This window comes from Chenopodium album, chromosome 2, assembly GCF_948465745.1.
Source record: "Chenopodium album chromosome 2, dcCheAlbu1.1, whole genome shotgun sequence".
In the NCBI taxonomy this organism is placed as follows: Eukaryota; Viridiplantae; Streptophyta; class Magnoliopsida; order Caryophyllales; family Amaranthaceae; genus Chenopodium; species Chenopodium album.
Genome location: NC_137835.1, coordinates 77,681,665 through 77,825,843, shown reverse-complemented (window position 1 = coordinate 77,825,843; position 144,179 = coordinate 77,681,665). Strand labels below are relative to the sequence as shown.

General features: G+C 33.9%; 12 protein-coding genes, 3 long non-coding RNA genes and 1 other non-coding gene across 17 annotated transcripts; 10 read left to right on the top strand and 6 right to left on the bottom strand.

The window, feature by feature from the left end:
- The first annotated feature begins 2,316 nt into the window (after positions 1 to 2,316).
- LOC145576298 (uncharacterized) lies at positions 2,317 to 3,997 on the top strand. The gene is made up of 2 exons (XM_081634077.1): positions 2,317 to 2,449; positions 2,559 to 3,997. The coding sequence occupies exons 1-2, from the start codon at positions 2,317 to 2,319 to the stop codon at positions 3,995 to 3,997; spliced, it is 1,572 nt and encodes a 523-aa protein (XP_081490203.1).
- An 8,351-nt stretch (positions 3,998 to 12,348) lies between these two features.
- LOC145588624 (uncharacterized) lies at positions 12,349 to 13,765 on the bottom strand. The gene is made up of 3 exons (XR_014101614.1): positions 13,651 to 13,765; positions 13,110 to 13,162; positions 12,349 to 12,516 (listed from the first exon to the last, which is right to left on the bottom strand). It is a non-coding gene; the product is annotated as an uncharacterized LOC145588624 (long non-coding RNA).
- Positions 13,766 to 23,207: 9,442 nt separating this feature from the next.
- On the top strand, positions 23,208 to 24,323 carry LOC145576277 (protein neprosin-like). Its single transcript, XM_081634061.1, has 2 exons — positions 23,208 to 23,216; positions 23,943 to 24,323. The coding sequence occupies exons 1-2, from the start codon at positions 23,208 to 23,210 to the stop codon at positions 24,321 to 24,323; spliced, it is 390 nt and encodes a 129-aa protein (XP_081490187.1).
- Positions 24,324 to 35,864: 11,541 nt separating this feature from the next.
- Positions 35,865 to 36,494, bottom strand: LOC145576256 (uncharacterized). The gene has a single exon (XM_081634044.1). It carries the CDS (start codon positions 36,492 to 36,494, stop codon positions 35,865 to 35,867), a length of 630 nt encoding a protein of 209 aa, XP_081490170.1.
- A 3,775-nt stretch (positions 36,495 to 40,269) lies between these two features.
- On the top strand, positions 40,270 to 41,607 carry LOC145588618 (uncharacterized). The gene is made up of 3 exons (XR_014101612.1): positions 40,270 to 40,402; positions 40,504 to 40,588; positions 41,313 to 41,607. It is a non-coding gene; the product is annotated as an uncharacterized LOC145588618 (long non-coding RNA).
- Positions 41,608 to 42,141: 534 nt separating this feature from the next.
- Positions 42,142 to 42,244, top strand: LOC145607009 (U6 spliceosomal RNA). The gene has a single exon (XR_014105479.1). It is a non-coding gene; the product is annotated as a U6 spliceosomal RNA (small nuclear RNA).
- Positions 42,245 to 52,732: 10,488 nt separating this feature from the next.
- Positions 52,733 to 57,493, top strand: LOC145601428 (uncharacterized). The gene is made up of 3 exons (XM_081657447.1): positions 52,733 to 53,025; positions 54,092 to 54,321; positions 55,133 to 57,493. The coding sequence occupies exons 2-3, from the start codon at positions 54,100 to 54,102 to the stop codon at positions 57,194 to 57,196; spliced, it is 2,286 nt and encodes a 761-aa protein (XP_081513573.1). The 5' UTR covers positions 52,733 to 53,025; positions 54,092 to 54,099; the 3' UTR covers positions 57,197 to 57,493.
- A 1,855-nt stretch (positions 57,494 to 59,348) lies between these two features.
- On the top strand, positions 59,349 to 62,608 carry LOC145576219 (pentatricopeptide repeat-containing protein At2g02980, chloroplastic-like). Its single transcript, XM_081634004.1, has 3 exons — positions 59,349 to 61,512; positions 62,032 to 62,154; positions 62,468 to 62,608. The coding sequence occupies exon 1, from the start codon at positions 59,349 to 59,351 to the stop codon at positions 60,909 to 60,911; it is 1,563 nt and encodes a 520-aa protein (XP_081490130.1). The 3' UTR covers positions 60,912 to 61,512; positions 62,032 to 62,154; positions 62,468 to 62,608.
- On the bottom strand, positions 62,179 to 66,440 carry LOC145588604 (flavin-containing monooxygenase FMO GS-OX-like 9). The gene is made up of 7 exons (XM_081645234.1): positions 65,542 to 66,440; positions 65,293 to 65,363; positions 64,889 to 65,044; positions 64,450 to 64,532; positions 63,305 to 63,440; positions 62,982 to 63,155; positions 62,179 to 62,821 (listed from the first exon to the last, which is right to left on the bottom strand). The coding sequence occupies exons 1-7, from the start codon at positions 66,095 to 66,097 to the stop codon at positions 62,624 to 62,626; spliced, it is 1,374 nt and encodes a 457-aa protein (XP_081501360.1). The 5' UTR covers positions 66,098 to 66,440; the 3' UTR covers positions 62,179 to 62,623.
- Positions 62,694 to 63,972, top strand: LOC145588613 (uncharacterized). The gene is made up of 3 exons (XR_014101611.1): positions 62,694 to 62,845; positions 63,280 to 63,452; positions 63,807 to 63,972. It is a non-coding gene; the product is annotated as an uncharacterized LOC145588613 (long non-coding RNA).
- A 2,929-nt stretch (positions 66,441 to 69,369) lies between the features above and the next one.
- Positions 69,370 to 73,983, top strand: LOC145601418 (uncharacterized). The gene is made up of 2 exons (XM_081657437.1): positions 69,370 to 69,527; positions 72,608 to 73,983. Exon 2 carries the CDS (start codon positions 72,742 to 72,744, stop codon positions 73,534 to 73,536), a length of 795 nt encoding a protein of 264 aa, XP_081513563.1. The 5' UTR covers positions 69,370 to 69,527; positions 72,608 to 72,741; the 3' UTR covers positions 73,537 to 73,983.
- Positions 73,984 to 76,454: 2,471 nt separating this feature from the next.
- LOC145588600 (uncharacterized) lies at positions 76,455 to 81,529 on the top strand. Its single transcript, XM_081645228.1, has 2 exons — positions 76,455 to 76,979; positions 79,313 to 81,529. The coding sequence occupies exon 2, from the start codon at positions 79,350 to 79,352 to the stop codon at positions 81,219 to 81,221; it is 1,872 nt and encodes a 623-aa protein (XP_081501354.1). The 5' UTR covers positions 76,455 to 76,979; positions 79,313 to 79,349; the 3' UTR covers positions 81,222 to 81,529.
- Positions 81,530 to 84,469: 2,940 nt separating this feature from the next.
- On the bottom strand, positions 84,470 to 88,248 carry LOC145601403 (transcription factor PIF7-like). 2 transcript variants are annotated; one of them, XM_081657419.1, is made up of 6 exons: positions 87,995 to 88,248; positions 86,928 to 87,567; positions 86,196 to 86,294; positions 85,954 to 86,019; positions 85,450 to 85,860; positions 84,470 to 84,885 (listed from the first exon to the last, which is right to left on the bottom strand). In XM_081657419.1, the coding sequence occupies exons 1-6, from the start codon at positions 88,156 to 88,158 to the stop codon at positions 84,772 to 84,774; spliced, it is 1,494 nt and encodes a 497-aa protein (XP_081513545.1). In that variant the 5' UTR covers positions 88,159 to 88,248; the 3' UTR covers positions 84,470 to 84,771. The 2 variants fall into 2 exon arrangements, with proteins under 2 accessions (XP_081513545.1, XP_081513552.1); XM_081657426.1 differs by lacking the exon at positions 87,995 to 88,248 and adding an exon at positions 87,750 to 87,986.
- Positions 88,249 to 102,724: 14,476 nt separating this feature from the next.
- LOC145576210 (uncharacterized) lies at positions 102,725 to 105,960 on the bottom strand. Its single transcript, XM_081633994.1, has 6 exons — positions 105,880 to 105,960; positions 104,532 to 104,649; positions 104,174 to 104,422; positions 103,406 to 103,544; positions 103,214 to 103,295; positions 102,725 to 103,105 (listed from the first exon to the last, which is right to left on the bottom strand). Exons 1-6 carry the CDS (start codon positions 105,958 to 105,960, stop codon positions 102,998 to 103,000), a joined length of 777 nt encoding a protein of 258 aa, XP_081490120.1. The 3' UTR covers positions 102,725 to 102,997.
- A 158-nt stretch (positions 105,961 to 106,118) lies between these two features.
- On the top strand, positions 106,119 to 127,956 carry LOC145588594 (uncharacterized). The gene is made up of 23 exons (XM_081645223.1): positions 106,119 to 106,725; positions 107,559 to 107,921; positions 108,370 to 108,502; positions 109,975 to 110,150; positions 116,039 to 116,112; positions 116,266 to 116,301; positions 116,381 to 116,471; positions 117,174 to 117,233; positions 117,443 to 117,602; positions 118,685 to 118,875; positions 119,393 to 119,494; positions 120,135 to 120,245; positions 121,903 to 121,968; positions 122,050 to 122,148; positions 122,806 to 122,946; positions 124,004 to 124,108; positions 125,141 to 125,434; positions 125,523 to 125,704; positions 125,776 to 125,878; positions 125,964 to 126,109; positions 126,446 to 126,525; positions 126,966 to 127,120; positions 127,445 to 127,956. Exons 1-23 carry the CDS (start codon positions 106,369 to 106,371, stop codon positions 127,703 to 127,705), a joined length of 3,486 nt encoding a protein of 1,161 aa, XP_081501349.1. The 5' UTR covers positions 106,119 to 106,368; the 3' UTR covers positions 127,706 to 127,956.
- A 75-nt stretch (positions 127,957 to 128,031) lies between these two features.
- LOC145601393 (uncharacterized) lies at positions 128,032 to 138,829 on the bottom strand. Its single transcript, XM_081657408.1, has 8 exons — positions 138,221 to 138,829; positions 136,111 to 137,511; positions 134,034 to 135,773; positions 132,482 to 133,594; positions 130,527 to 130,631; positions 130,266 to 130,355; positions 129,213 to 129,323; positions 128,032 to 129,138 (listed from the first exon to the last, which is right to left on the bottom strand). The coding sequence occupies exons 1-8, from the start codon at positions 138,281 to 138,283 to the stop codon at positions 128,596 to 128,598; spliced, it is 5,166 nt and encodes a 1,721-aa protein (XP_081513534.1). The 5' UTR covers positions 138,284 to 138,829; the 3' UTR covers positions 128,032 to 128,595.
- Positions 138,830 to 144,179: the final 5,350 nt, after the last annotated feature.

The window sequence follows — 144,179 nt, the reverse complement described above, 5'->3', positions numbered from 1 at the left end:
GGAAAGTATATTTATAAAAAATAAAAAACTTGCTATTAATTAACTGTATTTAAGATAACAATATGATTAAACTAAACATGGGTAGTAATTGCTATTAATTGGTACAGGTTGCTATAGTTCATACAAATAACTTGGACAGAAAATTTTTGGGAGTTGGTGGTTCTCTCACAATTTATAAACCTGTAGTACAACCTAATCAATGGTCTCGCGAATTAAGCTTTTAAATGGTGACGATAGCTTTGAAGCCGGGTGGATGGTAAGATAAGAATTCAATTTAAGAATTTTTTAGTTCTTAAAATTGTCATAAATCACAAAGAATACATACAACATACTTATTTTGGGTATCAATGTGCTCAATTTCAGGTAAATCCTGCGATATTCAAGGATAATGAAGCACATTTATATGCAAGTTTCATTGTAATCATTCTTATCGATTACTATTATAGGTTTAAAGTCTTTTATATATAATAGTGTAATAAGAGTAGTTCTGGTCTTCAAAAAAAAAAAAAAAAAAAAAACAGTGTAGTTCTGGTCTTCTAGATATATACCAGGTATGTTTTAGAAAAAACGTATTAATAAGGAATATTAATAATTTTATTTTATGTGAAAAATTTAATTAATGTTAATGTACGGAGTATATTGTACCATTAGAGTCTTAATGGTACGTATCAGTCATATCACATTGGTATATATATGATGTACTCTTCTCACATTAAAGGATTGTAAAATACATTTTTTAATGGTATTACCTTTTCTCTGGTGGTATATTATATTATACCTATGCTAGAATATGATGTGTCATTTACAACATATATTATTCACAAAAATATCATGATTTTTTTAATTTACAAACACATATCGGGAATGTATAAAGACTTATCTGTTTAATACTCCAGATAATCTCTTACAGATACTTGATGTACTAAAATTGCTCCACAAACTCCCTCGAAAGAAAGGGTTTTCTCTCTAGATAGTAGGGTTTGGATGCCGTCTCGACGGCTCTTTGATTTTTTTTTTTTTTTTTTCAATTTTCTCGGTGATTCTGGTGGTGATTATGGCTGATGACATAATAGAACGCTATGCTAGTTTGAAATTGGACGATGAGGACGGTGGAGTAGTGGATTTAGGAGTGGTTGACTCGGCTCCAATGTCTGACAAATTTCACCTAATGCTAATTGGAAGATTAGTGACAAAGAGGCCTTACAATGTTGAGGCTTTCAAGAATACCATGATCAAATCGTGGGGTTTGGTTGATAAACTTCTGATTCGTGCCTTAGGACCGAACCTTTACGCTTTTCAATTTTTCCATTGGAGGGATCGTGAGCGTGTGCTTGAGGGAAGGCCGTGGTGTTTCGATAACAAATTAATAGTGCTCAAAGAGATTGAGGGGGGCGAACAACCTGATAAAGTCTCTCTCTATCACTCACCTTTTTGGGTGAGGATAAAGAATTTACCCTTCAATTGTCGATCAGACGCGGATGTGAAAGAACTTATTGCAAATTGGGGTGAATTACTAGAACTGGAAGAGGATGCCCTGGGCCTTGAGAGGTTTAGAAGAGCGAAGGTTTTAATCAATGTCACGAAACCTTTGCGTAGATGTCAACGAATTTTGGACAAAGCAGGGAATATGGTGCTGGTGGAATTTGTATACGAACGATTGCCTTTCTTTTGTTTCGCATGTGGTGTTATTGGTCATTCCGAGAAAGATTGCTATGTAGTCTCGGAAGATAGCAAGAAGCAAAAACTAGGATGGGGCCGTTGGCTGAGGGCCTCTCCAAGAAAGGGTAGGCAGAGAGAGGTGGAAGAGGTCGAAGCTGTTCTTTCGACCCGCAAGCAATTGTTTGTCACGAAGGAGTCCGAGAAGAAGGTGAGTGAGGAGTCAACTGGGGAAGAGGAGGGCAGCATTCTGGGAATTTTGATAGGGGAAAATACAGGGGAGCAGGAGGTTGTGGTGGAGAAGAGTGAGTGTTAGGGGCGTGAGGAAGGTGCACTTATTGAGGGGCAGCAAGCTACTTCGAAGAGGGGGGAGGGGGATTCTTGTGTTGTATCGGCTGTGAAGGAGGCTCTAGCAGGGGGAGGGATGAGGTTTAAGAGGATTGAGAGGAAAAATGATACTTATGATGCTTATATGTCTGCGGCTGGTGAACAAGCACTAGGCAAACGTGAGAGAGAGATTGATAAGAGTATTGCAAGCAAGGAAGGGGAGTGTAAGAAACAGATTGTCGAGAATGAATTGATCGGATTGCGAGTGTTGGAGGCTGTCATTGAGCAGCCCCGCCGAGCTCAATGAACATTTTGTGCTGGAACTGTCGGGGAATGGGCAACCCCGATTCAGTTCGACAACTCCGTAAGTGGAGTAGGCTTCATGCCCCCGACATGGTGTTTTTGTCGGAAACTATGGTGAACAAGAACATTATTGAGGGTCTTAAAGACCGATTTGGCTTTACTAGTGCGTTTGGAGTGTCGAGCAGGGGGGAAGAGTGGAGGGTTGTGCTTGTATTGGAGGGAGGGAGTGGATTGCACTATTGTTTCTTACTCACAAAATCACATTTGTGGAGATATTAAAAAGAATGATGTAGTATGGAGATTTGTGGGATTGTATGGTTGGCCGAAAGAGGAGGAGAGATATAAGACATGGACTTTGATTAAATTTCTATGTGAAAGTACCACGGTGCCTATTATATTCGGAGGTGATTTTAATGAAATCTTGAGTTATGGTGAAAAGGAGGGAGGGGCGGATAGGGTGAGAAGGGAGATGGAGGGCTTTCAAAATGTTGAGAGTGATTGTGAACTTAGGGACTTGGGATATAATGGCTCGTGGTACACTTGGGAGAGGGGAAACTCGGTGGACACTAGAGTACGCGAGAGGCTTGATCGTTTCTTAGCTTCATTGTCATGGACTGATCTCTTTTTGAATTATGGGGTTGAGCATTTGGTGAGGTACAAGTCGGGCCATACAACAATTCTATTGAAGTCGAAGGCCCAAATCAAGAAAAAGAAAAAGAAGAAGCGGTTCAAGTTTGAAACGGGGTGGTTGCTTGATGAGTCATGTGAGCTTGTGGTGAAATCTGCGTGGAGTTCTTCTTTGGGGCTGCCTACAATCGCTAGAATGGCTGCGGTGGGTAGGGGTTTGTTGGTGTGGAGCGAAAAGAAATTTAATAACTTGGGGAAGCAAATAGATGACACTGAAAAGGAGCTTAGGACTGCCCAACAACGTCCCACGTCGATTGAGAGCTGCTTAGAGTGCTCAAGATTGGAGCAAAAACTCGATGATCTTAATGCTAAACATGAGTCCTATTGGCACATTAGATCTCGAGTAGCAGAAATAAAAGATGGTGATAAAAATACACAGTACTTTCACCACAAAGCATCTCAAAGGAGGAAGAAGAATTCTATTGTAGGCCTTTTTGATGAGTCAAGCGCATGGCAAACTGGGGAAGAAAAGCTCGAAAAAGTGGTCTGCCAATTTTATAAAAATTTGTTTACCTCGTCTGACCCTTCGGAGGAGGAGATTCGGTTAGTCTTGGACAATATGACTTTTGTGATCACTCCGGAAGATAATGCTGAGCTGATGAGACCGTTTACTAAGGAGGAGATTTTTGCCGCTCTCTCTCAAATGCAACCCCGTAAAGCTCCGGGACCCGATGGTATGCATGCTATTTTTTATCAACGTTTCTGGCATATTGTTGGTGATGATGTGACTAGATTTGTTAGTAATATTTTACATGGTGTTTGCTCCCCGAAACAAGTAAATAATACTAACATTGTATTGATCCCGAAAGTTGACTCCCCCAAAACTACCGCTGAGTTTAGACCTATTGCCCTTTGTAATGTTCTTTACAAGATTGTGTCTAAGGCCATTGTGATGAGATTGAAAAAATCCTTCCGAAGGTTATTTCGGAAAATCAGAGTGCCTTTGTTCCAGGGAATGATTACAGATAATGCTTTGGTAGCTCTGGAGATTTTTCATTCGATGAAAAAGAGATGCAAAGGTTGAAAGGGTTGGATTGGGATGAAACTTGACATGATCAAGGCGTATGACAGGGTTGAATGGGGCTTTCTGAGACAACTGCTGCTCACTATGGGTTTTGATGGTAGGTGGGTCAATGTGATTATGGAGTGTGTCTCTTCGGTTTCATACTCCTTTGTGATTAATGGAGGAGTTTATGGGTCGGTTATACCGACTAGAGGGCTCTGACAAGGAGACCCCCTATCCTCGTATCTTTTTATTCTTATTGCAGATGTTTTCTCAAGAATGTTACAAAATAAAGTACTAGATAGGAAACTTCATGGGGCGAAGGCAAGCAGAAATGGGCCGGAGATCTCTCACCTCTTATTTGCTGACGATAGTCTTCTCTTTGCAAGGGCAAGCCGACAGGAATGTGAAGTAATTGTTGATATTCTCAACCAATATGAAGTAGCATTCGGGCAGAAAATTAACTATGATAAATCGGAGGTGTCCTTTAGTAGAGGGGTAAGGGGCGATCGCAGAGATGAGTTATTGAGTCTTCTTAATATGAAACTGGTGGACAGGCATGAAAAATATCTTGGTATCCCCACAATTGTTGATAGATCGAAAAAAGCAGTATTTGGAGCTCTCCTTGACAGAATCTGGAAGAAATTGCAAGGTTGGAAGGAAAATTTTTTATCGAGAGCAGGAAAGGAAGTACTTCTTAAATCTGTGATTCAAGCTATACCCACGTATCTTATGGGGGTGTACAAAATTCCGGAGTATGTTATCCATAGTATTAAATCGGCCATGGCAAGATTTTGGTGGGGTCAGAGTAGTACTCGTCGGAAGGTCCATTGGGTGAGTTGGGATAAAATGTGTACCCCGAAATGCTTGGGAGGGTTGGGTTTCAAAGACTTAAGTGTCTTTAATGACGCTCTACTTGGGCGTCAGGCTTGGAGATTAATCCGTAGGGCCGAGTCTTTACTGGGGAAGGTGATGCGTGCAAAGTACTATCCCAACTCTACCTTTCTAGAGGCGCGACTGGGGTACTCTAACAGCTACTCGTGGCGTAGTGTTTGGAGCTCTAAGGCTCTAGTGAAGGAGGGTTACATTTGGAGGGTGGGTGTGGGTTCGAACATCAACATATGGAGTGACCCTTGGGTGTGTGATGAGGCAGGCAGGTTTGTTACTACTACGCAGAGGGCTGAGGTCGAGAAGGTGAGGGACATCATTGACACTGGACGTATGGAGTGGAGGACCGATTTGATTGAAGAGGTATTTGAGGAGAAGGACGTTCGCTGCATTTTGGCTATACCTTTGAGCTGGCGCCATCAACAAGATGAAATTACATGGGCGTTCTCTATGGATGGGGAGTATTCTATGAAGACTTCGTATATGTTGGGCAAGGGTTGTAATTTTGACGACTTTCACAAAGCGTTTGTGGGTTTATGGAAGATAAATGTGTTCCCGAAGACTCGTCACTTCCTTTGGAGAGTTTGCACTGACACTCTCCCTGTTAGGAAGCTCCTTCTTAAGCGCCATATGACTGATTCTGCTTGTTGTCCATGGTGTAATGAAGACGAGACATTGGGTCATGCTTTGTTTGATTGTATTAGAGTGAAAGAGCTGTGGGAAGATAGTGGTTGTATTGCTATGAATCGGTGGGAAGATGCGGATAGCTGGTGCGACTTTGTTGTGCAATGGAGTGAGCTAGACCCGAAAGTGGTGCAAAAGGGGGTTCTTTTGGCTTGGTGCATTTGGCATGAACGAAATATGAAGATTTTTGAAAATAAGATTACCCCAAACTTTGTGCTGCTGGAAAGGGTAGCTCGTTGGGTGGAGGAGTTGGAGAAGCATAACTCCACTGTTCGCACATCAATTGGGGCAAAGCCTGCTTCGAGTCCTAAGAGATGGGTCGCGCCGCCTGTTGGGGTGATTAAAATTAATGCTGATGCATCTTTGGCTGAGGATGGTTGGGTGGGCTTGGGTGTGGTGGCGAGAGATAGTGCAGGGGGTGTGGTCTTCGCAGGTACTCGAAGGATCAAGGCCAACTGGCCTGCTGAAATTGCTGAAGCGAAGGCCATCGACTTGGCAATCAAACTGGGTAGACAACGAGGACTCGAGCATATTGTTATAGAATCCGACTGCCAGCTCCTTGTTAAACGTCTCTCAAAGGGTGCCTTGTTCTTCACAGATTTGGATTCAGTTCTAGGGGATATTTTATATGCTTGTAATTCTTTTGTGTCGATTAGTTGGTCTCATGTTAAAAGAGAGGGTAATTTCGTTGCCCATCATCTTGCTAGGCTAATTCCTTTCGACACCGAACAAGTGTGGGATAATCATTGTCCACATGAAGTTTCGCCCTATGTAATGATGGATACTTTATCCTTGGATTAATTGATTTATGTGATCCGTTTCCCTAAAAAAAAAAAAAGATACTTGATGTACTATTCATACCAATAAAATGCAAATTTTTTTTTTGGAAACACATGCTAAAATACTCTACAGTTAGCATGTCTGCTAGAAGTAATTTTAGGATAGGTGAACTCACAAGATTTTATTTTGAAATGCACACGCATGAGTAAGGATTTGATCTATATATTTGTCCATGCCCATATAATCAAGATCTGTGAGTACCATTATCTTAATGTATACCATCAAATTCTCATAAATCCCACTGTTTTCTTTAAATTTACTCACTTTTCTTCGATTTACTAACTTGTAAGTGTTGTAGCAAATTATTTTTAGATATTAGACTCACTCCTTTTGATACTACATATGAAAAATAATAATTTAATATGTCACTTTTCTCTCCTATAAGTAATAAAGTAAATGTATTTTTTGGTTTTTGTAAAAATGTAGATTTGTAAACTGAAAAGAAACTGAGGGCATATTTACTAATATTCTAATATTCTTGAATTGAAAAAAAAAAAAACTTTGATAGGTTGGGGGAAAAGGATGCATAAATCTTCAATGTCCAGGCTTTGTTCAGGTGGCTAAAGACTTGCCTTTGGGTACAGTCCCACCCAAGTACTCTGAATATGGAGGAGAACAATGGGCTTGGGGTTTATCAATTGTCAAGGTATAAGTCCACAACTATTATTTGGCTCAATCGTCATGCCTCACCATTACATGCAATTAACAATTATACACCCAATTCATGACTAATTTTTTAAAAAATAAAATAGTCATACTGTCATTTATTACATTTTCATATTTTATTTGCAAAAAAAAATATAAAAAAATTAAAGAAATAAAAAGAAAAGACATACCTTAGTAGTTAATTAATTATGCTTATGGTGTTAGATCGGAACTTGAGGTTGCATATTCAATATCTCATATAGAAAATATTCATATTTGATGATTTGATTGCAACATATAACATGAAATTATAAAAGCTTATCAATTGGTAATAAATCTACTCTTAAGAGTAAAGGTTGCATGTTCAAATTTTGTATAATCTACTTTTATAATTTTGAAAGTAAGTTGATAACATAAAATAATAAATGAATCTTTTATATAATTTATGAGTTCTCAAAACTCCAATCCTACAATTTTTTGAATTCCTTTCTCTGTCTCTCTCTTTTTTTTTTCTTTTTTTTTTTTTTTAATAGAAGTTATTAGGGACTTTGGTTACATATTAAACTACTTTTAATATATACTAGGGATTCTTACGCGCGCGATGCGCGCAGATGACAGGCTTTAATTTTAAGGAGAATTATTACGGGTGATCTTTATGCCTTATGCATATTTGCATGGTATTTTATTATATCAATTTGCATACTAATTTTTAACTACTTATTGATGAGACAAATTAAATAAATTAAACAAGTCATCATATATAAAGGCCTTGTTAAAAAAAAAGAGACATAAAGGCTTTTGAATTCAATGGGGGTTAAATATGTAAAAGAACATTGTTATATGTAAAAGAACATTGTTAGGGATATAAATGTCCATACACTATTCATAAGAGCATTCTCCCACTTTTTATAAGGTAGGGATAAACTAGCATTTAAATCCCGGCCAAACGCACCAAGTTAACATTAATTCTATGATTGAAATCCTTATATATATATTTTATTTTGGTAGAATAACATGTAATATAGTGATAGCTTATTGGCTAACACTTAAAACTTTAGATTATAGGTTCAAATTTATACAACCACACTTTTATGCACGTAAAATGAAGCTTGATTAACTAATTTGTACATTTGAATTTTTAATACTCATCTTGTATGAGTATGTCACACATTTAGTTTTGTTATGAGCTACCAAAAGAATTTTTCCAAGACTTGCCACAACACGTAACATACCCATTAGTACTAATATTCATGTTTTGTGAGCGTGTAGCATCAAGATGATGGAAATTGGTGGTTATCATTTTCTCGTACAAAAGAAGACATTGGATACTGGCCCAAAGAATTGTTTACTTCACTGAAAGAATTTTCCAATCAAGTTGAATGGGGAGGTGAGATTTACAATCCCGAACTTAGTCGTCCTCCTCCTGAGATGGGCAATGGGAGGAGGGCAATCTATAATGGTCGATATACAGCAGCAGTAATAGCTGCTACATACGTCGATGAAAGTTATAATAATGTGGTAAACCCCGAAGACACTCATAAGGTTTGGGAATGTGAAGAATCATATATTGTTAAGGATGATGGCTATATATCAGAAGAACTAGGCCGAATGATATATTATGGAGGCCCAAATAACCCTTTGATGTTATAGTGATTTTGTAAATCCATCAATAAAATGTTTAATTTGTTTCATTATAGTTGGTCTTGCTAAATCTTAGCTTACATACTCTAATCATCAGCATGTTTCAACAATTGGGTTTTATTATTATTTTTTGGATTTTTTAGAAAATAACACCACAAATTTTCAAAATTTTTAATTATAAGACCACATCATCTCAAATTTTTTATTATAACACTACCAACTAACAGATTTTTGGATGGAATCCGTTAGCGGGACCCAACAAGTACACGTAGCACTCATTGATTAGTTTTAAAAAAAAAAAGTAAAAAAAAAAAAAAGAAAACCCTAACCCAACAAGTCTTACCATCGCACCACCTTACCGCCGGCAACACAACTCCAGCCGAAAACCACCAGTACCCCACCTTGACCGGCGAAACCGAGCGACTCCCACCTCTACACCAGAGAAACTGAGCAACCACCACCCTTACCCGTTCACCCCTTCCCCCTCCTCGAAACCAACCCAGCCAAGTCGTTCAATTCAAACCGCCGCGCAACACCACTATGTAAAACCACCCCCTTTTGACCCAATCACCCTTGAAACGGCCAAATCGACCATCGAAATTACTCATTCTGGGTTTCCATGGTCGATTCCGGCCATTTTGAGGGTGAAAGGGTAAAGGAGAGGTGCGACTTTTGGCCGCTATAACACCGATCGTTGGGGTTTAATCGCCAATTTTCGGTGTTTCAAGGTTGGGTTAGGTGGGTTTTCCGGTGGCTGAGGTGTTTCAAGGTGGGTTGTCGGTGGCTTGGTTGCCGACAGTGGGGATGGGATGGGGAGGGGGTTGCCGGTGGTGGGCTGGGTTAGGATTTGGGTTTTTATTTAATTTTTTTTTTTTGTTAATTTTTTTCTTTTTTTAAAAGCAATCAATAAGTGCCACGTGTACTAGGTGGGTCCTACTAACGGATTTCATCCAAAAATCCATTAGTTGGTGTTGAAATCAATTTTTTTGGTTTTTTTTTGTAGTGTTATAATAAAAATGTGAGATAATGTGGTGCTATAATTAAAATTTTTGAAAATTTGTGGTGTTATTTTCTAAAATATACTTATTTTTTTCAATATTTTTTTTACTTACTATCGTATATTTGGTCTTGCTAAAGCTTACGTACTCTAATATGATAGTTGTCTTGTTGAACTTAACTTATTTTTGCTGAACTGAAAATATTTAACTGAGTTATTGAAATTGTTTATACGTGCTAAACTAAAATTATCTTTACTGTTATTATTTTTTGTAAGGTGAAGTGAACATGGCATTATTATACGGATCAGAGAAGCAAAGAGCATATAAACAATAATTTATGACTTTTCGTTGCTGTAAAAATTAGTAATAAAAAAATGAAATTGTTGTTATATTATTAAAAAAAATACAAGTATATACAGTATTAAATGTTTCAAAAAAAAAACCCCGTATTAAATAAAACACAAATTTTTATATGTGATTGGCCCCACTGTGTGACCGAGGTTACTCAAGTTACTCGATCAGGGATTACTCGAGTTACTCGGTTAAGGATTATTCGGTCATGGGTTACTTGAGGGGTTACTCGGTCAGGGGTAACTTGAGTAACCCCTAACCGAGTAACTCGAGTTACCCCATACCCCAGTCACATAGAAAATCCCATTAAATAAAAACAATGGATTTATAAATTTAAAAGGAAAGTTATCTTTTTTTTTTATTGTTTTTGAAGCAAAAAGGAAAGTTATCTAAATGATAGTCAACTAATGTATGGTAATTGCGTGATCATAATTAAAAAAGAAAGTGAGATTTTTATCTTTATTATATAAGCCAAAGGGTGGGGGAGAATTAAAAAATTGGTGTCCGAAATAAACTACCGAAACACTAACACCCCTCCTTCTCCAATGTTTAATTTTTTTTTTTTTTTTTTTTTAACGGGAAGAATAATATCATTAAATAAAAGCCATACGGCATCTACAGTAATAAGGATCTGTAAATCACAGATTTAGAGAAAATATCATAACTTTTACAATCAAAATCATAACTAATTTGCATATTTGGCATAGCTCATACTCCACCGCTTCAAGCTTGACGCGAGCAATGATTTTCAATGTCTTTGCATCTTTCCAAGTTGAGACCTCCGCAATCTGCGCTGATGTTTTGATCGACCGGTTGATGACAAATCCCAGACCCATAGGAATCCAAATCACCTTCCCAATTATTATAAGAACCCTAAAAATAAAATTCTCATCCATAGATGAGAATCAAAATCCCAGAAAATTGGGACAGACTCTCACAAATGGAGAGAACAAAACAAAACAAATAAACCAAAACGTAAAACAAAACAAAAAACTAAATTGAATTAAAGAAAAAGGGTCGGAAATAGTCTAATTTCCGAAATTAGACTATTTCCGGCCTAAACGGCCAAGAAAATTAAAACCCTAGAAGAGAAAGGAGAGAGAAGAGAGAAGAGAGAAAAAGCGGCGGCCGAAGAATTATATATTGTACGGAGTATAAAAGTCATAAATCATTTTGAGGCGTGAACGGGATCACTTTGAGGCGTGAACGGGATCACTTTCCCAAAAGTATAAAAGTAAAGCATATTGAAATGAAATAGTTTCTTAATATATTTAAAAGAAGTAGAAAACTATAATTCTCTAATTACATTTGCTATTGCCCATTATGAATTAATTTACTTATTGTGGGAATTATGACATTTAAGTCAGAAATTTAACCACGAGCTCAATTCTCTTACACCGGTATATAATAGCATTCATTATATATAAACTCAGTGGTAACAAAATTAAGTCAAAATTATTACGTGAATACGAAACAAAGTCAAACTATACCAATTACAAAATGGATGAGAGTAAATGGTTTAAGGATCTGTATTACTTCATGATTCTTTAATATATATATAACAAAGATTATGGAATCGTATAGTATATTATCCCAAAAAATTAATAAATTTGACCTTATCGTAACTTATCTGAACTAGCATCCTTTTATAGCATGGGTACAATCAATACTTTTCATGGTATTAACATTTGTGTTTGTATTGTTTTGTGAGGGTATGTATAGCATGAAGATGACAAACATTATTGGGTATCAATAATTACTTATATAAAAAAAGTAATTGGATATTATCCAAAAGAATTATTTTCTTTTCCGGATTATTTTAGCCAAGTAGAATGGGAAGGTGAAATTTCAAATCCCATACAAAGTTATCCACCACCTGAGATGGGCAATGGGAAGAAGGCACTCTACAACCCTTTCTATACAACATCAGTTATGCATGCTTCTTATGTCGACTGGAATTATACGAATGTGTTAAATCCCGAAGACACTCATAAGGTTTGGGATTGCGAAGCATCGTATACTGTTAAAGATGCTGGTTGGAAAACTGAAGAATTTGGTCGTCTCATGTTGTATGGAGGTTATAATGAGGTATGAGAGCCTACCATGTTTCTAGAGTTTTTGTAAAATCATCTAGAGTTGTTTAATTACTATTTTTTTTTTAGAGATAAGCAGGGTGGATATGGAGAATCGATCGGTCCCAAGAGCCTCTGCTGTAACACCCCCAAATTACTCTCTAATATTTAACAATGCTAATCCAACTTTAGGGAGTAACATGGGAGTATTACCGCCACGTGATTACGTAGGGCTTAACAGAGTTTTGCAGCGGAAAACAATACTTATCTTTTATTAATAATAATAGTAATAATAATAGTTTGATACACTTTCAAAGTAACTACACTACTAATGCTATATTTATTAAGTTAAACTAGGTGATCACCGCCCATCATTCCCAATGCAGCATATAGTTCACGTTGTCCGATCGCCATCACCTATCTACTTATCAAAATGATAAGTAGGGCCAAGTCAAAACAAAACAAATACGTATTAGCCAAAATGCTAAGTACATACAAATGCTAGACATGTAAAATCAATTTAATTAATTAAACATGCTTTCGAAGAGTTTTAACTTTAATAAATCATAATTTATCCAAACCATTCCTGAATAGAGATTCATGTATAAAAACTTGTCAAAAGAACTAATTTTCGAAATAACCAACTTTTCAAATAGAATTCCGAATAGGATGGATCAATCTATATTTTCATAAATCATTTTCCCATCTAAGTGTGCACACCCCCCAAGCTAGTAAATCCAAAGATCCAAGGAGTAACTCATGTTAAATAAATTTTTCAATATCCCATACTCGGGATAATTTTAACAATAAAACTTCCTTTTAAAAACATCTTGAATATCAGTACAAGTTTATAATCAACCATATGAAATATTTAAACATTTGAGATCAAACACTTAAAACATGTTTCACCGAAATATATTTCACAATCATTTAAACATGGTTGAAAATCACTTAACATGTAAATCACGTTGCATTTAAAAGCCACTTTTAAAAGATCTAGCCACGTGTACGTACCTTGATCCTTGCACACAAGTACGGAACTCCTAATTTTGAACCCGAAATTCCTCCTATAACAAACCAATAATCCTAATCAAATACTTTTCAACCCATAGACACAAGAACTTAGACTATCGACTTTGACTAGTTGTGCATGAACAATTTATTATCATAACCCTTTTATAAAATTAACACTTGTATTCATGAAATTATCTTTGATAATCCATAATAATAATATTTATAATTTAAAAGGTAGAAATAGTAGTATCATATGTACGTAGTAGTATACAACATATATGTGTAGATAGTTGTTGCTAGTTAGCTAATAATAATAATAATAATAATAATAATAATAATAATAATAATAATAAAAAGGAGTAGTAGTAGTAGTACGTGAAGGTGAGATCGAGTAAGTAGTAGTAGTAGTGTAATAGTAGTAGTAGTATTACTAGTAGTAGTAATAATCTCATTAATAATTATAATAGTAGGAGTTAAAGTGGTGCAATAGTATTAGTAATCTAGTAGTATATATATATAGTAGTATATAGGAGTAACTTACAGTAGAAACAAGAGGGAAAGGAGGCGGCAGCAAGGTGGTGTCGTGGTGGCTCGCGACCAAAAAGGAAATGAAAGAAAGGAGGATATGAGGAGGAAATAAAGGAGGAGAAGGAATATGGAGTAAGAATGCCTTACTTCCATGGCTATTTATAGCCTCCAAAAACTTCCATCATCAATGTTGCCATAAAGGAGATGGATGGTGGTTGGGTGGTTTACTTGGACTTTGACTGTTGACTTTGACCATTGACCATTGACTGTTGACTTTGACCATGGAGTAAGAAGTAGATGAGTGGTAGTTGGGTAAGTTTGACCCAGAAATAAGTGTTTGACTCGGGATTTCGGGCATAATACTAAAGGTTAAAAATCCGATTTTTGGTTATGACAAATTTTAACATGACTCGTATAATTAAAACCTTTTATAAAACATAATTATAATATTATCTTCATAAAATCATATAAATATTTTTGTGTAATAGAATATTCTCAGAAAAATTCATAGTTAATAATAATTAAGTAGCTTAAAGATACGGGGTATTACATCTGCAACCGGGGAGGAAGCATGATATATAAGAGTGCCATATTGTAACCATGTTTTTCTAGAGTTTATGTAAAATCATCAATAATTAAGTAAAAAGTTCCCTTTTTTCACATGATTATTGATTAAAAATTTGTATTGACATACATGCAAGGAGAATTGGAGCAGGCAATAAGATATGGAGGGAGTTTTAGGAGATTCCGATCATTTTATGGGAGTCTTAGGAGAATTTATGAAAAATTGTTTTAATATTTTTTTTGAGGCCAGGGTATTGTGGGAGTAGCATGGTTTTGAGTGATTGTTATATACACCCGGGTGCACGGTACACCCATGTATTTTGTTTTCATTTTGATGATTGTTTTTCATTTAATCATCAAATGAAAAGCAATAACTAATCCTAGGTTAATTCGGTGCATGGAGCACGTGAGTGTATATACAAAATTTCACATGGTTTTAGGAGATTTCTTTTTATGAGAGTTTTAAGAGAATTTATGGCAAACAAATTTAATATTTTTGTGAAGTATTGTGGGAATAAAGTATATATAGCTATAAATAGAATTAAGGAATCACTAGTAGAAAAATGGTAATTGGCACCGAGTTTTGGCCACCGGTTTTTAAAAACTGGTGGGAAAAAAGGGGGAAAATTGGTGGAATTTTAAGGGAAGAGTATTGCCTCCGGTTCAAACCGAACCGGTGGGAAAAATATAAATCCCACCGGTTTTGAACAGGTGGCAAAAGTTAAAATAACAAAAAAAAAAAAAAAACAAAACAAAAGCCGCCCCACTTTATAACCCTAACCTCAGCTCCTTCTCTCTCCCCTACGCCTCCTTCATTCATTCATTCATTCAGTCGATCTCTCTCTCTCCTCTCCCTTCTGATCTCCTTCTCTCGTCTGATCTCCTCTCTTCTCTCTCCTCTCTCCTTCTCTCTCTTCGATCTCCTCTCTCCTTTGATCGTCTTTTATCTCCCCGTCGATTTTCTTTCATCTCCGCAACAACAACAACACCACCACTGCAAAGCCGCCACCACCACCGCAACATCACCACCACAAAGTTCGACATCAACAACAATTTCCTCATTTTTTCGCACTTTCTCTCCTCCTCGTGATGAAATTAAATGTTTTCAAGTCAAATTCGACCATGAAAACTCTAGATCTAGAGTTTTCATGGTCTAGAGTTTTCATGGTCAAATTCGACCTTTATAACCCAAATTTAAGCTAATTTCGGGGGGTTTTGGTGTAATTCGAGGTAAATTCTCTTTTTTTTTTCTCACTCTTTTTTTTTTGAGATTTTTGGTGGAATTCGGAAGTTTGAGGGTAGTGTTTCTGGTTAGCTTTGCGTTTTGGGTTTAATTTGGTTGCCGATGGTTGTGGTTTAATTTAGTTGCTAGTGGTTGTGGGTTAATAATTTAATATGGTGGTTGTGGGTTAATAATTTAGTATGATGGTTGTGGGTTTAATTTGAGGAATTCGAATACCTTTTTTTTTTCTATATTACCAGGTTTTTTGCAATTTTTTTTCGCTTTAATTTGGTTGCAATTGTTTTTTTTTTAAATTGTTCTATAATGTTTAAAAATTTCAGAATGTTAGTTAATTGAGGATTTTTATTAATTTTGGTGTCCAAATTTGATGCAAGTTTTACACTCCACACAGAATTAGGATTCAAATATCAAGATGATGTAGCTTTTGGTGTTTTAATTCGATGTTGCAATGTTTTTTTTTTTTTTTTGAAATTGTAAAGACATAATTTATTTGATGAATATATATACTCCGTATGTGATCGTTGTATGTATTTTGTTTTAAAGATTATTTTTTGTTAATTTTTAAGTGAAAAAGCTAAGACAAAAAAAAAACAAAAAAAATATTTGATTTTTTTGGCACTTTTGGCACCGGTGCCAAAAATAGTGAATTAATTTTTTTTGGGCATTTTTGGCACTGGTTAACCGATGCCAATAACAAGTATTCCCACCGATTTTGAATCGGTGGCATTTCATGCGATTATTGGCATCCCTCAAATACTTAACAGTTCAAAACCGGTGGCATTGAGAGGTTTTGAACCGGTGCCAATTTCCATTTTTCTACTAGTGAATAAAAAAAAACATTTTGGAGCACTAAAAAAGTAAGTGGAAAATAATTAGGGGGTGGAGGGAGTAATGAATTGAATCATGATATCTGGGAGTACCTTTTTAATCAATGTGATTTAATGTTGACAAGGGCTATGTATAAGAAGCTAAAAAAAAGAAATATTGAGGATAGTTTAACATTTATCACATCGATATATGTGTGATTTTTTCCATAAATTCTCAACTCAATTCAATTTTAGAATATTTATTTAACAATGTATTTATATATATATAGCCCTAAGGACTATACTCCCTCTATTTTTTTATTTGCATCACTTGGCAATGCATAGAGTTATAGGAGAGTAATATAATATTGTGAGTATGTAAATAAATTATTATAGTAAAAGTAAGATGGAAACCATAAAAGAGAAAATATGTGAGATGAGATATACTACCTCTGTTTCTTTTTAGTTGACACATATTCCTTTTTAGGAAGTTATTTTTTTTAGTTGACACGTTTCCTTTATGGGCAAATTTTTTACCTTGCATTTACAAGCTACTGCACTTGCTTTTTCATTCTTTCTCACTCTGTCTCCTCTCCTTAATATATATGTGCCTAAATCAAACACGTCAACTAAATAGAGACGGAGGAAGTATATTTTTATTATTTAAGTGGGGACCATGGAAGAGAGAGAAATGATAAAATAATTTGAGTGGGGTTTAAAATAAGAGAGAGAAATGATAAAATATAGTTGTTCCTCCGTCCTCTTTATTATGTGAATGCTAGAAATAAGCTTCTAATAAAGGGACAAATGGTATATAAACTATAAAGTTACCAAATATAGAAGTGATGCATTAAAAAAAACACCCATGAAAGGAAAATGATGAAAATTAAAAAAACGGAGGGAGTATATATCATTATCATATACTACCTCCGTTTTTTTTAGTTGACACGTTTTGACTTTAGCACTATTCACACACTCCCCTTTGACCATATTTTGTGCTTTATACGTAATGAAAAATATAGTCATGTGGGATCTTGCTAGATTCGTTACGATAAATATTTTCAAAATATCAACTTTTTATAATTTTTTTATCGGTAATTAAAGATATGAATGGTTGAAGTAGTGCGTTGACAAACGTGAATAAAGAAACATATCAACTAAAAAGAAACGAAGGAAGTATATATATATATATATATATATATATATTATATTTAAGCATAATAATTTAAGCAAAAGGTTACACATACAATTGTTGTATGTGGTCGCTACATACAACCTTACTTTGTCATGTTTTTATTGGCTACAATAATGGGCCTTTTGAATTCTAATTTTCTCCCATTTTTTTGATGATGTGTTAAATTTCTAATGGTGTTGTATGTAGGGACAATATACAATGATTGTATGTGTATCATTAATAATTCCTCAAATTCAACGTCATTAATTCTAAGTTTTTGGTAATGTTTCTCCAAAGTCAATTAAATACTCCCTCCGTCCCTAAATTACATTCCTCTTTCTCTCTATTATGTGAGGAATAAATGCTAGAAAGAGGAATGTAATTTAGGGACGGAGGGAGTAACAAAATTAACATTGGTTACTATGACAACAGGTGACAAGATAGTCTAGCTAGTCAACAGTTCAACGCATACTCCCTCCGTTTCAAAATGATGTTCTTATTTCGAATCGATGCAGATTTTTGCCCATCTTTGACCGCATATATCTTTAATTTCACATCAACATAAATTATAAAAGTTATATATTAATAATCTACTCACCAAGACGAATCAAATTATATCCTATATGACTATACTTGTTCTTATATATTAAGAGAAATTTAGAAGATTTTTTTTAAAAAAAAAAAAAAAAAATCAAAGATTCCAAACAGGAACATCATTGTGGAATGAAGAGAGTAATAAATATATTCACGATATGTTACCATGTTAATTAGTATGATTAGTCAACACATAATAAATATATCATGATATGTTACCATGTTAATTAGTGTGATTAGTCAACACATAATATGTATTATCATGTTAATTAGTGTGATTAGTAAACCATAATAAATATATCATGATATGTTACCATGTTAATTAGTGTGATTAGTCAACACATAATATGTATTATCATGTTAATTAGTGTGATTAGTAAACCATAATAAATATATCATGATATGTTACCATGTTAATTAGTGTGATTAGTCAACACATATTAAATATATTCATGATATGTTACCATATTAATTAGTGTGATTTAATATCAATAATTCTAACTTTTTTGGTAATGTTTCACCTAAGCCAATCAACGATAATGCTCTTGATTTCTTTACTAATTTTGTGATCTTATGTATACTTATATATAATTGATATCTTACTTCTCTACTATAGCACCATAACTCATTTCTAGGACAACAATAGTTAGTGAAGGAGTAAGGAAGAATGGCTTCTTCAACATCATTTTTAGTGCTTTTCTCTTTATTAGTTTTGTGTGGATTATGCGGCACAACATTCTCTAACCAACAAGAAGTGAAGAAGACTATCAAGGTAATTTAGATTGAATTCAGTCTCTTCCATTCCATAGTTCTCTTTATGCCTTTATGTAACTAAAACTAATTTGTTCTTTAACTTCTTTTTCTCCAATAGACAAAACATGGTGTTTATGATTGCGTAGACTTTTACAAACAACCGGCGTTTAATCATCCATTGCTCAAGAATCATGCATATAAGGCAAGTTATTTTATTGTATGAATATAGTGTGTATGAACAAATTAAACTTTTAAAGATTATATTTTAACTATTATTATTATCCCGTTATTTATTTGGTTAAACTATTAAAATGTCCATTCTATAAAAGTTATCACGTTTGACATTTTGCGTTATTAATGAAACGATTAGTATCTCTAATTTTCGATATTGTGAAATTATTTTTAAAAATAGGTATAAATATAATATACATTGAGATGATTCAAACAATATCTCGCATGACTATATTTTATCACTCGTAGCTATAAATCAGAAAAGTTAGTTAAAATGAAATTCATGAATAGTACAAAAGTCAAATTATGTCGACTAAAATAATAATAGAGAAGAGAAAGGAAAGGGGAGGAGAAAGAGGGAAGGGAAAGGGAGGTGAGGGGATGGAGAAGGTGACTTCAATTTTCATTTTGCTTTTAAATCTCGATCCCAACAATGGAAGGATTTGCTTTATTAAAAGGAAAAAAAAAATTGGATCCTTCCAATATCTTCTTCTCCTTCCCTCCTTGTTTTAGATATCCAAACAAAGGATAATGCATATTTCTTTTTCTCTTTTCTTCCTTTTCCTCTATATCCTTCTATCAGGCTCGACCCTTAGCTGGTGCAAGGTGAGCGGTGGCACAGGGCCCAACTTTGTTTGGGAGCCTCAGGATAACTAATTTTATATAATATTTACAACGAATAGATATCAATTGATAAACTTTGGTTAAGTGGTGTAAGGAGCTTTTCCGCTTAGATTAGGTTGTAAGTTCGAATCCCGGTACAACTTGCATTTATTTCATTTTATTTTATTTTTTTGTTATTTTAAAATTTAAATTATAAGGCAATTAATCAATTTTTGAAGCAAAAATGCTATTAATTGAGTACTACTTTGCTTTACAAAAACTCTTTATCATTTCATTAACAAAACGGCCTAGTTTTATTCCAACTGCACAGGGCTTCATAATCATTGGGACGGCCCTGCTCTCTATCCATAGTACGTGTTAAATTGTTGATGATTAGTACTATAATATACTTGTATATCATAATTTTTCTATCTAGGTGTTAAATTGTTGATGATTTGTAATATACTTGTATATCATAATTTATCAATCTATTACCTATTACTAAAGACGAATAAAAGTAACACTTGGCAGCATCATATTTGAGTATTGTATCTAAATAATGACAATTGATGTACATACAAAAAATCTAAAGTAAACTTTCTAAAATATTCATTGTTTATTATAACTATTATAGTGGTTATATACTTCATAATTGAATAATTTGTGTGTCGAGTCCTTATACTTTATACCTTTTTATAATTTAATTTTCATTATAATTATTTAACAACCGTGCATCTATTGCATAAGAATTGATCTAGTTTTTACGTATGTGCAGATACCGAACCTGGAAAAACTTCAAGAACAAAAAGGTGATGACGACATAAAACTCAAAGATGGTGGTTGCCCTTTTAAAACCGTTCCCATCCTAAGAACCAATTTGAATTCCAGCGTCTTTGACATTAATCAACTTGAATCTCCTGATAAACATTGTGTAAGTTTATTTGTTAATTGTTTGGTGTATCTATTATATAATTATAGAGATTTTTCCCCAACTTTTATCCACAACACTCCAAAACTCTAATTCTCAAAATCTTTGCACTTTTTTTTTTTTTTTTGTGTTTTTTTTTTGTGTTTTTTTAATAACTTCCAACTTTTAAAAAAAAAAAAATTAAACTATAACTTCCACTTCTATCACAAATTCTTATATGTGGCTTGCCGCCACATGGTGTAGCCGGCCATAATAGGGATTACTTTGATAGTGTTATAGGGGTTACCCGATTAGTGTTCAGGGGTTACTTTATTAGTATTACAGGGGTTACTCCGTCAGTATTATAGGGGTTACTTAGCCTATGTTGTAAGGGTTACCCGATCAGTGTTTTAGAGATTACTTTATTATTTTACAAGCGGTCACACGGGGCGTGTTCGGCAAAATGTAGTTGTAGAGGTAGTTGTTAGCTGTGCTGGTGGCTGTTAGTTGTATGTGTATCTGTTAGTTGTCAACTAGCTGTTAGCTGTGAAAATAAATAATCCAGTATGAGTGTTTAGTAAACTAGCTGTTAGCTGTAAAATTATAAAAAAATAGAAGAAAATTCAACAACTACCTAGCTTTTCACAAAAGACGTGCCGAACACGCCCCCGGTGTGATTAGCCGCACACAAGACGTGCTGCACTTCCATACATTTTAATTTTTTTTTTTTTTTTTTTTTTTTGAAACAACACTAACTACTTTAAAAAAAAAACACCACCCATAAGTACCTATTAAAGTTATTCAAAGATTTGTTTTAAAAAAAAATATTCAAAGATTATTTTTCGTCGCAAACTCACAACAAAATATATTTATATTTTGTGCTTTAGAACGGGTACGTTCTAGTTATGAAAATTTTATAATTGTCAATTAAAATATTTATTCGTTAAATACTCCATCCTCGGTATAACTTTCTTTGAAAGTGTCAGAAAGGTAATTCATTTGCGCCACTTACGTAGTTTCGTGTATTTGTGAAAGGACATTCAAATTTCATTTAGAAATAAGTACTCTTTTTTTTTGTTTTTTAAGATTGCTACATTTGGTGATTTATGCGGTTTATGAAGGAAAACAAGATAGATAGTGGAAAGTTATTTGTCATATATATCAATTATTATTGAAAATAAAATAAGTACTCTTTTTTTTTTGTGTGTGTTTTAAGATTGCTACATTTGGTGATTTATGCGGTTTATGAAGGAAAACAAGATAGATAGTGGAAAGTTATTTGTCATATATATCAATTATTATTGAAAATAGAATTATTTGTGCTGAGACTAGGTTATATTTTTATAAATAGGGATATATAATTGCTTTTGGAGTAAATAAATATTTTTATAAGTGATTGTGCAATGATTGACATATGCATAATTAACTGTATTCAAGATAACAAGATGATAAAACTAAACATGGGTAGTAATTGCTAATAATTGGTACAGGATGCTATAGTTCATACAAATAACTTGGACAGGAAATTTTTGGGAGTTGCTGGGGTACTCTCAATTTATAAACCTGTTGTACAACCTAATCAATGGTCTACAGCGCGAATTAAGCTTTTAAATGGTGCCGATAGCTTTGAAGCCGGATGGATGGTAAGATAAGAATTTAAATTAGGATTTTTAGTTCTTTAAATTGTCTTAAATCACATAGAATATTTAAAACAAACTTATTTTGGGTGGTCAATTTCAGGTAAATCCTGCGATATTCAAGGATAATGAAGCACATTTGTATGCAAGTTTCACTGTAAGCATTTTTTTTTTTTTTGAAATTGCTACCCACCTATTGTAGATGGGTTCGCTGTAAGCATTTTTATCAATTATTACTATAGGTTGAAAGTTTTTTTTTTTACATATAATAGTGAAACATGAGTAGTTATGGATAAATACTAGGTACGTATTAGTAAAAAAAAAATTAAGGAATCAAGACTTATCTCTTTAATACCCCACCTAATTTCTTACTCACTTTTCTTATTTAATATTTCTTTTAAATTTACTCATTTGTAAGTGTTGTAACAAATTTAAGAAATTAGACCCAGGCCACCACTTTTTATTACTACATATAAAAAATAAAAATAAAATAAAAATAAAAATTATATATCACTTTTCTCTCGTATATATAATTCAATGTATTTCTTGGTTTAGTAAAAATGTATATTTGTAAATTGAAAAGTAACCGAGGGCATATGTACTAATATTCTAATATTCTTGTATTGAAAAAAATAACTTTGATAGACCGGGGGAAAAGGATGCATAAATCAATGCCCAGGTTTTGTTCAAGTGGCTAAAGACATGCCTTTGGGTGTAGTCCCAAGCAAGTACTCTGAATATGGAGGACAACAACAGGCTTGGGGTTTATCAATTATCAAGGTATAAGTCGCAACTAATGTTTATTTATTTATTTATTTATAATGACTATTATTAAGCTCAATCATGCCCCACCATTAATTACATACAATTAACAATTATACACTCAATCTCCACACAAAAAAAAAAAACAATTTTACACTCAATTCATGACTCAAATCTTTTTTAAAAAAATAGAAATAGAAAAAATATTAATTATATTGTCATTTACTTGTATTACATTTTGATATTTTATTTTTTAAAAAACGAAAAAAAGACATAGCTAAGTAGTTATTCATCTGATGTTAGAGGTAAAAAAAAGTATTTGATGTTAGAACTTGAGGTTGCATATTCAATATCTTGTATAGAATATATTCATAATTTTTACATTTTGATAATTTGATTGCAACAAATAACATGAACTTATAAAAGCTTATTAATTAGTAATACTTCTAGTGTTAAGATTAAAGGTTGCATGTTCAAATTTTGTATAAACTAGTTTTATAATTTTGAAAGTAAGTTGATACATAAAATAAATGAATCTTTTACATAGTTTAAGAGTTGTTTTTTGTAACTTCTCATCAAATTCCTCCAAAAGTCTAATTCTGCAATTTTGTGCACTCCTTTTTTTTCTTTTTTTTTTTTCTTTTTTGGGATGTTATTAGGGGCTTTGGTTACTTATTAAGCTACTTTTGATGTATTATAAACTAGCTTTTAAATCTCAGCTGATGCATCCAGTTACAACATTAATTTTGTGATTGAAATTCTTATTTATATTTTATTTTGGTAGAATAACATGTATAAATTCAAATGTACGAATTTATACAATCCATACTTTTAAGCACGTAAAATGAAGCTTGATTAACTAATTGTGCATTTGAATTTTTATTACTCAGCTTGTATAATTGTATGACTATGTCACACTTTTAGTTTTGATCAACCACCAAAAGAATTTTTTTCAAAACCTGCCACATCGCGTAACATACCCGGCCCATTCTTACTAATATTCATGTGTATATTGTTTTGTGAGCGTGTAGCATCAAGATGATGGAAATTGGTGGTTATCATTTTCTCATACAAAAAGAGACATCGGATACTGGCCCAAAGAATTATTTACTTCACTGAAAGAATTTTCCAATCAAGTTGAATGGGGAGGTGAGATTTTTAATCCCGAACTTAGTATTCCTCCTCCTGAGATGGGCAGTGGGAGGAGGGCAATCTATAATGCTCGATATACAGCAGCAGTATTTAATGCTACATACGTCAATGAATTTTATGAGAATGTGGTAGACCCCGAAGATACTCATAAGGTTTGGGAATGTGAAGAATCATATACTGTTAAAGATGGTGGTTTTACATCAGAATATTTAGGCCGAGTGATGTATTATGGAGGCCCAAATAATCCTTTGATGTTATAGTGATTTTGTAAATTCATCAATAAAGAGTTTTATTTTTTTTCATTATAGTTGGTCTTGTGATGCGAATCAAAAGCGTCAAGTTTGGAATTTAATTGCTTTATTTTAATTTTTGCTCGAGTCGTCCATTCATCGTGAGATTGAGTTTCGTCAATCCAAAAGTTACGCATGGTTAATAGGATAAGTGTTTGTTTTCATAATTAGTTTACGGAAAATCTAAATATTATCTTTTAATAAGATATAATTAAGGTTTTCACTTTCCTAGGGTTAATTTTTATCTTTTAGAGTTCTAGTTAACATGGGATGTATGTCCTATAAATATGCTTTTGATTTTCATAAATAAAATTAGAGTGTTATGATTATTTAAATTGAATAAATCGCTGATTTAATTGCGAGCTTGCGATTGCTTTAGTTTTTGCGATTAAATTAAAAAATTTGATCTAGATTTCAAAATTGAACCCTCAAGTCTTGCGATTGATTTGAGTCTATCCCAAACCCTATAATCCACCACGATAATCCACACCATCTTGCTAGTTGGTCTGAGGACGCCCCGGTTGATCAAAATGATTAACGTTTATTGTTGATCAAATGGCAATCTCATAAATAACTTGTCTCGTATTCCGCAAAAAGTGTTATAATAATATATATTCCATTACTTTTTAGCTGACACATGGTAACTCCCATTTAACGTTGTAGTTAACGTCTAAAGGAAATAACATCAAAGAAAGAGAAAATAAAAGTTTCCTTTTTACAAAAGATCGAGAGCATGGGGTTCAAGACTTGTTAGATATTTTTTTTGTTTCATTAATTCTTTGGAAAAACTAAAAACAATAAGGGCTTGTTCTCATTGACTGAACTGAGCTGAGCTGAACTGAACTGAATATTTTATAAGAGAAGGAAATTAGGAGCTGACTGAACTGAATTGAACTGAGCTGAGCTGAACTGAACTGAGCTGAACTGAACTAAACTGAACTGAACTTAGTAATTAGTGATTTTTAACTACGGATTAGTGATATTTGATTATTTATTGATTATTTATTACTATACATATGTGTATATACATATGTACATATTAAAATATTTATGAAAAATATACTTTGGCGAATCTTGAAATAATTTAATAATACAGAGTATCTACTATCTACATTGTCTTTTACAAAAATTATGAAGTAGAATATAACAATCATACTTGTACAAGGTTGTGAACAATTTTTAATAATCTTAAATGAATCTAGTTTTTGTAAAACATATTATTAGTTGATTTAAATAATCTTAAATGGATTTCTTTATTAAAAAAATTAAAAAAAAAAAAAAAAAAAAAACTTAAATGAATCTCGTTTTTAATTACCTTTTAAAACAATAACGCTAGTAGACCATTGGCTAATATTATAATTTTTTTAAAGACAATTGCTTAGGAATTTTTATTCATATAGACTAATATTGATTGGATAACAAATGAAACTCTAATAATTTTATATCCTAAACAAATTTAATTATCAAGAGCTGGCTAAAATTTTAGCTTTATTAAATGCTAGATGAAGCCCGTGCGATATACGGTTTGTTTGAATTTTTTAAAATATATTTTTTTGTATTTATGTGCGAAAATTTGTTACATATTTAAATAAACTTCCTAATAACAAAAAAAAATAATATTTTATATTTAATTAAACTTAAAAATATCATTCGCCAACTTTGCTTACGTGGCATTTGAATTAATTAATTCTAAAAGAAATTAATAATTGGCTGTTACTAAAATTTACATGGCGCACTAAGAAAATTAAATCTTACGTGTCTCTCTAAAACCTCGGGAAAAACTCCCCTTATATATATATATTAGATTACTTACAAGATATTTTTTTAAAGTTGCAATCTATTTTATTCCTATGGAAAAATTAAAATTCTATTGGAAATAAAACTATAAGAGAAAATTTCTACTCCACCTTTCTCTTTAGGACGTTGCAAGACCTCCCAAGAAAGGAGATGAATCCCACGTTTTTCATCATTCCCTCCCCAAATAAAATTTTGAGTTTTCTTGTCTATCTCTTCACAAATAGTTCGTGGGATCTTAGCGGATTGCATCGAATAAAGCGCCATCGTAGAGATTGTGGACTTGGCAAGAGTAAGCCTACCCGCCATTGGCGCCATAGATAGGTATCTAGTCTTCCAACCTGCAAGTCTCCTGTCTATTTTCTCACATAAGTGTTGGAAAGTATCTTTGGTGACACGGTTTGTGAGGGTAGGCATACCCAAATATATGCCTAGATCATCCGTGGCTTCCATATGGAGGGCTGCACTTATCTCAGTTTGCTGTTCAGGACTCACATTGGCAGAAAAGTAGACACGCGACTTTGGTAAACTAACTTTATGTCCAGAGGCACGACAAAATCTCTTGATGCAGCATTGCACTATTTGTGCTTGCTCGACACTTGCTTCGGAAAAGAGTATGACATCATCCGCAAAAAATAAGTTTGAAAGCATCGGACCATCACGACTCACACGTATCGGTGTCCACCATTTATTAGCAATTGATTCCTCAATTACTTGATAGAAACGTTCCATACACATCGCAAATAAATAGGGAGATAAGGGGTCTCCTTGACGAATCCCTCGACTCGGAGTGAAGCTTTTGGAAGGTTCCCCTCTCCAAAGCACTTGCAAAGAAGCTATAGTGATGCACTCCATAATCAATTCCATCATCAAAATTGGCAAATTCATATCAACCATAGTATCTCGAATGAACGACCACCTCAATCGATCATAAGCCTTCTCGAAGTCAATTTTGATGGCCATATACCCCTTAGCTCCTTGCTTTCGTCTCATAGTGTGAATCACCTCTTACATGATGACGATATTATCGGTGATTTGACTCTCAGGAACGAAGCTAGCTTGGGTATTGGAAATAAGGCGAGGAAGAACCGGCTTCAAGCCACTACTACAAAATTGCCTATATAGAACGCCTTAAATAGGCAATATATATAGGACGCTTTAGAGGCGTTCTTCAACTAGGGTGTCTTGTAAAGTTTACAAGACACCTCTTGGAGGCGTTCTATATTAAATACAATATAGAATGCTTATCATAGATAAGTGTTTCCAATGCTATGTACCAAATAGTTAGAAAACAAGGAAAATGAAAAGCTTACCTTGTGATAAGCGTTCCATATGTGATAGGCTAAATTCGTAATCACCTAATAAAAAATAATACCTAAATCCACTAACTATGTAGATAGGGAAGAAGGGTCGGACCACAGGGAAACAATGTTCTTTTATTCCTAATAAATTATTATAATCTAAATTATCTAGGGTCATAGGTTCACCAATAATTAATACTACGGGATAAAACATAACAATCAATTATCAATGCATAAATTAACCAGATTATAAAGGGCTTTCGTTACGTATTATAATCACAGAATTAATCTATCAGTATTAAATCGCATCTCTCAAATCTTGATTTAACCATTTATAAATTAACATGCCTATTGAAACTAAGCCTAAACATCAATTCTCATCTCTCGAATCTCGAATCAATATTGCGTAACTCATACAATTAAACCAGCGCTAATCTAATTGCATAGCATTAAATCAATCAATAGGAAATTAACCCAAAACATTAACAATTAACAATAATAAATCATCCCTTCATATTAATCATGGATCCCCAAGAACCCTAGAATTAAACTACTCGTGCCTAATTAAAACTAAACTAATTAAAGCGATTAAAGAAAACATAATAAAGATTAAACAATTAAATAAAGCATATATAATTAAAAGCAATAATAATAAAGCTAATAAGAAAGCAATAATAATAAAGCTAAATAAGAAACTATAATGAAAAGAGAACGTAAGGAAAAACAATAATGATCAACTTGTAATGACAAAATTAAAGTCAACTATAACTAAAATCTAAAACTAATGACAGCGATAAACGAAATAAAGCTAAACTAAAACCCCAATCATGAAAATAAAAACTGCCCCTTTGTTCCCTGATTTACGGGTTTTATAACCCACAAAAATTCGAAGACCGACTTAACAAAGTCGGTAGATGAAAACAAGCTCAAGCTCGCCCGATCGGGCCGCTTCTTTCACGCCCAACAACATCCTCTTGGGATTGGGCCATCTTTTACTTGGGCTGAATTTTCTTCTTCTTAATTTATCTTGGACGTGTAACAAAATTAGTACTCCAAACGAACCGAGCCCTTAATCAACGAACTAAATTCCTTTAACTCGATCTTTGGGTTTAAATATCCGGTCATAAAATACGATCCGACTTTAATGTCTTCGTAGTGGCTCAATAAGCTTGGGAATTATCATAAATCTGCAAATTCCTACAAAATAATATCAATTCTACAAAAACACTAGAGCTCAAATAAGCACACATATGACCGTAGGACGGGGAGTAAAAATATATATAAAATAGACTCATCAATATGCCTATAAAAAGAGAACGCCTTTCTCAAAAACCAGTTCTATTTTTATCCTCTTTTAAAAAAAATATAAAATTATTTTAAAATATTTATACGGAAGCATTAATTTAGTCTGGATTAATGTATGTAGTAGATTAGATTCCAAGTAAGAAAACTAATGATTTATTAATTATAATCGAGAATTTACAAATTGACTAGTAAATTAAGATTTCAATTCAACTTAATAATAATACATACATAGCAGCACAAAATGAAATCAGATACAAAGTCTATATAGTACAATCAAATTTATAGATTCATTTTAGAACGCTAAAAACCAACTCCAATCTCTATGATTATCCCAGTTGATATGACGAGATCAATCTACGTTGTATCGAGCTCCTTTGCTTCAAAACCTTATTATGTAAAACTCTGCAACAAAAACAGTGTATTAGATTTCAATGTTTAGCAATATATACTTGCAGACAGATTCAATAATTTTGAAACAAAAAAAAATGTGGTTGAATTATTTTTTTTTTTTTTTTGGATGAACAATAGTATATAAAATTGTAAAAATTTCATATCCATAGATTCATCAATTAAACAAAAATTGAATCCCCATTATCCTAAAAATTAAATCCCTATGTACTGATATACGACTAATAAAAACCAATGAAATTATTACTACCCTTTAAATTATAAAAACAAGAACTAATTAAATTTCAGACCCAAAATTGAATAAAATAAAGGAAATTTTGTCAGAAACCACCCGTTAAAAACACTTTTTTGTCAAAAACCACCAAAAAAAAAAATTGTTGTCTATGACCACCCATTTTCAAAAAATAGTTGTTAAATGCCACTGGAGTTTATTTTCCGGCATTGACCCAGATCTCCGACATTGACTCCAACCAAGAAAAAAAAAAAAAAAGCCTCGCACCACCGCTTCTAGCCCCCACCGCCACTACGCTTAACCAATTCATTTGCCTTAACCCACCAATCGCACCACCTTAAACCACCCACCAGACTCACCTAACCCTAACTCACCACCTTAAGCCACCCCTACCGAACCCACCCACCACCTTTACCCACCACCTCAAGCAATGAATAATTTCTCTTTATACTAGACCAAGAAGACTTCATGGCTCCCACTAAACATCTTGTACACACAAGACCTTTTCTTCATTTTACGAGAACATCAAACGATTTGATTAACTCAAAATTAAGAACATTAATCAACTCCATGATGCTAACTTCAATCCATTAAAGGATATTTTATGTATCTTTAGGATTATTGGATTTTCAAACTTTTGATTGTATCATATTCAAATCTTATTTCATGAACAATTTCAAGAAGGCGTTTTTGAAATCCATCTACCAAATCTTATAAGGTAGAAATCACTAAAATATCTTTAATAGATCTTTGCAACGTGACTAATGTAAAGTTTTCGTCGTAGTCATAGTCATACTATGAATTAGTTGAATCCTTTAACAAGTCTTTGCTTACTTAGAAAACATTTTTCTTTCTTGTCTGTTTTGCTTATAATGGGTCTCACCCAATTAGGCAAATTATTCAAGTGTCATACACTTGCTTACAAATTTAGAATCTATTTCAGATTTCCTGGTTTTTAAACCACTTGGAGTTATAACTTGTCAAATCATCTTTGTTACTTGCATAATCATCATGTTCCAAAATAAATATTTTAGAACTCTTAGTCAATATGAAATCATATTTCTTTGGCTAAGTTTTACATATGCTAGTCATCATTGTGGGTTTTTATGCAACAATTGAAACTCATACAACAACTTTGTTTAGTTTTCACTGAGAAACGACAATTGAGGATGTGCACTTGGAATGTACTACCTTCGACACATGGTTATTATTCCCATTACACTTAATGAGACCATGCGTTGTCACTTGTAACATGAGGTGAATCATGCTCATATTGTTGCTTTGATTCGATTACTTCTCAAATTTCTTCAAGAATTTCTAAATCATTTTTCTTGAACTCTTTCAAGACTCTCGAACTCTTTCGAGATTCTTATACTCCCACTTGCCTTTTTGAGGAGGCACTTTTAGCATAGGGTGAACCAACCATGGTTTGAACCATGTTTGTTTGTTGCTTTTCTCGAACTCTTTCGAGATTTATACTACTCCCACTTGACCTTTTGGAACAATTTCCATAAGGGCACCTACTTGAGCAACAAACATTTTGTGCTAAGTATGGTTTGTATAGTAGTACCCCGTGCTCTATATAGGAATCGAACGTGCATCAAACAATTTAATACAACTTATATTCCTTGCTTTGTAGAAAGACTTAATAAGAACTTTTCTTATCCATATCACATATGAAACCTTTTCTATATTTTGATTTGACCTATGTATCTTTGTTTAGTACGTTTTGTAGCTTATTAAAAGTATATCCTTTGAACAATGGTTGGAAGATAGGTAATTTACATCCATTATCAAAATATATCTCATATAGATTGATAGCTCATTTTTATGAACATTTCATAAGCTTTTCTTTCGAAATTTGTTGTAAAACGATTTCATAACTCGTGGATGTTCATCAAGGTCTTGGCTTAAATTCTCATTATTACGATCATATCGCAAAACTTTGAATGTGTTGCCAAGTATATGTCTTGACTTAAATTTTCACAATTACAATCATATTGTAATGTAATCATTATCTTGTCAAGTATCACTGAACTTCATACTGAACGTTTTGAACATTTTCAAAATTTTCATACTTATGCTTCAACTAAGCACATGTGATCATATCACAAATGAAGTTTCATTGTCCATCTCTAGCCTTTGAACCTTTGGTTTTCTTACATCGATATGTATTCGACCTTGAGTTCTCATCATCATTTCTCTAAATGGTGACTTTGTCAATAATTTCAAATTAGAATAATATTTACATATATCAATGGATTCATAATCCAATGATATTGAAAGTCCATCCCTTTGGATCTTCCGCATGCAATGTTCATTTTTATTCAAATTAATTGACATTTTAGAGACAATTTATATATATAGAAATGGTTAAATAATTTCTATCATATAGAACTTTGAACCTATTTAGCAATCTCAAAAACACATTATGACTCAATGAAGCATAGAATAACATTTATTCCACGTTATTGAATCTTCGATGCTTAGTCATTACTAACATTGAATGGTGTTTTGATAATGGCAAGAATGAATAACATTTATTTAATTCTAGCCAATAACACGGTAAGGTGAATACTTGTAAAGTTGCAACTTTTGCTTCCAGACTCGTAAATTCTACTTGTGAAGTAGCAACATTTGCTTCTAAACTTGTAGATTTATTTCTCCTTTAGCCATACTTCTTCATTTAGTTCAACCTCATTCTCAATAAGAGAGAACTAAACAAGACATCATATGTCCAAGAAGTAGTAATGTGCTAAATCAATTTCTATAATATACTTCTTAAATTGGAACATTTCCATTCTTTTACCTTCCAACTATATGAGGTAGTTTCTAATCAATTGGAATTGGTCCATTTAATTTGAAACATTTGCTGTTCATAACAACTTTTAGCATGTAAGCGGTTCTAGGTTTGAGAAGTAGCAACTTGTTTGCATTTCTTGGCCTATAACTTCTTAATGCAATCCTCATATATTCCTAAACCTTTCCCATTTGAGCCACTTAGGACACTTCTCTTAGGTTCAAAATGATGCTTTTCTTAACTACTTTAAGCACTTTTCATGATTTTGCTAAGTCTATTCAATCATTATTTATAATAGAGTTTAATCAACTATTTAACTCTTATATAAAGTGGATGAAGAATAGCGTCATTTGTTCAACTTTTGATCATAGAGATTTCCAATCACTTTCTTATATTCAATCATATTGAAGATAATAGATTTTATTGGACTTCTATACTTGTCTTTTAGAGGGTTTGTTCCTCCCATCTCATTATATCTCTTGAAACACTTTTCAAAATGAAGATGTGTTGGCATTTTACTCAAACATTTTGAATAAAACCATTCTAGACATGTGACATGGATTTCTAAAACTTGCCTTTTAGAACCATCTTAGCAAAATTGGAATATAGGTTTATGGATTATATTTTAACCTTTTGAGAACGTTTCTCAACTTTATTTTCAATCGAGGAGATTATATATAATAATAAAATTAGAACGACATGTTACTTGTAAGTAAACGCAAAATTCAATTATGTTTAATAAAAATTTAAAGTGCCATAAGCGAATTAAATTGGCAACTTTAAAGCATTTATTCAATTGTAATTGATCCCTATTGAATAGAATGATTCCAAGATCCTTTATTTGTGCAATAATTGACCGGACTGAGGCCCTACCATCAAGTATTGCATTTTCAAGGTGAGTAAACTCTTTACTGATTACAACTCTTTGTAATTCTTGGTTGAATAATTATCCATCACATGTTTAATTATTACCCTTAGCTTCAAGGTTCTAAACTCTTTAGGTAACCTTGTTGAGTACAACCAATTAAAAGTGTAAAACATGATTTACCCCCACTCCCCTAAGATATAATATGACACCCAGCTGAGGCATGACCTATCATAAATATCGAAGGTTTCATCGGGTTTTTAATTGGAAAAGCAACCTCAATATTACTGGGACCTAGATTTATTATGTTGTGATTAAATAGTGAACTCTAGCGCATCATCACAAAACATCAATAAAATCTAACATGCATAATAAACTGAATGCATAAACAAGACATAGCAATATAGCATGACCCCTAATCCTAAGAAACTAATAAAGCAAAAAACTCCCACTTGAACCTTCATGGATCTCATCCACCTTGCTCCTTTGGGCCTTCACTTCATGGGCTTCTTGGATTAACTGCAACCTGTAATTTTACTCTATTCTATCTACTACTTAAATAAAATGAAATAAAATTACAAAAATACTTTTTCGGTACGTAGACCGTACTAAGATTACAAAAATACATCACGATGCACAGATCGTATTTAGTAATCTACTGGGCCATACTAGTCATTATATAGCAATAAATAACATCATATATTATAAAATTGCCACATAATAAATCACTCATCATGCTTTCCTAAACTACAACATCGAATGTTCACAATTAAGGAAAATGGCACCAAAATATCTCATATTTTAATTAATGCAATTAGATAATATCATATATTATTCATGACCATCAATAAAATATCATATATTCTAAATTAGTCATGAGATAGAATCAAATCTTATTTTAATCTTAAAAGATAAATCATATTTATCCTCAAAGATTATCCTAACAATGTTAGGAAATTTTATCCTAATTACTAGCCAATCACAAAATTTTAAATCAATTATATCCAAAAATAATTATGGGATAATCACATTATTTAAATCAATTATTATCCTTTTGGAATATACTCATAATATCCTAACAAATCTTATCCAAAATTAACCACTTTAATTATGGATAATTACCAATTTAACAACTTTAAATATGGATAATATCAAATATAACAACTTTTGAATATTTGATTTTATCCTAAAATAAAATATTTTATCCAAATAAAACCAATTTTATCTTTTAAAAATAAAAGATCATATTTTCAAAATATTTTATCTTATCCAAAATAAAACTGATTTTATCCCAAAATAATTCATAATTATCTTGAAATAATTTTCAAAACAGTTTTTTTTTTTTTTTTTTTTTAAATCGTGTACCACCACACCGGCCACCGTGGTTGGACAACCACCTTGGACCGCCGCCCTCCCCTCCCTCCCTCTTGGACTGACACCAGGTCGGCAGCCGCCGTGGCTGCGCCACCCAGCCGCGGCTGCCGGCCTCAAAACTATTAATTTTTTTTTGTTTTTAATTTAATTAAAATAACATTTATTAAAATTAAATCAAATCAGTCCAAAAATTAAAATTAAATAAACATTCAATCTTAAAATTAGGGTTCATCATAAAATTAATCCCAATTTAATTTTAACTTTTAAAATTAAATCGATGATCATACACAAAACGTTTTTATGCATAAATCAATCCGATTAAAATTATGAGACATAAAACAAATCGAATTAAATCAAAATCAAGCACAAAAATCACATTTTATGCTAGGAATTTTCGAAATAATTCGATATTAGTTTAGGGTTTTCAAAAATCCGAAACTAGGGTTCTAGGATTCGAAATTTTCGAATGGTCTAGGGCTTAATTCGGTCCTCTTCATGGCTATTTTGAGCATAATTAAATCACATTTAATTAATTCCAAAAGTTTAATCACATTAAATATAACAATTGAACCATAATTAAATTATTCTCCCTCCTAATTGAATTAAAATTGTGGACTATCAAAGAATTATAGTCAATATGCGTAAATGCAATAGGCTAACTGATACCACTGTAGGGAATTATAGGTACTACGCAGCGGAAAAACATGAATCATATTCACACAGTACCTAATCCCAAGATCTAATGCATAACACATAAAGAACATATAATCGTACCTTTGAAGCGTGATTCCACATGCGATCGAGCAAGAACAATGGGAGATAAAGAACCCCAAGCGTGATTCCTCTACTTGGTCCACGGGCACAGATTAAGACCTCCACTAATGCTAGTTAGTTGCAATAGAACCCTTCAATTGACCTTCTATGGAGAAGTGCGAGCAACAAACCACCATGAACCACCACGAACCACCACACGCGCCACCAAGGTGGCCGGCCGTACGGACGAGGGGAGGAGAAAGAAAGCCGTGAGTTAGAGAGAGGAATTAGGGTCTTTTGGGATTGGTTGCCTTGATGTCAAAATTCATTGTGTGTGAATTATGACTCATTCATGCAACCCTAGGCATGGATCTTATTTATAGATCTCATCTCTAAATAAGAGCCCATGTCAAAAGCCCAAAACTTATTTCCAATCTCACTATGCTAGCCCACTCCATTTCATGATTAGTTAAATGCTCATGAGGCCCATTAATGGGCCTCTAACTTGCTTAACCCAATACCCTTGTGTGTGACCTCATAGGATCCATTCTAGCGGGCTTTGGACTATTTGACTAGTCCAAAGATCATCTCTCATAGTCTAGCAACAGATGATGACGCCCCAAGAGAACGAACTTATTATCTCCATAATAGTGATCCTTGATATATCTAGTAATTGCACTTATCGAAGACACAACTCCTTCAGGGCTTGCATTGGGACAAATCCATTCGAAAAGATGAAAATTGGACAGTGGTCTGAGTGAACAGCAGGGAGATGTTTTGTCATTTCTTGGTCAAATCTAGTTGCCCATAAATCATTGCATAAGGCCCTGTCAAGTCTCGCACTTCTCCTTGTAGTCTCGGTCAACCCTCTAGCCCACTTATGGGAGGCCCTTGTGATTTCGATTTCAGTCAAGTCCATATCATCAATCCAATTGTTGAACAAAGAAGAACTCCTAGTTGTCTCCCTACATGAGGTGTTAAGTTCAGATGGGAATCTTGTGTCGTTAAAATCACCTGCAATAAGCCATGGTTTATTGTGAGTTTGAGCAAAAGTTTTCAGTTCGTGCCAAAGTTCATGTCTTTTTGCAGGATCAGGGCTTGCGTAGACGGCTGTGAAGTACCACGGAGCAGCACCTGTACGAGTAATATCCATGGTTATATTTTGATTGTGTTTGTAGATTGGATCCACTGTGACAACATCCGGTCTCCAATACACCCATATACCTCCACTAAAGTCCATTGCGTCGACTCTAGTGTGACATGAATAACCAAGAATTGAGGAGATTTTTTCTGCTTGATTTCCACCCATATGGGTTTCAACCAAAACCAGTACATTCGTTTTATGAGATTGAACCAGATATTTGTGAGAGGTGATAATTAAAATTTCGATTTCCTGCGCCCTGTACATTCCATACAAGACAAGTGATAGGAAAGCTATCCGGAGCTAAATTTGGGTAACAATCAGACATATCTAGCGTAATAGGTGTCAGTGTATAATATAATAATTTGCTTATGTGGCACGACACTAGGCGGGAAATTAGAACGTCAAGTGTCGTTGTCTCGTGCGCTTACTAAAAGTTTAGCTTTATATATTAGTTATATGATATGATTTTTTATGAAATTGAAATTGGATCATAATCCCACTTTGTTTTCATGAAACTAAATAACTAATTGGTATATCACGTAGATACATAAAATTAGTATATTGTGTAAACTGTAAACACGCTAAATTATAGAGGGCCTAGGCCACTTTGTTAGTTTGTCGGTTTGCCCCTAGGGGCCTAAAAAGTTAGAAACGGTCATGCTTAAGAAAACGACAAGAAGTTATTAGTGTCTACTAGAAGTCTAGAATGCTCAACATTAGTGTTCGAAAATCCTAGCGTACAATTTAATAAGATTAATAGCTTAATTTGAAAAAGCAACCCATACGAAGAAGCAAATGGTTGTTTACGTTTTTGTTTGCGGAATGAGGTTGGTTTTGGTTCTTGTAAAAACTCTTAACTAATTTATATAAATCGTCTATTATGTTGGATGACTATTCAATAGCTACATAAAATTGTGGCCACTATATAAGTTTTAATTTAGACCCTTTGATTTTTGGGAGGAGATCTTATCCATTCATTTATTTGACTTTTTGTTTTTTAAAATTCAAGGCAAAAAACAATCTTTATCAAAAACTGATTTTAACCAAAAAAAAAAAAAAAACTACTTCTCCATTGACATAGTCACATAGATGTTCCGATTTTCATAATTGTTTTCCAACAAACCTTTCAATAAGAGATTGGGAAATAATTTCCACATACATAGTATAAATGTATAATAAATTTGGAGTTCTACTTATGTAATCAAATAGCAAAAACAATGTACAATGGTACAAATAAAAGAGATGATTAATGATATGATGGAACTTTGGCGCTGAAGTTCTTATCTCTCATCTGTTGTGTATGACCTTTGATTCTTTGAAAACAATGAATTCATGGTTTCTGATGGAGTTGTATGATGATCAAGTAGTGTACACTGTAGAGAGGAAGGGGATAAGGCCTAGTTTTTTAAAAATAGAATATTTTTGTCAAAGTTAACTAAATGAATGACGTTGATTTAATACTGACAAGTGTACGATCATGATTTATAAATTACAGTGGCTACAAAATTTGTGTAGCCATTGTAAAACTGTCCCCCCAAAAAAAAAAAAAAAAAAAAAAAAAAAAAGAAGAAGAAGAAGAAGAAGAAAAGAAGCAAATGGTGCTTCAAAAAAAAAAAAAAAAAAGAAAAGAAGCAAATGGGTTTACATTTTAAATAAATACCAACGCAGTACGTAAGAAAAAAACACAAATATAAGTTCAATTAAAGCATATAAATACCTGTATATACCTAAATTTAGTACCTATTACACTAGTACCTAGTACCAGGTGTTTGAATTGGTTGATTATGACTATAATAACTGAATTGGTTGCTTATGAGTTATGACTATAATAACAAATTCCCGCCTTAACTTTCCACTCATTTTTATCTCCTCATTATCCTCACATTCTCATACAAAGTACTACGTATTTCTTTTAAAAGCCTTAAATCCTCATATGGCAAGAAATAAGCCTCAACATTTAATGTACTTGACCATATCTTCCTCAATTATGTAATAATCTGCTTCAACACTTCTTGTATTGGAGTTCGGCACAAACTGAAATATGATGTGAAACCTACAATAATCCCACTAAGAAATCCACTAGGGGGCGTTTGGTATAGTAATTTTTCAACCATAGATTGATTATGAAATTATTATTTGGACTAAAAACCTCCAAGAATAATTAAATAAAGTAAGGTTTCTAACCATAGATTGATAATGAAATTATTGTTTGGACTAAAAACCTCAATTAAGTAAGGTTTCTAACCATAGATTGCTTCTTACATTGAGTTGTTTGTTAACAAATTAAACCAAAAAAAGTTTCAACACTTATTGTATTGGAGTTCAGCACAAACTGAAACATGATGTGAAACCTACAATAATCCACTAAGGGCCGTTTGGTATAGTAATTTTTTGACCATAGATTGAATATGAAATTATTATTTGGACTAAAAACCTCCAAGAATAATTAAATAAAGTAAGGTTTCTAATCATAGATTGATAATGAAATTATTGTTTGGACTAAAAACCTCAATAAAGTAAGTTTTCTAACCATAGATTGCTTCTTACATTGAGTTGCTTTTTAACAAAATTAAACCAAAAAATGTTAAGGGGTGGGAGGGGAATCGAACACGGCATGTGAAACAAGGATCATGGATTGAAAACTTAACCAAGTACCAACTCAGCCAACTCGCAAATATTAAAAAGTCTTACTAAATATTTATTTTAACAATAATTAAATTTCCAGATTTTGGGGCCCAGAAAATCTTAGGCCCTGTGCTTTTGGGCTATTTGCACAGCCCAATAAGCGGCCCTGCTCCATCTTCTGACCAAATGATTTTTTTGACATTTAAAAAAAATGAAATTACCAGCCAATCACGATACTACACATGGTTTACCTTGTGGAAGTGACTTTTCTTTAATTAAATATTTTTTTTTAAAAAAAAGACTGATTGACGGCTATAAAATGAGAAAATACACCCCTTCAAAAACAAAACAACTGATCCCAAACAAAAACAAAAACAAAAACAAAAAAAACAAACCAAACGAGAAATTCATATTAATCAGAGGGTATAAAAGTGATTTCCTTTATTTTTACTGAGAACAAAGTCATTTCCCTTATTTATACGAGGGTAATTTTGTAATTCCATTCCTTTCTTCCTTCCTTATTCCTCCTCCATTACTGATCAGTGCTCACTGAACTTCTCTCCTCTGTTTTCCTTCACCATAACTTTGAACAAGACATGGCAATAAACATAGGTAACTTCATTCACACATTCATTTTTTTCGTTCTGATTCCAATTGTACTTGGATCAGATGATCACAGTGTTAACGTTGCCGGAAACTTCCACGAAGTTCCGGCAATTGTAATGGTTAAAATAATAGGTTGTTTAGTGGGGGGTGTTCTTATGGCACTCCTCGTATATTACATATATTATTTGTATTTTAGCTATTTTAAACCAACTCGAGTTCATCCCGAAATGGAGTTATTTTAATAGTACATATAATAAATTAATACGGTATTAGTGTATTACAGAGTAGTATTACAAATTTACAATATGTTTTTTAAAAAAAAAAAAGAAAAAAAAGAGTAGTATTACAATATGTTTCAAAAAAAAAAAAAAAAGGAGTAGTATTACAATATGCATATGTAATGATAATACTCCGGCGAAAATGGTGATCCCTCTCATTCTCTCTCTACTGCGCAAGTTTATCTCTCTACAAGCTCAATACCCCGGCGAAAATGATGATTTTCTCTCTCCTCTTTCCGACTATCTCCTTTGTTATTCTCACTGCATTGCTGTTTTCCAGAATTTTCTGAGTTATTTTTATGCTTCTCATTTTCAGGTGTTACTGAAGCACCTTTCTTAGATTTTCAATGTTCTAGTATCTGCTAGTATATATTGATGTCCTCTCAAAATAAATATAACTGTAACTCTTATGTGATTTCCTAACAGCCAGCAGCTTCAAGAGAGAGTACCATACCTGGGAGTGGTAAATCCAAATTGAATGGGCAAACAAGAAACAGCAATGAGACTGATGAGGTAATGTGCAGCAGACCATCACAAGACAAGCGTACTAGGAAGGCAAGCACGGTAAGTTACAGTGTCTAAATAAAGCAACTTAGCAATGGTATTTACAGCATTACAAGTTACAACTAACCTCTGACCTGTAATGTAACTTTGCCTGGACATAGGTCAAAGAACCAATCATTCAATACTATAAGCGCCAGAGATCATCACAAGCTGTTTAGAAGATGAGACTCGACTATTACCAGAGAGGTAAACTTTGCACTTTGATTTAATTATGATTTTCTAGTTATAATGATTCAGCTAAGTAAAGCCCCATATTGTATTTGCCATTTGGAATGGATGTTAATTTCATAATCTACATAAAGTATCCGTAATCTGTCTGGTGGCTGCTAGTCCTTCAGTATACCCTTACAATGGATAGTAGGCACCGGGCAGCAATTAATTTAATAAAACAATAAGAATTGGACTGTCGTTAGAAGACTCACACAAAGACGATGAACTTTGTCAAATAGTCGGTTGACTTTTTTTTTTATTCAATATGCTTAATTAATCATAGTGTACCAACCAAGACAAAAACCTTAACCACAATAACAATTTATTGTTTTCTTTTTGTAATTGTTATTGTTGTTGTTGACCTGTTGGGTTGAGTCATTGAAGCATCTTTAATGCAATAGACTTATGCTAGTTACTTGTTGACAAAAAACCTCAAGATTGTTATCTGATAAATGTTCTGTCTCACATCAAATATTGTGAAGAATCTCAGTATACGAACATTAATTTCTCGGTATACCATGTTTCTTATTCAAATAAAACAATGATTTTTAGCAATTCCTGGTAGATTTGTGTTTAGTCTGTAAAAGGTTGCATAGAGCCCTTGTTTAACAATACATGCTTAAATGTTTTTAACGCGGAAGTTGGATTGTCTTCATCAAAAGATGGTGTTCTTTAAGCTAACTGAAGATGTTGCTTGCAGTTTGGGAGCAACCAACTTGTTGTCCCAGCAAAAAAGCAGTAGGCATGGAATGACTTCGACGGGTCTGATGGCTGACCGTTGGCAGGAACTAGCAATGCAGTACGAGGATACAACTTTTTTGACTGCAGAAAACGCGCTAATATTTGCTTAAGTTTAATTCAATCAAATATTGTATATATGCTTAACAGGTTTCTTTTGTTCGGACAAACTGAGTGTTCTTATAGTTGGACTCCTTAAGTCCTTTCCTCCAAAGACTTGTGCAGTGATGTTGCATTACAGTTTTACGGAGTATAAATTAACGACTGAATTCTAATATTACCTACCAAACATTAGTTTAATGAAAGTTTCCTCTGTTTGTTGAGCATGAAATTAAAGCAATCGAATCGTGATGAAATGTTCTTGAAGTCGATCACAACCTGTGATTTTACTTCCCTTTCCTCAAACAGGCCCAATCGATCCTGTTATTAGTTAAGTGCTCAAAAACTCGATAGATCTTAAGCTAAGGTTCAAAAGTCTGGAGTTCTTGGTGACTTCTTGCTGAACTACCGCTCAATTTTAGTCATTAAGCTTTGTAAGTTTTGAAGTGCAGAAAGTTGTAGATTGTTTGATATGTGATTGTTAAATTGAGCTGTTCATTTTTACAGCTGAATGTTTTTACATGGATTAACAATAGAAGATAGACCAAAAGTACTTTATTTCTCTTTCATGTTTGTCAGCAGATTACTGAAGGTCTGATATTGACTTGTGTGACTGAACAACATTGAGTCCCACATCGAAACTTTAGAAGTTTGTTTACCTCTTTATATAGCTCAACCTTTACTCATGGGTTGTCCCTTCGGGGACATCTGATAAAATTGGAACGATACAGAGAAGATTAGCATGGCCCCTGCGCAAGGATGACACGCACAAATCGAGAAATGGTCCAAATTTTTTTGACGGAAATTGGATTTTTTTTTTCCCAGAAATTTTATTTATATTTGATTTTTATTGAAAAGTTTTTTTGGATAAAATATGTATTTGGGTGTAAATAGTTGACGAAATTATCTAATACTTTATCTATTACACTATGCATATTGTCCGATTTTTTTATTATTATTATTTCATTGTAAGCAATTATTATTAGATTCACTATTTTGCTCTAAAAATTCTTTTTATTTAATGGTGATTGTCTCACAAAAAAAGTTAAAACCAAGAAAAATTTAGTGGTGGCCGAGAGAGGTGTCGCTATTAGATCACTTTCATAGTACATTTTCAGACATTTTTCATTAAAAAAAAAAAAAAAAAAAAAAAAAGAAGAAGAAGAAGACATTTACATAGGTTAGTGATCAAAATAAATTGGGATTTAGCAAACATATAAATGATGTTGCAGTTATTTTAGCATAGAGGAATTACACTCAATTTATTATTGGCATATTATTTACAACTAAACCAAAATTATGACTCATCATCTTGAATACCTAAAATGAATATTAAAAAGAGGTTAATACAGGAGGTTAACTTCAAAGTTATTCTTCTTAAAAAAGATAGAAAGGGGCAGATTTGTGATTAGAGTAGAAAGCATTAAGAAAATGCATTATCCATGCATGACTATACTATAAAATTGTCAAATGGGGTACTTGGACACTTGACAGTGGGTCCACATAATTGTGCCTTTTTTAATGCACCCATACTGTACTCAATAAAAGTTAACAAATCATATCATTGTTCATACTAGTCGCAGTAGGTAGCTGGTAATGATTATTGTGCAAATTTCTTACTAGTATTTGCTATTATTAGGCTCGGTTTGGTTCGTCTTATTTTGCATTAAAAAAAAATTGTATACTTTGTAAGTATGAAATAAGAAGAAAAAAAATATAGATGAGACAAAGTATAACACAAATTGTTTTGCTTATTTTCTAACTTGAATATGATCAATACCAAAATTATTTTATTTTTATCCGATCCCTACATTTAAAAAGTATGAGAAAACACTTATTAATATTGTGAAGATAATTTTGTCCCTAAAATGTTTGTTTACTTATACCCTTATTCATACGATGTTAATTATCTCTATGCTTTTCATTGTGTTAATTAATGATTTAACTCTAATGAATAGTAGTTGGACAATTATACCGTCTAAAATATGAATAGTGATTGGACAATTATGTTGTCTTAAATATTTATTTACTTAGGTACCCTCATCAATGTTAATTACTACTCCGTATTATTATTAGGATAATGTTATATAAACATTTAATATACTTCCTTTTTTAGTATTTACTCGTAGTTAAAAATTTATTGACAATTCACGAGTAAATCGGTGTAAAAATTGTTTATTTTTTTCAATTCTTTCCATTTTTTTCCTTATTATTATTATTATTATTATTATTATTATTATTATTATTGTGAACCTGTAAATCCTAAAACATTTGTTTACATATTTTTCCTCATTAATGTTGTCACCAACTGAACAAGCTCCAGACATGAGTAAGGGACTGTCTCATAGGCTGAACTGAACTGAACTGAACTGAATATTTTATAAGAGAAGAAAATTAGGAGCTGAATTGAACTGAACTGAATATTTTATAAGAGAAGAAAATTAGGAACTGAATTGAACTGAACTGAACTAAACTGAGCTGAAACGAACTGAACTAAACTAAACTGAAAATAAACGTATAAGAACAGACTCGACTCTAATTATGGCTACCCTAATTCATTCCAAATGAACAAAATCAATTCATTCTTAGCAAACTAAGCAGCCAGTTGAAACTCACAAACAAAATATATTCTGATTTCTGAATGACATACCAATTCCCAATTTAAATTCTAACATAGTGAAATTTAAGACAGATTGTTTAAGATATGCACATTATTTATTATTGGGTCTATTCTCCATGATTCTGAGTTGTCCCAGTCTCATATTTTTAAGATAAAAAAGCCCATAAAAATTCAAAAATATACAAGTACTCTAATTATAAAAACCCAAATAAACCCCAATCTTTCTTGAATATTATGAGACAGCAGGAGAGAGAAAGTAATTGATATGTCTGCAACAGAAAGCAACAACAATAATAAAATAAAACCATGAGAGAATCTACACTTTCTCTCTTCCTTTAATTTTTTTTTCATTTCCCTTTATTTTTTTTCCTCTTTCTCCTCGTTTTCTTCAACACAACTACACAATAATAAAGAAATAAATACAATACATAAGGAGTACAACCTGTATAACATCCTCTGTACTTTATATACTTCGAATCTGTTATCTTCAACTTATTTTCAGTTCAGCTTTAATAATTTTATTTCAATTCAGTTTAGTTCTTAATTTCTGTCTCTTATAAAATATTTAGTTCAGTTAAATTTATTTCAGTTCCAATAAGTGTAGTTCAGCTCAGTTTAGTCAATCAGAATAGACCCTTCATCTGTTTTTTAAGTGCAATAAGTTGGTTAGTATATTTAGTTATTTACCATACTTCGTACATCAATTTTATTTTATTTATTTATTTAAACTACTTCGTACATTACTTTGATCATTACTCATAATATCATTGTTTTCATTATTATAAATTTTAAATATAGTGATATATTAGTAAAATATTCATTGTTATTAATCAAACAATATATCACATGATAAAATCAAGTATTTATACATTCGTACAAAGTCACTTCAATACTTAGGGCCTATTCATATTTACTTATTTTCAGTTCAGTTTAGCTCCAATCAGTTCAGTTCAGCTCTAATCAGTTCAGTTCAGCTCAGTTGTTAATTTTTTTGTTTTAGATGTTTTAGCATATTACAACAACGACAATAATAATAATAATAATAATAATAATAATAATAATAATAATAATAATAATAATAATAATAATAATAATAATAATAATAATAACAATAATAATAATAATAAAATAATAATAATAATAATAATTATTATTATTATTATTATTATTATTATTATTATTATTATTATAAATTATATTCGTCGTTCAAAATGGTCACATGTTTTTTTTATAGTTGAATTCATTGACAAAATGAGAGTACTACACAACAGTTACTAGCTTTCATAATCGGTTAGTTCTTCGTCGTCTTCTTCTTCATTAAGTTGCTCCATTACCTCGGCATTCCTCTGAATTGACTCCCATATCTGATCAGTCATTTGGTTTCGTACAATATCCATAGCTGCTTTTCTGTTATCATCGTACATAGTATGATCTTCTGTTGGTCCCATGACTTCAACTTGGTGCGTGAATGGAATCCCTAGTTCATGTAAACGAACAAAATTGTGTAGAGTATAACAAGCAACGATTGACTACAGTAAAATGTTGAAGAATACTTTTTATTTTTATATATATATTTAAAATATAATACACAAAAATTTAATAATTTAAAATATAATAATTTAAAATACAGAGTTATTTTTAAAACACTTTTATATTTTTCACAATCCACTATATATATTATCATTAATTTTCATAAACATTTTCATATATTTTTATGCATTTTAATTTTTCAGTTCAGTTCAGTTCCGCTCCAATCAGTTCAGTTCAGTTCAGTTCAGCCCAATTCAGTAAATATGAACAGGCCCTTAATGTATAGTTCACCCATTATAATATTGCACTTTTAAAAAAACGCAGGTATGAAATACGAAGTATATAGAAGGTGTTTATATTGTTACTTTAAAGGAGATCCTGTCTTTTAATTTTTTTTTTAAATGTAACATATTTCTAGTAAATGTAAAATGTACAGCGTAATTTGGTATATATATATATATATATATATATATATATATATATATATATATATATATATATATATATATATATATATATATATATAATTTTATTTTATTTTATTTTATTTTTTTTGCTAATGAGGTACAAGACCAAGAAGGAAAAAAAGAAAACACAACAAAATTAAAAAAAAAAAAATAAATAATCAACAACCTATCAAGGAGGAACAAAGCGTGGGAAAGCCACACCTTGTACATCCTCACTAATGATCCTACTAAGCTCTGAAGGAGCACTACTGAGAATAAGAAGATTGTCTGATTGAGCCACGCCCCGATTAGCAAGCCAGTCAGCAGCACGGTTACCTTCACGGAACACATGAGCCACCAAGACTTCCCAATCATCCCTACGAAGCAGGTTGTGGCAGTAATTGATCAGGTGAGCACATTCACCGCTTCCTTTGGCAGACGAGTTAATTATTTGCACACAGGATAGATTGTCTAGTTGGACTTGGAGTTTGCTTATTTGCAGATTTCTTGCTAGTTCCAGACCTCGAACCAATGCCATTACCTCAGCTCTAAATGCGGTACAATGCCCATAATTAGCATAAAACCAGATATGATCTGCCCCTGTTGGTTGCGAATAATCGCTCCACCTCCTGCATCGCCTGGGGACCCTTTGGCTGCACCGTCAGTGTTTAGAACAAACCAGCCATCAGGAGGTTTGACCCAAGAAATGTGCTTCTCACTTCTACTCGTACTTGCCTCTTGTTCGCCTCGTAAATCAGTTTCATACATGCTTCTCCACATTTCCTCAAATCGAACTTTTAGGAAGGCTCCAACATCAATTGGAATGTCCTTTCCATTTGCAAACACCCTACTGTTTCTCCATTTCCAGAGCCACCAGATTGTGATGCCAAAGTAAGTCTGCCAACCATTTTCTTCATCTCTTTCATCTTCTTCCAAGTTCGAAGCCAACCAATTTTTCAATTGGCCATGATAGAACGAAGGAAAGTTACTACGCCCTCCAATTCTTCTCCAAACAGACTTGGCAGCAGGGCAATCTCTAATTATATGCATTGTAGATTCATTGGCTTCTCCACAGACAAAACACGAAGGATTATTAGTCAATTTGCGCTTGAACCGATTCAAGTTGCCCATCAACCTATCATGGCAGGTAATCCACATGAAAGCTCTGATTCTTTGATGAACAGGCGCTTTCCAAATTAAATCCCAAACATCTTCATCAAGACTCGAATTTTCTTTCCGAATGATGTGGATGGCTGATTTAATTGAAAATTTACCCTTAGAAGAATTACTCCTGTAAAGAAGATCTTCAACTTCAGGATTTTCATTGACTTCATGAGCTTGTATAAGCTTGAGGGTGTCTCTGTCCAGGAGGTGGTTGAACTTCTCCCATTTCCAACCCGAGCCAGGTTCCCACATTTCATCTACGGTAGCACCCAGAATGTCTTCAGGAATTGGCTGTATAGCTAGCTCAAATAGAGGGGTAGAAGACACCCATCGATGGTCCCAAAAGAGAGTTTTTGTTCCATTCCCAATTGCAACTCGAATGCCTTCACAAAGAAGTTTGGCATTCTCTGAAATACCCTTCCAGACATTTGACATATTTTGTCTTGATTCAAACATGTCTGAGTCACAGCGGCCTTTGCAGTATTTGTCCCGCAAAACACGAGACCATAGAGCATTAGGATTGGTGAGAAGACGCCAACCTAATTTTGCTAAGAAAGCAGCATTGGCTTGACTTGTAGATCTGATTCCAATTCCTCCTTGCGCTCTTGGTTTTTGTAGATTATCCCACGCAATGAGGTGAATTTTCTTGCTATCTTCACTGCCCCCCTAGATAAATCTCCTGGTTTTCCTGTCAATATCATCACACACAGTCTTCGGTATCTTGGCAGATTGCATAGAATAATTTGCAAGAGATGATAGGGTGGATTTGGCTAAGGTAATACGACCAGCCATCGAAAGGTATTTTGTTTTCTAGCCTGAGAGACGCCTATCAATTTTTTCACATAAATGGCTAAAGGTTTCCCTTGTTACTCTACTCGAAATCACTGGCATTCCCAAGTATAAACCAAGGTCAGTAGTAGTTTCCATGCCCAAGGCAGCAACTATATCATGTTGTGCATCTTCTTCCATATTTTTCGAAAAATACACTCGAGATTTAGCAAGGCTGACTTTCTGCCCCGAAGCCTTACAAAATCGATTAAGACAATCCTCAATTACCATTGCTTGCTCGACATTAGCTTCTGCAAATAGAATAATGTCATCCGCAAAGAAAAGGTTGGAGAGCAAAGGTCCATTCCTACTTGCACGGATTGGTTTCCAACGGTTAGCTATAATCGCTTCTTCGATTGTTTGATAAAACCGCTCCATGCACATCACAAAGAGATAAGGTGACAGGGGATCACCTTGTCTAACTCCTCGACTCGGTTTGAACTCATCCGAGGGTTCACCATTCCAAAGGACCTTCATCGAAGCCGAGGTTACACATTCCATTATCACCTCTACAATCAAGTATGGCAGATTCATTTGGAGTAGTGTGTCATGAATAAAACTCCAACGAAGTCTATCATACGCCTTTTTAAAGTCAATTTTCAGTGCCATGAGACCTTTTCCTCCTTTCTTATTTCTCATAGTGTGCACAACTTCTTGTACAATGACAATGTTGTCAGTGACTTGCCGCCCCGAAACAAAACTTCCTTGAGTGTTTGAGATAAGTTGCGGCAGAAGAGGCTTGATTCTGTTGACTAGGACCTTCATGATCATTTTGTAGGCTACATTGCATAACCCGATTGGTCTGAACTGATTTGGAGCTTCAGGATTATCGACCTTGGGCAGCAGCACAATATGAGTCTCGTTGAGATGGTCAGGTAGGCCACGGCCTTCTAGAGCATCGAGCATTGCTTTGTAAACATTGTCTTTGACAAGGTCCCAATTCTTTTGATAGAAAAGGGCTTGAAAGCCATCTGGGCCTAGTGCTTTCAATGAGCCCATATGTTTTACCACTTCATCAATTTCGATAGTGGTATAAGGTCTTGAGATTGCAGCCCAAGTTGAAGCAGGAAGTTGGGGGAAGACATCATTGGGGATTTCGAAAGGCTCATCCTCCCCTTCTTCCGTGAATAATTTAGAAAAGTAATTCACAACTTTTCCTTTGAACAAAGTCGAGTCATGTACCCAATTTCCTTGGTCATCTTTCAAAGCAACAATTTTGTTCTTCCAACGCCGAGTAATTGTGCTAAGATGGAAGAAGGTTGTGTTACGATCACCATTCTTTAACCAATCGACCCTTGCCTTTTGGTACCAATACAACTCTTCTTCATCAAGCACTTCATCAAGTTCCCTTCGAAGTGATGCCTCTAATTTGATAAGTCCACGATGAGGATTACAAGATAAGGAACGTTGCACTCCTTCAATTCGAGCAAGCAATGAACGCCTCTTACGAAAAATGTTGTGATAAACATCTTTGTTCCATTGTTGTAAATCTGTGGCTAGTTTTGACAAATCAGGGATTAAAGCAGAGGATTTGTCCCATTTTTCCAAAATAAAATCCTGGGAATTGCTCATGATTTAGCCAAGTTGCCTGAAATCTGAATGGCTTATTCATTTGTTGCAAGGGGGCGAAGCCATTAGGACTTATAAATAAAGGGCAGTGATCTGAAGAGATTGCTGGCAAATGCCGCACCTTAGCAGTCCCAAACATTAGGGCCCAATCTGAGTTGCACAAGGCTCGATCCAATCTAGCAGATTTTCTGGTTTCGGGAGTTAACCCTCTAGCCCATGTGTGAGAGGGTCCAGCAAATTCCACTTCTAAGAGCTCCATGTCATTGATCCAATCATTGAATTTTGCTGCTCTTTTATTTGTTTCGGCACATGATTTGTTTCTTTCACTAGGAAATCTCGTATCATTGAAATCTCCAGCGATAATTTCAATAGGTGAGCACATTCACCGCTTCCTTTGGCAGACGAGTTAATTATTTGCACACAGGATAGATTGTCTAGTTGGACTTGGAGTTTGCTTATTTGCAGATTTCTTGTTAGTTCCAGACCTCGAACCAATGCCATTACCTCAGCTCTAAATGCGGTACAACGCCCATAATTAGCAGAAAACCCATATATGAACTGCCCCTGTTGGTTGCCTGGAACAGGGACTGATTGTTCCAATAATTTCGATTTTTGATTAAAAACCGGATTATTCACGGGATCGCCATCAGCCATAGGAGTATCATCAGAATTATTCTGTTGATTTCCTATACTAAGATGATTAATTTTTCTTTTGGATTTTTTGTTTGAGCGGAAAAGTAAATCCTGTTCCTCAGCGGAGGTTACAGGTGGTGGGAATGGGTTTCCTTTTGTAGCAGCATGGTTGAGAGCTTTTTCCAGGAAAGCGTTGAGAGTATTTTTCTCCATCTCACTTTAACTAGGTAGTAATGCGGAACGAGTACATTTATATGAGTTCCTTTCCACGAATTATTATTACTTTGACAGAAATTAATTTAATTTGTTAAAATCCCGTGCTATCATTCCTTACAACAAAATTTTAAGGTTTGTGTTGAAAAAATAAAAATGTCATCGTATAAAAAAAAAACATATGTGGGTTTAATAATTTATTCATATATAAAAAAAAGATATAAGGGCTTCTGATTGACTGAATTGAACTGAACTGAACTTATTAGAGCTGAGCTGAACTGAACTGATCTACATTAAATATTTTATGAGATAAGGAAATTAAGGGTCCGTTCACATTTACTTAATTTCAGTTCAATTCAATTCAGCTCTAATCAGTTCGGTTCAGTTCAACTCCTAATTTCTCTCTCTCATAAAATATTAAGTTCAGTTCAGCTTCAATCAGTTCAGTTCAGTTAAGCTCAGTTAAGTAAATGTGAACAGGCCCTAAGATAAAAACTAAACTGAACTGAAAATAAGATAAAGAGAACATGCCCTGAAAAGTGAAGAATAATAATAAAAGTAATGTTGTATGTGGTTTAAAAAACAAAAAATAAGGTAATGCTATATGTAGCCTTAAGAATTGTATATAAGCATTAAATACACTTTAGCCGTAAATAACTACAAAAATTTGGCTTTTTAGCGACAGGTGAACCTCTCTAAATTCTAAAAATCCGTCGCTGGACATACCTAGCTACGGATCTATCGACAGAATCACTCTGTTGGTAAAATCTTGTCGCTAAATGGTTTAGAGATGAGCAAAAATTATGTTGCTAAATTTAGCAACGGCGAAAAAAAAATCCTCGATCCATTTACCACTTCGAAACCTCACTCGAGTCAACTCGGCTCAGCTTTCCATGTAAGACTCCTTAAATGCAATTAGTAAGAGTCAAATCTGTGACCTCAAAGTTACATGGTGAAATTCTTACCAATTATACCAAATACTATTCGTTTACTTCTACGCACATAATTGATTATAAGTGAAAGAAAAATCTGTCTCTATTACATATTTCGTCTTCAAAGTAATATTTTACATAATTCGATTCTAAAATATTATATCAACAACGGAATTAAAAATCCGTCGCTCATTTTAGTAACAGAAAAATTCGTCGCTCATATTAGCAACAGAATTAATAATTCGTCGCTAAATCTAACAACAGGAAAAAACCGCCCTTAAATTAAAGACGGATTTTAAATTCCGTTTCTAATTTAGAGACAGGTATTTAATTTCGTCTCAAATTTAAAGACGGATTTTTTAATTCAGTCTCTAATTTAGAAACGGATTGAAATCCGTCTCTAATATTCCGTTGCTATATACAGCCTTAAGCATTAAATACACTTTGGGGTTGTTCGGTCTAAGAGGGGGATGATTTAGGGTTGTTTGAGGTGCGTGTGGATGGTTTATGGGTGGTCGACTTGAGAGGGGGTGGTTACGGGCTAAGAGGTGGTGATTTTGTGGTTGTTCGAGCTAAGAGGGGTGGTTTTAGGGTTGTTAGGGGTACGTGTGGGTGGTTTCTAGGTCATTCAGGGCAAGGGAGGGTGGTTATAGGGTGTGAGATTGGTGGTTTCAGGGTGGTTGCTGGGTGATATTTGCGGGGTGGGTGTTGTTGTTGGTGGTGGTCAATTTATTATTTACCTTCACTTTCTCTAGAATTAGTTATAAACACCTGCGTGTATTGTACACTCAATTAAGGGTCTGTTCACATTTACTCAACTGAATTGAAATGAATATTTTAAGAGATAAGAAAATTAGGAGCTGAACTGAAATGAACTGATTGGAGCTGAACTAACTGAAATGAAATTAAGATGAAATGAACATGCCCTAACACAAGGTTTGTTTATGCTCTTCATTTGATAATCTCTCTGCTTTCTCTTTCTTACTCTTAATTATCTATTTTTTGATTCATTAATCAACTAATATGTAATTTTGTCTTAAAATTCGTGTCTGGATGAAAATTTCAACTAATACTTAACGGAGAAGGTATAATAAATTTAAAAACTCATAACTAATACGGAGTATTCGTGTATACAAAATACGGAGTATTAGTGTAACTAATACGGAATACTTACTTTTTAAATATCTTTATTTCAAACAAAATTAGATACCAGTGATTCAACCGAAACCTTAAATTTCAATTCATTTATCATTGACTTCATTGTCCTTTTACAACATCCAAAAAAAAAAAAAAAAAAAAAAAAAAAAAAAAAGGAAAAAAGGCATATTGATATATTAATGTCCTTTCCTTCCTCCATTCCTCTGATTCCTCTTCCTAGTTTGTTGGTTTCTTTAGATTTCTTTCATTTTCTCTCTCTTCTCTTAGTGAGAGAAAGTGGGTGGGTCCAGCAGATCCAATGTTACAAGTTTTCTTTCTCTTCATCTTCTCAATCCAATGAAAATCCTTCTTTTTTTTCTTCAATTTTCTTCATTTTTAAGAAATACCCACTTCATAATTTAACCTCTTCTAGTCTTCTCAAGATTTTTGGTTGTTTTTGTTTGAAGGGTTAAGAAGATTTTTGATACTCTGTCTCAATTTCAGGTAAATATTGCTCTAAATTTTCTCTCTCTTTGAAATTTTACTCATGGGGTTTTTCTCAAACACTAATCTGTATAATTACAATCTTTTTTGCTGTTTAATTTTTAATTTTAAAATGTTTTTTTTCTTTTTGGCTATGAATTTATAATCTGGGTTTTCAAAATCATATCAAAATTTTAGCTGTGAATATCACTTTCTCTCTCTAACTTTCTCTCACTACTGTCAGAAAAAAAAAAAACAATGTGGGGATTGAGATTTGATGGTCTAAGAATCTGTTGAAAAGTGAGTACAAAAGAATTTCATGTTACTTTTTTTTTTGTCCTTTTTTTTCTTTTCTAGATTTTAAAGCATTTTTATAAAACTAAAAAGCTTCAAAGATTAATTTTTTTTTTTCTGGGTAAAAAATTGATCTGTGTTCTAAGCTCAATCTGGTAATTTTGTAATAATCCTTGATTTTCTGTGTTATAGTTTCTGCCATTGATGTATTTTTTTTTTTTTGAAAGAATCTGCCATTGATGTATTCAAATAGTGTAATTCAGTAATTCTGTAGTTTGTTTTATTGATTTTTTCATTTCAGCCAAATTACAGTTTTGACCTTGGTTTTTTATTTTTTTAAATAAAAATAAAACTGAGATGCTAATTTAGAATTATTAGTTCTAGTATGAGTTAATGAGTGTTAATCTATATTTAGAAAATGTTCTTGTAAGCTAATAATTTGGTAGCTTAAGAAGCTATAATTTCATAATACTTCCGTCTAGATTTAGTTGTCACATTATTACTTCAAAATACGCTGTCAATGCGACAACTAATTTTGGACAAAGGGAGTATTAACTTAACTAAGAAGAGGAAATTGATATGTGTCACACTTTTCATGTACATGTTCATACAAAAGTTGTGGGTGTTGTTGAAGATAATTAAATCTTGTGTGATATTTTAAATTTCAAAAATGAAGCTTGATTTGTTTTACTTTAAATTATTTGTTTATAATTACCACTAACTTTCTGTTAGTTTGTTTCTAGATGAATTTGATTCATTGACACTTAACACAGTTGCACATTGTTGTGAGCAGGGCAAATAATGCAGTGCCAAAGCTACTTACCTGTGTATAATTCACAGTACGATCTCAATGTCGATGTAAATGGTGGTGCGACGCCCCTGATTAGTGGCAATGGGACCTTTCGAAGTGGGCATTACAACGATTTTGTGCCACTTTCGCCGGTTCCACCACCAGGGCAGCTTGCTTATAAGGAAATGTTGCGCCGGACAATGGTCCTACATGAGGTTGCATTTAAGGATCAGGTACCGTAGAACCTTACTCAGGGCGGTTCAATCTCATACAGTAATAGTCATATAGAATTTGGGGTCTATGATGTTCTGTTCATTGAATTTTCATCACAAGCTTTTTATTATTTTATCATATTTTGAAGTTGAATTGTGGAGTATAGAGTATCAATCAATCAAAGCCTTAATCCCACAAGTGGGGTCGGTTATATGAACCAAATTTGATTATCATCGACGAAGGTGGAGTATAGAGTGTAGACTTGATGATTTATAAACTTTCATTTAGTCAGTACTTGTATAGAATTTGTGTTATCATTACAAGGTGTTATTTTTGTAAAAATCAGTTTGGCTATCTTTTCTTGCTACCAATTTACCATATGTTATTGAATCTCATTGACTTCAATTTGTTATTTTGTCTATGCTTAAGGGTGAACGGCCTGAATGGTATTAACGTCTACTATGTATGGTGTTGTGCATTTGCCCTGGATGCTTAGTTCCTACTTTTAAGCGCTAGTAATGTTGTCAATTGTTTGGGAAGCAAGAAATTTGTTTTGCATTGTTTCATGATCTTCGCCTTTTTCAACTCCCTCCTAAATAAAATAAGGACCACTATCATATCATTTGAGGACTGATAAGCACTCTAAAAAGTTTGGATAGGATCTCAAAATTGACCTTTTACTTTAGAAGTCATTTCTTGCATGAATGCGGTTGAAATGTAGTATAGTCCAACTATCTATATATATATACCTTCTTGTTTTAGTTGTAGTTGACCGTACCAATGACAAAAAATGAGCTATTGATTCACTCCCTAATTTTTTTTTGCTTTCAGGTTCAAGAATTGCATCGGCTTTATAGAAGACAGAAGGAATTGATGGATGAAGTAAAAAATAATGAAATGTATATGAGCCATTTACAAATAGAGGTCCAAAGGTCAAGTTCATCATCGGCAAAGATCTCATCTAGATGTGGTCAAAATACTACTCTTTACAGTGTTCCATTCATTAATTCTCAGTATACACCATATTCCACAGGTAGAGATAACAATCCGGCATCTCTCAGTTTTTTGAATGAACCAAAACCACCTGTAAGTCCCGTTGCTTCACAGACTGGTGGCACTTTCAAAAGTCTAGACTTTGCAGAATCCAAGTGCAAGAAAGTTAAAGGAAAGCTTTTAGACCTTGAGCTTCCGGCTGAGATGTACATTGACAGTGATGACGAGAGATCTATAGAAGATATGGAATTCTCAAAGGCTCCTACTCCTACCACTCTGCCTTCAAATAAAAGGTTCAAGGTAGTGGTTGAGACTTCTGCAATGGCTTCCACTGCAAAGAGATCATTGGGTCCTGTTTTGCAAGGAGAGCATCTCAGTCCTTGCTCAATTACAGGGAGCAAAATTACTTTGGCCGACTTAAATGAACCTCTGGCGACATCTTGTTTGGAAGAGAGTGGTGGGGACAAAGGAATTAGCTCTTTCTTGGAAATCTCGGAAATTAATCATGATCTGTCTAATATCGGGAATACTATATCAGGTGGTATTGCTGATAATGTGACAAGGAAACCTCTTGCTCAATCTGACAAGGGTATATCTGAGGTGGGTTTTGCTACATCTGGGAGAAAGCCTTCCTACTGTTTGGGGAAGAATCCTCTTGTTGTTCAAGCACTTCCCTCTTTTGACAACCAACTAACCAGCAGTAAAGGTGCTAGAAACTGTGGCAGACGGAAAGGGCTTATTAATAATAAGGTCGATGCTAGTGTACCGTGTAGTCCAAATTTTAGGGTAGCTAGGTCCTTAAGAAGCAGCTGTTCTGACTTCAAGTCCAAAGAATCAGTGGTTTGCACGTCATCCAAAACTTCTGATTCAAATGGCTTTGATTTGAACTCTGATGTGATGGAAAATTCAGAATTTACACCATCTGATGATACATCAAATAGCGGATTTTCCACTGAAGCTGAAACTGTGAAAAGGAGCAAGATATGCAGAATGATTGATATCAACTTGCCATGTGATGAAGAGCCAGTTATTCAAGATGATAAAACCGTACATGATCATGAGAACTCAGGTCGGTTGAAATTGAATTTTTGTATGAATGATGACAGTTTACCGCCTAAGTCACCCTCTTTGGAAAAAACTCAGTTAGAAATTGATTTGGAGGCTCCTATTAGCCCAGAAGTAAAGGAGTGCTCCCCACCTAGGGGAGACTCTGAAGATAATCAGTCAGAAGAGGGTAGTGACCGCTTTATGGAACTTGCAAAGATTGCAGCTGATGCCATTGTATCAATTTCTTCGTCTAATTCTCTATCTTACCAAGAGGATTTGGACTTGCAAAAATGTGAATCGTCTGTAAGTGGAAATCTAGAATGGTTTGCTGGGTTAATCAACTCCCTTTCCTCCGACCTAGAGAATGATTTCGACACAATTAACTGCAAGGATACTTGTAGTATTGATGATTTTGAGGCAATGACATTGGAACTCCCTGAATTGAAATCGGAAGACTTTTTGTGTAAAAACAATGTCCAAATCTCGAATGAGACTTGCTCGACGGTGTTGCCTTGCCAGACAAGAAGGGGTAGAACAAAAAGATCAAAGAGGAAGGACTTCCAAAGGGAAGTTCTGCCTTCTCTTGTTTCTCTATCAAGGTATGAGGTTACTGAGGATATCATGATGATAGAAGGGCTAATGGAAGCAGCAGGTACCCCTTGGAGTCTAAGTAAGACAAGGAGAGCTTGTAGAACGGGAAGAAAACCTCGGGTGGCCAAGCAGCAGACTTTTGATGATAAAGTTCAAGAACTGAGTGCTCTTATCAGCTGGGGTAAGGTCAACAGGCGGCCTAGAGGACGAAGAAGTCCTGCTAGTCCTACTACTATATCAAAATGGCTCGGGCATGATTTATGACAGGATTATTATAACAGAAGTATGCAGTTTCCATTACAAAAGTCATGTATTTACAAACTTATTGATTGAATGGCCCTCTCTTTTATTGTTAACTTAGGATCATGATTTAGGGCAGGATATAGAGCTTTGATATTATTTCCATGTCTGAATAATAGATGTGGTGCTTTAGTCTATTGTCACTTGTAACGCTGACTGTCGAATTACGCCTATTTGTGACGTAAATTTGAGAAAGCTAGTGAAGAGAGGCTGTTCTGTATATCTTGAAATTGGAAAAATAGATCAAAATTTCTTTTGGTATTTAACAATGATTGATAAGATTACTAGTACTGCAGCACATAACCTTTTGTTTTCTCTTGGTGAGACTTTCTGTGATACTGCCAAAGGTATGAATAAAAGCAATAAGATAAATGTGCAAATTTTGGAAAGGGAAAGAAAGGGACAGCTTCTGAGACAATGTATAAGAGGAGTGCCAATACTTTATAAAAGCCAAAATAATTCAATTAGTTGTCTATTTAATAATTAATCTTGAAATGGTTTTAGTGGTAATGAGTCTGATGAATACCAATGCAAATACGACTGAAGTAGGACCAATAAATAAAATATCAAAAAATATCTTGATAGGATTGAGGTGTTAAGTTGATTATAAGTTAAACTTATAGGAGATTATTATACACCCCTTGTTGTTTTGTCATCAATATAGAATACATAATGGAAAATGATGTAGACAAAGTTTGTTCTTGTCTTAGATACCACAACACAACTTGATAAGTATAACAGATTAATTTAGTTGACATCCACATATCGTCTTTGTAATTCATGCTCTTAAACATGTTTCTTTTCAAGTCTGATCTTTAAACGAATAACTTTGTTGAGTTTAGTTCAAAGTAGAAAAGTGCAAAGACCACAAAACCGTGTTTGAAACTTTGAAAGTATCCTGTTGTACGAAAATGTAAATAATTTCCGCTAAATTTTTTACTCTCGAAAGTATTAAAGTAAGACCGATTGAGTTAGAAATCAATTTTTTTTTTTTTTTTTTTTTAAAAAAAAGAAAAAAAAGAAATCAATTTCTTCTACTTTCTATTACAAGAAATCTCTAAGGTCTTTTATTTGTGATTTCAATAGAAATGATTGGAAAAGTTATAAATTCCAAGAATATGTCACTAATTGCTAATATTCTCTACATATTATCCATATATATATATATATATATATATATATATATATATATATATATATATATATATATATATATAGGGGAGGGATCCGGTGAGAATAGGTCCATATGTGAGAATTCATACTTATATGAGAACTGATTTAAAATTTAGAACATGTGAATTAAAATTTTGAACATATGAGTAATAATTTAGAACATTTGTGTGAGTAATATGTTTAGAACATCTGATTTAAGAATTAGAACAAGTGATTAAAAATTTATAAAATTTGCTTTATGAAATTTTAAACATATGAGTAAAATTTAGACATATGATTTAAGATTATGAACATGTGAATAAAAATTTAGAACAAACTGATATAGAATATAGAAAGTGTGAGTAAATAATTTAGAACATACGAGTAAAAAAATAGAACATACAATTTAAAATCTGGAACATATAATTAAAAATCTTAAAACACACGTTTTAAAATTTAGAACATACAAGTTAATTTTGGAACAAGTTATTTAAAATTTATGACATCGAACTTAACTAATTTATGGTTTAGAACATGTGAGTACTAAATTAGAACATTTAATTTAATTTAGAATACCTAAGGAAAAGTTTAGAACATCAAATTTAAAATTTAGAACATGCGAGTAAAAATTTAGAACATAAAAAGTGTTCTCACATAAGAAAAATTCTCATATAAGAAAATTTCTCACGAGAGCCTTTCCCTACAACGAATTGCTAATTCAATTAGCGGTTTCATTTATTTTGTTTCGTGTACCTGAATTTCAAGTAAGTAAGTAAACCGCTAATTCAATTAGCGGTTTTACTTTAAAAAAAAATATAAATATAAATTAATTTTTATGGTGAGATAGACGGTATGTACGGAATATTTACAAAAACTAACAAAATCTTGGAATTTACTACGTATATCTTTTCTAACAATATTAATCTCAATTTTTACGTGTCCACATCAACAAATTATTAGTGCCATGAAACCCTTTCATGGCAAGTTAGCAACACCTTTGAAATGGATTCATTCTTTCAGACTTTCAAATTCATCTTTATCACTCAAAAATTGCTCAAGTTCATCTCGAATTCTGGAAAAACTCTCAAACCCTTCTCAAATGAAGCAAATTCTCGCCCAAATTATCATTCAGAATCAACATTTGGACCAATTTTATCTTATGAAGTTCATTGATATTTGTGCTACTTCAAATGGGTTCACTTCCTCTGCTCTTATTTTCTCTCATTTTCATGAATTTTTCGACTCTTTTGTTTGTAATTCAGTCCTTAGAACTTATACCCATTTAAAGAAACATTGGCATTCAATTTTTGTGTATGTACAAATGCATAAACATGGTGTATCCCCTGATTTATTGACTTTTCCTGCTGTAATTAAATCAACTGCTAATTTGGGTCGTCGTAGATTAGGGAAATCATTGCATTGTTGCGTAATTAAGATGGGTTTTGGTTCAGATTTGTTTGCAAATACTGCACTTGTTCATATGTATTGTTCTTGTACTTGTTCATCGATTGATGATGCCCGTAGAGTGTTTGATGAAATGCCTGAGAGAAATTCTGTTTCTTGGAACGCGTTGATTACTGGTTATGTACATGGAAGGCGGTTTTTAGAGGCGTTTGATGTGTTTAGGGACATGATGAGGGATGGGGTAGAGTTAAGGGAGGTGACTATGGTGGGGCTATTATCGGCTTGTGCTAACTTAGGAGCTCTGGATCATGGGAGGTGGGTTCATGACTATATAAGGCGAAATGGGTTGGCGTTGAATGTATATGTTGGCACTGCTCTTATTGATATGTATGCAAAATGTGGGAATCTTGAGGAAGGTTGTAAGGTTTTTAAGGCAATGAAGATTAAAAATGTGTGCACTTGGAATGTTTTGATTTCAGCATACTCAATGAATGGACGAGGAGAGGATGCTTTGACGGCGTTTTATAGCATGGTTTTTGATGACTATAAGCCTGATGATGTTACATTTTTGGCTGTTTTATCGGCTTGTTTTCATGAAGGTCTTGTTGGTGAGGCCAGGTCTCATTTTAGAAGTATGAAAGAGGTGTTTGGAGTGGAACCAAAGATGGAGCATTATGGTTGTATGATTGATCTGCTCAGCCGAGGTGACTTAATTGATGAAGCCATGGAACTAATTAGGACCATGCCCTTGATTCCAGACCCGACCATTTGGAGAGCATTGCTTCGTGCCTTTCAAGTTCATGAAAATGTCCATTTGGTTGAACTTGTAATTCTGAAACTCGTTGAACTAGAACCACAGAATGGAGATAACTTTTTCTTACTGTCAAATTTATATATCCAACAGCAAAGATGGGCAGAAGTTGAGGTAGTGAGGGAAATGATTAAGGATAGAGGTATCCAGAATCTTCCTGGCTACAGTTCAGTTGTTATCAACAGTGAAATATTTGAATTCGTTGCATCATATGATATTAAACCTGGACTTGAGGAGATACATAAACTTTTGGCATGTATGGCCGAGAATCCAAGACTATCAAGCTGTGTTACTGATAGTGAAATGTTGTAGCATGATCTTGTTGAAGAGAACATTTTTTGGTTGCCTCTTCTCCTTTTGTAAATCAGTTATTACCTAAAATTAACCTTCATAAGATTTTTGCCAAAGTTAACCTATCTCTGTGCTCCGGGATAGGCTGGAGCTTGGTAATTGGTATCTCACCTGAAAGCCGAAGCCAAGAAGACATAAATGACTCAGGCTTACCTCTCATGAAAATTTTAAAGTTCATTATCAGATTGCTCTGGTAATGCCTGAACCCCTTCAATTAAAAATGCTAACTGAGCTACAATGTCACTATGATTATGTCTTGTTAATTTGTGGACTGCTTGTCCAATTTTTCTTCTGAACAGGTAACTATGTGTCACAAACTGACGACCTCAGTATTTTTTATGCTTTTTTAAGAGGCTATTTTAAAGTTTTGATAATATACCAATTACATTAAATGGATTATAGGAAGCTGCTGCATGAAAATCAATGGAGCAGCACTCCTTATCAGATTAAATTCAATTTTACTGAGATGGACAACAAAACTAGCTGGAAGCCTGGAATATGATTCAACAAATTCCATGAACTCATATTGGAGTTCATCCACTTCCAAAGCTTTTGCAACAAGGTAAGTGGGATTTGTAATCCCTTGCTTCTTCTCTTCGATTACTGTTTTGGAAGTACTTTTTCCTTGGTGAAACTTTCAACTTTAATGTAGTTTTTTTTGCTATTCATACGTTTACACGTCTGTGGCAGACCTGCTGATTATTATGTGGGAAAATAGTATTGTAAAAAACAAAAAGGAGAAAAGGAAAACTCTATTATGGAACATTATGCATATGGTCATCTATGGTGACAATAAGCTGTATTCTGATCAACTGTGCCTAAAATTGTCAAAAAATAATAACCTTTTTATCTTTTGGTAAAAGTAAATCAATATTCTTTTTTGCTCAAAATAATTTCTCTTTTACTTATTTTAGATCATAACTAACCAAAAAGAAAAAAATTAACCTTGATTTCCCCACTATCCTGCTCCTAAAGTTATTACAATTATGACATCTGCTGGCATGTAGTTCAGTTCTTATTTTGGAATGTGCTGTTGCTATGCATGATAGGTTTACAACAAAGCTGAGTATCTTTTTTGCAGCATAGTGACTGTTGCACCTATGGCTGAGACTGAGAGGACCCTTTTCTATTCCCGGGTGTTGGAATCATTGTTAAGTCATCATGAGGCTGTGTTTTGGGGAGCATATATACTGAATCTGAACGAGTATGTAAAATTCATATTTTCATGTTACAGCTGAAAATAATTAAACAAATAATCTGAATATATCCCTGACAGTTAAGCAACTAATAGGGGTGATATGTGAGCCCTTAGGCCTTAATCCAAATCTGACTAAGATTTGCAAGGGTAAGGCTATTTCACCCCCTGTTAGTTACTTAACTAGCTAGGCAAATATAATTTTTCATATTTAAAATGGAAAACACTTGTGTCTTGTTGGTACAGCCTTTTGAAGGCTTTCCCGACATGGCATAATTTTGCCGGTTTCTCTACTAATAAACATTCAAAAAACTGCATACAGGGCAGTACTTTGTGTGACCACTATCATCAATACACAAAAAGCAAAATATGCCAACCTCAAATCTTTCACTGGAACAGTGGAATGTTGTTCTTTGTAAATATTACTGCATATTACTTTGACATTGATTTGTTGAGCTGGCTGAAGCAGAGTATTGCTTTATACTTCAAATGTATGTGCTCCAAGTTGAGTGAAATGAGGACTCTGACGAGCTACTTGAAGCAGTTCAAAATCATCATAAACATCACGATACACCTCCAAATTAGCCTCCGCGTTCATCAGAGCTGATACACATAGCTCTTTCCTCCATTCTTCCAGGCGTGGAAATCCCACTTTATCCGCATACAGGTCACAGTACTGCAGCAAAAGGCATAATTAAAGGTAATTGACAGCAGAAAAACTATTGGACTTTCTTATGGTACTTGAAACACTGAAGAATCTGTAAAGTGCTGCAATTTAATGCATTTGATTGATGTTCATGTAAAAGAAAATTTAGTTAGACAACATGTCCGTTTACCTCAAAATTGGCAATATCATGAGTGTTATGCTTTGGGATGGCAGCAGCTTCCCTGGACTGATAGAAATCTTTGATTTCCTTCATCATTTCTTCCCAAGATGGCAATTGTTTTTTCCCTGACAGCAGCTGAGCAATCCATTTTGCTTGTGACTCGAAGAAAGGAAACCCTATGATCTATTAATTCAATTAACGAAACCCATCATGATATAGAAATATGTTGTCACACTAGCAGGACTATAAATTTCAAACTATGACACAGAGTTGTACAAGGCCAAATGATTTGTTAATGTTATTGCAGGAGATCTGAAGATATTAATTAATACCTTCCTAGGTATTCCAACAAATGATAGAGAAGGAGCAAGCGAAGGAGGGAACGTATGCTCGTATAAAGGTCCAACGCGATCATCATCCACCTCAATGATTCCTTTGGTGTCAAGAAATGGAAATGTATATGAATACCTACAGTAAATAGTAAGTCTCTTCACGGTTAATCTTAATCATCAATCATGTTTCTTTATTAGCAAAAGAAAAGTTGTAGTAGTTGCATGAAATTATGGGTAAACTTTCTTTTGCTTACAACTGTACCTAACTTTCCGACTTTCTTCAGACATCATTTTCATAACAACATTCTGAAAACTTGAAGAACTGTATATTATTATTTGCAATACTTCCTGCTTAAGAAACTTGCATGTCACCATGATCCAAAAAAGTTGGTCCCATTATGTTGTTATTGTGATGATTTACAATACTATTGTTGGAATAACTTATAATACAAGATGCATGCTTACATAGAGTGCTCAATCTTTGACTTCCCGTACCAATTAGGTAATCATCAAGCCTTTGCACACTTTTGGGACAAGGATGGCACCTTGAGGAGTCTAAGCTAGTAACACATACACTTGGGTGTTTGGTGTACTCAGGTGACTATATATATTTACTCCAATTTTTAATTATTATTGTTTGTTTTACTAGTACTCCAAGTCTCCAAATTACTCGTGTTTGTCTAGCTTGACTAGCTGTACAATTGATGTAATATTACTCGTAAAGAAATTTATAAAAATTTTAAATTGATATCTTCTAGTCTATATGTTAAAACATCTAAATTAATAGTGACTCAACAATATATTCTTTGATGTATACTTGTTTAGCAATTTTATCGTGGTAATATAAAATACTCGTTGATGTGATTTTTTTTTTAAAATTTTTTTATAATAGGTTAGTGACCTACTCCATGAATTATCATAATAACATAAGTAAGGTTTGTTCTCTTCAGCTTATTTTCAGTTTAGTTTAACTCAGCTAAGCTCCAATAACTTCAGTTCAGTTCAGTTAAGTTTTTATCTATCTATATCTATATATATATATATATCGCCTTGCTATTGTAAAAAAATAAACAATAAAAAAAATTCATACTCGTAATAATTAATGACTTAAAAAGGATAACAAAAAAATGGAATTGATTTATTACCCGGTGCAATATATGATAGTATCGGCAGTGATGCAAGAACCATCCTCAAACAACACTCTTCCATCTTCTTCAAGACAGTCAATCTGCAGTATAATTTACCAAAAGTTTAAATGTTATGTTTTAATTTAGATTGGTGGTTGAAACTTGAGGCTAGGACGGAATCTGATCGTCTATATTTTAAGGTCATTAATTCATTACTTATTAGATTTACCAAAAGTTTAAACATTATGTTTTAATTCATATTGATGAATGAGACTTGAGACTAGGACGGAATCTGATCATCTATATTTTAAGGTCATTAGTTCATTAATTATTAGATGTGTGGAACGTGGACATAAATAAAATATGTAATTTGAATCCGTATGTTGATTTGTATTTTATTTTTCGATGGCGTGGCATGGAAAACAAATCAATTGATTATTTTGTGTGTCAATTTTACCTTTGGGCAAAGATGCAGGTTTTTATGGTTGGCAAATACTTTGGAGAAACCTTCAGAGATTGGGGATTTGGCACTGAGATAGATTTCCTTTGCTACTCCCACCAATTCCATTGATAGTTCTTGTCCACTCATTGAACTTCCTACAATCACCACTACCTGCAACATGTATAGATAATTATATGAGCATTTAGTTTCGTGATTCGTAATTCGAATAAAATATTACGCATCAATTGACTTAGAATTGACTATCTTGAGGAAAATTAATAGTCAAAGTTTGCTTCAAAGCTCAAAAATGTGATGTTTAGAGATCTACAATGCTGAAATGGTATTATTTTTTAGAGAAGAATATCCTAACTTCTTATTTATCATTCCTTTTATTAAAAAAATGATATGGATGTAGTTACCTCATCGCGAAATGGATCTGGTATCCGATAAATATGGCTATGCATTTGTCTTCTTTTCCAAGAGTTCATACCTTCAAAAGAATGCATGCAAAAGAGAAGCAACAAAAACATAATGAGTGATGAAAGTGAGTTTATTACTAGAATTGTCTTCCTGCATGCTTAACGTACACTTCTATTATGTACTTTTAACTCTTTTTTTAAGCCATGTGTTATTATGTGAAATAAATGAAGTGTATGATCAAAGTATACCTTTAATTATAGGCAACCTTGGATGAGAATAGTGGCCACTAGCAACAACCACCGCGTCAAACACTTCTTCCACCAATTTTTCACTCTTCTTCTCCTTAGATTTCACCATCCATTTCAACTCCTTGGCAACCTCGGCGAACTCGGCCATACCGACATACTCAACCCTAGTGTTAAACCTTATCATGCCCCTCAACCCAAAATATTCACAAAAATCATTAAGGTACAATAGAACTTCCCTATGGCTAGGAAATCTCCTCATGTCCCTCCCTTTCTTCTCTACAAACGGGAAGTCGGTATACCCCATGATCTCCCTAGGAGATGCTAACCTTAAGGATTCATACATACTACTATGAACCTTAAGGAACTTATTTGCTTTCCCTAAGGGATCTTCTCCCTCGACTTTTGGTTCATAGAGCCATTGCCCTCCTATGTCATGGTTTTGCTCAATGACTACCACATTGTGACCTTCTTTCATGAGCTCTCGGGCTGCCACGAGGCCGGATGGTCCGGCTCCGATGACACATACACTCTTGGATTGGTAACTTTCTACAACCATTGTGGCTTAACTTGTTAGCTTAGTTTTGGTTTGGTGAAGAAAGGATGTTTAATCTCAAAGTGATAGAAAATGAATTTGGTGAATATTGTTGTTGGAAATGGGTTTATATTAAGTTGCGGATCCACATTGACCGATATGGGCCCACATGCACCCACTTAGCTTAAAAAAAATAAAATAAAATAAAAAATTGAAGAGTAAAAAAAAATGCTTATAATCTGACTAGTAATAAAAAAAAAAGAACTTAATTAAGAAGCCAAGAAAATTTAAGGTTAATCCTAGCAAAAATTCAGCCTCCTAGGTAATTACAACTTACAGTAATTAAAAATAGGAGTAAAATATTTAATACCCAATAACCCAACTCCTTTGTCTCTTAAGTATGACCTTTTTTTTCTAATTTTTTTTTATTTGATTGTTAAGACTTTTTGACTTTCACTTATTGCCAAAGCCCAAAAGCATTTCAATTCCTCATTTCTTTCGGTTTTTTCAGGTAAGATTTGAACAGTAATTTCAGTTTTTATTTATATATTATTATGAGTTAAACAAAAAAACAAAGAGAGTACGTTATATAAAGTAAAAGGCAAAAGCTAATGAGCGCCCCCGGGGCGTTAGATAAGAGAATTAAAGTACAAATATTAAAGTAAAATTAACATTAATTACACCGAACGATGCGTGATTTTGTCATGAATTCCTAACTTAATACCATTTTAACCAATATAATTTATCCTTATTTAACGCCCTGGGGCGCTCGTTAGCAAGATCGAAAATAAAAAGCCTTAAAATATGTAACATGTGGTAGCAGCTCTCTGGTGCCCTGATGATAAATGACCTAGATGTCGATCTAAACTTCTAAAGCAATAACATTGTAACTTACATGGTCAATTATTGGAATTCTTTAATAAAGTGTTTCTTTATTTATTATATTTTTTTTTCGGGGGGGGGGGGGGGGGGGGAGGGGGGATTTGTTTAGGGTTATTATTACCTATTTTTGTACTTTCAACCGATGAGTAATTCATATTTTTTCTTGGAATAAGAATGAAGGGTTAAGCTCAAATATGAAAATAAGAAATTAAATAACCGAAAATGACCAAAATACTCTATGTTGTATAGTGCTTATACAACACGGCTATGTACCAAAATTGACTCTCAAACAAGCTTTCAGTAAATAAATAAGTAATGAATTTTCCTTTAAAACAAATGCTCTTCTAATTACAAATTGGCGATATGTTTGTTGGTGGTGCTTTGAATTATTTTCCCCAAGGCCGCCTAAACAATACATTTTATTTACCATGGTTGACTAATAAAATTTTCATTAATGTTATCTTGTACAAAAACTATGAATTAAAAGGTTGTTTATAAGATTTTTAAAATTGTTTAATTTTACATTTGAGTGCGTATTTAATGCAACATTATAAAATTTATAGATCGTCATTATCTTGTATGAAATTGACAAATACGTCTTCACTTGTCACATGATATACGGAGTAGTTGCTATTGATGACAATAATGTTACAAAAGAAGAGGAAAGCAATAGAGATATTGGTTGATTTTCCCTAAATTTAAGACTTTATATAAATTTTTTTTTCCCCTAAAAATCAATTTTTAATCCAATTGTCAGTTTTAACATTTGTTGAAGATGAGAAAGTAATTTTGATGAAGCATTAAACTAATTTGATCTAAGGTAATTAGTAAATATGATTATATAATACATATTTTAACCTCTTGAGTTTGAAAACCTGGTAATGTGGTTACTACTTACTAATTCTCATGTTTCTTTAATAGACTTCATTACTATTTAACTATTTTGGAATATTACTTTAACAATTTGACAATGTAAGAAAAATTATTAAAAAAAAAAAATTAGTTCCTAATAATATTTGATTGAAAACAACCGTTAATACACCCACTACAAAACATCTCAAACTCACGACCTTTAGACAACTATTACTACAAATCACCTTATATCACCACAAATTCTTAAATGAACGTGGTTCACACTTGTGGATCACCAATATTAGAGAAACTATGGTTGTTTTATTAATAATAATAAAAAAAAAAGTCACTATAATAAAAATAAGGTCACTATGTTGAATTAAAAGTCATTTTGGTAATATATAGGCTATAAGAGGTTAATTTTTTTAATGAAATATTTTATATACTGGTTAATATGAAAAAATAAAAGTCACTATGTTTAAATTAGGGTCATAACGTCGTACTCCCTCCGTGTTTTTTTAAGTGTTACACTTCCCATTTTCGGCCGTGTTTTTTTTAAGTGTTACACTTCCTTTTTTGGCAAAAAATTACATTAAAATATTCTACTCCGTATTTCTCTCAGCTCATGGTCCCCACCCAAACCCACCATTACTTTTTTTAATTATATTTTTCCTCTCACATTCATTACTTTTCAATAAACTATTAACTGCACTATCTTTATTTTACAATTTTTTAATACTCCAACAACCCCACTTACCTCTTATTTTATTTAAGTCAATTAAATTTCCTAAAACTATGTGCCGGTCAAACTGTAACACTTAAAAAAACACGGAGGAAGTATTCAAGTTCACAAATAATATTAAAAGTTTTACAAGTTTTAATAAAGGTTACTATGGTTTTTTTTTTTTTTTTTTTTTTTTTTTTTTTTTTTTTTTTTTACGGGATATAAAGGTTACTATGTTAAAAGTAAAGGTCACTATGTTAAATAAAATGTCATTTGCATGTGTATAAATCTCGGGTCCACAATAATATTATTGTGGACCAGATCTATGCAAGTCATTTTGTTATATCACATTTAGAAACCATTTGACCTCGTGTCATGGCCCAACAAACAATCTTGTAACATTTTTAAATTGCATGTAAAGACTAATTATTGTCTCACATTGAAGAATATATTAAGAAGGCGACTACCACTTAAACTCACATATGAATATATGATAGTGTCTCGCTATGTCATGCTTGCACGTCTAAGTCAATCTTCACTTATTCTAGTCAATTTTGTCATGTATAGTCATATCATACCGTAATTGAATTTCTTAAACTGTATTGAATTTTATACCTAACCCACAAGCACACACAATAAACACACGTCTATATACCGTTCCGTATCATAAATAGTATTAAATACATCTACATAAATCGCATTGTATCATATCGTGTCATACCGATCTTATCTATCACCTTATCGTATCGTATCGTGTCGTGTCATCCTTATTTCGGACCGTGCCATCCTTACCCGGGTGTGGGATGAAAAGTGTGGTTTGAAACCTATAGCTAATAAAGAGCATGCGGTGATGACTACGACGGCTCATATGATCAGCTCATCCTTACACTTGGACCCCCTTCTACCTCTACCAAAAGATCTTCTCTTCACCTCTCACAATTACCCTCTTTCCATGATTAACAATCATCCAAGATTGCAATTCCAGATTTTCTTCAGGTAATTTCTTCCTCAATTCTATGTATTTTTTCCCATTTCCCATGAATTTACTTCACTTTAGATCCCATTTTCCGCCATTTTATCATCTTGGGTTGAATATAGGAGCTTATCTTTTCTGGGTTTTGTTTTTTTGGGGGAGTTTTTTATTAAGCGATGATGATTATGCTGTTTTTGTTGATTTTATTGATGTTTTTATCGATTTTGTTGGGTTTTCTTTTCCCTAATTTTTTAGGTTATATTTCTATTGAATTGGTATTCCAATTGGCATGGAATCATTGATATTCAAATCAAATGTTGTTTAACGTGTTAAATCTTTTGAATTTATTAATTTTGTGGTATTTGATTTCGACACTACTAAGGATTTAACTGCAGCATGTAGAAAATGCTTCAAATTTCGTGTAGATTGAATTTTTTAGGAGTGATACTCGAAATTGAAGCTATTCCTTATCAACTAGGAAAAATAACATCATGAAATATGTTCAAATTGTGATTGGAAAAGTAATTATATATTGCAGCTTGCTTGTCAAGTTGTCATGCTTGCTGCTTATGTAGTTATGTTAAAATGTCATCCTGCAATGTGTGTTATAGATGTTAAAGTATATATGGTAGACCTGTATCACGGTTTCGTGATTCTCCTACGTTTTAGCATATCGCATATGAGGTTCCCCTCACTCTAATTCGCAATTTCTCAACATCCTAAAATATCGGGGTTGCGACTTTGAATACCAAATAGTGAAACTGCTTAGCATTGCCGTGTAAGTAAATAGTAGTATATAATATGGATTGAACCAAATTCCTTGTGAGAAATGCATTGAATATTGTACTACATTTGCAATCCCGAATTAGGATAAGCCCCAAGATTGAGCGTGTTGGACTAAAAAGATAGGAGAAGTCCTTACTGGGGATCATTGAGCGTATTCTGTTCTTGTTAATCTCAATAAGTGAATCCACTATGGTTTCTAAGTCGGTTGCATTTCTGGTTCCCTGTGTTTCCCTGAAGAAAAGCCTTGTTCGAAACGTGATCATATTAAATGCATAAAAGAATTTGGTAAAAGCCCTTGAAGGCTGAATAGTGTTCTGTGTTGAACAAACAAATCCTTATGGAGCCTTGTAGGATATACCTTAAGGTACTACTAAATAATGTCAAATTTCTATTTATTTTTAGATGAGCTTAATTGAAACACTCATTAGTTATCAATTCATCATACACATATATACCCAAAAAAATATCTTGTGAATATGCGCACATTATAGTAAATTTGGATTTTGCACCATTGTTTTACCATTTTGCAAAATCATGGTTAAAGAAAGGAAATTTACTGATTTTCTTACATTGTTTTATCGATCCATGGGCTCCTGGGCCATGTGTTTTGCAAGCAGTGATGAAGTTTTCCTATCGATGTGGCACCATCTAATAACATTCTTCTTGCTGTAATGTGTCTGAAGTAGCAACTATTTCACCTCATCATCTTTGTGAAAGTTTCCACCTCAATTTTTCTTAACTACAATTGTGTGTATTGTGTGAGCTTAGTCTCCATTTACATTTGGTTAGACATTGAAACTAAGATTGAGAGTGCAAGCTGTTCTAATGAACCAGCTGTCCAAACCAAGTGAAGACTACTTGAAGGATTTCTTTTCAAAGTTTGTTGATTTTGTTGGAATCTAGATAAAAGTGGGGATTCTTTATACTTTGTCACTCTCATGAGGTTATCTTAGGTCTTTGCTTTTCTTTATCCTTGAGGATTTTGCATACTTTCCTAGGATTTTGCTTTTCTTTATCGCTTGGAATGAATTTTTTTATTATTTGTCTTTGTTTATTTAGGTGGCAGTCAATGGTACTTTAATTCACTTAGCCACTTGGGCCACATGTTTCACTAACAACAATGAAGTTTTTCTCTTGATGTGGCAGCATCCTAATAATATTCTTCTTGCATTGATGTTTTGAAGTAGCATCTCTCATTACCATCTTTGTTAATGTTTCCACCTCAGTTTTGCTTGACTACACTTGTGTATATATAGTTAGAAATCAATGGTACTTCAATTCACCTTCCGAAGGGCATATTATATATCAAAATGATTTAGCAGATTATAGGAAACAGAATATTTGTCCGGCCATGGTTGGTCCAGGCCTCTATATTATGAAGAATTTGGATCTAGGGTTTGTTTTGAAAATATCTAAATGGATCTAGGGTTTGTTTTGTCCTTATTGCTTGACCTGGCCTTCTCCATGTTATTTCCCACACCCTCTTTGCAAATTGGTTTTGCTGTTGACGTTGTGCTCTGTTTCCTTGCATCCATTAAGAACTTCTATGTCACCAAGATTTGGAGGAATCCTGTAAGAACATATCTAGAGCCGGGTGAGGGTGAGACTTGCCATTTATTATTGCTTTCCAGAAGTAGCCATTAAGGCTCTCACTAGGCAGAGAGGGGGAGGAGAGTAGATATGACAAGCTGTTGCTTATTAGAGTCAGCTGTACGTGAGAGAACGATATGACCTAGAGCTTTTCATAATAAATAAACGTATTGGTCTTTTGATAAACTAGGATTCATGAGTCATGGCAGTAGATAAATTTGAAAGTTAGGCTTAATATGTGATTTCCTGACTGTTTATTTCCTTTTGATAGTGTGAAAGAGGACTGCTTTTTTCTTGTTTGATAGGAATTTATAGAGAATGAATTAGATTGGGTCCAACAATTGGGGGATGGGAAGGTAGAAGAGGGAAACCTGATAGAGTAAAGTAGGAACAGATGAATATGAACTTGCGAGTAATGTTGCATATTTGAAAAATATTTGCCCTGCATATCTGGCCTATGGAAAATCTTATGAATAATTTGAATATTTAAAGTTTTGAACTGATGCTATGAAGTTTATCTTTTGTCTGTTAGGTTCTGATTCCGTGTGTTCCTTTGTGCTCATAGTAATTTTCCAGTACACTTAGAAGTTTGAATTGTAAAGTAGAAGATTAAATATTTACATGGAGTGAAAATGCGCACTGCAGTTTGTAGTTTCGTATATTTTAATCTGAACAAGAGTTTACATAGCTATTGCAACTTTTATTTAAAAAAATTCCATTCTTTCAGAGTTTCAGATCAAGCTTTTGAATACTGATGCTGATGACTTGGTGATACCTTTTGGAAGAAGAGTCAATGAAAATTTCTTATGGCCAATCATAACGAAATATAAAGTCAGCTTTAACCCTGTTGGCTTAGTTACAATGTGGACCTGTAATTCAAGCACCATTGCAGGCTGTGTCAAGTTGAAGGATGATCTTTCAAATTCAAATGCAGAGTGCTCAGATGACGATGCATCCTTTGATACCAACCGAGAAGAAGGCTTGGAGTGTCCAATATGCTGGGAGTCCTTCAATCTCGTTGAGAATGTCCCTTATGTGTTATGGTGTGGTCACACTCTGTGCAAGCATTGTGTGCTGGGTCTCCCATGGGCTGCTCTGAAATTTCCCACTCTTCCGATCCAGCTTCCATTCTTCATCTCCTGTCCATGGTGCAATTTTCTCTCTCCTCGGATGATATACAAAGGTGCTCTTAGATATCCTCGGAAAAATTACTTCATCCTCTGGATGGTCGAGAGCATGAATGGGGATAGGACAAGGTCTTGTGCATCTGGCCATGGGGAATTTCGTCAACCAGGTTCTTTGAATGGAAGTACTGGTATGTCTACCCATTCCCATGCTAGATCCCATCGAGAAATTCAACAATCACCAGATGGGGCAGAGCTTAATCACAACAGCATTAGCTATTTACGTCAGTATTTCAACAGAGAGAGATTCAGCATGTCTCTTCGTAAGTCCTTGGCATTCATAGTTCACTTGACCGCTAAATTTCCCCTTGTGGTATTATTCCTTCTTGTCACCCTTTATGCAATACCTGCAAGTGCTGCCATTTTGGCTTTGTATCTTCTCATCACTGTTCTATTTGCTTTTCCATCTTTCCTTGTGCTCTACTTTGCATACCCCAGTTTGGATTGGTTAGTTAGAGAAATTCTCACCTGAGGGTTAAAGTGCTCTCTTTTCTCCTGCATTCTATACCTATGAACAGTAGAACTTGCCTTTTCTGCAAGCCATTAATTTGACGACCACACCCTTTCTGAAGTGTCCATGAAGTTTACCTGCCTTCCTCTGCAGAATGTTAATGAAAATGCTCTATGCTGAAAACCTGTCTTCTTGAATTTTGCACTGTGGTTTGAGGTTTGGTATCTGTAAACCGATGCGAGCAGGCCTAGCACTGGTAGAACCTTTGTGTAGCACTATGATGTATAGGTATATGTTTAAACTTGCCTCATAATCAGCCAACATGTTCTGCTCTTATCTCTATCTCTACTTTATTGCTGCTGGCCTTGTCTATCTTGTAATATAAACTATGATGAATATTCAATTTTCAGTCATTTGATCACTCGTCTAAGACAGTTTGAGGAATTACTCATATTACATTGGTAATCAGTTGTCGAGTTCCTTGCTGTGAAGAAGAGTAATATTTGACAACTTTCTAGGCCTGTTGTATCGAAACAGTGTTATGCTCCTGTAGAACTGTCACAACTCATAACCTAGCTAAATTTAGTTATATGATTCTGTTTGAGGAACTGATCTCAGAGATTGGAGTGAACAAAATTCCAATCTCAGGTTTTTGTACCCTATATTCAATTTATCAGAACTTGCTCTGAGATTGGACTGATAATCCCAATCAGTGGGAGTGTTAATTCACTGCTTGCTTTTGTTTCCTGGGATATACCTGTATTTAGTATGTCTTAGGATCAGCTTTCAGATGCATGCCCTCGATGAATGTTAACGAGAATCTGATGACTACCCTGCCATATGAACTGTTAATGTCAATGTATGCCTGCCGTGAGCCATGACAACAACGTTACAAAGTGAAGAATCTGCTATCCAGAATGTCAATCTGTTAACGTTGTGGCTCCTACGACCACCACCTGAGTTAGTCATCGACTCGTTGGCCATCTATTTATGAATAAATTCAGATGCTTTATGCTGCAAAATTATGCAGAAGTGACCCAAAACAAAGGTAGGGAGGACATGGTGAGATGACTTCAGAAATTGACCCTCTTCTTTTAGTGAGAGGGCTCCTTAATCCTTATGTTTGTGTTACTGTGGTTGGGTTTTCTTTTCGTTAAAGCTGGCTGTCTGCAGGTGGACTTGCTTTGGATGTCATTCATTAGCTGGGGTCTCAACTCTCAAACAAATAATGTCAATTGTCAATCAGCACTGTTCTTGAAATGAATTCCACAAGTAGGCTTTATGTAGACGAAGTATTTTTTTTTTTTTTTTTTTCCAACCTAATTTTTATTATTTTTTGCCATACCAATTACCAAAGGTTAATTTAAAATAACATTAAAATATCATTCTTTATCTTTTTTTTTTAAAAAAAATATCATTCTTTATGACGTTTTATTTACAAAGTCTTTACTTGGTACCAGGAAGCCCAAGTTGATCATTGATATAAACAAAATTTATTTATCACATGGTATTTTGGAAAGAAATCTACAGCTTTATCCAATCATCATCACTGTAGGACCCGCTTTTTTGAAAAAATTTATTAATTTATTTACAAAAACGTCATGTAGTAATAAATATTATTCATTCTCTTATTTTTAGTGATTGATTCTATATGGAACTAACAAAGTGAAACGCAGGGAGTATATACTTTCTCCGTTTTTTAATAGTTGCAATACACACTTTTTCACGGTATTTAAGATATGTGGGGTTCACATTATATAATACACATTAAAATGAGGAGAGTGGATGTTAGAGGTGTAATTTAGTGGGCCATGTGCTTTAAATAAGGAAAATAGTACATATTTTCTCTAATACTACCTCCGTTTTATATCATTTGCAACGATTAGACATTTTTCCTCTTTACTTTATGTTTAATCGTTGCAAATAATATGAAACGGAGGTAGTATAACTTTCCATTTATAGTGTAGTGTAAGTATTGTGATATTTTCATTTTAGAGAAGTGTTGCAAGTATTAAAAAACGGAGGAAGTATATCAGAAATGAACTTGTATTTACGAATGATTTTTGTTTGAAGCTCTTAGCTCCCACCTATCATCTATCTGACCACTATTCATTGGGCATGCGGTCCAATGGCCCATGCAGGCTCCCCATTTTAATTATGGCCGAGTTGTTTGCTAGCTTAGCCCAACATACTTTTTGAGGAAAACTTACCCTTAAATAAGTCACATTTTTCTTCTAAAAAATTACAGAGTTTATGGGGGAGAAAAAAAAGAACTTGTTTACCATATACTTAAGCACGAATCAAAATAACCATTTATTGAAGGTTGGGTTATCTTCATAGGTGGCAATTAAGTCAGTTTGAATCATGTTTAAATTAGATCACATTTGGTTAATAAGTCATCTAGATTTTAGTTAGTTTAATTCCAACGTCTTATGACGATAATTAATTCATATTAGACATAATGTGTTGACATTATTTTATATCTAATTCAATAACTATAATTTCAAATTGAGTTTGAATTTAAATCTAATAAGGGCTTGTTCTGATTTACTGAATTGAATTGAACTGATTGGAGCAGAACTGAGCTGAATATTTTATGAGAGGATGAAATTAGGAACTGAACTGAACTGAAATTAAGCTGAAGAGAACATGCCCTATTGAATATTTTAAAATTGTTACATCATTTTCCGATCAAGAAAAATTTCCTTCGACAATTGAAAATTTACATTCTAACATAATTATGGTGATCGCTATTTTATATGGTAAAAGTAAAACGCTTTATAAAAAAAAATTAAAATCAAATGATGATCAACCATGAAAGTTTATAATTAATCATGAAAAGGTCATATCAAACTCAACAACTAACTCTTACCACATGAAAATAATGAGTGAATGCACATTTCAACTAGACCATTCTAGTTTTCCACCCTTCCCCTTTTTCCCTCTCCAAAAACACATCATTACTTCATAACCCTATTTGCCAACCCCTTTTTCTTTAATTAGAGTTTGTCTTAAAGATAATTAACACCCAATTAACAAAGGATAATTTGATAAGCTTTATTATAAAAAGTATTTAATTTAATTAAAAGTTAAAAAAAAAAATTACAAAGAATGCCTTAAAACTACAATTAAAGCAGTAAATTGCACGGCCGTTACAAATGGCGCGGGACCCTTGAATTCTCTCTCCAACAAACGCGGTTTCTCCAAGTCATACCTGCTTTGCTTTGCTGCTTCTCTTCTCTTCATTCTTATTTTCCTTTCTTTTCATCATTTTACAACGCACCTAAATTGTATATTCCTTTTCTTAAAATTGGTAAAACCCCTTAAAAATCCACTAATTTAATTTAATTTAATTTAATTATTTAATCCTTGATTTTTTTTTGAAGAACGTTCAAAACCCCTTTTGAATATTTCATCCATTTTTCATCTTTTTCTGGGTTGGAGATTTTTTTTTCTTCTTCAAGGTACTATTTTTAACCCTTTTATTTGTAGTAATTTTAATTATTTATTTTTTTCTTGTACCCAATTCAGATTTGATTGTAATTTTGTTTTTAATCCATTTTTTTAAATGGGTTTGAATGTTTGATTGTTCCTGTTTTATTCATTTTGATTGTTGATCAAAAGCTGGTTTGTGTTTCATGCTAATTATGGTTGTATAATAATGTGATTCCTTTTTGTGATTAATTATTTTTCTGAGATGGGTATCTAGTAATTTGTGATATTTTAGGCAACAGTTGTATGTTTAACTGGGTTTGATGTGGGTATTTTGTGTTGCGTAATCGGATACGAGTCAGTTTTGCCGGTCTACTAGTGATGTGTATCCTATCATATAATTGGTGATTGAGCAATAACTGTATTAATTTCGAATCCCAAACTACCAATTTTGGGGATATGCATTCTTTGGTTGTATGAATCTTGATTATAATTCAGGAATAGCCTAATCATGATGTGATTTCTTATCCTATGTGAAATGTCTATCCCTTTTTTTGTTGGTATTTAATGGTGATTTCATGTCAATCACAAAATTTGTTTCAGTTGGTTGCATATAATTCTCTTATTGCTGTAAGTACTACTGAATTTGGATAATTAGTAAATTTTTTATGCATTCTTTTATGTTTATATAGTTTATTGAAAAGTTTTTTATTGTTGAATGGTTGCTAATTGAATGTCTTAAATTCTTTTGTACTTGGTAGATGATTGGTATGTATTATAATGGCAGGCTTGTAGATTGTGTTAGATCAATTAGTTGCTCTAGAGCCTGGCTTTACTCTTCATTGCAAAGTCATCAGACTTTTTCATTTGTCAGAAAAAATCAATGGCGTATTGGAATTTCCTCATGGGGCATTTTGGGGGAGGATATTGAAAGATTTATCTGATTCGAGTTGAAGGATTTTTCAAAATGGTGCCCCTCATTTTAATGTCTGGTCTTATTCAAGAAGTTTGTTTTGAACTGGGTGTATTGTTTGCTATGGTTTTTTCATTCTTCAGTGTAGTGCTATTGAGTCATCCTACCTTTTTCTAACTTACATGTGTAAGTCTTTCCTGATGACTGACTAACCGAGGGTGGTAAGTTTCAATTATGGATGAGCAAAAAACATGTACAAGCTTCATTAGGTTTTTCGAGGTATTACTTGTATAAGCTGTATTGGAAAAGGCATTTAGAGGAAGTAACTTCATTGACACATTGTGGAATTGTAAGTGGTAGTTTGGTCTGATATTGAAAGGAGGAATAGAAGTGTCAGGGGTACAATTTTATCCTATTCAACCAACTTTATTCCTTAGGCTAGATTCATGCCATCCTTTATGCACAATTTGCACAAAACACGGCTGAAAATGAGGAATATAACATGTAATGACACCAACCTGCACAAAAACATAGCATACTAGAATGAGAGTTCTTCATGTAAAACTTGCTGCACTCTAGACTGGGGAAACTGTTCTCACATGACATCGCACTCTGCTTCTCTTCTCTTTGCCCTCTTTAATAGACGGAGGAAGAAGAGATCCTTTAAGGAGAACAGTAGAGTTCATTTCTTCTTTTTTATCCCAACATTGTTGAGAAAATAATTAAGATGGTGATCTGAATTGAAATGTAGTATGCAACATTCACCTTTATTGAAATTTAGTTGCAGCAGACCAGAACAGACACATTGCTTTCATAGGAGCCTATTTCAAACCACCTGTTGGGACCAAATATCGATAAGTATAATGAAATTATGAAGGCCAATATCATTGTAGTTTTGAGAAGGGTTAAATGCACTTACAAAGTTACCTGGCAGTGAGTGAAGGGAGTTTTTTATTTTTAATTTTCCTCTACCTAACGCTCTTTCTGATAGATGGTAAGAATTGCATTTAGATTTGGCTTAGTGAATAGTGACTCATAAAAATTTCCTGAGAGCTGCTAATATGATTTCATCTTAATTGTGATTTTGTTGCTACGAGACTGATATTATAAGCTTCTCCTATCTCTCTTTTGTAAGGTGGTAGGTAAGAGTTATACAAAGATTAAATTGTGATAATTGCTCATAATATTTTGTAATGAGTTGCCAATATTTTGGAGTAATATTTGTTTTCTAAAATTTGAAGAAATGGGGTTAGCGCTTAGTTTCCTGTATTAAGTTCTTGTTGTAATGTATAGTATTGTCAGCAAGCACTCCAAATTGCTGAAACCAAGTTTATGTAAATTTCTTATGTGTGAATGCTTACTAAGCAGTAAGCACTTGATTGATTGATATTATTAGTCTTTAATGAGTTTAATCATTTGTTCTTGGATCCTAATAAATTTGTTATGCTTCAGAGTCGTGCCTTTCACCCACTTCTCTTGCCAATAAAGAATGGCTGAGGAAAATGATGATAAGGCTTCACTTGAAGATATGGAGGTGGAAAGTGGTGATATAATGACGAATATTGAATCAATGACCAAGGAAGATGGTGATAGCAGCATTGACCAGGGGAAAATGGAATCTGGCTTTATTGATGAGGAAGAAACAGATAAATTGGCTGATGGAACTTCAGATGCTTCAATCAAGGAAGAAGATGAAAATTCGAGAGGCAATATTACAGAGGGTGTTCTTTCAAAGAAATCCCTAACTGAAGATACTGATTTTTCTGTAGGTCAGCTGAGAAAAAAGTCTGACTTAGTTATTGTTGGTCCAAATCATAAATTTAATGTCCGTTCCCGCTATCGTAGTGCTTCAATTGGTTCCTGCCATGATATGTGCAAGTATGGCCATAAACACGAGTCAGAGAAGAAGACTAGTAGACTAGTACATCGAACAAATAGAGAAGCCCAGCCCTTAAAGAAGACAACTAGTGAAGACTTGGAAAATTGTGCGCTGGAGAAAGTGGCCAAGGTGAAAGAGCGGAAACGACGCACATCTCTTTCAGGTCCCATACCAGAGAAAGCTGTCCTAATGCGTATGGAGGATAATAATTCCCCTAAGAAAGACATAGACAAGTCAGTGATGAAGCGTGTGCAGAGTGAAATTAAGCCATCTACGGTTCCAAGTCCTGGAACTTCAAGCAGAAGTAAGACTAATACTCAAGCTGTCAAGAAACCAGTGACTCAAAGCCCAAATTTGCAGAAAAGCTTGACCCAAAAGGTTAAAGAAATAAAGACATTGAAGGAAGAGGGCAGTTATAGCAAGGGTGAAAAGGAGGTCAAGACAAAAGAGCCATTGTGTAGCCCTTTAGAGACATCACTGAAGAAGAAAACTGGGTATAGCAAGGGTGAAAAGGAGATCAAAGCAAAGGAGCCAATAAGTAATTCTCCGAAGACACCCCTGAAGAAATCTCCAAGCCTCAAAGCAAGACTGTACAAAAATCGCAAGAGTTCTTCTCGCTTCAAAAATCAGGTTAACCCTGAAGAAACCAAAATTGATGCACATGATGATATTTCTGAGAACACAGTTTGCATGATTAGACCAAATTCAGATATATCTTCTGGTGAAAATTCACGATGTACTCCTCGGACCAGCAAAACCCAAGGATCTAAAGGTAGCAAAAAAGGAACTGGGTTCAGTCTGCTGTCTTCTTCATCTCGAGATCCTTCTCGGCATCAAGGCGGGGATCAGCAAGGTTCAGAGACTACAAAGAACAAACTGATTGTTATTAAAACAGAAGATGCTGGATCAAAATCTGTAACACCAAGAGCTAAATCAACTGTGAGTCGCAGGACGAAAATTTTAGATTTCAAAAATACCAAACAGACTGACACATTACGAGAAGATGGTTGGTCAAAAACTAGCACTTCAAGGGTTAAATCAACTGTGGAACCTAAAGTGAAACCAATAAGGAAAGCGAAAAGTTCTCTTGAAGAGAAGGATGCTTCAGCTTGGAAAGTGAAATTCAAGAGAGGCACTGTGGTTGCCCTTCAGACTGCAAATAGTGCTCCCAGAAAACTTCGGTTTAAGAGAGGGAAAATTTTGGGTGAGGAACAAAATGCCAAGGCTGAGATTAAAAAATTGAACGAGAATGATATGGGCAGTGAAACACAGGATGCTGAACCTGGACCAGAAAAAGTTCGTTTGAGACACCAAGAAGCATCAGAGAAAAAAGACGATGTAGATTTGAACAATGTGATTGAAGAGACTGCAAGCAAGCTTGTCAAGACTAGGAAAAGTAAGGTCAAAGCTTTGGTGGGTGCTTTTGAAACTGTGATGTCTCTTCGTGATCGCAAACGTTTGGTAGAACCTAGTGCCTCCTGACATGCAGAAATATGGTATGTATCATATAGCTTTCTTGTGTATAGTTATAGCTTTAAAGTCGAGTGACATGGTGTGAAGATAGCCATTTGTGTTTTCCTTTGTTCCCCTATATTCACTCATGGAGATGTTTGTACTCCATATTTGTTTTGACATACAATGTTGCTGTAATTTGCGGGAAATTTGGAATTTGTTCCTTGATTTATACCAGTGCTCATTTTGGAGGCTATTGTTTCTTTTCTGATGTATATATTTTGGGGATTCACATTTATAATTTTTTTCAATTGCTATACTAAGACATCTTCTGAATATTTTTTTCCCCGTGTTTGGGATTTTCTTGCTTCAACTGCTTGGAACTAGAGAGAGTCCATAAAACTGAAGGCCAAGTGTTGTTGCAATAGTTGAGTTAGTTAACATATGTATCACATTTGTCTGAACAGAAAGGTGGGATGGATTGGTAGTATTCTCACGTTCTAGACATAAGGTCGCAGCGTATCAGGTCCGAGTGGAAACAAGTTAGACATTAGGCCTGTACTTGTACTGGGCTCTGTACCTGAGATATGAGCCAGGCGTAATGACAGTTGTTCATTCAACATCAACAAGACAATAACCCTTAGGCCTGAATAAATAGGAATTTAAACCATGATCAAAAGGTTTTTGTTTTTAATTATTGAGAATATCACAGCACCAGGAGTAATGAGAATATTCGATTACCATGATTGTAAAATGAAGCCAAAAATATGATAGAATCCATAAAATCTGCTTACTCTGATTGATATATGCAGTAAATCTAAACAAGGGTAAGAAATGATCTGTACAAAATTGATATTAATTCTGGCATATTCATCCAGAAATCATAAACATAATAAAAACAAGAACTGGAAGCCCATGAAACATTATGTGAAGATGTGGCTGTCACACTATGATTACTGACACTGTAACTTCACCAACCACAGAAAATACTAAAGAGGCTATATATCTTTCCAACCTGTCAGATTTCAGGGATTGGTTCCATAGAGAGTTCTGGTGATCCAGCACACAATCATAGCCCACAATTTAGTTATATCTTAAGTATATTTACAAAAACTCCGCTCTACATGATATGAAGAGAGCCTGCCATAGAGAGAGTTTCGAGGCCGTGGGGCCCACGTCACAGGGGTTGAGAGAGGATGGGTGGGTTAAATTACCCTTTTAAGAAAAATGGAAAATTGTTTTGGGATTGAGTAAAATGGAATACAAGACAATTGTTTAAGGACGAAGAGAGTAGTTGTTGGTAATCCTTGGTGTTTTAAGGCGAATTGGTTGATTTTCAGACCACGGGCGATTGGCATGCAGAAGAGTTGGGACTGCATTGCTGTTTTAGCTACTGAAATGTAGTCAAACTTATAGGGAATTAGGAATCAATGTCTTAAACTCTTGAAGACATGTATCATAATATGAACTGTTAGTATATAGTTAAATTGGAATTTATAATTAATTAAATTCATATAATGACAATCTAGAAGAACAGAGGGTTGAGAGAGGCAGGTTGCTGGCTTTGATGATAGTAAGTATACACAGACAACTGTTGTATTGACTAGATTTATGTCGGAGGGCCTCTTGTCTTTGTCATATGGACCCGAGTTTCGTTTCTTCAATCACTTCTGGATAACCAGAAGAGTGAGAAGACTCTGCTTGGATGCTTATGAAGTCTGAGTTTAGTGATTGATTTCGAGTAGATTCCCTGACCTTAAATCGAATCTTTCTTGGAAAAAAAATAAATTTTTGCTCAAAATTTTGGATTTGTAACCTTCAGTGCTGCATAGAAAAATGTTGCTGATTAAGTAAAGATGATTAATCTGAATAAGAAGCCAAAAGTTTGTTAGCATTATTTAGCCGTTTGGAATTTGGAGGGTGGTTGTATTTGTCAACCATCCTATCATGTAGCTGTCAGTGGTCCTTGTGTTACAACTCAGATGATCGTCGACTTTGATGCTTAGAAAAGACATCATCTCCTATTCTCATTAACTCCGTACATAAATTTGCCTGTTGCCTATAATCTTGGATAGTCTGATTTATCATATTCATACAATTAATTTTCTTATGTGAAGCTTCCTGCCACTATGAATTTTTCGCAACGGTCCCACGTATCATGAGCATATCAAAATTGTGGTGTGCATCTGTTAAGCTTAAATGTAACTGGTCCTGTCAATGCAATGTTCTGAGATTGGATTCTGCAGGATAAAAGTTTGTTTCTCTTTTTCTTAAAAGTAGAGCTTCTGGTTAAGCAGCCAGTCCATTTTCCCTATGTCTTGATGCTCAAACCACCTCTATCATATTCCAAGCTGAGTCGAAAATAAAGTACTTCCTATGCCTTGACATGTATTCCAAGCCACACAAACAAATGGCTAAAAGTCGAACGAAAGAAAGTAGTTATGCTTTTCTTGAGGCAGTCTATAATTACAGTTACAATGTGGGCATAAGTTCTATCAAGTTTCTAGAATTGGATCTTAGAACTTCTTTGGTTTGAAGAATTATTAGGTTAGACCTTGGCGGCTCGTTCTGTGGTCCTGGCCTAAGAATCCTAGCTAATCCACATTTAGAAAGATGATGTTGGTGACTTGAGCAAACTCCCCACTCCACCAAGAGTTCAAACTCCTCCACCCATCCCACTTTATTTTTTTACTCATAAAAGGAAGAATTTTATTATTGAGTAATCATTGCAAAATAACATCCAAATATCTGCTTTGATTATAGAAATAAGATAAATCAGTTGTCTGACTAATGAGTGATCTTTTTATTGTTCTTTCTTTTATATTGTAACTTTTTTCTGTGGATTTGTACTTTTGTTTGCCATTGGTTTCTTTTCTGTCGATAAATTGCAACAGCTTCTGTTAAAATGCAAGGGTAATATTGCAAGTGTCTTAAGAAACAATATTATTAGTTCTGTTTTTCTGTTAGCTGTAACTGTAGTCCTCCCCTTTTTTTTTCATGTTGTCATGACCAAAATAGGAAAACTCGTGACAAAAGAGATGGGAATATTTGCCTGTGTTGAGAGAGGCAGGAAAACATGTACCTGAAGTAGTATGTTAATATTGTTGAAGGACAAACAACGGAGGAAAGTGTTTAACATAAAAAATAAAAGCATAACACGGTGTCATGGCCTATAGTAGAGTTTTCATTGATCGATTTAGCATAGTGCAAACTTGAATGCATATATAAAGCTTAAACTTGCTGAGGGATTTGTGCTTAATATTTATGGACATGTCACATGTTGCATCTGCATATATATTTAAGATGAAAAATCTCATTATACAGGTACAGGGAAGTTGGAAATTCGTCTCTGAACAACATTCCTTAACTACTCCTTTTTCTTGTATTGTATATTGTTCTGATGGTTATTTTGTATAGATGGTACAAATATATGTTCGAAGATAGCTTTATATCAATTGTAACACAGTAAAAGAAAAAAGAAATTAACTTATAATCAACAACTAATGATCTAATGCATTTACATTTTACCAAAACTGCACTAAGGGAGCTAAAAAAAACCTCTAGATCATAAACAATCGCCTCAACTCCGTTGAATGTGATGGTTGGAATGTAACTGACTGCTTGTTTGTTGTGACGATGTCTGTTGTTGCCTCTGTAAAGCTGCCATCCTGTTGTAGAGATCTATGTTCATAGACTGCATGTAAATTGTGATGGGGTTAGTTATTAAACAGAAGGTAATAACAGAAACATGTAACACTTTCTATCTCAGCTAGTTAAGAGAGTTATTGTTATTGTTTATTTGTCTTAGGAGCAAAATTTTGAGCCATCATATTGACTGAAGTCTGCGACAAATTCACACCCTGAGTCTGCACATTCTTTGTTGTATAAATAGTTTATAATCAAAACAAATTCTTCTTATGTTATCAAGGGAATGACTTTTGTCATGCATTGGTTATTTTACTGTTATGAGTGTCTTAAGCAGTGTAAAAATTGAAGTTACATCAGATAGTGTTCTCCCCCTCAAAAATGAAGAGCCGGCAATTCAGTTAAACTGGATGGGGTTAGCTTTTGCTTTGAGGTAATTTCGTGTTATGCTAAAAATTTATAATGTTAAATGGGTAAATTTCAAACTGTCCGGTTTTGTTTGGGTCGATCTTGGCTTTCTCTCAGTAACTTCAGCCTTCAGGTGAGGTATAGGGTTGAAGAAAATTAAAAAATAATTAAAAAAAAAAAGTCTGCAACACCATGTTGTACTTGCCTGTGCCAGAAGTGTGCTGTAGGGATCTTGTAAAGGAGCAGAACAGCTGGTTCCGGGATCTGCAGGGTTTGCCTGCTGGGAAGATGCAGGAATCATCTGAGGGACGACAAAGGCAGGTGGTACAAATGCAGAGGTAGCAGTGCCAACTTGTGTAGGATGAATCATTGAGGGCATTGACTGAGGTGCTGGGTGGGAGGCACCCATGCTAGTTGTGTCGAGCATGCCCATACCCATTCCTAGGCCAGCTCCCATTCCCACTCTCGCCAAGAGGGACATCTGATGAAAGTGTTGCTGCATCCCTAAAGGCATCATTATCTGGGGCATAAATCTCGCATTAGTCATCATCTGAACTTGTGCTTGAAGCTGCTTTAGGTACTCTATCACCTCATCCAACATTGATGCTTTATCTGTCTGTTGCATTTCAGAATTGAAATTAGTACAAAGCTGAGATAATAGATTATTTAATGTTTTTTTAATGGATCTCAAATTTGCTAATATTCTTACCTTGCTTGCATTTGGAACTAGCTTCTGCAGAGCTTTCATCTTTTGGTTGATACGATCTCTTCTTCGCTGTAATATTATTTTTTTGAACAATTAGAATCACAGTCATATCAGGTATGCTATTTCTGAATTTGCTCCAAATAAGATAACTACTTTTGTGCATGTTCTAGGAAAAATAGTTTCTTTTGAAGTTGTTATAAGAATTGCTAGTAGGTAATGAAGAAGTTGATCATTAATAAATTTACCCTTTCAGACTGATTATGAACAGCAGCTGCCCTTCCTTTTCTTGTTGTGTATGATCGACCTGTTTCTCCCTTTGTTTCTCGCTCTTCTTCTTGGTTTTCCTGTTACAAGTGTTAAAGCATAAAACTATAAGTTCTCGTGCTAAAATTGTTAGAGAGTGGCCTAGCCAAAGACGCGAGGAATTCTACAGAATTTCAGACTTCAGGATTTTATTGTGCTAAAAGGTATTTGCAAGGTTAAATCTTATACAAAGTCATTACTCTTATTTCAGAATAAACCTGGTTACTCATCAAGGACAAGTGCTGAGTACAACTTATATTCGAGCATATAACGCTTGATTGCTTTGATTAGGATTGAACAACTCAATTATTGGATATAGAAAACACCGGTGAAACACAATCAGATAGGCAGACAGATACCAGACAAGGGAAATGGGTAAAATGAAGGTACTAGCTCACATGTAGAAGAAAAACATAGGAAACTAGTCTGACAATTAATTGATAAAGGCATGACAGTTTAGGAATTAATGTGTACTCCGGTATTTCAGTATCTGAGACAAGTCTATCTTCATGAGCAATAATAGTTAAATGTTGCAACAAAACAATTACTTAACATATAAAATGGTCTCCCTTATCTCAATTTGTATCGTTTGATTTATGTTATTATTTTTTTCCATCATTGGCATTGAATAAAGCAAAAATTCAGCTATAAAAAGGGGAATAAGATCAAATTACCGAGCCATCATGGCAAGCAGAATCCTCGTCGGTGGTAGTCTTTGTTCTTGTACAACTCCTTGGAGACTCAAAGGACGCCCATGTCATCATAGTAGTGTCATTAATATTACTATTATTATTATTGTTGTTGTTGTTGTTGCTGTTGTTTATATTATGGTTGTTGTTGTTGTTGTTGTTACTGCTGTCCTTACAAAAAGCAGCGTTTGCACTAGCACACGCGCTCATCTCATGATCGTTGGTATTATTCCTTGCTGCACAATTTTCAGACTCAGAGCGTGTCCGTTTCTTCATCAGTCCGGGAGGAGGGGGTGGCAGTGGGCCTACCGGTGTCTGTATGTGTCCAGAATTCTCAGCCCATTTTCCTCCAGAAGACGCCACAACTGATGACCCGACATTTTCCATGTTCTGAATACCTGATTGCTGATGAGATGCTGAGGCAGTCATTAAATTCGGGCTTTGTTTGCTGTTGCAGTAAGTTGCCTGGTGGACTATGGACTCTAGTGTGTCTGTAACCCTGCCTACACCACCATTCCATGTGCCCTTTGATGGCGTAGTCGTTGGAGCCTGAAATATTCCTCCTAATTCGTGCATGGCTAGTTGTCCATTTTCCCATGTTAGCTCTGCTACCTCAAAATTTGCCCTGAAACATAACAAATGTTAGATTAACACAATGCTAACCATCAATTCTTAACATAATCAACAAGTTAAATTTCTGCTGAATTTCATCACTAAAAGATCATTGACTATATATTCATAAAGCTGTAACATAAGATTCTGCTGAGACAGTTATTAAAAAATACAGGGAAAAAAAAAGGAACATACATCAATAACTCCTATAGAAAAGTAGTTCACACTGACCAAAACTTGTTGTATGAAAAAAAACATGAACACAAAAAAATTGTTTTGAGTCAAATTATGAACTAGCAGAAAACTGTAAAGAAAAACAACCCATTTGCCTAAGGCAAGATTATATTACTGCGATTCAAATGTACGCAATTTTATCCTTAACAGAAAGACGAAAAATGCACAAGACAAAACGTCGAGAAGGGAACGAGCAATAAGCATACATGGGAACAAGCTGAGAGAAGCTCTGTTGTTGGTGTTGTTGGTGTTGCTGGAAATGGTTGTGATGGGAGACTAAGTCCACGTGAGAGGATCTGTTACCTTCACCTTGGTTAAGGTCTTGTCTTTGGTGACTTAGATTCCAATTGGGTACTATACACTGACTCATGATTTTTTCTCCTCCTTTCTTTTTTCTATTTTTTTTGGATTTTTTAATTTTTTTTTTCTCTTTGTTTCTTATTTATCTATAAAAATAAAGGGGGTGTTTTGTGAATATATGAGAGCTGGAAAATTTTATTTGGCAGCTCACATGTATGTCTTTGTCTCATTGATATTGACCATTTTTGGTTTTGTTGATAAGGAGTTAACACAAAACATGTGGTAAGCAAAGAAGAGAATATTACCACTAGTTTCAAGGACTATGACTATCTCTAAAGAGGGAACTTTGAGGGGTCATCAGAATAATTATTATTGGTGCATATATGTTTTCCACAATCGTTTTTTAATTTCGCATAATTAACATGATATAATTTCGAAAATGGTATATAGTACATTCAAGTTTTTTTTTTAAATTTTATAATCATTAGTCATTCAATTTGTGTTTTCCACTTTCAGGTGCTTATCCATAACTCTATCCCGCCTAAAGACTATATCGTCGAGGTCACCCTACGTATATATATGCTTATATTTAGAGCAATATGATCCAGTTGTTAATTAGGTTAAAACAAATGATTATGCATCACTATTCTACATCCAAATTGTGTGAAATATCTTTTATTTTTATTTTTTTTTGGGTGTTTGTGGAAAGATATAAATCAAAGTTTCATTGGGGGGTCAGGGTGGCCTATAATAATAATTGATTGGCTAAGGTCATTTGGTAGTATTGCTGCTTATCACCATCAAATTTTATGGTTGTATGGACCAGTTTTGTCCCCCCCCCCCCTATTCTCTGCCCCAAGAGCTTCTTTTATCTTAATTACATTTGGAGGTTTAGTTGAGTCACTTATTGATTGACCCTTTAATACACCTTTCTTCATTATAATGATTTTTGGCTAAGTGAATTTTTTGTGTTTATGGGATCGGATTTTAACAAATTCAAGAAAGATTAGCCAAGAACAACCCGGAACATACAGATTTAGATACGTGGTTTAATTTACCAACGACGTGTAAACTATGTCCACGAGTAGACAAGAAGAAGTATCATATTAGCTTGAAACCTATTTATGGAGTTTATATACTACCTCCGTTATGCACATAACAATTAACGGAGGTAGTATATAATTCTGCTTAAAAACAAAATTGAAATAGGCATGTTTGTAGGAAGCAAACATATTCAAGACAAATTTTAATATCTTATCTATTGGATTGTTTTCACTAGTAATTAAGTTAATTAAATGTTAAAACATGGACATATAGTTTGGATTTATGAATCAAGACCCCTTTTTCCTTACAATATCACATATTTTGGTATTTTAAACGTTACCCTGTATGTTGGAGGGGAAAAAAACTTATTAAACTAAGGGCTTGTTTGACATGGTTTTTTGTTTTTTGTTTTTAGTTTTCAGTTTTTTTATTATTATTATTATTATTATCATTATTTTTGTAAAACAAAAAGCCAGAAACAGGAAACAAGGAAAATGTGTTTCTACTTTTTTTTTTTTTTTTTTTTTTTTTTTTTTTTTTTTTTTTTTTTTTTTTTGTTGTTGGTTTTCAATATTATCATGATTTTAATAAGTTTGACTATCTTTTCATTCATTATATGAAAAATAAAAAACATATATCGCCGGCCGGCGTGCGGCTCACCGCCCATGCCACAGCGTCGGCGAGCCTCCGATCTACTCCCTTAGGTGGTTTTTTTCCTTTCTCGTTTGCGTCTTAGTTTTCGTTTTGGTTTTTTGTATTTCCGGCCTAGCATCGTGCACCGCTTCCCATTTTCGGCCGCTCCGTTTCCTCACCGGCCTTGCTGCCGGCTTGCTGCCGGCTTGCCGCCGGTTTTGGTTTCCGCTTCCCCGCCGTGTCTATGCCCCTCCGTTTTGTCCGTCGTTGCGTCGTTGTTTTCGAGAACGGGGAGGGAGATCCCTCTGAGTCCCTCGCGTAGGGCCGTTCTTAGTCCCTCGCGTAGGGCTATCGCGGCTGCGGTTCAGGGGTTTGGGCTTCTCGGGCGGGACTTGGTGGTTCGGGTTTTATTGTCAGGCGTAGGTGGTTTGGGTTGGTGAACCTCGGAGCTTTGGTGGTTGTGCTCGGAGTGGCGGCGGGGTGGGTTGTTAGGGTTCCGTTCGTAGTTCTTGTGTTTTAAGGTTGTTCCTGTTTTTTCTATTAGTGGTGTGTGTAGTGTTTGGGTTTCCTGTTTCCGTCTTTGTGTGTTTTTTGGGTCTGTTAGTTTTTCTTTTTGTGTGGTGTGTTGGTGTGCTATGGGGTGTACAGATCGGTATACCGATCTTCTGGTGCAGGATTTGAACCGGGTTTTTTGGCTATGGGGCTTTGGTTTGATCTTCTGTTGGTTTGGGCTAAAGGGTTATGCTTCCATGCCGATATCTGTGTTTAAATCGGAGATTGATTGTCTTATCAAGGGTGAAGTGTACGACATCAATTTTGATTTCAAGTCGAGGAGTACAGGATTTTGAGCCAATGAAGGTTCTCGTCAGAAACTACAACATATTGTCAGACCCCCTTGCAAGAGGCTGCATAGGACAGTGTTATATGAGTCAAGGGTATCTTAGAAAGTCATTCTGCGCGTGCAATTGTAGTTTCCTTTATTTCGAACTTGTAATTGGTTCTTTTGTCTTTGTATTATTCGATTACGATTTCTTATGTAAGTGCCGTATGGCTTATTATTAATGAATTTTAATCTCCCCCCTTCAAAAAAAAAAAAAAAATGTCAAACGAACCCTAAGTTATTTTGTTGATCAGAACCACGAGACTAGTACAAAAGTTTAAGTGATCGAACTTTCCACCCCAAGAATTGCAATTGGTGAGGATCAAACATAACCCTTCAAAAATAAAATGTAAATTCATACAACATGAGTGCATGGTTCACCTTTGTAGTGTTCAATGAAGTATGTAATATCCCATATAGTATGAATGAAGTACTACTATACGTAGGTTGTTTTATAAGTTCAAATTAAAGAAGCCATATGTAAGTTTAATTAAAGAAAAATAATTTAAGTGAAGTTCAAACTAATAATAATAGCATAATATAAAATCAAGTGCATAAAATGCACAAATATTAATTACTTACAACGTTTATACATGCATGCTGCATCTCACCCCCATCAAATTATAAAGACAATCACAATACCTCGAGTTAATTCTATACTACTCCCCACTTTCAAGTTAATTATTCGAGGTGAATATTAATACCAGTAGTTTCTTTTTACCTTATTTCATAAAATGTGTTACAGATTTCTAAGACTAAAAAATTATGAAAACAAGATTAAAAAGACTAAACTTTGTTGTTGGTTGGCTTAATAGTTACTATTTACTACTACTCCTCCATATGAAAAAAAATTAACATTGTATCAACAAAAAAATACAAAGAATACACATAAAATATTAAAAACCAATTTAACAAGATTAGGGTTTGTTCTATTCAGCTTCATTCCAGTTCAGTTCTATTCAGTTCAGCTACAATTAGTTCAGCTCAATTCCTAATTTCCTTATCTCATAAAGTATTCATTTCATTTCAGTTCAGATCAGCTTAGTTTAATAAATCAGAACAGGCCATTAATCTTGATTTTTTTTTTTTTTTTTTTTTTTTTTTTTTTTTGCTATATATTCCCATAACTATACGATCAACACATACGGCTTATAACTAAACCAAGATGTCAGGTCAAACTATAACTTACTAGTAAACTAATACAAGTACAAAATACAGAGTATTAAGTTCAATTACAGACCAAATCACACTATTTCAAGTAAAGAGAACATAACCGTCTTTTATTTAGATACAAATCACACTCGTTTTCAAAACCTACTTTTAAAAAGTGAAACACTCGACTGAGGATGAGCTACTAGTCCTGTAGTCCAGTACAACGGTTAAAAAAAAGGAAATAATTACTATCTTTTTGGAAACATTGGAATATAAAAAACCTGAAAGATTTTCCTTTACTTGTTTGTTTGTATTTTACAGTTAAAGGCCACATAATTTAATGTCTTCTTAATTCCAGATTTGGTTGGTTGAGAGGATTCGTCGTCTATTGATGAGGGTTTGGTGGAAGGGACCCAACTCACCCAAGAAACTAATGATTAGGACAATTATTATATTAATTGATTTATTTTGACAAATCTAGTAAGTTTCATCTAATTAGTACTCAACTACTCATTAATTTATACTTTTATGGAAGTACTCTATTTGGTGTTAGTTAAGGTACTTTTTGTTGCACGTTTTAACTTTTAAAGCAATGTTTAAGATAGTGTGCTTATACTCGTATATTAGAAAACTAATACAGAATACAATACTATTTTGTTTCTTTGATCATTATTAATATTGTATTTGTAATTATATACGAAAGGACGATACTCATATCTGTAACAGTAAAAACCAAAAAACTTTGATATTGTATTATTAAAGTATTTATTATTACAATGAGTCAAGCAAAAACCTACCTGATTTTATCTCAGGTTGTTCGGCTTCGGTTTGGGTCGAGTTCGGGTTTCTCATGATAACTTTGGGTCGATTTCGGGTCGGGTCAGGTGTTGTTAGCCTAATATTCACAAATGGTGTAGCTAACATTGCTTATCTCTAGTTTTTATTATTATTATTATTATTATTATTATTATTATTATTATTATTTTGCCTATCGCCAGTTTACACATATACATTGAATGAGGTTGATAGCCATCCAATGCAATTTCAAATTTTTCAAATTTGGATTATTTATTTAAGATTATGAGAGTGACTTCATTGGACATGTATGAAATACTACTAATTGCTAAATGGATGATTTTAAGATTAATGACTTATGTTGCTAAGGTTACAAATAAGCATTTCACATAACATATGTTGATATTTAGTTAAGAAAGATCTTGCTACCAAATGCCTTCGGGATGTTGAATAACCATTTAAATTTTTTATTTTTTTATTTTTTTTATTTTTTTTTATTACAACTGTTTATATTTAAGTCAATTAATTAATTTATCTAAAATGAGTACCAATCAAATAGTAACACTTACAAAAAAATGGTGAGAGAATTATTTTTCGGCAAATTATTAGGTATTATTGAAAAGTCAACAATGGCTGGCTTACTATTTGCATAGTGGGAAAACATCAGAAAATCATTTATCGCACCATAACATAAAATTAAATGCAAGTTTTTTTGAATTTTATTTCTTGCATCAGCAATGCTACATGTCCTTAGTACCACATGTTATGTTTTGACCCTCATTTTAAAATTACCATGGTCCTCTTATATGGCCACCATGTGTCACTGCCAATCATTTTCAACCAGTAAGATGAGAGATTGAGATTCTCAACTGCCTAACCTGTGGCTTCTATTGACTCCTCCTTTGATTCTTGCTAGCTGCTAAGTGATTGCTGTGATTTATTGAACTAAACTGAATTAAATTAAATTGAATAGAATTGATTGGAGTTGAACTGAAATGAATAAAACTAAAATGAATTGTTTATAAGAGAAGGAAATTAGGAGCTAAGCTGAACTGAACTGAATTGATTGAAGCTAAATTGAAATGAAATTAAACTGAAGAGAACAAGCCCTAAATACCTTAAGGTATTTAAAAAAATAAAAATAAAATTACTCGTATTGTCGTTACTATGTGTTTTTAAAGTGTTACATTTAATTTTTTTTACTTAATTATTTTACTAATATACAAAAATAAATAAATGCTACTCCATTGTTGGATTCGTCATAATGTATATTTCATAATATCAATTTTCTTATAACTTTACTACTATATAATTAAATACATTAACGGTCAAAGTTGTGTCTCTGCATACGTATTTGATCAAAGTGTACGTAACACTTAAAACAACACATAGAGAATATAATTTTTATTTTATTTTATTTATTTATTTTTTTTTGTAGGTAAGGAGAAATACCTTATCAAGTCGGAATTTTTTTTATAGATCAACCAGATTTGAGTTGTGTTCTTGGGGGAGAGTAAAGGAATCCTCATCTCAAAATGCATTTAATGAGGTTCGATCCTACAATCTCATCATTGTGAGATGCAGAATTTTCCATAAACTTAATCAAGCATTCTTAATTATGGATATAATTAAAGCATGATTTTATTAGATATATATAATAACATGAATCATGAAAGTTTACATTACATTGTAAAGGTTGAACGATGAGAGACTGAGAGACTCATAAAGGACTAAATGTTATTTCCTCATTATTTTATTACTTTATTCACTTTATTTCCCTTTTATTACTTGCTTTATTTCCTATTTTGAAAACTTTAAACAATAGTATTTTGTTTGTGATGAAAAAATTGATCTTGAGTGTGTTATTTAACATTCAACCAATCATTAAAATAAACACACATTCCAAGATTTTATGGATAAAAACCTACTCACTTGCTTTTTTATCCAAAACTTGATTGAATACACTTAAAGCCAACTTAAAACATGGATGAGGATTGGACACTAATTATTAAATGTTATGATGTGCCATTGTCAACAAGCTAAGATTGGATGCTTATTGCCTTTCTCTTTCCATCAATCTAGGATTTTGAGACCATGCCTACCCTAAAGTCGATCATTTGCAATTCGGACTTATCCCTTTTTGTTCTAGCTCTTATATGAACTAGCCGACTTTAATTTGTACCTTTAGAATTTTATTTTCATTTTGTAGAAAAAAAAAAATAATAATAAAAAAAAATTGCACCACAATCATCTAATAATTCATAAATGAGTTGTGGTTAGGTGCAAATTTGTTACACAAATTTGTTCATCATCTACTAGTATTCTAGTTGTTAATGCATTGTTAAAACTCTGATCTCTTGAATTTAATTTATATCTTAAATAATATAATAGTCTTATTAACTTGATGTAGGAAACTACGGAACTGGAACTAAGGGTTGGGGACTTGGGGCCGATCATTATATCCACCGATTATTCATTCATAGAAATATTTTCCATAACATACATATGTTGATGAATTAGCAATGATTACAATAAATAATATCATCTAACTAAATTCTCACTAATCATTGTATAATAATTGAGTTAAATTTCTGATTAAGGTACACATGCATATTTCTCAAACAACATATGTTGTGTAGCGATAATAAATTAGTAATTGACAATTTTTCTTAAACGTATTGTCGACTCTATTGTTAAACAAAATTCCGCGTAAATAATTGAATAACATTAATTATATGATAAATATCATCGGCGGTGGGTTATAGTTATAAATGAATAGATGAGGCTATGAAAAGATTTGAGAATGACTTACACTTACAATAATTATAATTTCATGGTGATACATGCATCAAACATTATACTTGGCTTCTAATTTCCAACCCACTTTTGGGCCATATCTAGAAAAAAAACATAGCAAATAATGGGGTCCTCGATGCCCATTTTCTTCGCAGCTTTGTGCCCTTCCATGTACTCCAATCTTGTTGCAAATAACATGCTATCAAATGACTAACTGTCAGTTTACACCCCCTCATTCCAGTCACCTACTCTGACCTGTAATTTCTTTACGAAGAGGATAATGATGCAAACGAGATTTGATATCATATCTTAGAGTATGGGCAAATGGCTAGTCATTGATTATAAAGGAAAGAGAATAAAAACAAACAATAAATATAACGAAAGAGCTTGATAACCAACAAATAGAGATGATTGAATTCACGATTTAGACATATGGCATGATGTTATGTGAATGCTGACCAAATAAAGTTGATGTATATTACGGATTAATTTTATTACGCGTTTATATTTTATCATTTCTATTGAGAACAACTATAAATATAAAATACTTATAATATTGAAAGAAATCTTATTATAATGTAAATAAAAGAATGTCAAAAATTATTATCCTCTAATTTTAGTATGTGATCTACTTTCTTATATGTATGACCAACTTGATCCCTGTGGTATACAATAATGCCTACACACGTTTTTGCATTTCTAATGGTAGATTTAAAATAAGATGTCAGATCAAGCCTATCTTGTCTCAGCAATGGAGGCATCAAATATATCTTAGCATATGGAGTATTTTAAATGATTAAAAAAATGTGAAATTTAATTATTTGGTAATTAGATAGATTAGATATACCAAGGACCAAGTACAAATGTACAATACAAAAACACGGGGATTGTTTTTTGTTTTGTTATTTATTTTAAGTGTATAGACAATCACAAAGCGGTATATTATAGATATGGTTCAATTTCAAGTTTTGCTTATCACTCTCACAGCTAATTATTTTATATTGTGAATGATAGCGTATTGTATAAAATAGTGCATAACTCATAAAATATGAACTTTGGTTATGGTACATGTGTTATGATATCCTAAGCAAAGAATTATAATTTTAAAATCTGACTTCCAATCAATTACGACCTATCAATTTGAAACGAAAAGAGTAATATTTACCAATTAGCATTAAAGCCTCTTGTCCCATAAATTTCTATGTAAGGTCAGCAAAACTAACTTCTTTTGATGTCACATACTAGAATTATATAAGGTGTGAAAACTGAAAATATTATGTAATTTGTAAATGCAACCAACTCATAATGGCAGCAAGCATAGATTGACTATGATCATGTACAAAGAATCAATGAATCGAGGTCTTAAGTTCTTTACCACATATTAAGGCTAATGTTATTGTCACAAGCCTTTATTGCACACCAACCTTTCTTTTGTACGAAACCCTATTCTTTGTAACCAACCTGTATTTGAGTAGCGTTTTGGAGTAAGTGGGCTTGAGAAATTAATAGCCATTTTAGGCTTGTCTGGGAATTTATTCAATTTGTATTCATTTGTTGGTCGACTTTTGGCTTTAAGCTTGAAAATATGATCATCAAACAACTTAGATTATAGGCGGATAAACTCAACAAGAAGCTACAAGATATTTTACAAATATAAAATGAATGAAGATTGGCTTTTACACATCATGTGGAGGTTTAGGTTTTGGTTGGTTATTAGTTTCAGGTAGGTGGTGGTGGTGAGCTTGGTGGCTATAGAGGTGGGTGGGTGTTTTGGAATTGGGTGGTTAGTTTTTAGTAGGTGGTGGTGGCGGTGGCGGTGGCGGTGGTGATGGTGGCTAGAGATATATTTCAATTCGGTTGAGAGGGTGTAGTAATTAAAAAGGGGTAGGTTAGTCATCTTTTAATTAAATTAGATTGGCTAAAATCAATCATTTAAATTATGATTAGCCAATTTAATGACAAATAGGCCACTTTTATCAATCTAGACATTCCCTAATGCCAATACATAAAATGCCAAAAAGAAGAGCAAAAAAAAAAAGGAAAATAGAATTTTGATTCTTGAAGGCGGTACGTAGAATTTCCCTACCATTAACGAACGATATTCATACAGTTATGTGGCGGTACGTAGAATTTTTATTTATTTATTTATTTATTAAAATACCACAACTCTTCTCTCTCCTTTTTTTTCTTAGCTTCTTCTCCAAGCCAAATCACACATCACCAACAACCATATCTCTACTCCACTCATTTTCTCTCTCTTCTTTTCTTAGCTTCTTCTTCAAGCCAAACCACACATCACCAACAACCATATCTCTACTCTACCCATTTTCTCTCTCCTCTCTGCTAAATTGCTACAATTAAAGCCCGAAATTTTAGAAATTGGGTGTCAAATTGTTGTGAAAAATTGTGGTTAATTATCCTTAAGATCATGAACAACATTTGAAGTAGTGAAATCGATGAGAACCAAAGAAATTTGAGCTCCTTTTCTTCGTGGAATCTTAAATCGAATATTCTACGTCAAAAATTGTAGGGTGTTACTAGTTTGGTCAGGGGTTACTTGTAGGGTATTACTGGTTTGGTCAGGGGTTACATGTAGGGTGTTATTGGTTTGGTCAAGGGTTACTTGTAGGGTATTACTGGTTTTGGTCAGGGAATTCTAGCTTGTAGGGTGTTACTGGTTTTGGTCAGGGGATTCTTGTAGGGTGTTACTGGTTTTGGTCAGGGGTTACTAGTAGGGTGTTACTGGTTTTGGTCAAGGGTTACGACTTGTATGGTGTTACTGGTTTGGTCAGGGGTTACTTGTAGGGTCACTACAAGAAATAGGTCATTTTGCGACGGAAACCTTGCAACGGACTACAATTCCGTCGCAAAAAGGGTTAATTTGCGAGGGAATAAATTCCGTCGCAACTTTGCGACGGAAACAAACTTTTGCGACGGAAATTCCGTCGCAAAGTTTGCGACGGAATTTATTCCCTCGCAAAAGTTTGTTTGCGACGGAAATAATCGTCGCAAAACAATATTAAAAAAAAAATTAAAAAAAACATTTTGCGACGGATTCTGCGACGGAAATTCCGTCGCAAAAAGTTTTTAAATTTTTTTAAAAAAAACTGAAGTTTCGCTGAAGGAGAGAGAAAAAGAAAACGAAGAACAGAAAGAGGAAAGCGTAGAGAGAGATAGAGGAAAGCGTAGAGAGAGAAAGAAAATCCGGCCACTTCACCGCCGCTGTCGCCACCGGAACGACCGGAATCCGGCCACTCACACCTACTAACGCCCACCCCCTCCGTTCACTCCCACTCACGCGCACTCACGCCCACCCACGCCACCCCCTCCGTTCAAGCCCACTCACGCCCCTCCGTTCGCCGGCGGTGTGCAGCCACCACACCACCCTCCTTCCGGCAGCCGGATTTCCGCCACAACACCCTCAAATCCCGGTGAGTATTCCACTATCCCCCTTTGTTTTTGTTTTCAATTTAATTTTAATGTAAACCCTAACTTTTTCTAATTATGTTTTTTAATTTAATTTGTAACTAAATTTTATTATTTAATTACTTGTGTTTAGTGTAGTGTAGTTTAATTTATATTGCAATGTTAGAATTAGTTTAATTTTTAAGATATATTGCAATGTTAGAATTAGTTTAATGTATGTTAGTTTAGTTTAAAATATATGTTAGATTAGTTTATAATGTATGTTATTTTAGTTTAAAATATATGTTAGTTAGTTTATAATGTATGTTAGTTTAGTTTAAAATATATGTTAGATTAGTTTAAAATATATGTTAGATTAGTTTAAAATATATGTTAATTTAAAAATACATGTTAGTGTATGTATGTTTATTTGAATGTGGGTAATTGTGTGTTAATTATATGTGTTTCATCACTTGCTTTAAACTTGTTTAAATTAAACAATTATGGTATGTATGTTAATTATATATGTTCACTAAGATTTGAAAGCATTTGCATCTTCTTATTCCTAGATAACAAATGTGAGAAATAGGCAAGTTAGAACCAAAAACGCCCCATTTTCACCCAATTTTCCTAGTTTTAGGACCTAGTGAACCTATATTGCCACTTATGAACTATTTCAAGCCTCGAACTCAAGTAACTATGTTATTTAGGTGTATTATGGTCAAAAATAAGCTCATTTGATAACAAATGTGAGAAATAGGCAAGTTAGAACCAAAAACGCCCCATTTTCGCCCATTTTTTCTAGTTTTAGGACCTAGTGAACCTATATTGCCACTTATAAACAATTTCAAGCCTCAAACTCAAGTAACTATGTTAGTTAGGTGTATTAAGGTCAAAAATAGGTTCATTAGATAACAAATGTGAGAAATAGACAAGTTAGAACCAAAAACGCCCCATTTTCACCCAATTTTCCTAGTTTTAGGACCTAGTGAACCTATATTGCCACTTATGAACTATATCAAGCCTCAAACTATTGGTTCTCATTCTTTATTTTTATTTCTGCATTGTATATCCTTTGTTTGTTACAGGAGGCGTACCAACACAGACAGGAGGAATCAAGAACCCAGGGTTCCCAACTGTCTGAAAATGAAATTTTCTTTGAGGCGGCTGGTGGTCGTAATAAGAAGGGTCGTGTTAGAGGTCTTGGTGTTGGTGCTGACTTGTACTACGGCACATCTAGGGGACGAGGATCGGGTTCTTCCAGCCAATACGTACCGTCGGTCATAACTCAAATGCAGGAAAACTTCCACAAGGAGTTGAATGAGAGGGTGGAAGCAATTGAGAGCCAGATCGATAGCCGTGTGGCGGAACAGCTCGATGCTCGAGTGGAGGCTCGAGTGGCAGAACGGATGGCTGAAATCGAGAGGAAGAACAAGGAGTTCTTAGAGGAGTTAGCCAGTAGATTTACAGGATTGACCACTCCTTTCACTTGTTCTACGATTCAGCCTCAGATTCGAGACCTTAGGAACGACCCGGGTGGTGGTGGTGGTGGTGGTGCAGGCCAAGGACAGCCAGCTTGTGTTTAGTTAGGTGTCATTTTTCGATTTTTGTATATGGATGACATTGTAGTTTAAAAAATTATATCATGTACCGTACTTGGTAGTTACGGCTACGTGTTGTATATATTTGAATTATGTTAGGGCGTGGACTTTTTGACTGAAATTATTTTAAATGCACGTATTTTATTAAACAGGATTGCATGAATACAGGTTCCAGGAAAACAAAACAAAATACAAAAAAATTAAACAGGATTGCAGGAATACAGGTTCCAGGAAAAAAAAACAAAATACAAAAAAAAAAAAAATTAAAATTACAATAACTTTGCGACGGAATGTAATTCCGTCGCAAAATGGAGTATTTTGCGACGGAAAAACTTCATTTTGCGACGGAATTACATTCCGTCGCAAAATTTGTGACGGACTATTCCGTCGCAAAAGAATCCATTTTGCGACGGAAATACATTCCGTCGCAAAATTTGTGACGGAATATTCCGTCGCAAAATGATTCCTCTTGCTACGGAATTTTCGTCGCAAATGTTGTTTTCAGCTACAACTACCTTTCCGTCGCAAAATCCGTCGCAATTCGTTTTGCGACGGATATTCCGTCACAAAAGGACTGTTTGCTACGAAAGTTTGAGCGACGCCATGCCTGTGACGGAAATCCGTCGCAAAGTCACTTTGCGACGGAATTTTGCCAGTTTGCGACGAATTATTTCCGTCGCAAAACGGCCCTTTTCTTGTTGTGGGTGTTACTGGTTTTGGTCGGGGGTTACTTGTAGGGTGTTACTGGTTTGGTATGGGGCCTACAAGCAACCCTTGAATAAGTAACAAGTAACCATTGAATAAGTAATTCATACAAGTAACCTTTGAAATAACTCATATAAGTAACTCATACAAGTAACCCTTGAATTAACCCATAAAAGTAACCCCTAAAAAAAAAAGTACCCTTGAAAAAAAAATATAAGTAACTCCTGAAAAAAAAAATACAAGTAATCCCTGAAAATACAAGTAACCCTTGAATAACTAATCCATACAAATAACCCCTGAAAAAAAAAAATACAAGTAACTCCCGAAAAAAAAAAAATACTAGTAACTCCTGAAAATAAAATAAAAGTAACCCTTGAAAAAAAAATTACAACTCTTGAAAAAAAAGATACAAGTAACCCCTGAAAAATATAAGTAACCCTGACAAAACCAGTAACCCCGTTATGCGCGTGAACAGTAACCCCGTTATGCGCGCGTTAGAATCTGTTATTTTTACTGACTTGGCAGCAGGCCACACGGTGTGGCCTGCTGCACCAAAAAAGCTCTGATAGTGTAAAATAAAATATATTTATTTGGAAAATTTGCAAATTGCAGCCATTTAAAGTTCGTATTTTACAAATTGCAGCCATTTAATTTTTTTTTTTTCAAATTGCAGCCCAAAAGTTCATATAAATTATAAATTGCAGCCTGATTCAATTTTTTCATCGGTTTACATGTTGAAAAATCTTCGGTTAAAGTTTAAGGGGTCATTTTATATCCGAATTGAGCTCGAAATTAGCAAAAAATAACGTAAGTGTCTCATATTTACAGTTTCCCACAAATCGATACATTTTTGTTACGCAAAACGAGATACTTGCGTTATTTTTTTGCTAATTCCGAGCTCAATTCGGATCCCTAAGGGCTAAAATGGCTCCTAAAACCTTAATCAAAGATTTTTCAACTTGTAAACCGATGAAAAAGTTGAATCGGGCTGGAATTTACAATTTATACGAACTTTTGGGCTGCAATTTGCAATTTTTTATTTAAATGGCTGCAATTTGCAAAATACGAACTTTAAATGATTGCAATTTGCAAATTTTCCTATTTATTTAGATGGAATCTAGCTAGTTCGTATTGATGTATAGTTTTGACCTATCAATATATTTAAATTATATTGCATATTAAGCATATCAATGGTAAAAAAGAGTGTGCAGTAGTAATAGTAATTAGTACGTATATACCTTATTGATTAGCCAAACATTATTAGTCTTCAGTTTTACCATAGTTTTCAGTTTTTGGTTTTGTATTTTTCAGTTACTACAAACTCTAAATTATGTGTACCTCGCTTGTTTGCAAGCATAATAAGATGCATGGAAGTTAAAGCTAGTACATATTATACGTCAATACGTCATGAGACAAACGTAGATCCACGAATTGCACTCCAAAGCCCACTACAACCTCAATCCAGTCCCTCGATCTACTCGCTGATCACACCCAGGTTTTTAGCCCGGCAAGCTACTTGCGTATATATACTTTATCCGTTTCAAAGATTACAACATTTTGACCAAAAAGCTCTCACATTTTTAGTCAAAGTGTTGCAATTTTACTTTTTTAAAACGAAGGGAGTTATTATTCTTAGCCAATAACATGATTAATCATCTGAATATCTTAGCTAATGATCGATATAATATCTATAAGCTAATAAGCTATGTCATTTTCTCATAATCCTTACTCGAAATATGGTGTACTAATTAAATTACGGCGTAATAGTTAATTAGTACTCCGTACTAGGTACATACATGTAATTTAACAATCAAAACATAAACATTGAACAGGAGCTCTTCCTGTTGATCTAATCTTGTTAGCCTGTTGTTTTGCATAAGCTTCTTCGTTTCGCTTCTTCAATTCTCTTCTAGATGCTTCCTTGCTCCTACAGCTACATCTTCAATTTTATCTAACTTGTTTTGGTAATGATGCAAGTTTATCCTCTTTAACCTCTCTATTTCAGCCTACAATAACATTTTCGTGTATTGAAAACATATTATCAACATATGTTATAACAAAGAATGAATCGTACAATAGTTTATAATTTCGAATATATATATATCGGAATTTACCTTTCTTCTTTCCATGGAAATGTTAGCATTCTTCTTCTTCTCATTCTCCCAATCTATGATCTTCTTACTCATCTTCACATACCTAATAATGTGTAGCACCCTTAATTAGTTCTGCTGTTTATTCATTATTGATGTTTATGTACGTATGTGTACAATTATATGAATATTGTTCGTGTAATATGTATTACGTACCAATTATTAATCTTGGCTAATCGCGCTTGCTCCCATTCATCTGCTTTATTTGGCAACCTTCTACTTCCCCTTTGCTCTAATCCTATTATTTCAATAGCTCTTGTAGAAATCCTTGACATAGAATTTGAACGTTGATCATCTGTACATATGTTATCTTACCGTAGTTAAACATAGAATGTAATGTATGTCATACTTAACATACGTACTAATTAAATAAACAAAGGTAAAGGGAGATCCAAAAGTATAGTATAAAATTAATTTTATGTTAATGTTAAAACTAAGGGTTACTTAAGCTAAGCCAATACATTACTAATGAAGTAATGATGATAGACAAATATTCTTAAAGATGGCGTGCAAACAAATAGTTTGGATGGTGTTTGATTTGAGTCAATTTATTTGTCCGGTCTTTTTCGAGTCTAATGATAAATTATATTTCCATTTTTAAGAAAAAGCAAATAATTAATATTATTGTATGTTGGAACCCATTGTAACTCACTTGTAAGTGTTCTATATTAGAGAAAGAGAGAGGTGATTCCACTTTATAAGATTGATGATTTATTCCTATTATTGCCAATTGGTTTTAGTATGAAAACTCGATCTTGATCCTTGTTTGTGGACCAAACTCCCCTCCTCCTTATTTGGGTTACCCAGACCTATTTTATATTGTTTTAAAAATTTAACATGGTATCAGAGCCCAAATTTATTGGGTCGTTCATAGTATGAAAGCTCCTAAACGTTGTTTGGGTCATTCAAATTTAGAAACCTTACCACCATTTCTCCTTTCTACTTGTGATGATTGACCCATCAAATTTCCTAAACTCGACCGTTCAAAAGAATTATCATCTCGACTATGTATCCTGCTCTTGCTCTTGATTGAATTAGGATCCTCTCTAAAGCTCTCTACCATTCTTTTCTCGAACTCGGCTCTCGTTTCTTCTAGGGAGTATATTGCATAAGCAGCTGCTGCAATGGTTGCTGCGAATTGATCGCTTTCCTTGCTATTCATTATTGATTTCCCTTTCAAAAACCAAGAATTTCATAAGTAAGATTTCAATATAAGTTGATATAATATAAATAGTATAGTTATTGAACAAAAAATGCAAAGTTTCTAATTTAAGAAAAGTACCTCGTCTAAAAGATTCTGATTTCATAATGTCTCTGTAGTTTATATAATCTTCAGGTTTCTCTTGTTGTACGTCTGAAAAACTCACTCTAATATGTATACTATACGTCAATAATATTTGCTAAAAGATAATTAATATTTACAGTGAACTGTATGTATAATTACGGGACAAAGGGAGTATATTTTTACTCTTATTTATTTGATTGTGTACAACATTGTTATTATACAACGACACACTAAATTCTTTCAAAATCTCCCAAAAACAGAGACATGATGATATATATGTGATACATACATGAGACATCATATTCATGATGATATATATGTGATACATACATGAGACATCATATTGTGGTGCAACTACGGTATAGAATTTCAATTGTGTTATGAATGTTTAAAGTACATGTACTAATGTACATATATAGGACTTTTTGATACAATGGTAAAGTTCAAAGCCATGAATAGAAAGTACTATACCTTCGGCGATGCTTCTTTTGCTGGTCCATTATCCTTTTACTATGTACACATACAACGCGTAGAATAATCTATCAATCTTTTATGTAAACTGATCTTATTTGTTAAATATATATTTTTCGATGGAGAAATATGCAGCTTCCCTAGCTCTTAATATATATATGCATACTACTAGCTAGATCGTTGAAAAAATCTAAGCAGATTATGCATTTAGGTATTTGCATTTTGGTATGAATAATATACAGTAGAAGTATATATGAGAGAACAAGAGATCGTTAGGGAAGTAATATGTAACGTGTAAATTAAACTAAGACTGGTTTTGGCAATCTTATACTTAATCCTCGAACTCATGGTTAGGCATAATTACTAATGAAGCAAGGAATTTTTTGTGCATCAATGAAATGTTTTCATTGTTAATTATACACTTGAGCATTAGAGAAATGTTTTAATTTTTTTTAAGGTGCTACAGTTGCTACACGTACAAGTGTACAACTACGTGTTAACAGTTATTTTATCTCTGTTTTGGTTTATGAAATCTTTAATTTAAGGCTAAGTTACTTTTCCAAAAAAAAAAAAAAAAAGATTTTATTGTAAAAAATTGAATAAATGAAAATAGTGTCTTGTTGATAAAAACAAATTTTTAAACCTCAGGATCACCTGGAATTAGGAGGGAAGCTTTAACCACTTAAACTATCCCTCACTCTCTATTATTGTCATTTATGACTAGAGTAATTATTAACATGCACTTCCTCTTTGTGTAGAGTCTGTAGACTACCACAATAATGGAGGTTGGACAATACTTTTTTTTTTTAGGATGCCTACCCGGTTCACCGAAGCTTAGCTCCGACTACATCCGGATTCGACTCGGGTAGCACACCTGGCTTATGCTGGGTGAGTCTTCCAACAAGAGTTTCTGCATACGGCGAGGCTTGAACCCGATACCTCCCTTAAGCGACATCAAATTGCTTACCACTTGAGCCAACTCTTGTTGATGAGTCTGGACAACACACTATATAAAACTTGTACTATAGGCAAAATATGTCTCCTCTCTGCACTAGTTAGTATGGAGTACAAGGGGTTTGACTTTTGTCGTTTCCAAACCTTGGTAGACATTAATTAAAAGGTGTTTTTATTTCTAATTTATATTATCAAGTCACCAACACGATCCAATGCCATCTTTACATTGTGAGGAGCAAAACCTATAAGTCAAAATCCGAAAACCGGCAATTTTAAGTCTTCAAACCTTCCTTTGCCCGCGTTAGCATCGAAGCTCTCTCCTTTCCTCATTTTCCCCCTAAAACTCAAAAAAGAAAGGAAAACAAAGCAGTAAGAGCAGTGTACTAGAACCCACCTTCTTTAATCAACAATGGCGGAAGACCCATCTCCGCCATCACCAGAACTCACCGAAGAGTTAAAGCAAAGGATCGAAACCAATCGTTTACGTGCATTGTCGCTTTTAGCCAAGCGCCAAGCATCCTCAATATCAAACCCTCAACACCCAATTGATTACTGGAAATCATTCAAATCACGGAAAGTAATCGACCCATCAACCAATTTACCCGTTCCCTCCAAAAATGAACCTGTTTCTCCGCCTTTGAGGTTTCGGGTTCGACTCGAAATCTGTTCTCCTGATTCTTTCTCCATTAATCCTAGCCTAGTTCAAGGGTTTCGCTTTCCGGGTCAAGATGATTGCTTTCAAATTATTGAGGCTTGTCTTTCAAATGTAAGCATTTGGGGGTTTTGGGATTTATATTTCATTGTTGGGTTTTAGTTGAATTGGGGTTTTTTCTTGGATTTAAGCTTCATGTTTTAATTTTCATGGGTTTTGCATTTGTTTGGGAATTGTGGCATATTAAGCTTGATTTTTTCTGGAAGTATTATCCAATTGTGTTTGAATGAAAAAAGATTGAAGAAGGTTTTAGTTGAATTGGGGTTTTACTTGGATTTAAGTGGGTTTTGCATTTTTTTTGTGTGTATGTGTGGAAATTGTGGTATATATATGTTAAACTTGATTCATTTCATGTTTTCATTTTTTGCTTGAAGTATTATCCTATTGTGTTTGATGAACAGAGATTGTTGTTTTTAATTTTCCTTCGGGTGTGAACTGTTGTTTAATTATAATCGTTGCATTCTGCAATCCTGGTTTATTTTGAGAATGCAGTTCATGCTAAGCTTTTTATTATTGTGTTCTGGTGGTCCTGTATGATTGTTGCTGCATTTGATTCTATTCATGTGAAGTTGTTTTGAGATTTCATTTCTAGAGTTTATCATGAATGGGAACAGAACAAACTTGGATGTGCAATTAATTAATTTGTCAGTGAAGGATTTGTATTAGTCCCCAACAATGCACAATTATCTGTACAATGTTTCTTTGAAAATTTAATTTATTTGGTGGTTGCTGAGCTTCTATATGATGAATAACAATGTGAAGTTATGGGTTGGTGTCTCATTGTGACTTTGTGTGTTAACTTAGCTGGAGCAATGTGTGTTGAAGCTATTCTAATCTCTGCATAAACGTCCCTGATTTGTGTTGTTTGTGTTCTCTTCTTTGACTAGGTTATGTCTACACATTATACACAAATCCATGGTGGTGGGAAGGCGTCTGTTTATAAGCTTACATATTACGACACAGTTCTTAAATGCTTAAAGAACTGCACTGACATTGAAGAAGTTGAAGAAATACCATGGACAACTTATAATGTGATGATGAAACTTTCTCATTCCCACATGCCTGGAAAATGGACACCGTGTAGGCCTGAGCATTTGTCTGATGAGAAGGTCGAGGAACTGATAAAGAAGCTGCCAGGAAAATTATTGGATACTCTCTTGCCTTTTCAGCTTGATGGACTAAAATTTGGATTGCAAAGGGGGGGTCGGTGTCTTATTGCTGATGAAATGGGGCTTGGAAAGACCCTTCAGGTAGCATGAGCTTTGATATATCAACTCACTTTCTTGCTTGGTTTACGCATTGTTCCTTTCTTATTGTCTTGAGTTTTGGTCCCTTCTTTTGTACGAGTATGCTGTAACCTGAACCTGTGATGATCTTAATATAGAATTTGCATGTGCTCATGAAGTTTAATATGATGATATGGAATATACATTGTTTAGGAGCCCTTGTATAGAGGAGAGAGATAGAGATGGATGAAAAGAGGGATCCTTGTGATAAGGAGAGAGATAGAGAGAACCCATAGCCAAGTTTATTGATGTTGCATTTTATAAGCAACTTCCAAATAAGGAAAATGTTTTGATCATTAAAATCCAAGGAAGGCTTTATAAATTGAATGAGTATATATATTACATTTGTTATTTTGTTGTTTCCTGCGAGGATGTAATCCACTTCATTTACATGATGTTTTCTTTGTTTCAGGCCATTGCCATTGCAAGCTGCTTTGCTGATGAAGGCTTAATACTTGTTGTTTGCCCTGCTATTTTGCGCTATGCATGGGCTGAAGAATTGGAGCGTTGGCTTCCTTCTTATTTGCCAGCTGATATCCATCTTGGTACTGTCCTGGATGACCTTTACTATTAATTTCTTTAGCTAATACTCCTTTTTCTCTTTACTATTAATTTCTTTAGCTAATACTCCTTTTTCTCTTTCATACCTGTAAGGCCCTGTTCATTTCACCTAAAATAAATAATATTAAGTAAAAATAAGTTCAGTTTAGTAAAATTCAGTTATCTTAAAAAAGAATTATAACAGAAAATCAGTAAAAATAATTTCAGTTCAGCAAAAATAATTTCAATTCGGCAAAAATAATTTCAGTTCAGTAAAATTAATTTAAATTCAGTAAAAGTAATTTAAATTCAGCAAATATAATTTTGTTTCAATAAAAATAATTTCAGCAAAAATAAGTTGAAGTGAACGGGGCCTAAGAAGCCAATGCACCTTAAGATCTTTCCTGTCCTCTTAGGAATGGCAATTATTTTCATTGGATGAACTATGGTTAGAGCATAGTATTCTGATTAGATTAGAGAGTTTGGCCTGGGACTCATCATTGTTCTCTCAAATAATATCTTTGTAAATGAATGATAACTATCTAGATTGGCTATTTGCATAGGGAGTTTAAAGACCATTTTTTTTCTTTGCTTATGGCTTACTGGCTTCTGATTTATGACCCGTTGTTCATTTTATCAGTTTCATCTTGTTTCCATAATAACATTTAATGATGAGCTTAACTGTTGTAGTACTTTCTTATTATCTTTTTGTTAACATATGGCTGAGCAATTTTTGGCATGTTGATACATAAGTATACCACTTTCTAGCTAGAAGATGTATTGCTCTTTGGGTCCTTCTTACTTCATTATAATCACAGATAAGAGTTTACGTGCTTGCTTTTGTTTTCATTATGGGTTTACGCGTGTGTAGGGTGTGTTGTAAGTAGCCCTATTAGCTACTGCCTGCAATTTTTGGGAGTCGCTTCTGGCTTTTATTTTTTATTTTTATTTTTTTTTTAAAGAAAAGACTGCTTGATATCATCCACCTTAGAAAGAAATTGCTGATATAATTCCTTCACCCTCTAAGGGTGTGTTTTATTCACCTGATTTTCTTATTAGACCTTATTAAAATGTATTTTTGTAATGAACTTGGGTCACCCTTATACTTATTTCTCCAGAACTTATGTCATATGAATTTATTCAAAATAAGTGAAAATAAAGGTGAATAGAACATGGCCTAAGTGTATTACAAATATGGGAGCATTGTGATTTTTTTTTCACCACTTTATCCCATATCTAACTACATATATTTTTGGCATATTATATGTTGAAAGAATTTCTACATTACGTTAAAAAAAAGTTGTCACAAATGCAAAAGTAGTCCTTTGAATCTTTGATTGAAATGAAGTATAACTTATAGTTATTGGAAATTTGATAAGTATTGCTTGCTTTAGCTTCTTCTTACTAGATCAAATTGTAAAAGCAGGTGATGTTTGTCTTGTTTTGATTTTAACACTTGCACATATCTTTTTTTCAGTATTTGGTTATAAAGACAATCCTGTGCATTTGAAGAGACATCCAAAAGTTGTTGTCATTTCTTATACTATGCTTAAACGCTTGCGAGACAGTATAATGAAATGGGAATGGAGTATCATGATAGTCGATGAATCACATCATATACGATGTTCAAAGAAGAAATCAGAGCCCGGAGAGGTAGATTATTTCATTTCCCTTGTTTTATCGGAATATTGTTGGTGAGCACATGACTTGGCTGTAATTTTGTATGTTTGCTTAAACAATCCTAGATTTTGTTTCTAGTTGCATAATTTTGCTACAGTTGGTTATCTAAGTCGTAATAACGTGATTTTGTAAGCTCTAAACACTTGTTATGAGAAGAATGGATCATTTATAGAGTAGAAGATTAGATTTTTTTTTTTTTTTTTTTGGACCCAGATCATGTTACTATATAAAAAGGCTACTATGTATTTTTTTTTTTTTTTTTTTTTTTTTTAAACCTAACATGGTTATTCAGCTGTCTTAGCTGGTTTGTTTTAGGGGCCTTTGTTTTCCCTGCACCACTTTTGCAAGTACTTTATAGATAATTAATAGGTATGGGAAATTTAAAGTTGAAATTGTGATATTAGTGTTGTGGTCGTAGGACTGTAGAAGCTTTTCTTTATATTTTTAATTTAAGGATTTCTTGTTTTGTGGTTGTATGCTTTTCTTTTTAATTCCAATAATTATCTTACAACCAAAAAAGACTTCCTACTTTTTATATATATGTTTATTTAAAAGAATTGACATGGAAAATGGAGTGTTGATGGAAGCTTATTACTCTTCTATGATCCATTCATTTTTTTGCCCTCTAAACAAGAAGGCGGTATGCTAGCACAAAATTTAGCCCCTTAACATTGAACACCATTTCAAAATGCTTTGTCATGTATTAATACTCTATTGTGTTTAATGGAACATTAGAAATGAGGTTATTTGCAAGAAAGTGGGTGTGACAGGCATTGCACACAAACTAAGGAAAAATCACCTGCGTTGGTTTGGGCATGTAAGACGGAGATCCGAGGGACCACTGGTACGAAGAGTGTAAGAGTGGGACCATGGAGGGGTTAAACGAGGAAGAGGGAGACTGAAAATGACTTGGTTGGGAGGAGGTAGGAAGGATATGAAGTATATAGATTTGCATGAGGATGAAACATTTGATTGTAAGGGATCGAAGAGGAAGGTTTTTGTCGATGACTACATGGAATAATCACTTTTGGTTCATGTAGCTGACCAAGTATGGGATTAAGACTTTGATTGATTGATTGATTGTGTTTAATGGTGGTACCTTTAAGGGTTATAACATTCTCCTAAAATTTGTTGAAATTAATCTTTTTATCCTAAAATTTGTTAAACAATTCCCTTAAGGGTTAAGATATTCACCTAAAGGATATATCTCTAATTTAGAGCTGACATTTAGTTGGATTAAATTCCTTTTGTGCTTTACAAAATAATAGTAATGTTGTGTTGCACAATTGTGTGTATAGTGTCATAAAACTTATTCTGTTAGAGCAAATGGTTGATAATTGAAGTAATTAGCAAAGAACAATTAAGAATTTTGATAGTAAAAGAGACAAGAAATTGGAAGGTGTGAAAATCCTTCATGCAAATGTTTGTATTGATTTTAATTATGGTTTACAAGAGTAATCTCCCACTAATTTCCACTCTAAAGCACAAGGGTTACAAAACAAGAACTCAAGCCCTCAAATGTGTCTCTCTCAATTTGTGGATGAATAATAAAATAACCCCAATTGGGTATTTATATCCTCGATAAAGTGGGTCAGAGTATCAGGTTGGCACGGAGGATAAATGAATCTAGAAGCTACTGATTGTCTGGAACTGCAGCTGCACGGATGTGCCAAATTCGGCACAGATGTACAGCCCTGTTCAGGTCAGCACAGACAGCTCACAATAAAACATCCATAACTTCCTCTTTTCTTATCGGAATTAAGCATTTGACTTATGATTGGAAAGCTCTTGAAACAAGCTTTCACCTCCAACTTAAATCACCTCAAAACTCCAAGTAGTTTGAGAGATATGCCCAGTTGAAGTTGACCCATCCAATGGTTCCTTGCTTAACACATTAATTCATTCCCTTAGCTTATATGCCAAGCCTTGATAGATTCCCAAGTCATATTCCAACATATTCTATCGAGTCATATTCCAACATATTCTATTTATCTTATTTCGGAAACTTATTACTAATTCTTTTTTATAATCATGCAAGGTCGGATCAAACTGAACCCAAAAGATTTAAACCTAAACTTCTTATTTCTATTTACTTACTTTTTTTTTTAAAAATATATATGATTGTGTGACTAAATATTGTAGAGGAAAAAAAAAAAGATTTGTGAAAAAACAGATTGAGACAAATTCAACAAGGTACTGTTTTTTCTTATACATTACAGTCAAAATCTAGTCCGAGATAGAAACCAGATCAGAGCAGACCTTAACTAAAACAGATTAGAACGCCTTAATCAAGTCAAAATATATTTCAATTGTAGGAGAACATGTTCTGAACTTAGGGTTGTTCCCGTCAAAAAAAAAAAAAAAAAAACTTAGGGTTGTTGAATATGAATTCCATTGGTATCCTTTGTATTAGTAAAATTGTAGGCAAACCCTTTATCTAATAAAGATATAAATATCTTGCTATCCCTCATTTATAATCATCTCTACTTTAATGGGGAAAAGTGGCTCCCCATTTCTAGTTCCAGGAATACCATGAAAATTAGAAATTTAAAAAAGCTGAATCCCATGAAGAAGATCTACTACCTCTGATCAAATCATGTCAGATTTCTGGAATGATCTTGAACGTGCAATGGTGTAAGTCATTTAAAAACAATTTTCAATGACGAGAATATTTTGACTGTAGATAAATTCTTGAATTATATCACTATTTTGTAGAGTAATGGAGGGAGAGGATCTTGGTTGGTGATTACAGAAGATATATTATTGGTTCATGTAGCCAAACCATAATTGGGGTTAGGTTCTGATATTGCAGTTGATGTAGGAACAATTTTATGGTGAAAAAAAAAAAAAACTCAATTAGACTTTTTATCATGCTTCCTTTTATTCAAAATTTCTTTGCTCATTATATTATAGTGGAAACATTTTGCTTGAGTTAAACAATTGTAATAATGTGTGTTGGATTATTTCACTTTTTAGATGTATTTTCCCCTTCACTATTGATTATAATGCAAATTTGCTAAAGCTATGCCGATTGCTCATACCAAACAGAGGCTACAGAGCCATTAATATCTAAATAGCCTTCAATTCAAATAGATTCAGTATGGTATAGACTTTCTGCTTTTATTGATATCTTTGGAAGCAGCTTTCTTTTGTGCAGTTTTTTAGGCTATATGTTTGTTGAAAAGAAGTATGAAACTGTAATGTTTGAGGAAGGAAATAGGCAGTTTACAAGGGGCTTGATGAGCTAGAATAAATGAGTGTTGTTCAGACTGAGGTTGAGACGTATAGCCATATACAATGAATTTGTTGAGACTTGAGTTCCTTCTTAAGGGTTTATTTTGCTTTCGTTATTGAGAAATGAATCCTTTTCTTTTAGAGGCTGAAAGGACGAGTGCAGTGCATCAAGAAGCCATTCTGAATAAGATTATTGATCACTATTTTTTATAGTTTTTGTTTCAAAAGAATATTATTGAGGCCATGTTAGAGTCCTGAAGGGTGGGAAATTTATTGCTACGGGTGAGATGGAGGGGGATGATGTGCTTGGACCCTATATTTGAAGTATGGGAGCTTCTTCATGTATTACATGCTTTGGGTTTTTGTGGAGTCTTATTATTGGGAAGCTTCACCAAGTCTTCATTAGAATTATAGTGCTAGAGATTAACTTCTAATGGCATTATATATGGCTTGTTGATAATGTGCTATATTGGCATTATTTACAGTATAACCAAAGTAGTATAATCAAAGGGAAGAGAATGAAGATTGAGTGGTAGGGTTTGAAGTGACAACATCATTTTAGTGGGTGTGGTTTATTCTGAGTATCATCTTGTTTATGCTCAAGCGTTTTTAATGTAATGGAGCTCAAGTTTAAGCTTTCTATTAAAATTAAAAATATGTTCATTATTGGCATGTATGTCTGAATTAAAGATTCAAAGATATTGATTGATATTCACGGTGCATTAGTCATGAAACCAAAATTAGAAATTTGTAAAGAATTTAAAATGAACAAAAAACCTCCAAATTATCTCTTGATAATCTTGAAATGAACATAAATCATACGTATTTTATTTTGTTTGCTGTTGTTCATGAGTAACAAATCTATCTGTGGTCAATCTCATATTATAATGTAAATGAGCTTTTAAACTCATGACTAATTGGTATATTCATATATTTAAACAAACACAAACAAGTTTTAGCTAAGCCTGGCTCAAGCTGCTCATTGACAGTTTGGTTCTTGTATTCAGATAGGTGTAGCTGGAAGTTGGATAAGATCATGTAAATCATGTTGGTTGAGCTTGGAAGGGCTTTTGAGAAGAGAAAAGAGTTCATCTTTGGCATTGATGAAATGATGAGGTTGTGATGACAATGAAAAGAATGGAAGATGGGTGCATGAATGCATGATCATGCTCTTGAGCTCACAAACAACCATAAATGCCCACCCACCCAATATTAAACTTTTTCGTAAGGCATCTGATGAGGGTGTGCTAAGAAAAGCGCAGTGTAGTCATCCAGAGTTATTTATACATATAGTGAAGCTAACTTTGTGTCACAAGTATTGACGACTATAAATTTTGAGTCCCAAATGTAAAGTTTGTAGCTTGACATGTTTAGTCGACTTAAAAGTCTTGTGATTTTGTGAGCGGTCTGCTTATTATGAGCTAAACTTTCTTGCAGAGGTGAAGATTGTATCAGCAATTTTCGTATGCTACTAGAATTTGATAAGTCCTAAACTACTAGAAAATGATAAGTGCAATAGGGTATCATCAAATCATTCCCTGCGCCTATGGCAAAGGTCCCTTTGGTAGTTGGTACAGAAGGTAAAGCAGTATGTCCATAAGGTTAAGTCAATTTTATTGATTTTTGGGCAACATTACGAGGAAGAAAGTTTATTGAGCAAGAGCAATCCATTTATGCAGACCCAAGAAGTTTAGGGTCATTAAGGGGTTTGGTGGATAAATTAGAGTCATATTCAGTTTACCGTGGAAAATAAATCATTCAACCCTCTTTCTTAAGTAATCCTTCCCATAGTTTAAGACATGCCTATGAATTCGGAAACGTATATGCTGTCTCCTTTTTTTTTTCCTTGTTGAGCCTCATGATGTGGGTTCTGAAGTAGAGGAGAGATTACCTTGTCAGAACATTTGTTAAAGCTCAAATTACATCTCTTAAATGGGAGCGGAACTCTGGCATTTTCTCTTTAGAAGCTAGCAATAATGAGTGATGATCAATGAATTATATTGGCTTACAACAACAATAACAATGTGTAAAATAAGTTATATTGATATGATCTATTTTATTTTATTTTATAATTTTTTTTCTGATGTGATATGATCTGAACTCTCTCTCTCTCTCTCTCTCTCTCTCTCTCTTTTTCAGTTCATATCCGATCAGAACTTGCTTAGAGTGGTTTGATTTGATTAAGTAAGGTGAATTGAACTGAGTCTTACTGTTTTACTTTAGAATGTAGAGTAGTCTTTTTTTTTTTTTTTTTTTTTGACAGCATAGAATGTAGAGTAGTCATTGATGGGTATCTACCCGTCCAAGTTATCACAAATAAAGTGTGCCACAGAGATTTTGTTTTTTCATTATTAATGTTCCATTTTGGCTGCCAGTGCTCTAGTCTAAATTAGTCAATGCGATGAATTTTTAAATCTGATCAGAGTTGGACATGAAGAACAGAATTTGTACAAGGCCAAATCGCTACCATTCTTTTGCCTGGAATTAAATACTATGTATCATGGTTATTAAAATATTGGGTTTTGTCATTTGCAAATGATCCAACTGCAGGTCATTTATTATATAGTATCCTTAATTGCTTTTTGCCCAATAACACACCTTAACTTGATGCCTTTTCTTGTTAATAGATACAAGCTGTTCTCGATGTGGCATCTGAGGCTAAACGCATAATTCTGCTGTCAGGAACACCATCTTTGTCAAGGTTACACATACCGCCAAAGCTTCAATAGTGCAATTAATGGCATTATCTTCATAAAGTCTTGGCATTCTATTTTTAATCTTGTCATGCTGTGGATATTTTTCTTTCAATTTCTGTGAATGTCTAAACAGTGAAATTCTTGCTAGGTGATCATAGGCCATTTGATATTTATCATCAGATAAATATGTTATGGTGAGCTTCTTTATCTTATGTTGCATAAATCTAACTTTCCTTGCCTTGTGAAATTCTAAGGTGATTTTTTCTCTTTTAGGCCTGGCCTGCTGGGTAAGGACAAGTATGAGTATGCAAATACTTATTGTTCTGCAAAACTTATCAACAATCATAAAGGAAAGACGTTCATGGTAAAGTTTGTATCCTTCATTGAATTTGAATTACCTCATCCTTATCTAAGGAAAAGAATTACGTAAATTTTAAAAATTAAGCATTTGTTCAAACTATATTTTTAGGTAATGAATGAGTTATCCATCTTTTGTTTAAATAGATTAAGACACATTTTAAAATGCTTAAAGTGTATTATACAATGTCGTGCATTCAGTGGCAAGTCTTTACTTGAGTTGTATGGAAGAAATGTCTATGTGTTATCAACCTACATAATTGGAGCAGTACTTGGTTTGGTTAAGATATCCACTATCCAGGGTATTCCTTTCTTCTTAGAATATTAGCTTGTACTTGGTGTTAAATTCAATCCAAACTAGATTGAGCTCCTTTGGAACATTTTGTTTCGTCTCTAAAGAACTAGTGCCATTCTCAAAGCAAAATTGGGCTTGACACATGAAATCTATATTCGGCTATAACTAATAATACTTTCGTGATATTGTTCGTGAAAGAGTTCACCTCCCAAAGTCCCATGGCTCTCTTTGTATCGATTGCCTTGTTGCAAGAGAACAAGTGATCCTCTTCCTTTTTTTTTTTTTTTTTTTTTTCCCCACAAATGTAATTATTATTAAGTTTTGGCTGTGTAGAAGTAATTTAATTTAGAATTTATTACAAGTCTCTGAAATTATTGCAAGTCAATTAACCCAATCTTCCTGCATCTGTTGTAGGATGTCTCAAGGGGCACCCGTTTGGAGGAGCTGAATGTTTTACTTAGACAAACTGTCATGGTGTTCCTCTCTTCTCTACTTGATCATGGATCTATTGAGCTTTTTTCATCTTATATACTCTGTTCATATGCATGTAACTAGTAAAGAGTTTATTGGTTGATAAACTTTTGGGTTTCTTTGTTGCAATTTCTTTTCTGCCGATATTTGAAATTTGGATATTTCTTAGACTACATATATCCAACTTACCTATATTCGCTTCTGCTTTATAGATACGGCGTTTGAAGGAGCATTTGCTAGTGCAGTTACCGCCTAAACGTAGACAAATTATAAGCTTATCTTTAAAAAAAGCAGACATTGTTATTGCAAAGAATGTTGTGGCAAATCTGGGAGAGTCACATACTAATCATGCTGGTAAAGATGGTGATAACGGTACGATAAAACTCTAAGATTTAAATTTATTTGCAATGTCATGATTTTGTCTTATTGTATTGTCCTTTTCCTATTTACTTATGATTTGGAGTGATCCTGCTCTAGTTCAGCTTTGCCTAAATTACACTGCAGCTCATAAGGATAAATACATGTGTACTCTTTTTGAGCTTTTATATGTACATGTTCCATTACCTATGGTCTTATAGGCATGTAAGAGCTTGGGAAATCAAGCTATATGAGAATAATACATCTATACTCTTTTTGAGCTTTTAGATGTACATGTTCCATTTACCTATGGTCTTATGGGCATGTAAGAGCTTGGGAAATCAAGTTATGTGAGAATAATACTTCAAACTGCCGTCAAGGCTTTAATGAGTAATGACATGTCTTCTTTGTCGGTTCATAACAAAAGAAATTATAAATATGTGAAAGCCTTCCAAAGGCTTCACTGAGTCTTTGCTTGTTTCTGAGTTTGTTTATTGAAATCTAATGATTCTTTACATTTATCTTTGCTTGGTTGGTTGTCATAATCACTACAATCCAAAGATGCTTAATTGCTTTCCCTCTACTCTATTTACACTCGTACTTTCTGATCCCTTGAGGCTTTTTTTTTTTTTTTTTTGGTTGGGGGGGGGGGGGGGGGGTTCGGTTGGTTTCCTTTTCTTCTCTGCTCTCATGATATTTGTACCTTGTTTCCGTGTTTTTTTTAATATATATAAATATTTTTTTTTAAAAAGGATGCTATCAGTTTCTAATATAGTATAATAGTATTAAGCTTTAAAATATCCGTTGCAAATTGAATGACATATTATAAGGTTTTTTATTTTTTTATTTTTTAAAATTTAATTCTTTTTTATTTTTTTATTTTTTTTTAAATGTATATACAACCAGATTAAAGTTAATTTTGGACTGATTGTTGCTTGTTTCCTCTAGTATGTGATGGTATGGTAAATGTGATAAGTTAGTGTAGTAAATAGGTCAATCATTTATGTCTACATTGGTGGTTTCAAAGTGAATTATGATCCCTCATGATGGCACCAAATAGATGGTTCTCACTTTGGGGTGATTCTTTTTGTCTGCAGACACTGGAGGGGATGACCGAGAGCTCTCTGATCAAGTGCTTGGTATTTCTAAGGTGCTTGGATTTTTTGAGTGGCTTTCCCTTCACCCTATTGTTACCGAAGCAGATGACTCAAATAATACCGAGCTGGATGCGAGTTCTCACAAAATGATAATATTTGCTCACCATCTCAAGGTCCTAGATAAATTACAGGTGAGGAGCTCTTCATTTTTCTCTTGCTTCAGGTGTTGCCAATGTTGGCTCACCAACTTTAAAAATGATGGAATTGTTATGTCATTATTAAAGCTGCAAATATACCGTGATAGTTGTGTTCTCTGGCTGTATAAATTTACTTTCAGCAACCGCAAAATGATAAAATTGAATCCATTCGTTCGTAAGAGGACCACCTTTTTATGGACCAATGTACATTATAGTTAAGAGAACTTAGCTCGTTCCTTTTACCCCACCTCCTTCCCTGTTAAGAAACTACCCTTTAGTAGCAAGCTACATAGGGACTTCCATTTCCATGGTAATTGATCAATCTGTGGGGCATGGCGATTTCCAAAAAATAGAAAGCCCCATTTAAACCTAAGATAAGGCTTATATCTTTTTTTCTAAATTGAGCAGGAAGTTAACAAACCTAAGATTAAATGGAAAAGATTAGCTATTTGGAAGTGTTATGTGTATACACTTCTTACGTTTATTCTTATGAATGGTTACCCAATTTCAGGCGTTCCTTTGTAACAAAGGCATTGGTTTTGTACGCATTGATGGTAATATACTTGATTGCGACAGGCAAAATGCTGTGAGGTCATTTCAGTCATCAAAAGAGGTTACTTATGCTCTTTATCCTCACTTATGCTCTTTATATTGTCATCGTTTGATGCTTTGCAATTTTCACTGTATTTGAATTTGCCTCTAGAATTTAGTTGATTGTTCCTTCCAACTTACGAGTTCATTCTCAGTTGATTATTCCTTCCATCTTACTATGAGTTCATTCTCAGTATGCAAGCTCAATGTGTTCCTATCCATGTGCTGACCACAGTGACCAGTGTGTATGTCTTCCTATCCATGTGCTGACCACAGTGACCAGTGTGTATGTCTTCCTATCCATGTGCTGACCACAGTGCCAGTGTTCCCTTTAATTTTCATGTCTAGCGAAGGTTTAGAAATATGTTAGCATGCTTTTTTTTATTTAAAGACATGCTTTTACAATTACTCTAGTTTCTACTACAGAAACACGTCATCATCCTGTCTTGTTTTGAAGAATTTAATAAAAAAGAATTATGGAAGCTGTTATACTTGTAGATGGATACATTTGGTTGAAATGATGAATGGATCAACCCAGATAATGTGCATTATTATCAAAATTGAATGAGTTTATTATAGTGATCTTAAAGGCGACAATAATTTTTTTGACTGGCATAATGATTTGATATCCTGTATTTACATTCAGAAATTATGTGATGTAGGTCAAGATTGCCATCATCGGAATTACAGTTGGCTATGCAGGACTGGATCTATCAGTGGCTCGTAATGTGGTCTTTCTGGAGCTACCCAAAGACCCAACTTCCTTGCATCAGGTATAGTTGAGCTGGTAATTGATAATGTGCTGAAGTCCATAGATGTATAATTTATTTATTTATTATTTTTTTACGGTCTCCAATGCACACCTTTGACTATCACAAGTGACTCTGTGTGCTATACTCTCAAAATTTCTAAGTAAGTGTGCATGTTTGCTTTCTAATTGTGCTTAGCGTTTTAGGACTTTGGTTGAAATAATAGATCCTTTTTCAAGAGGACTATACTCCTTTTGAAACTTTTGTGTTCTATCTTCATTTCAAAAGTGAGGGCTTGGAACAAAGTTGTCTATGTAGCATGACTTTGGCTATCTGTGAAATCTTCTTATGAGTATCTTTGACCGGTATTATGATGAATGTGAGAAATTAATTGCAACATGAAGTAACATTTTTCACTCCAAAGGTTGCCCACTTTTTTTTTTCTTTCCCTTTCTATAATGTTTTTTTTTTAAAATGAAATAAATAAATGAGAGGGAGAGAAGGATTAGATCGTATAATGAAAGTAGGAAACAATGACGCGTCTGGACTCTCCCTCTTAACTTGAGCTATTTTGGAGATGAAGCATATAAGGGTACGCAGGAAAACATATGTGTTTTGATTTCTATAGAAAAAAACCCAACACCTTCAATTTTGAGTATGGAATGGACCAATGTGTAACATGTCTACTGTAGGATGTGTAAATTCTTGTGGTTGATTTCATGAGTTGAAGATACCGTTTCGTTGTGATTGCAGGAACACATATGATGCGTTGATCACACACCATGTCACGAATGTCACAACGCAAATTAGATTTCAAACCTTTTTAGGATTTTATAGTAGTTGTATGTGATTAGAATATTTAAAATAGAATCAATAGATTAGTAGAGGATTACAGCCTTTAGTGGGGAGACATGGGGAATTATTCACTATATCTCTGAATAGGAAGTAACTTTTGTGTGAAACATGGGATGTAATGTTAAACAGGTTTTTCAAACACCCCCTGTTTATACGGACAAGATCACAGGTGGTTGAAACACCCCCTTATTGATACGGACGAGAACACAGGTTTTGAAACACCGCCTATTGATACTGACGAATTTGGTTTTGGTCAATTCTATGTAACTTGGACTCAGATGAAGTGTCAAATTAGACACGGGTGTCCAAGCATCGGACTCGCCCATTTTCTTGAAAAAAGTTGTGTTTTTAGTTAAAAATGAAGTGTCCAAGTGTCGGTGTCCAACACGAGTCGTGTCAACACGGACACGTGAGGTAAATGAAAAAGTCCGAGTAACATAGGGTCAATTATAAAGGATTTTCATAGAGTGGAGGGAATTAGAAATCATAAAGAGGATAGGAAAGAAAGAAACGTGAAAGGAAAAATAAAACCCAACAGATCTCATCCTGGGATTTGAACTCAGGACTTTCAGTTTACGACTCTTGCACTTCACCACTGTGCCACTTCTCTTTAGTCATTACTGTCTCTTGATTTATTTATATCCAATTTTGAGGGCCCTGTGTGGTTGCATCGCCCCTGTTTGAGACCTATCTTCTAAAAACACTTCTTCCTTCTATTAGCTTAGCAACAGCTCTTTTTCAATGTCATTTACTAAGCACATTTGCTATCTGTATTATGATTGCTTTTGAGTAGAACTTTGATTAACCTTTGCAGTTGCTTGTTTAGGCTGAGGATAGAGCTCATAGAAGAGGACAAACCAATGCAGTCAACATTTACATATTTTGTGCAAAGGTTTTCTCTCTCCCTTTTGGCTATCATATCCTTATTTTAGATTATGTGACCTTCATGTTTAATTTTGTCATGGAACTCTAGGATACATCTGATGAATCACGCTGGCGAAAGTTGAATAGGAGCATTCAACGTGTTTCATCTGCAATTGATGGGAAGTATGATGCAATAAGAGAGATTGCGGTACTCTTTCTTTTCTTCTCTCAGTGGATTGTATGATCATTATTGTGCGGAAATAGGATCCACCAATACAGATAGAGTGTGGAGGATATCATATTGAATGTTTATCTAGATTTTAAATAATGTATAAAAAGAAGGGATTAGGGAACATAGAGGAGTGACACTGGAATTAAATTGAGTTATAAATTCAGACGGCTATTTATTGTCAAGGAAGATAAAAAAATTTACAGCTTGGTTCTTAGGAGGCAGTATTGAGGAATAAAAATATAAATCAAGAAAAATTAATGCTAATGTCTATGGTTATGCTACCCAATGTGCTGATACTTTTGGTTGTAAATGACTAAAGCGATACGTTTGGGTAAACTAGCATTACCATGGGCATTGGAACATGACTTCTCTTACAAATTTTCATACAAATTATTCCCATCACCACAGATATTATCACCTAACAAGCAGTTGATAAAAGTTATAAGATGCATTATACCTTGGACTTGGTGGACAGCTCTTTAAAGATTAAAAGTTGCATTACAAATTGTCCAAAACTTTAGTATCCAAGAATATGATTATGTTATAAAATTATTGGGAAATTGGTTTCCTCGATGCATGATGTCTATTTCTTATGTAGACTTTTGAAGTGAAATTTGTTTTAATTACAAACAGGTTGATAATGTATCATGTATCAGAAACATGAATTTATTTCAAAGTGTGAATTCAAGTTATGCTGCTCCATCTATTGAGAAGTGTCCAACAGATGAAAATGTACAGCAGAATGGAGCAGAGTATGATGATGATGATGTTAAGGTAGGTAAATGAGAACTCGAGACATTGGTCAATAATTGTAACATGCTGATTCATGATGCTTTAGTACTAAAATCTTATAATTTTAGGCTTGCTCATTTCAAGTTTGTCATGTTATAACATGCTCTGAAAACACTTGTAATTTGAATTTAACTTTCTCTTGCTTACTTCCCCCCTTGTTTGATTTTTTTATTCATCATTTAGAAAACCCTGTAAATAAACAGGAGAAATGAAGTATACTGCTACAAAGATACACAACCCATGGGCATTGGTAAAAGTCATATTTTATTTATGGACACTAGAAATCAAAGGAAGTCAAGTGAACTGATAACAGATGGACATGACCTGTTCCCCTTATACCTCCAAACTGCTGACATTAAACTCTCATTCCTATATGACATTGTTCAACTGGGTTTTCTATTTAATATATATTGCATATGGTTTAAACCTAGATACTTTGGTTCTCTTTCACATCGTCATGAAAATTACCTTTATGGATGACATTTGCCTGATCCAAAACATCTTGGACAGTGACAATGTCACAGGGTTAGATATATATTGTAGCCCAAAGTCGGTTGAGTCTAGAGTCTAATGCTCTCCTACTCCACATGTTTCCAGTTTTAGGTAAATAGGTCCTGTATCTCGATTACAATCTGTTCAGTAATATATTGTTGGTATTGCACTGCATAAACCTAGGTAGTAAGAAGTGTATCATATTATAGTGTATTATTATGAAATTTAGGATACTGGACTTCTCAATATTTCTTTTATCTACAAAGGTCAGGGGGCAGCTCATCAAATTGTCTGACCATCTTTAACAAGGTGATGTATAATTTACTAGATTCTATATTTCTATGTATAGATTTCTTGCCTGCAAGCACCCACTATGGTAGTTAGAGTAAGAAAAAAATTATCAAATTTTATAATTTGTGGTCTTAGTTGAATAGAGAATTCCATATATTAGGGAATTCCATATATATATAATTCTTATACAAGGAGTTTGTGTTTCATCAATCCTGTATTTGTAGGTGATGACTCTTATGTTCAATATGTTATGCAGACAGATGAAACGGTTAAAGTGACACAGGAGTTAACTAAAGAGAATGATTGTTTGACTATAAGTCAGAGCTTTGTCCAAGTAAATATGGATTCACTGCGCTTTGCGGTGAGCATTTCACATACCTTTTTACTTCATTTAAGTATTACACTCCTTTCTTTCAAATAAACTTGGTGTGTCCTCATTCTAGCATGCCACTAAAATCTGTGCGTGAAGTCGTATGAGTTTGTATGTGTTGTTATACATAATCAATTCAATCGTTATGTATATGATTGATACACTTCATGCACAGATCTACTTTTTCCCGTTTGCCACATTAGCTGCTGAAGTTTGGTGTGGGTGTGTGTGTGGGGGGGGGGGGGGGGGGGGGAAGAAGAATTCAATTCTATGTGAAGAATTTTAACACCCAATTCAATACTTTTATGAATCTCTTAGCATTAACTTGCTAGTTATGGAATGGTCTGGTAGAAGGTCATTTAGTTTGGATTTATTTAACGATGCGGACTACCACCAATTATTTCAGGATGAGATTTTTGAATTGCTTCTTTCAATCTTTTCAGGGGTATCTATGTGAATATTTCTTTCCCTTTAATTCTGATATTCTTTTGCACTTTGGTAAATGCAATAGCTGTTGTCTCTGTGTGTGTTATTAAACGCGAACTACAGTGAAGTTGTCTGTCTGAAAATCTATCTTAGGCATGCTACAAGTTGTGTGGAAGTAAATACTTTTGCACTTCATAATGTAACGCATGCCCCTTGGAAGAGTAGTGGTTTCTCTATTCTTTGTTTTTTCAAGATTTTCAGCAATTGAAGCACAGCTGTAGAAGAAACCCTTGGAAGATTAGTGGTTTCTCTATTCTTTGTTTTTTCAAGATTTTCAGTCATTGAAGCATAGCTGTAGAAGAAACCCTTATATATCTATAAAATATATATTATGTGTTTTTTATATTTCGAAAAATAATATTTGGCAATGATGGGATTTAACCTGGATTGTTATTATGGTAATTTATGTTTGATTCTATCTTGTTGAATACTAAATTCAATATTTCCAATTTTGTTTCCACGTTGCTGAAAAATATGTTTTGATATGAGTCCACCTTCAATTTGCAATAATGACTATAATCTTTACCTGAGCTGTAGGTGAGTCAGTATACTGGAAGAGTCCACTTGTGCATTTGTGATCTTGCAGAAGATTCAGCACCTAGATCATTATCTGAAAATTTCCGGATAGAGGAAATCTCTGCTGATCCCAGCGAGTGGACTTCTGTCTTCATCAAGGAGAATCCTACTTGCCAGCTTGCTATTGTGAGCTTCATAAATGAGTGGAAGAACCTGAAACACATTGAAAAGAAGAAGTTGTTTGGAAAGCCTTTGCAGTTACCTTTAGCCATTGAACTATTGCGTCTCAGTGAAAGCAACAACCACGATAGAAATGTACATTCAATGGCCATGAATTTCCATAGATTTATTGTATTATATCAGAATTACACTCTTCTAAAACATATTTAGTGCATCTTCTCAGGGACTTTTGAAAGGAGGAAGCAAGAGAAGGCATACACCATTATTTGAAATAAGTTGCCCTCAATCTAATGCATTATTTAAGCAAGTTTATCTCCTTGATGGTAGAAAGAAGAAGACATTGCACTTACAGTATTGGACACTAATGGATGAACCCTTGTGCAAATTCTGCCAAAACCCTTGCCAGTGAGTATGATTTTGCAGTATCCTAGATCTCTTACAGTTGTTCATTATTGAAATTAATTCTCTGCTTTCAGAGGTACTTTTGCCAAGAAGCCCAAGGGTTTTTTTGATCTTTTCTGTTCAAATGTCTGTTATGATAAGTATCGCTCAATGACTAGTGGCAGATACCTTCGTCAGGTTCGCATCTTACACTCATGTCAGTATTAATGTGACACTAGTCTTTCAAAGTTTTTGTCTTGAACGCTGCTATTTGGGGTTTCAGGAGCTATTTCAAATTGAACGTGGTGTCTGTACAAATTGTGAGCTCGACTGCCACAAGCTTGTGCAGCACTTATTACCATTAGCAGTGGAAGATAGAGAGAAGTATATCGAGCGTGAGGCGCCACAATTGACTAAGCACAGAAAATTGTATGAGGCCATATCATACTATGCTATCTTTATTATATTTTAGCTGTGGCTTGTGATGTCTTATGTCATGGTTAATACAAGTACTTGATAGTTTTCGCAAATATGGTAATGGTGACATTTTCTGTAAGATTAGACTCATTTGTCATACGTTAAGTCTTTCAGGACATGTTAACTCTACAATGTATTTCTAAAATATCAGGAAAAATTGAAGTATATATAGATCATCAGTAAAATTCAAATGCCATATGCTCCATTGTTTATTGCATTTGTGAAATTTTGAGTATCACTTACACTTTTTTTTCCCCTTTCTGAAATGCCATAATTTGAAAATATCAGGCTTGACAAACTTGTTCGTGAACCAACTGAAGGTAATGCCTGGCATGCAGATCACATAATTGCTGTGTTCATGGGAGGAGGTATGGTACATTTCTTTCAATCTGCATGCTTTTTCTTCATTCACTGCTATATTTCTGTCCTGAATGATTTAGTTCTGTAATGGGTGCTTTGTTTGAATAATTGAATGCAACCAATTGTAAACTGCAATTTTATAGGATTTTAGTTCATTTATAGACAGTATTTCCTTTTATTGCTCGTCATACTTTTGCCTCAGTATAAATGTTTCTATATTGAAGGAAATTCCAAAACAATATGCACTCTTTTCTACTAGTAGATTTTGAACCCCTTGGTTTTATGTAAATTCCACGTGATTTGTTTAATTTAATATTCATAGTACTGTGTTAGTTAAAATTACTTAATATGAAGTTTTTTTTCTTTTTTTTTTTTTTTTGTTTTTTTTTTTTTTTGGGGGGGGGGGGGTCATCTCTGAGCTGCCTTTTCACTGTATTCAACTTTGCAGGTGAGTGCACATTAGAAAACATGAGGACCCTATGTGTGGCATGTCATGCTGCTGTTACTGCAGCCCAACGTACCCAACGATGTATGGAAAATAAGCTATATAGGAAGGCATTGGCCAGTTTCAGAAGAAGTAATAAAAAGAAGACACTGCGTAAGGTATATTATACTTCATAATTATTCTTCAAATACAAGAATTGTTTCAGAGCATTATAGTAGTATTTTACACCTATATCCAAAAAGATATGTCGACAGCTAAATTTTATTACAGTGCAGCGTTGATGAAAAAACATAAGCAAAGCTGCAAAGGCACATATTGACTTAGAGGTGAAAAACAAACGAGAAAATAATTTAAAAAATCTTATGATTAGTTGTATAATTTTTTTATTGCCCTTGATCGCCAAGTTACTATAGATATATGGTTACTCTTTAATTGCAAAAATTATGCTGTTTAAACTTTATTTCACTAATCCTTTTGTACAGAACCAAAGTTCTGCAATGGAAGAGAAATTAGACGATGACAGTGAGTTACTGATAGATGTACCTGGCAGCAATTATTCTAAAGAATCTGTAGAGAAGAAAGATATACCTGGCAGCAATTATTCTGAAGAATCTGAAGAGAAGAAAGATATAATACCTGGCAGCAATTGTTCTGAAGAATCTGAAGAGAAGAAAGACGATAGCAGCCTGAAACAACCATTGATTGCCGACTTCTCCAAATTTAGCTTCACTGGTACCTGTTGAGTCTATCTTAGCATGCAACAGTGAAATTCAAGGCACTAAGTTTGAGCACACTGATGTTTTTTGGAGCAGCTTTTTGAAGGAGTTTTATAGGAGATTGTATGCAGTAGGTCTTGTGCGTATTACGATTTTGCTGTAATATTGTTTAGTCTAGGATACATGTAATCAATTGTCAGGTAGTACAGGAAATTTAATGTATGAATGAAGTGTATCTTATTGCAATTGTTGCATGAAAATTTCAATATATTATTATAAATTTCAATTCTAAAATGCTTGAAATGTTCTTTATATATATAAATGTCATTTGTAAAATGCTTTGGACACAAAATTGTCCCTCTTGTAAACTGCAATGCCAGTTTCCATACAAGAAAAAGGCTCAACAGAAGAGGGAGGGGATAATTGGAACAATTGTGTAAATTGAACTTTTTTCACTAGACTTTCAGAGATAATTTTAACTATAAGCATAATCTTCAATCTGCAAGGCTAAATATGCTTCTGCTAGAACTTTATTGTGTTTGCACAAGGTTTCAGAGTGAGTACAGAATGTATCCCTTGTGTTCTAAAGCTTTATATTTCTTTATGTACTGTTTTTTCTACAATTTTCATAGCACCCAGCTTTAATGGGTTATCAATGATATTCACATATTACATTTTGGAAAGCTCTAAATATAAAAATGCAAAATGGGGAAGCTGGTCATACAAAAGCTTCAATCCAATGAGTTATTGAGATTGTACATGATATTGTATATCAGATTTTCTCTTGAATACCGAGGTGAGAATCCAAGATGGTACTCAAACTGTAAGCATGCAGAACGTCTTTTGATCACCATGTTAAACATTCAAAGAGTATAAGATCCATGCATTCAGAATAGCAGGATAACCTGAAGATAAACTTAAGCAGGTGCTTCATCGTTATGTTCCTCAGAAAAAAATTGCTCTGCTCGATCAACAAAGCTTGGTGGAAACCTACAATACAAAGGCAGAACCGTGGGAGCTACTGAAGCTGGACTTTTTATCTTTGAAGTTGTGTCTTCAGAATTTTTACTTGTTCTGCTATCCCTAGGATTTCGGATCTTGCCATTTCTACCATTACTACTCCCAGAAACATTTCCCTTGGGGAGAGAGGGACGAGAGCCTCTTGTAGTAAAACGGGTTGATTTTACAGACACATCGCTTTGCAGTTTCTTACGCTCAAGAGTTAACAAAGAACTCTCAGTTGAATCTTCCACAGAAGGATTTCCTGTCGGGGACTTGGACCTAACTGAAGGCAAGCTACTTTTCCAAAATTTCACCAGGGAAAGAATCATTTCTGTACTGAGCTCCTGTTGGACAACGCCTTTGTTCTGTTCGCAACCAAAACAGACCGCAACCAGAGTTCCAGCAAGGATTGGCATCAATTCTGGATCGCTAAAGAATGCAATTGGCAAATCACATACCTGGTATTTAAGAGGCCCAATGTCAATACTTGTTTCCGTAGAATCAAGAGAGATATCAACAGAGATTCACTGACCTTGTGAAGGATTGTTGGAGTGTTTCCCCATCGAAGAACTGCTTGATTTCCAGGGTGAAATAAAGAAAAGTACCCAAGAAGCATCAATGATTCAAGTAGCAGCATACCCACCTGATAAGGCAAATGAGCGTCATATAAATTGCATATATATTGTGTACATAATTACACTGAAAATTTTGTTCGAAACTTCCTATGCAGTTAATGAATTATGCATTTAGCTCAATTTTATTTTGCACTTCACAAATTAGGCAAGAAATAAATCATAAAAGGTATTGTTTCAAAAAAAAAAAATGAAGAAGAAGAAGAAGCGCTAATAATTGGTAGTTAGGTACTTCATAGTTTCAAAAGAGATAATCTAGTTTTGAACATAGCCTCACAAAGACATTGAGATAACTTCTTAATACAGTAAGTAGTAATGGCGGTGATACATATAATGATGGTTGGAATTATTCACCTTTCACTATCTATTATTGTAGTAGAGTGTACCCTAGCAAATGCATGGGTATTAAACTATTAATTATATAAAACCTAAGTACGAAGTATTATTTGTATTTTCTAAATACTTTAAGCCATACGAAAATCTCACATTCAGCCACTAACAATGAGAATGGAAACAACTCCCAAAAACAAATTATGTTCACAAATAAGTTTCTAACAAAGATATATGGATAGACTACGTACAAATGGCAGAAAGATATCAAGCCCACAAGCTATGACGTACCATCTTATCCACAAGAAGATTTTCCCTTAAAGATCTATTGGTTTGTGTCCTTAAGCATAACAATAGATTGTCGAAATTCACTATGTATCTGTAGTCTTAAAAAAAACAGCCATGGCCTTTTATTATCACACGCCAACATTGCAGCTTGAAACCACTTGATATAATACTATACATTTCTATTGTTTAAAGATATTGTAATCACCTATCTGACATTGGTGGTTTATTACTGGCAGTTTGCACACCAGTGTATAAAACTGAGGTGGGGATATTGGGATGAGAAAGATAAACAATAAATTAGTACAAAAGATTATCAAAAAGCATTTGTAAATTACCTGATCACTTGCAACTTTCCAGTTATTGGTACAGTGAGTAAGAAGGAAACCCATGATATGGAAAAATTCCATTTTCAGGTCTGGCATGGCCTACAAAATTACAGTAATATTATTAAAAAATGGATAATAGATCACAAGCACTATTCAGAAACTCAAATACCAAAAAAATAAATAAAAATAAAGCAGATATATCATGGGGTTCCCAGATGGTGCAACTGTGCAAGTATCAGGACAAAGAAGAAAGGGATGAAAGTGAATTACTAGCATTTGCTGCATAAAAGTGATATCTGTGAGAGCCAGATTGTTCAAAACCTTCAAGACATAGGTAGCCACTTCCTCAAAATTTGTGGGGAGAACATACGAGCCCTAGAATTGAAGAAAATAACTTTGAGTATAATATCAAATGCAAAGTACAAGGCATAGAACTTCTTTTGTATGATCACAGTTAACTAACAGATTAACAAACAAAACCAAACAAAAAAAACCAAAAAAAAAACCAAAAAAAACCAAAAACCAAAAGCAATATTAGATTAGATGTTTACAATTATACTCTTCTCTGATTAAAATTGGATGAATATTCAATGCAAGGTTTAAAACTAAATTAACTTCCACCATTTCAAAACTTAAGGACATACTAACTTTTTTTTTTAAGAGCTTTTGCAGGACTTGATAGAATGTCCTGTACTAGAAGGATTTACATACATCCCACTTCCAATCTATATTAGTCCAACACTGCCCTTTAAAGGACCATGAGGAGAGCAGCTCAACTGAACAAATCAACAGAGCAAACCCACATTTAACTTCATGTATAGCATAATTCTCTCAAAATCAAGAATAAGGACAGATAAGGTCTTATTGTAAACTGTAAATGGATGGCACCAGTAATAAGACTAGGTATAGTAACTCTCTTTTTGCCATTTAAGGGGCAGAAGAACAGAAATTTATTAAGGTGTTATCGAAATCAAAATCCCTTGTTCCTGAGTCCAAAAGAATAATTTGTTCATGCCTCTATCTAAGTTCTTACCTGATTTAGCAGATTCAATTCCAGTTCAAACCTAAGTGGAAACCTTAGCTTCTAACAGAGTTGAATTCTCTTTTCACAGCCTGGGGAATAAGGAAGCTTCACAAAAAGGACTTGGTGTGCCAGAGATAATTAACTTTAATGCAAACAGATATAACTGACTATAGCAAGATTAATAACATAAGGGACATGTCTGAAACAACTAGATTTGAAATTTCATCCTTACCCAATAGTAGGGGAAAAAAAAAAAAAAAAAAAAAAACAACCAATCTAAAGAAGCATAATATTTAGCATGGAGATATGAGTTGACAATGGACAAATAGATTTGACAGCATATATATACACACATATATGTGGAATCTTGTCATTCATTTTCAATGTGTGTATTCAGTATATTAACTTTTCACAAATTTTACTAAAATGTCATCAAAGATATTATTGGTCAACAGTGCATTGGAAATGTGAAAAAGCAATCGGAAAAAGTAAATTGGGACAAAAGGAGCGATTATTTTAACAATGATACTTGTTTTGGAAACAAAAACTCATTAATGGGATTGAAACAAAAACTCATTAATGGGATTGAAAGTGTGTTAAAGAGAAATATAATTAATTTAATTATATTGTAAACTCCTTGATATTGATTATAAACTAATGGTGAAGTTTGACTATATTAGATAAGATTGTATAATATTAATATGACCTTCCTAGAAAAATACTGATTCACTAAAAAAAGAAACTGAAATATAAATTAGCTTAGAAGGTGGGATAGCCTTAGGAGGATACCTAAGGAAAGATAGGAAACAGATCCTCTGTATGGGTGATTAGTACAAAAGAATTCTTGACATCATTAATGGAAATTGACACGGTCACTTTTGGTTACTTACTTTACATTGAGTTTAAGATTTTGAATCAATCCCTTTGGTTGTTAGGCTACATAGTAAGATGTATATGCTTAAGTACCTAGACTCAATTAATAACTAATAGAGTTAGCTACTTAGCTTTAGGGCTTAATAAATGGCTGGTAATACATGGTTCTTTGGCTTCTTCCCTTTTAAGCAGATAAGTAATGGCCTTAAATTCAAATAGGCCTATATAATACCAGATACCAACAAAAGAAAGTGATCATACAGATAAATAATAAAACATAAATTAGGTGCGAGAAATTTCATAACTTCTTTTTTTTTAATCAAAATACCTGTTCAGAAGATAACCTATTGTTTGCCTGCAATAGCACAGCTGTTAACAATGATGGAAGACAGACTAAGCCGGTTTCAGATATGGCAGAAAGAAGAAATGTGTGTGGTTGTTTCACATTCATTTGCTCCCCGTCCTTTTTTCCTAAATTAGTACATGCAGCACTTTTCTCATCCTTTTGAGAAGGATTAGACTCAGAAACATGCATTTCTGGATCTTTCTGTAAGTCAAGATGTTCAAAATCTAATCTTGTATTGCTGCTAGTCAACTCAATAAGATTATTCCCTAGCTCTTTTTCACTAACCATTCCAAAGAACAAGGAGTCATAAGAAAGCTTTGCTTTCTGTGATTCACCACATTGCCCATTTTTGTGTACACAAGAAAGTTTTGACAAGTCACAGTTTGCAGTTGATGAGGACAACTTCAGTCCATTCTGAAAATCAGGAGCAACCAAGCAACCAGACTTACTGTTCTTCACGATGTTTGATACTTCTACTTCATTTTCAGGCATCAACACCACTGGATAACATTCCCAATCAATGGGAAAAACAGCGCATGGTCTAGATGTCAAAACCACCAAGAGTTTTATACTCAGCAGAATGGATTCTGGAAATGGAGACCCTTCCATGGGGGGTCTGTCATACAGAGCAAAAAGATCTCGTAGTCGGTGGATAATTTGGTAGGAAACAATGAGCTCTAGGAGGCCATCCTGCATTTGACATTGGCGTTCCTCGAAGGTAGGATGGCCGATAATCATCGTTGCAGTCCACAAGAAACCATCTAGTACTTCAGAGATTGAATCAAAATTGACAGAGGAAGTTTTACTCTGCTGTGAACTAGTGCTACCAGGACTATTTAATGATGCTGTAATTTTAATGTAACTCTCAAGAGCAGCAGACAACATTGGAATAAGAGGCGGTAAGAGGTTCTGGGATAGAAAATAACTTCTATTTGTAGGCAAGAAAAGCACTACTTTCAGAAGTCTCAGAAGGTATATTGTAACTTGGCAAGCTTCAGGCTTAGATATGTGAGATGCAGGCAAGGCAGAAGAGATGAAATCAAGCAGACCGGCCTGGCGAGAAGCTTGTAGTTCGAGTTCCTTTCCTTCCAAATACTGATGGCAAGACAAATGACATATTAATACATTAGTGAGATAACATATTACCATTTCCCGGTAGAGAAAACTAAGAAATAAAGGCCTTTAACACCAATCAAATTTCAAGTTTCCAGCAAACAAGAGAAAACAAGTACATGACTGCTAGGACAGTAGGACAGAATTGTGATATAAGATTTCATGTTGATCAATATAATCAACAGTTGATATTTTGTAAAAAAGAAATAAAGGATGATATGGAGACATGGCAACTGTATCTTACAGGAAATCTAACTAGACAAACAACAGAATTGCAATTAAAAGAATCTAAGATCATTAAAGGTCAAACGTAGATGCAGGCTCACCCTTAAGAAAAAAGACAATCAGATCAGGACAAAAAAAAAAAAAAAAAAAAAAAACACTTATTGAGTAATTCGTAATTATCTCCAATATAAGTTACCTTTATCATTTCAGCAGTTATTAGACCTATACTTGCTGCTCCTTCCTTCCTTTCTTGCCGAAGTTTTTGCAAATCTTGGACCCATCTCCCGATTTTGGCCCTGGCAGTTGCCACAGATGTTCTATAGCCAATACCAACATTTTCAGCAGCAGAAGTTTCAGGAAGATCATGCTTCAAAGCCATAAGCTTCTGCCTAATTTTCTTTATCCTTCGCTTTAAAGACTGCTGCATCCCCATGCCATTATTCACAAGATTAGACACTCCATCAGCTGAATGATTATTTGTTTGACTATTATCACTGTTACAGGGTGGTGTAGACCTCCCTTGACCCTCCTTAATTACCGAACGACGCATCAGGGGCGACGATTGATCTCGAAAATCCATTGATGCTCTCTCCCGTATCTGCTCAAGGTATACCTTGCGACGCTGGTCACTTTCACTGAGTCTTTCAGCTAATCGCTGTGCAAGTAGTTCAGCTTCTTCTTGTTGTGCTTTGGCCCTCTCTTCCTTCCGTCGAATTTGTTCCATGGTCCTTGCCTCCCTGGCAGCGCTTGATGCTTTCCTTTCCTCTTCTCTTCTCATTTGAGCCTCTTCTTTTCTTCGTTGTGTTTCAGCAAGGCGCTGTAACTTTTCTGCTTCAATGAGTTTTCTACGTTCAATGACAGCCTCTTCTCTAGCCATATCTTCTTTCTGCTTAGTTTTCATTACCTGGAACTTTTCAGCCCTCCTCATCTCTGAATCCTGAAGTTTCTGGCGTAAGAGAAACTTTTTGTTTTCCTCATTCAATGAAGTTATAAAGCGCACTTCATTTACTTTGATACTCTCATCACCAGCTCTCTTCACAACTTGGGCTATATGAGCTTCATGCCGAGATTCACTACGCTGATGACGAGCATACATGCCCTCCCGTAATTTCATGCTGCGAACAGCATGCCACTCACTCACACGATTCAGCTTCTCAGATGTACGCTGAAGTTTTTGGACTCTCTCATTCTCCAACTCGCCTCGAATTCTCATAGCACGTGCATGCTTCTCTTCTGCCTCTTTTTTCAAGTCCACACCAGTTTTCTTTTTCTTTTCAGGGGACATTAGCTTATCATGTAAAACTCGTGTACGTTCAGCACTTCTCCTACTCATGCAAGGTGAATGTGAAACACGGGAAGAAAGACGGCGTGAAGGAGCCAGTATTTCCTCCCAATTCCTTTTCTCTTTCCAAGCATCAACTGGCTTCCACGGTTGTGAACTACTCTTATCCTTCTCCTTCTCTTTATCACCAGTAACATTATGTCGTTTAAGAACTTCACCTTCAGAAAGCTTCTCCACTTCAGGCAAAGGTCCTAGTTGTTCTTTCTTACCTTTTCCACCTAGAAAGGAGGCAGATCTGCCTCTAACGGGTAGCTTAGTAGTTATAGGATCAGAAGCAGAAGTCACAGAAGCAACACGGCTATTTTGTACCGAGATTTTGCTAGACCTGCTTGCTTCTGTGCTTCTCCTTTCCCTGCTAACATTTACACGGGCAGCATCTGAAATTCCACTCTTCCTCCTTGATTTGGTATCCAATTCAGAAGTATTGGGGGCACTTTCCCTTGTATGCTCATCCATAGTTCGAAGACGACTATGGCCTTTACTAATTTCACCAGAAACACGCTCTTTTGCCCTCTCCTCTTGGATTTTCTTGAAGGCCTCGAGGGATGAAGATAATATTTCTGCTCTATGAGGCGAGGTAGTCATTCTACGAACCTGTATCATGCAATTGAGTTAAAGTCATTTAAATGTAATGTCATTTGAGATACAAAAACGTTTAACGTCTTTGAGGTTTTGCCAGCTATTCTTCCCATAAGATCATAAAGTGTTCACTATAATCTACAAAGATCTGCTCCAAAACCTCTTTCTACTCAATTTAATAGTCTAACATCCTATATGATTATATCAAGTGATCAAAGAAGACAGTTGTTTCATAACAATTGCATAGTTTTTATCCATTCCAAATTATCGATCACATAATGCTAAAGGACATACATACACACAATCATCTAACAAAATAAGTGACATATTGTTAAAGATGTTAACAACCTACCTCCCACGAAAGTGCATGAGGTCGTCTGTGGTCACCTTTGATACTCATCACTGCACCACTTGATGATAAGCAGGAATTCTTCATAGTTTCAAACTCCTCCACCCTAATATTAAGATCTCTGAAATCAGATTCAGCTTCTTGGAGAACAAGAATTGCCTCTTTCACCTGCCCTAAATCACATTCTAGCTCACACAGAAGGTACAACTCATCTATAGCCCTATTAAGATTCTCAAACAAGAAACACCAAAGCCGCTCTCTAAACCTTTCTTTGCTTTCACTGCCTTCAGGTTGTCTAACGGCACTCATTGTAGGTGTATTCAATGAGCTATCTGTGGGTAAATCATTAGGTAACTCACTACTGCAACCAGAAGGTATTGCTGCTGCACTGCAGTTCCCAGGAGCTTCTAGTAGACTCTGAACAGATGAAGCAACCTCTTTATCTTGAGCAATAATCATTTCATTTGCATTCTCATCATCAATATCATTCAAAGCAGATAAACCAATCTCACATACACCAGGAGTGAGAGTGGGTGCTGACAAATTAACTATTTCTGCAGCCTTCTCTGTAGATGAACACTGAAACACATCTTTCGGTGGTCCACATGCATGTGCAAAGTCTTCACCAACATCATCATTTGCTGGTTCCACAGGGTCCAAACCACTACATTTTGCTATATTTTCAATTGCTGAAAGCATTCCCGCATCAGTTGAAGCTACTTCATTCACCTCTTTACAGTTTTCCTCAAGGGAACCATCATTTGGAAGAGATGGCATACTTTGACATACATCACTAGTGACCTCTTTATAGCCTTCGTCAAGGGGCCCATCATTCGGAGGCGATGGTATAATATGACATACATCACTAATTGCCTCTGAAACTTCAAGTGTATTGTTATTAACTAAAGGGCAGTCCTTTGATAAATTGCAAGCATTCAAATCACAAATATTCCTGGATGTACCACACATTGCTAGATCATCATCTCCAATTTCGCCAAATCTGAGTTCAGAAACAGCAGCAGTTCCACATTCTGGGGAAATTGCATCATCCTCTAGATCACCCCACTTGATTTTATGAACCATGTCAGGCTTCTTCTCAGAGACATTTTCATTTGCAGTGGAGGAACTTTGAGAGCTTGTAGTTGTTATGATCTTCAAAGGTGGTGTCTTTGGACGCCCATTATCATCACCAACAACACACTTATCAAGGCAGCACTCATCTTTTTCGTGCTCCTTGGAGGAGGAAGATTGACTTGATACACCCTTCTGAACAGAATCTTTCCCTGGTCTTGATACATTGGAGCGATGCTTACTGCTAGAACTCCGACCTTTTCCATTTACTTGCTGCCTTGAAAAACCCCCTACCCAATTCTGAATAGAGAACTTTGAGCTGCTTCTGTGCTTCTGAAAGAAATGAAAAATCCATTTCAACGAGACAAAATATAATATTTGAGAAACTCCATCAATCAACAAGTAAAAACCAAAACTGACAAAGGTTGTCAGCAATTTAGCATCAACTCGTCCTACAAAAAATAACTGATTGAACAAGAAAGCTATAAGAGAATCAACAGGCCTGCAGCATTCAATGAAATTTCAATCATGCAATTTAATTAACTTAGCTAAGGCACTATAATTTCAGTAATCTCGAATAAGTTCATAATCAAACATAGACATAAGCATACAAATAAATTATTTTTGCTACAAACAGTCTCTATAACTCTATAAGGCCATACCACCTGATACAATATTGTCTACTTGATTCTTAAGAACCCTATCCCTAACTAAAACTTGACAAAAGGGCAATTAGCAAAAGAAGTGTAGTCCAACACAATATACTACATTTTTCAGCAATACTCAAGTATTATCATTTCAAGCAAACATGTAATTCAACTAAAAATAGCAACAATATTGGCTACATTGAATTGCACCCTCCTTAACAACAAATCATCAAACACATTAAACCAACATGAGCATTCAACCGCGATTCATGTAATCGTATACGCTTTAACCATTTGTACACTATACAGAACTTCACATGAGACTGATCATACAAATATACAACATGAACAACATAATTCAATCAAAAAAAAAAAAAAAAGAAGAAAAATAAAACCTTTTTCACTTCAAACCATCCTGAGCCCTGATCATCCGCAGAAGCTGCAACAGAATCATCCATCCCAATATGATCGAAACCCAGAAATTAATTCCCTGGAAATGCATATAAAATTACCCAGAAAAAAGCATACAAATTAACCCAAAAAAAACCTCAACTTTCAATTATACTTAGGTACAAATAAACCCTTTTATTATTATAATTACCCGATTGAATGCCAATACAGAAAAATCAAATATATGTTACAGACTACAGACGAAAATAATTACAATTCTAGTGGTTCAAGGTGAAATCTTTGATGCCCTTAATTTCAGAGCTCGTCAAAAAGCGAGATAAAGAACAAAAAAGGAGTGATTTTTATGTGAAGATTATAAATACAGGGTTTAAATTAAGATTTACAGAAATGTTGTTTCAAACAATAGTTCCAAAAATAGAAAGATTTGAGACAAGTATGTCAGAAAAATAGGGTTTTTCTGGTGAAGGAGCAGTTTTGAGAGATGAAGGTGAAAGGGTTAGACTTTGGAGGGAGAAAATGAAATTTTGTATTGGTGGAATAATTATGGTAATGCCCAGAAAAATGATGTTACAAAAATAATTATTTGATAACAATATGACATATTTTTGTGTCTTCACTCTTCAATCTTCACTAGTTAAGTAGAGGTATCAATTCGAATAATCGGATCGGATTTGATAAGGTCCGGTCAATTTTATGGTTGAGTCATGCCAAATTATTATGTCTACACTAGTTTGAATATAAATTGGTTATTTTTCGTGTCGCTATTGGATAGGGTCGGGTGTGCTTTTGACACCTCTAGTTAAATTTTCTCCAATGTTGAGAAACTAAATTCAATATAGTCGTGTAGACTTGACCCGTGATAATAATACATTTGGATTAAAATATATTGTTGCATTAGTTATTGACTTTGTTGTTATAGCGTAACTTGTACGAGTATTTTATGCATATAGATGTGCGATAGCCGATAGGTTTATAGAAAGCAATTTAGTTATGTAAAGAGGAAGTCACATTTTCTTCTTTATTTCAAAATTTTCCATTTTCTCTCCTTCCATTCACTACCCTTCAGTTTATTTATTTTTTTCTTTGGCTTTCTAACTAACCTATCTAGCTACTTCGTTTAGAGTTACAAATGAGCTGAACCAAGTCAAACTTTAAGATAGAAGATCAAGAGCATGTATTATTGGGATTTTTTTTGTTGGATTAGCTCTCAAAGTGAATTCTAAGAAGTAAGAAGAGAGCCAACTACACCTGTATGTATGGACAACCACTTGAGGTTGGTTTATGGGCAAGAACCACTTAAATAGTTTTAGTTTTATCTCTTATTGTGTAGCATGTGTCGATGCGGGACCATAACTCTCCAACTTATTTTCTATCCACCCATAAATAAATAAATCTGTACGGAGAGTCACTGTATTACTCACCATTGTTGATGTCTTTTTTAGTGTGTATTTTGGAATTATGTCAGAGAGAGAAGAGAAAGTCATGTCGTACAATAAGTTTATAAATGTTTGAGTATGGCTTGAAATCGAACGAAATTTCAAACTTTTTGTTGTACCTCACTAGTTAACCATTTCAGTAACAGAAAATTTAACAAAACATGGACGGAGGTACCAACACCTATAATTTTACACTTTGATAAGTACAAAAGTAAAAAAAAAAAAAAAAAAAAAAAAAGTTTTAAATGGGTACGAAAATTCAATAGGGTCCGTTTTTGAGGTACCAAAATTCAAAGTTTCCTTTTTTTTTTTTTTGTTGGGATAGGGGTGTTTGTGTGGTAAATTAACGGTAGTCGTCAATTTAATGGGCCCATAGGAGATTGGAGCAACTTGTAGATTCTTTGGATATATTCTTAGGTCCCTTTTCCGTTGAGCTTTATTTCAGTTTAGTTCAGTTCGGCTCCAATCAGTTCAGTTCATCTCCATTCAGTTCAGTTCTTTTGCTAATTTATTTGTTTTATATTATTTAGCTAATGATATTGTTAATGACAATTTAATTTAGGCATGCCTTTGGGCCGGTCTTTTTAAGTTCATCCTTATGTCTAATGATATTGCTAATGATAATTAAAGCCAACTTTCATACTTTTAGTATATATTACAACAACACTGACAATAATAATAATAATAATAATAATAATAATAATAATAATAATAATAATAATAATAATAATCATTGTTAATGGTTATAATTTTTTATACACATTTTTACGGTTAAAGTCATTGGCAAGATGAGAGTATTATAGAACAATTACTAGTTTTCATAATCGGTTAGTTTGTTGTCTTTTTCTTGTCCGTCAAGCTGCTCCGTTACTTCAGGATTCCTCTGAATTGACTGCATTTATGATGGAAGTGTGATGTTGTGTTTTTTTTTCCTGGTTTGGAATGGAAGTGCGTAGTTTAGAGTCTTTGTTTCCTTTTTTAATTTTTTTTTTGGATCTTTTCTTCGTTTTTTTTTTTTTTTTTTGGTTTGTTTTTGTTTCATTTTTTAACAGTCAAACTGTTACAGTAGATTAATTTCACAAGCATTAATTAACATGAAAATAAAAAATTTTAACCAAAAAAAAACCTTTAGTGGATTTTCCGTCATTGGGCCCTACCTAGCGATTATTTTGACCCTTTTGACTGATTTTTTTTTCCCGATTTTTCTCTTTAAAAACGTTCTCCTAACTTTAATTCACATTTCCTTCACCAAATTTTACCTCAATTATAGTGAAATTTGGTAGAATTTGGTGAAGTAGATGTGAATTGAAGTTATGAGAGCATTTTTAAGGGATGATTTTACAGTAGCCTTTTGAAAATGACTACCACAAGCATTATTATGTGTCATAATATGATTGGATGTAATTTTCCATGTAACCTTTGACTTTTCAAAGCATATTTTAATTAAAATTCATTTTTTATAATTTCTGATTTTTTTTTCGAAAATTATATTTTATAATTTGTTATTTTATGATTTCTTAATTAATTTCAGAAAATCAATATAAAAAAATTAAAATAAAAAGCTGTTCTTCATTGCTTTGAATTCAACCGATGATTTGAACATGTCGGCTTCGTGGCGTTGATGCTCCACCACCAATAAAATGGTTGTTATGGTAAAGTCGATCATGGTGAGCAGTCGAGCACGCTCCTTCTTAGCCTCACATTTACAAGCTTCGATATCTTCGTCGCTGTGTTGAGGGAGATGGGCAGATGGCAAGATGGGTTGTTATGGTGGTGGTGGTGATGGAAGCGCCATTTAGGGCCGAATTTAGGGCGAGGTGGGGGTTTACCATCAATAAGGCGGAAGGAGGAGTCTTCATCGAGGGCAAGTGTGGTGGCGAAGGAAGGTTGTTGAGGTTGCGAGTCCAATCGGCGATTCCGGTCGAGTTTGTTGGAGTGAGAAAAGGGGCGAAGGGGGACGTTGCTGGGGATGGTGGTGGTAGATGGTGGTAGAAAAAGGATTTCCGAAATTATAAAATAAAACTTTCAGAAATTACAAAAATGAATTTTAATTAAAATGTGTTTTGAAAAGTCAAAACTTACATAACAAAGTACATCCAATCAAATTATGCCACGTAATAAGACTTATGGTATTCACTTTTCAAAAGACTACTGTAAAATTTTCAATTTTTAAGAGAATAATCGGGAAAAAAATCAGTCAAAATGGTCAAAATAAGTGTTAGGTGGGGCCCACGGACGAAAAATCCACCGGATTTTTAAAATGGGTGGTAATCTGAGCATTTATTTAATTTAAGGGGTGGTAATATAAAATAAAAAAAATTAAACGGGTGATTAGTTCGAAAATGGTTACATTTTTTGGTGGTAATTAAAAAAATTTCCTTAACCAATCTCAGCTTTTTTCTCTCTCTAGTTTTTAGAGAGAGATAGTTCCCTCCAGGGTTTTCCCTTGGGAGGGTTTTTCCTAGCCTCTTTTTCTAGGATTTTTTCTTTGTTTTTTCTTCAATCCTTTCCTACTTTTCCTTATCTCCTTCATTCTTGATTTTTATTTGTAAAATTTGTTGGGGCTTCCACTGGTTTTTATCGGTGGGAAACCCCAAAATCTCTTTAATTGCTTTCAATAAAAAGATACCATACTTAAGATGATGTTCATGGTAGGGATTTTAATTACTTGTTTATTGAAGAATGAAGATCGAAGGTTTTGCAATTTCTACCTGAGTTTAGAAGACCACGGAAGGATATTCATCCAAAAAATTATGCATCTGCAGATCTTATGCCGAATTAGAGCGAACTCACAGATTGTATTGCTTCGGATGAAGTTTTTTTGTTAAGGCTATTATCAATCGATTCTGCGATGTTATTTTTAGGATTTTATATGTTTTTGTTGGAATTTTAAATTTCTCAAAAATTGATTGTAAGTGCTGTTTGGCTATTTTATAAATGAAATCTTTAATCTTCCTGTCAAAAAAATAAAATAAAATAAAATTCCTTATAAAAATACTAGGTTAAAAATCGACTAATGGAGATTAAATCTTTTTGTCTAAATATTGAATTAATTCCTCATATTGACAAATTTCAATTCCTTCAATTTTTTTTTTTTTGTTAGGCTTAATATATTTGAGTTTATATTATATCTTAGAAAATTTACGTGGTTTTAGAAAATCTCATAAATTCTTTGTGTTATATCCGTGTATCGCACGGGAGTTAATCTAGTTTACTACTATATAATTTTAATTTTGTTAAGGACATTTTGTGAGAAACTACCTTTTAAAGCAATTTTTTTGCGAGAAATTACCTTATAAAAAAATGTTGTAATAAACTACCTTATAAAAGTTAAATGTTGTAAGATACTACCCCTTGGTCGGAAAGTGACAGTTTGACTAAATTTTTCCGGCGTTGACCAAGTCATATGCCGGTCACATGACATTTAATTCATTTTGGGTATTATATGGATAGGCTCGGGAAAAATTAGAGGAAATGGGGAAAGATGAATTAAACGTCACGTGACTGACACATGACTAGGTCAACGCCGGAAAAATTATGTTAACTCTCACTTTCCGACCAAGGGCAGTATCTTACAACATTTAGCTTTTATAAGGTAGTTTTTTACAACTTTTTTATAAGATAGTTTCTCATAAAAAAAATGCTTTAAAAGGTAGTTTCTCACAAAATGTCCTTTTGTTAATGTAAAACTTTGAACTTTAATGCACATATAGTCAGTGGCGGAGCCACCCTTGTGCACGGTAGGTCACGTGACCTAGCACAAAAACAGAGAAGGTTTAAATATTAAATATTGCAACTAGTAATGATATGTACTCCGTAGTCCAATGGTGGAGGCTTCATATTTTTAGAGTAAAGTTACTGGTTCGACTCCTAGGGGAAGCTACTTTCCTTCCTTTTTTCTTGCATTAAGAAGATGTAATATATAAACATTTAACAATGCAATTAACAAGTAAGTGCTTAGTGTTGTAATGGTGGGAGGCATTGTAAATTTTGCCAAAGGTTATGGGTATGACTCCTAAGAACAACGTTGTTTTTGTTTTTTTTTTTAAATTTTTTGGTAGTTTTATTAGTCACTTGTCATTATCCTTCTCCTTCCCCGTAACATTTAATATTTTTGGAATGTCTTTTTTTAGAAAATTTTTTGGTAGTTTCATTAGTGACTTGTCATTATCCTTCTCCTTCCCCATAACATTTAATATTTTTGGAATGTCTTTTTTTAATTAACTTTTAGAATATTAATGCATTAATTATGATTGGTATGCGGTCGATGGGTAACGGTGACCTAGCACCCGTAAAATCCTGGATCCGCCACTGCATATAGTATTGATTGCATGTATAGCAATAATAAAAGTTGATTTTTCAAAAATACATACGTAATATTAAAATAAATTTAATAGGATTTCACATAATTATATATAAATTTTTTTATTACACATAAGTCAAAATTTAAAGACTCACAAATGATGGTAAAAAAAAAGTTATTATAAAAATATTAAATCCAAATAAT

Bases quoted from the DNA above. Each gene is read 5' to 3' on its own strand.
- LOC145601403 (XM_081657419.1), bottom strand. From the start codon at position 88,158: ATGAGTCAGTGTATAGTACCCAATTGGAATCTAAGTCACCAAAGACAA. The intron at 87,568-87,994 runs GTATGCTTATTG...GTTATGTTTCAG, and splicing joins TTCTCTCAGCTTGTTCCCAT to GGCAAATTTTGAGGTAGCAG. The intron at 85,861-85,953 runs GTAAGAATATTA...GAAATGCAACAG, and splicing joins TAGTTCCAAATGCAAGCAAG to ACAGATAAAGCATCAATGTT.
- LOC145576210 (XM_081633994.1), bottom strand. From the start codon at position 105,960: ATGTCGCTTAAGGGAGGTATCGGGTTCAAGCCTCGCCGTATGCAGAAA. The intron at 104,650-105,879 runs GTGTGCTACCCG...ATTATCTTTTAG, and splicing joins ACTCACCCAGCATAAGCCAG to CAAATATTATTGACGTATAG. The intron at 103,296-103,405 runs GTACGTAATACA...ACACATTATTAG, and splicing joins TTAGCCAAGATTAATAATTG to GTATGTGAAGATGAGTAAGA.
- LOC145576219 (XM_081634004.1), top strand. From the start codon at position 59,349: ATGAAACCCTTTCATGGCAAGTTAGCAACACCTTTGAAATGGATTCAT.
- LOC145576256 (XM_081634044.1), bottom strand. From the start codon at position 36,494: ATGGGTGGAAATCAAGCAGAAAAAATCTCCTCAATTCTTGGTTATTCA.
- LOC145601418 (XM_081657437.1), top strand. From the start codon at position 72,742: ATGTGGACCTGTAATTCAAGCACCATTGCAGGCTGTGTCAAGTTGAAG.
- LOC145601428 (XM_081657447.1), top strand. From the start codon at position 54,100: ATGCAGTGCCAAAGCTACTTACCTGTGTATAATTCACAGTACGATCTC. The intron at 54,322-55,132 runs GTACCGTAGAAC...TTTTGCTTTCAG, and splicing joins AGGTTGCATTTAAGGATCAG to GTTCAAGAATTGCATCGGCT.
- LOC145588604 (XM_081645234.1), bottom strand. From the start codon at position 66,097: ATGGTTGTAGAAAGTTACCAATCCAAGAGTGTATGTGTCATCGGAGCC. The intron at 64,533-64,888 runs GTAAAATTGACA...ATTATACTGCAG, and splicing joins ACCTGCATCTTTGCCCAAAG to ATTGACTGTCTTGAAGAAGA. The intron at 63,441-64,449 runs GTAATAAATCAA...TATTTACTGTAG, and splicing joins ACTATCATATATTGCACCGG to GTATTCATATACATTTCCAT.
- LOC145601393 (XM_081657408.1), bottom strand. From the start codon at position 138,283: ATGGATGATTCTGTTGCAGCTTCTGCGGATGATCAGGGCTCAGGATGG. The intron at 137,512-138,220 runs GTTTTATTTTTC...CATTTCTTTCAG, and splicing joins GATGGTTTGAAGTGAAAAAG to AAGCACAGAAGCAGCTCAAA. The intron at 133,595-134,033 runs GTAACTTATATT...TCTTGCCATCAG, and splicing joins TAACTGCTGAAATGATAAAG to TATTTGGAAGGAAAGGAACT.
- LOC145588594 (XM_081645223.1), top strand. From the start codon at position 106,369: ATGGCGGAAGACCCATCTCCGCCATCACCAGAACTCACCGAAGAGTTA. The intron at 117,603-118,684 runs GTACGATAAAAC...TTTTGTCTGCAG, and splicing joins TGGTAAAGATGGTGATAACG to ACACTGGAGGGGATGACCGA. The intron at 125,879-125,963 runs GTTCGCATCTTA...TTGGGGTTTCAG, and splicing joins GTGGCAGATACCTTCGTCAG to GAGCTATTTCAAATTGAACG.
- LOC145576298 (XM_081634077.1), top strand. From the start codon at position 2,317: ATGGGCAACCCCGATTCAGTTCGACAACTCCGTAAGTGGAGTAGGCTT. The intron at 2,450-2,558 runs GTGCGTTTGGAG...ACATTTGTGGAG, and splicing joins AGACCGATTTGGCTTTACTA to ATATTAAAAAGAATGATGTA.
- LOC145588600 (XM_081645228.1), top strand. From the start codon at position 79,350: ATGGCTGAGGAAAATGATGATAAGGCTTCACTTGAAGATATGGAGGTG.